Genomic DNA, 144,179 nt, shown 5'->3' on the forward strand with positions numbered 1-144,179 from the left:
ACGTGGGGGAAGCCACTTCACTTTTTTGTGCCTCGTTTCCCTCATCTGTAAAATGGGGGTGAAGACTGTGAGCTCTATGAGGGACAGGGACCGTGTCCCACCTGATTAGGTTGTATCTACCCCAGTGCTTAATACAGTACTGTACCTGTACTAAGCACTGGGGTAGGTACAACCTAATCAGGTGGGACACGGTCCCTGTCCCACATAGGGCTCACGTTAGAGCAGCAGCGTGGCTCAGTGGAAAAGAGCATGGGCTTTGGCGTCAGAGGTCATGAGTTCGAATCCCGGCTCTGCCACTTGTTAGCTGTGTGACTGTGGGCAAGTCACTTCACTTCTCTGTGCCTCAGTTCCCTCATCTGGAAAATGGGGATTAAGACTGTGGGCCCCACGTGGGACAACCTGATTCCCCGTGACTACCCCAGCGCTTAGAACAGTGCTCTGCACATAGTAAGCGCTTAATACCAACATTCTTAATCTCCATTTTACAGGTGAGGGAACTGAGTCTCAGATAAGTCAAGCCACTTGCCCAAGGTCACGCAGCGGACGTTTGACGGAGGCTGGATTAGAATCCAGGTCCTTCTGACTCCCAGGCCTGTGCTTTATCCACCAGAGAACAGACACACACACACAGACACACACACACACACACGCTTGGTCCACGATGCTTTAGCCATACTTCATCTTGGGAGTCAGATGAACTGAATTCTAATCCTGACTCCACTACTTGTCTGCTGTTTGACCTTGGACAAGTCGCTTCACTTCTCTGGGCCTCAGTTACCTCATCCGTGAAATGGGGATTAAGACTGGGAGCCCGACCTGGGACATGCACTTTGTCTAACCTGATTAGCTTGTATGTAACAGCGATTAGTAAAAAATAAAAATGGTGGTATTTGTTAAGCGCTCACTATGTGCAAAGCACTGTTCTAAGCACTGGGGGATACAAGGTGATCAGGTTGTCCCACGTGGGGCTCACACTTTTAATCTCCATTTTACAGATGAGGTAACTGAGACACAGAGAAGTTAAGTGACTTGCCCAAAGTCACACAGCTGGCAAGCGGCGGAGCCGGGATTCGAACCCATGAACTCTGACTCCCAAACCCGGGCTCTTTCCACTGTGCCATGCTGCTTCTCAATAACCTTCTTATTACAGTATTTTAGAACAGTGCCTGGCACGTAGTAAGTGCTTAACAAATACTTTTAAAAAAATGGTACTTCTACTTTGCCTCCAAAACGCTATCAATTTAGTGTAAGACACAAACACACACACAAACATTTTTCTGAGCGGTTATTAATAACAATAATAATAATAATATTGGTATTTGTTAAGCACTTACTATGTGCCAAACACTGTTCAAGGCACTGGGGTAGATACAAGGTAATTTGGTTGCCCCACATGAGGCTCACAGTCTTTGTCCCCATTTTACAGATTAGGTAACTGAGCCTCAGAGAAGTTAAGTGACTTGCCCAAGGTCACACAGCAGACAAGTGGCGGAGCAGGGATTAGAACCCATTACCTGTGACTCCCAAGCCCAGGCACTTTCCACTAAGCCACAGTGCTTCTCAGTGAAATGCTAATCACAAGGTTTAGACGAAGAAACTATGTTTGGGGTTGGGAAAGCAGAGGTGGCAGGGGACACAGACAAGTCCTCCACCTTTTTATGCTTTGGACAATGACCTGCAGGTATTTATGGGTGAAACCTAAGGGCCCAGCGCTGTATAATGTCATCCTCCTTTATGGTCTTCCTGTTCCCCTGGGGAGCATCCATGAATTGGAAGAATATATATATTCATTTATTTTTATATATATATATATATATATAATATTGCTATTGTTCTTGTCTGTCCGTCTCCCCCGATTAGACCGTGAGCCCGTCAGAGGGCAGGGATTGTCTCTATGTGTTACCGATTTGTACATTCCAAGCAGTTAGTACAGTGCTCTGCACATAGTAAGCGCTCAATAAATACTATTGAATGAATGAATGAACATTTTAGGGTATTTTTTAAGCGCTTACTATGTGCCAGGCACTGTACCAGGTGCCAGGGTGAATACAAGCAAATCGGATTGGATACAGTCTCTGTCCATGTCCCACAAGAGGCTCACAGTCTTACTCCCCAATTTACAGACGAGGTAACTGAGGCGCGGAGAAATTACGTGACTTGCCCAAGTTCAGACAGCAAAGTAACAGAGTGGGATTAGAACCCAGGTCCTCTGACTTCCAGGCCCGTGGTCTTTCCACTAGGCCATGCTACTTAAACCCGGACCAGTGCCCCGAAGCCTGAGGACTGGGTAGATCCAGTGATTCTCCTGAGCCTTAGCGTAGAGTTTAGGAAAGAGTCAGAAAGATGGATGGAGAGGGGAGGGCAAAATCCATGTCGTTCCACACTGAGGTAAAAAATGGGGGGCAGGATTCAGGTGAGGGAAAAACTGGGGTAATTCCCAGCCTGCTGCCGGAGCCCCCTCTGTGACCGATTAGGTTACAAACTCAGGAGCTCATCAAAACTCTGCTGAATTAATAGGGGAGCCTGACACACAGTTTAGTCCATCAGGCCATCAATCAGTAGCATTTATTCAGCCTATATCCCGTGCAGAGAACTGTAATGCTCCTTTGGGAGAGTATTCATTCGTTCAGTCGTATTTATTGAGCGTTACTGTGTGCGGGGCACTGTATTAAGAACTTGGGAGAGATCAGTTCAGTAATAAACAGTCACATCCCTTGCTCAAAATGGATTTACAGTCTATTCATTCATTCAGTAGTATTTATTGAGCGCTTACTATGTGCAGAGCACTGTACTAAGCCCTTGGAATGGACAAATCGGTTACAGATAGAGACAATCTCTGCCCTCTGCGGGCTCACAGTCTAATCGGGGGAGTCGGACAGACAAGAACAATGGCAATAAATAGAATCAAGGGGAAGAACATCTCGTTAAAACAATAGCAAACAAATAGAATCAGGGAGATGTACATCTCGTTAACAAAATAAATAGGATGATGAAGATATATACAGTTGAGCGGATGAGTACAGCGCTGAGGGGATGGGCCGGGAGAGGGGGAAGAGCAGAGGGAAAGCGGGGAGAAGAGGGTTTAGCTGCGGAGAGGTGAAGGAGGGGTAGAGGGAGCAGAGGGAGAAGGGGAGCTCAGTCTGGGAAGGCCTCTTGGAGGAGGTGAGCTGTAAGTAGGGTTTTGAAGCGGGGAAGAGAATCAGTTTGGCGGAGGTGAGGAGGAAGGGCCTTCCGGGACCTCGGGAGGACGCGGCCCGGGGGTCGACGGCGGGACGGGCGAGAACGGGGGACGGCGAGCAGGTGGGCGGCAGAGGAGCGGAGCGTGCGGGGTGGGCGGTGGAAAGAGAGAAGGGAGGAGAGGTAGGAAGGGGCGAGGTGACGGAGAGCCTCGAAGCCTAGAGTGAGGAGTTTTTGTTTGGAGCGGAGGTCGACAGGCAACCACTGGAGGTGTTTAAGAAGGGGAGTGACATGCCCAGAACGTTTCTGCGGGAAGATGAGCCGGGCAGCGGAGTGAAGAATTGACTGGAGCCGGGAGAGACGGGAGGAAGGGAGATCGGGGAGAAGGTTGACACAGTAATCTAGCCGGGATATTACTAGAGCCTGTAGCGGTAAGGTAGCCGTTGGGGTCTGTGTCTACAGTAGGGGAGGCGGATGTCAATACCAATAAATAAAATGACAGATACGGACATAAGTGGTGTGGGGCTGGGAGTGGGGAAGAGCAAAGGAAGCAAGGCAGGGTGACGCAGAAGGGAGTGGGAGATGAGGAAAAGAGGGGTTTAGTCAGGGAAGACGTCTTGGAGGAGATGGACCTTCATTAAGGCTTTGAAGAAGGGGGGAAGCCATTGTCTATGGGATTTGAGGAGGGAGGACATTCCAGGCCAGGGATCGGGGTCGAGACAGGCGAGACGGAGGCCCAGTGAGGAGGTTGGCGGCACCAGAGGAGCGGACCGTGCGGGCTGGGTTGTAGAAGGACAGTATAATAGAGTTAGTAGACATGATCTTTGTCCACAAGGAACATACAGTCTACTGTGTGCAGAGCACTGTACTGAGTGCTTGGGACAGTACAATTGACTTAGTAGCCACGATTCCTGCCCTCAAGGAACATATACTCTACCATGTGCAGAGCACTGTAAGGTTCCAGTCAATCCGAATCTGAGGCTGAATTACAGAGAGGCCTACGTCTCCAAAAGCCCGTTTTCAACTAATAATAATAATAACGATGGTATTTGTTAAGCGTTTACTATGTGCCAAGCGCTGGGGTAGATACAAAGTTAGGTTGTCCAACATGGGGCTCGCAGTCGCAATCCCCATTTTACAGATGAGGGAACTGAGGCCCAGAGTAGTTAAGTGACTTACCCAAAGTCTCACAGCTGACAAGTGGTGGAGCTGGGATTAGACGAGGATACCATATCATTTTTGTAGCTGTCTGAGAAAAATGAAAATTTTAAAGTGAATGTCATTTTCCTCCTTTGTTTCCAGGGATTTTATCTTTCCCAGGTTCTCAGGGGGTCATATAAAAATGATGGTATTTGCTTTGCACTTACAAGCACTGGTTTGACTGGTAGATACAAGCTAATCAGGTTGGACTCAGTCCCTGTCCCACATGGGACCAACAGTCTTCATCTCCATTTTACCGGTGAGGGAAGTGAGGCCCAGAGAAGTTGCCCAAGGTCACATAGCAGACAAATGGCAGAGCTGCGTTTAGAACCCGGGTCCTTCTGACTCCCAAGCCCGTCTCTGAACTCTAGGCCATGCTGCTTCCATGAGTTGAGACTGATAATGAGGTCTTGCAACACAGATAATGAGGATTGTCATCTTTTCTTCTCAGGCACCCAGGGCAGTTGAGGAAATGCAGTGAGCGGTCAGGGGCCGGTGAGTTTTGATTTCTGTCCTGCTGATCTCCTCCAGCCTGACTCTTCCCCATCAGCGAAGGTGGTCCTGTCTTCCCCTCCTCCAGGGGTGAAATCTCCCGCAAGGTCATTCCTGATGTCAGAATGCACCGGGACGGGGTGGCCATCTTGAATGCTCCCCAGTTTGGGGGGCTGAGGGCACCCGGCCCCGCTGGTCTCGGCTCCGGAGGCGGGGAGAAGCGGTGATCCGGTCTCTTGGATGGAACGGGATGTCCCGGCCAGGATTCGAGGTCATCTTCTTATCTCCAGAACCGACGGAGTCATCTACCGGTCGGGGATTATTACGGTATTTGTTAAGCGCTTACTATGTGGCAAGCAGTGTTCGAAAGGCTGGGGTAGATACAAGTTAATCAGGTCAGATCCAGTTAATGAGATGTACCTCGCCTTGATTCTATTTATTTGCTATTTGCTACTGTTTTAGTGAGATGTTCATCCCCTCGATTCTATTTATTGCTATTGTTCTTGTCTGTCCGTCTCCCCCGATTAGACCGTAAGCCCGTCAAAGGGCAGGGACCGTCTCTATCTGTTACCGATTTGTACATTCCAAGCGCTTAGTACAGTGCTCTGCACATAGTAAGCGCTCAATAAATACCATTGAATGAATGACTCCTACCCGGGGCTCAACGTCTAAGAAGTGGGATGAAGTAAAGTGACTAAATCAGCTCTTGGCAGTTCAGCCTGGACCCAGGCTGAGGGCAGATTTGTTCCAGACTGGAGTCTCCAAAGCTCAATTCCATTTTCGCTCCTGTGTTTGAAAGTCAAACATTGTCCTGAACAATGAAGCCAACCTCGCAATCAAAGGGTTGAGAAGCAGCGTGGCGTAATGGTTAGAGCCTGGACCTGGGAGTCAGCAGGTCATGGGTTCTAATCCCAACTCACTTGTCTGCTGTGTGACCTTGGGCAAGTTACTTCACTTCTCTATGCCTCAGTTACGTCATCTGTAAAATGGAGATCGAGACCGTGAGCCCCAAGTGGGACAGCGACTGTGTCCAACCTGATTTGCTTGTATCCACCCCAGCGCTGAGTACAGTGCTTGACACATAGTAGGCGCTTAACAAATGAATACCATTATTATGATGACGATCATCATTAAGGGACGGTGAGTAAAATATCGACATCTTGAGCCGAAACTCCAGCTCCAATGCCTCCAGTCAGAAGCCGCGATGAAGACAAAGCCATCCCCGGGAATCTGGAGAAGGGAGCAACGGGGCAGGAGAGAAGCGGAAGCTTTAGATCTTCCCCGAAGAATGCAGCGCTAAATGAAAACCATTCAAGGCTCCACGGATTATGACGTGCAATTCCCCCTCGTCCAGTACGCAAGAGTTATTAAGTGTGTCCCCGACACTCCTGTTTTCCTTCATGTACGTGATTATTTTATCCAGGCAACTTCGGAAAGAGTTATAGGCTGAGATCCAGCCAAGAAACAGCGAGATGAACAGCGGGGAAAGGAAAAGGGCCTGCTTTTGACTGGACGGAAGCAGCCCACAGGAGTTATCTGTTGAGCGAAGAGCCTGGGGGATGTCTGTGGAAGCCCCCCTCCCCTGGAGGGTTAGAGGGTGCAGAAAGGTAGTTGGGGGCTGTGGGGGAGGACCAGACTGGCGAAGAGAAGCAGCGTGGCCTAGAAAAGCAGTGGGGACTAGGAGAAAGAGAATGGCGCCGATCAGAGGACCCGCGACTAATCAGCGCTCTGCCGTTTGTCTGCTGAGGGACCTTGGGCAAGTCACTTCACTGCTCTGGGCCTCAGTTTCCTCACCGTAAAAAGGGGGCACGTTACCTGTCCTCTCTCCTGCTTAGACTGTGAGCCCCATGTAAGGCAGGGACCGTGTCCATCCTGATGATCAGCGCTTAGAACAGTGCTCAGTGCGTAGAACATCATCATTATTATCGATCCATCATCAATCAGCTGTACTTACTGAGCACTTACTCTGTGCAAGGCACCGCTTTAAGCAAATGGGAGAGTACAACACAATATAGCAGACGCACACCCTGCCCGCCATGAGCTTATGCGACTGTGGGCAAGTCACTTCACTTCTCTGTGCCTCAGTTACCTCGTCTGTAAAATGGGGATGAAGACTGTGAGCCCCACGTGGGACAATCTGATGACCCTGTATCTACCCCAGCGCTTAGAACAGTGCTCCGCACATAGTAAGCGCTTAACAAATACCAACATTATTATTATTATGTTATAGAGGGGGGACAGACAGTGATAGAAATAAATAAATTACAGATTTGCACATAAGTGCTGTGGGGCTGGGGTGGTGAATATAGGGAACAGGTCAGGGTGAAGCAGAAGAGAATGGGAAAAAGGAAATGAGGGCCTAGTCCGGGAAGGCCTCTTGGAGGAGATGTGCCTTCAGTCGGGCTTTGAAGGAGGGGAGCGTCATTGTCGGATATGAAGAGGGAGGGTTTTTCAGGCCGGGGGCAGGACACGGGCGAGAGGTCGATGGCGAGATAGATGAGAGCGAGGTACGGTGACTAGGTTGGCAGTAGAGGAGTGAAGTGTGTGAGCTGGGTGGCAGTGGGAGAGTAGCGAGGTGAGGTAGGAGGGCGCGAGAGGATTGACTACTTTAAAAAGCCGATGGTAAGGAGTTTCTATCTGATGCGGAAGTGGAGGGGCAATCACTCGCGGTCATGGGTTCGACTGCCGGCTCTGTCACTCGTCAGCTGTGTGACTGTGGGCAAGTCACTTCACTTCTCTGGGCCTCAGTTACCTCATCTGTAAAATGGGGATTAACTGTAAGCCTCTCGTGGGACAACCTGATTCCCCTGTATCTACCCCAGCGCTTAGAACAGTGCTCTGCACGTAGTAAGCGCTTAACAAATACCAACATTATTATTAGAGGTTCTTGAGGAGTGGGGAAATGTGGACTGAACGTATTTGTAGAAAATATCTACCCCAGTGCAAGGCACATAGTAAATGCGTAACAAGGATAATAATGATCACAATAATAATCTTAACATATTGTGTTTACCTCAGGGATCGGGGCTTAATTATGGTATTTATTAAGCATTTACTATATGCCAAGGACCGTGCCAAGCAGTAGGAGAGATACAAGTTAATAAGGTCAGACACGGTCCCTGTCCCACATGGCGTGCACAGTCTAAATTGGAGGGAGTGGGCACGGAGAAGTTGAGTGACTTGCCCAAGGTCACTCAGCGGGCAAGTAGCAGCCTTGGAATTTGAACCCAGGTCTTCGGACTCCCAGGCCCGAACTCTTTCCACTGGGTCACACTGCTTCCCTGCTTGCACCCTGTTTCTAAAAGTGTTATCTCCAGAGGTTGGGAAGGTGGAGAATCTGGCTGGGCTTGGTGCCCTTTTCTCTCTCTCAAGATTCCTGACCACATCTGGAGTTTAGATTGTAAAATCCTCCAGGAATTCTACTTTTATCTTGTGCCCACAAGTGCCTGCTTTTGGTTTTTTTTTAAATGCTTATTTTTAAGAGCCTATTACGTTCCAGGCACTGTACTAGACACTGGGGAAGACACAAGCTAATCAGGTAATAATAATAATATTTGTTGAGTGCTTATGTGCCAGACACTGTACTAAGTGCGGAGATGGGTTCAACTAAATCAGGTATGGACAGAGTCCCTGCCAGAAGCAGCATGTAGCCCAGTGGATAGATCAGGGGCCTGGGAGTAGGAGATCATGGGTTCTCATCCCAACTCTGCCACTTGTCTGCTGTGTGAACATGAGCAAGCCGCTTCACTTCTCTGGGCCTCAGTTCCCTCACCTGTAAAATGATAATAATAATAATGATAATGCATTTGTTAAGTGCTTACTATGTGCCATGCATTCTAATCCCAACTCTGCCACTTGTCTGCTGTGTGACCTCGGCCAAGTCACTTCCCTTCTCTGTGCCTCAGTTTCCTCATCTGTAAAATGGAGATTGAGACTGTGAGCCTCACATGGGACAGGGACTGTATCTGACCCGATTCGCTTGCATCCGCCCCAGTGCTTAGTATACTGCATGGCACATAGTAAGCACTTAACAAATACATTATTATTATTTTACAGGTGAGGGAACTGAGGCCCAGAGAAGTGAAGTGGCTTGCTCACGTTCACACAGCAGACAAGTGGCAGAAGCGGGATTAGAACCCAGGTCCTTCTGACTCCCAGGCCCCGGGCTCTATCCACTGGGCTACAAAGTCCATCTCCAGCAGTGGCATCCAAGGGTCGTCAGTTCAAGGCTAATGTGAGGGAATTCCCTTTTAAGAATCAACTTAGCCCCCCACCAAGGCTCTGAGAATCTGGGGGTACAGAGCTCCTTTCAGGCAGATTGTAATAGATAAAAAAGCCATCACGCAATTAGGTTCACACTCCCAAGACTTGTCGCTGCCGATCCTCAAAAATGAAGAGTTGCCCAAACCGTTGTCGATCAGTAAAACTAAATCCAGTCCTCACCCTGACCCTTACCCTTTTGCTCTGAAGAGGGAGGGGGACCCAGGGGAGAGAGAACCTTCCAGTCCCTACTTTGCTCTGATGCCCTGATCATTTCTTTGAAAAAAGGTCCGCACACATAATAATAATGTTGGTATTTGGGAAGCGCTTACTATGTGCAGAGCACTGTTCTAAGCGTTGGGGTGGATACAGCGTAATCAGGTTGTCCCCCGTGGGGCTCACAGTTAATCCCCATTTTACACAGATGAGGTAACTGAGGCACAGAGAGGTTAAGTGACTTGCTCACAGTCACACAGCTGACAAGTGGCCGAGCCAGGATTCGAACCCATGATCTCTGACTCGTATGCCCGTGCTCTTTCCACTGAGCCATGCTGCTTCTCCAAAATAATAATGTTGGCATTTGTCAAGCGCTTCCTATGTGCAAAGCACTAAGCGCTGGGGAGGATCCAAGGTGATCAGGTTGTCCCACGTGGGGCTCACAGTCTTAATCCCCACTTTACGGATGAGGGAACTGAGGCACAGAGAAGTTAAGTGACTTGCCTAAAGTCACACAGCTGACAAGCGGCGAAGCCAGGATTTGAACCCATGACCTCTGACTCCCCAGCCCGTGCTCTTTCCACTGAGCCACGCTGCTTCGCAATCTCCCCACACCTCAGGAATCTTCAGTGGTTGCCCATCCACCCCTGCGTCAAACAGAAACTCCTCACCGTCGGCTTGGAAGCTCTCAATCACCTCACCCTTTCCCACCTCACCTCGCTCCTCTCCTATTCATTCATTCAGTAGTATTTACTGAGCGCTTACTATGTGCAGAGCACTGTACTAAGCGCTTGGAATGGACAAGTCGGCAACAGATAGAGACAGTCCACGCCGTTTGACGGGCTTACGGTCTCATCGGGGGAGACGGGCAGACGAGAACGATGGCAATAAATAGAGGCGAGGGGAAGAACATCTCATAAAAACTCCTACCCGTCCTACTCCTACCCAGTCCTCCCACTTGGCTCCCCTAACGTCAACCTACTCTCTGTACCGCGATCTTGTCTATCTCGCTGGCGACCCCTCGCCCACATCCTGCTTCCCTTCCGGCCCTCCGGCCCCTTCCATATCTAACAGACCACCACTCTCCCCAACTTTAAAACCTTAATTTAAATCACTTCTCCTCCAAGAAGCTGTCCGTGGATGATCTTTCATTTTCTCCCCTTATTTTCTCCCCCTCTGGCCTCACCTATGCACTTAGATCTGTACGTCTTATACGCTTTGATACTCACCGGACCTCCAGCCCCACACGATTTATGTTCATATCCTTAATGCTCTGCTGCTTCCCCTATCCGTAATTTATTTAAAAATCTATCTTCCCTACTAGCTTACTTCTTCCCCTGTGTCGAACACAGTGCTTAGCATCTAATGAATGTTTCATAAATACATACTTTCATTTCTGCTAAAATAGCCCAAGGTCATGTTGAGGATGGTTTTACGGGTTGATTTTTGTTTCATTTCTGCTCATCCTTCTTCTGTTGAGTTCCACTGTTGTCGTTTTATGCCGTCTCCACAGCGACTCCACAGACACATCTCCTCGATTCTATTTATTGCTGTCGTTTTAAAGAGCTGTTCATCCCCTTGATTCTATTTATTGCTATTGTTATTGTCTGTCTGTCTCCCCCGAGTAGACTGTGCGCCCGTCAGTGGGCAGGGACTGTCTCTATCTGTTGCCGACTTGTACATTCCAAGCGCTTAGTACAGTGCTCTGCGCACAGTACTGAATGAATGAATGCATGAACATCTCTCCCAGAATGCCCCAGCTCCACCTGCGGTCATTCTGGAAGTGGATCCAGAGAGATTTCTTGGTGAAAATCTGGAAGCGGTTTACCGCTGCGTCCTTCCTCGCCGTAAACCTGAGTCTCTGCCCTCGACTCTCTCCCGTGCCGCTGCTGCCCAGCATAGGTGAGTTTTGACTTGTAGCAGGTGGCCTTCCACTGGCTAGCCACTGGCCAAGCTAGGAATGGAATGGATATCCCTCTGCTTGACTCTGGTAGAGTACTGGAAACTCTCCAGTTGCGACCTTGAGAGGTATTCATTCATTCGTTCAATAGTATTTATTGAGCGCTTACTATGTGCAGAGCGCCGTACTCAGCGCTTGGAGTGTACAATTCGGCAACAGCTAGAGACAATCCCTGCCCTCCGATGGGCTTACAGTCTAATCGGGGGAGACGGACAAAAACAAGACAACCTAATCACGATAAATAGAATCAAGGGGATGGACCCCTCGTTAACAAAATAAATAGGGTAATAAAAATATATACAAATGATATACGAGTTCCATTAGATGGTCAGAAGATAAAGTGTCAGAACTGCTTCTCTGTGGGATACATCTATTGTTCTAACCAGATTCCTAATTTTTATTTGTGGTATTTGTTAAGCCCGTGCTATCTACCAGGCATAACGCTAAACACTAGGGTAGACACAAAGCAATCAGGTCGGACGTAGTCCACGTCCCATGTGGGGCTCGCGATCTAAAAGGAAGGGAGTCCTGGAATTTTATCCCCATTTTACAGAGGAAACTGAATCCCAGAAATGTGGAATAACTTGAACAAAGTTACACAAGCAGGCCAGTGGCCAAGCTGGGATTAGAACTCAGGTCTCCTAACACTCAATCCTGTGCTCCTTTAGCTGCTCTCCTACTATGATTCAGCCCCCACACTTCGGTCCTCTAATGCCAACTTTCTCCCTGTACCTCGATCTCATCTGTCTCACAGCCGACCTCCACCCACCTCCTGCCTCTGGCCTGGAACGGTCTCCCTCTTCATATCCGACAAAGACTCTCCCTCCCTTCAGAGCCTTTTTGAAGGCCCATCTCCTCCACGAAGCCTTCCCTGACTAAGCCCTCATTTCCTCTTCTCCCACTCCCTTCTGCTTCTGCCTGACTTGCTCCCTTTATTCATCCCTCTCCCAGCTCCATAGCATTTATGTCCGTATCTGTCATTTTATGTTATTCATTCATTCATTCATTCGATCGTATTTCTTAGGCGCTTACTCTGTGCAGAGCACTGTACTCAGTGCTTGGAAAGTACAAGTCAGCAATAATGAGAGACGATCCCTGCCCATAAAGGGCTCACAGTCTAGAAGCGGGGAGACAGGCATCAAAGCGCGTTAAACAAACATCAATAACATCACTATGTGCTGTTTATATTAATGCCTGTCTCCCCGTATAGACTATAAGCTCGTTGTGGGCTGGGAATATGTCCATTATATTGTTATATTGTACTCTTCAAAGTGCTTGGTACTGTTCTCTTTACACAGTAAACGCTTAATAAATACGACTGATTGACTGATTAAGCCAACTGCCTCTTGGTCCTGTCGTAAAGAACGTTTCAAGATTTCTCCTTCAGACCTTAGCGTTCTTATCCAAGTGATAAGCTAAAATCGTGTTCAAGAGTGACTCGATTTTACACAACATTTCTATGAAGCAAAGCGCTTAGCACAGCGCTCAAGGGCTTAGTTACACTGCTCTGCACAGAGTAAGCGCTCAATAAATACGATCGATTACGATTCAGTATGATCGAGAAGCAGTATGGCCTAGTGGATAGATAACAGGCCTGGAAGTCAGGAGGTCATGGGTTCTAGTTCCGGCTCCGCTACTTGTCCACTGTATGACCTTGGGCAAGTCACTTCACTTCTCTGTGCTTTGGTTCCCTCAACTGTAAAATGGGGATGAAGACCGTGAGCCCTATGTGGGACAGGGAACGTGCCCAACCTGATTATCTTGTGTCTACGCCAGCACTTAGAACAGTGCCTGGCACATAGTACAGCGTGGCTCAGTGGAAAGAGCACAGGCTTTGGAGTCAGAGGTCATGGGTTCGAATCCCGGCCCTGCCATTTGTCAGCTGTGTGACTGTGGGCAAGTCGCTTCACTTCTCTGTGCCTCAGTTACCCCATCTGTAAAATGGGGATTAAGACTGTGAGCCCCACGCGGGACGACCTGATTCCCCTGTGTCTACCCCAGCGCTTAGAACAGTGCTCTGCACATAGTAAGCGCTTAACAGGTACCAACATTATTATTATTATTATAGTAAGCACTTAACAAATACCATTGTTATTATTATTATTGAATGAAGAGAAAGATGTTCTTGTTGGGCTAAGAAGGAAACACCCCTCAGCCACACACAAACACACACACTCTCTCTCCCTATCTCTCTCTCCCTCCACTGGAAAAATGAAAAAGGCCAGCAGGAAAGAGAGCGTGAAATGAGGGGTGGAAAATAATGGGGCCACCAGCACTTCAGGGGAGGCTCCTCTGCTCCCTCTCCCCTCCCACGGCTTGAATTTCTCAGGACACCTTGGGTTCCACGTTGGGTCCGGACTGGTGTACCTTGACTATTTCTGAAACGCCTCATGATGAGAAATCTTCCCCTGGCAAGCCCGTGGTGGTGACCGACGCCGCAGGGACCAGGAGAACCGGGAGATGGGTTCCCTTGGTGGGAAGGGGAGGGTGGCGGGGAGAGGGTAAGGGGTGAATTGCAGAGCGTAGAAAATGAGATTTGTGTGTTCAAGCCTGGAGGAGGGAGAGGGTGAGGGAAGGGGCAACGCATGGGAAATTTTTATAAAAGGCAGAAAATTGCATGGCTCCGGTTGGGAAGAGCCAGATCACGGCCTTCTTGATTTCATGCCACTTTCCCCATCCCCGGTTTCTGGGGCTCTTATTCGACTGCCACAGAAACCCAGCCAGGATGTTCGCTGCTTTAAAGGAAGTGGCAGGTTTGCCGTGTCCGACCTGATTTGCTCGCGTCCACCCCGGTGCTTTGTACGGTGCCTGATGTAGTCAAAGCTTAACAGATACCACACCGGTTATTATCGTTATTATTATTTTTCTCGATGAATCGCAGGCCTCGCCTGGGCCGGTCCGGTGGCAGACCTGTCCAGAGAAGCAGCGTGGCCTAGCGGAGGATCACCAGCCTGGGAATCAGAGGACCCGGGTTCTAATCCCAGCTCCGCCACTTGTCTGCTGGGTGACCTCCGGCAAATGACTTCACTTCTCTGGGCCTCGGATTCCTCATCTGAAAAATGGGGATCCAATACCGGTTCTTCCTCCCTTCCTCTGGAGGAACCCCAGAGTTTTTTGGTTATTGTTTTCCTTTTTTAATGGTATTTGTTAAGTGTTTACCGTGTGCCGGGCACTGTACTAACAGCCAGGGTAGATGTGAGATAAATGGGGTGGATACAGTCCCTACCCTACAAAGGGCTCACAATCTTACTCCACATTTTACAGTTGAGGTAACTGAGGCACAGAGAAGTTAGGCAACTTTCTCGAGGTCACTCAACAGACAGCTGGCAGAACTGGGATTACAAACTAGGTCTTGAGAAGCGGCGTGGCTCAGTGGAAAGAGCCTGGGCTTCGGAGTCAGAGGTCATGGGTTCGAATCCAGGCTCTGCCACTTGTCAGCTGTGTGACTGTGGGCAAGTCACTTCACTTCTCTGGGCCTCAGTTACCTCATCTGTAAAATGGGGATTAACTGTGAGCCTCACGTGGGACGACCTGATGACCCTGTATCTACCCCGGCGCTTAGAACAGTGCTCTGCGCGTAGTAAGCGCTTAACAAATACCGACATTATTATTCCGACTCCCCGGCCTGTGCCCTTTCCACAAGGCCATGCTGCTTCTCATACCTGTTCTTCCTCTCTCTCAAACTCCAAATCCCAACTGACTGTCTAATCTATCTTGCATCTACTCCGGTGCTTAGTACTGCACTTGGGTCATAGTAGCACTTAATAAATACCATGTTTATCACTCTCCCAAGCGCAGAGGAAAGAGCCTGGGCTTCGGAGTCAGAGGTCGTGGGTTCGACTCCCGGCTCTGCCACTTGTCAGCTGTGTGACTGTGGGCAAGTCACTTCACTTCTCTGTGCCTCAGTTACCTCGTCTGTAAAATGGAGATTAACTGTGAGCCTCACATGGGACAACCTGATTACCATATATCTACCCCAGCACTTAGAACAGTGCTCTGCACATAGTAAGCGCTTAACAAACACCAACGTTATTATTAGTGGTAAGCACAGAGTAGGTGCTGCACAAATAACGACGATGATGATGTTAACGATGTTGTTGAAGATAGATCTGGGAGCAGGAGGCTAGTTATTTACTTACCTAATGACCTCATCTTGCTAAGTTCCCTACAGAAAGTACACATGACCCTTTGACTTTTTAAGGTGCACTCCAAACATACCTTGATCTTACAGATCTCTTCAAATGCTTATTTTTTCTTCCTTCTGATGGATGAGAGAGTCTTTTTTGTAGTTCTTGTATGTATTTAAGAAGCAGCGTGGACTAGTGGATAGAGCCCGGGCCTGGGAGTCAGAAAGATCTGGGTTCTAATCCCAGCTTTGCCTTTTGTCTGCTGTGTGACCTTGGGGGCAAGACACTTCATTTCCAATAATAATGTTGGTGTTTGTTAAGCGCTTACTAGGTGCAGAGCACTGTTTTAAGTGCTGGGGTCGATACAGGGTCATCTCTGGGCCTCAGTTACCTCATCTGTAAATGGGGATTAAGATCGGGAGTCCTGTGTGGAGCAGAGACTTTGTCCAACCTGATTATCTTGTGTCTACCCCGGTGCAGTGCCCGGCACACAGTAAGCTCTTAACAAATACCATAAAATAAAGTAAATTTAGTTTAATTGATTTTCTTTTTTCTTGCTTTTTCCTTGAGAGACCTTTTCTAGTCATCCTTAGATGCCCTTTGCTCACCAGGGCCAACCAGTGGATTTCTCATGCCAGAAGGGATGGGGCTATTTCTCCCAGGAGGTTTCTGGGAAAGTTGAAAGCTTTGAGTCCAGACCTACATCACTGGTAGCAAGGACTAAAAAGGACAACATATAACAAAACCCTGATGAATAATAGCACTTGGCTAGAGGAGGAAACATTGCTTGGCTTGTTATCCAAAAATGAAAAATCCAGGATCTGCTTTAGAGATTTTTTTTAAAGGATCTGATATTCCTTTAACCTGATACTGCCTTAATTTTCAAATAATAAGCGCTGTATTTTTTGGTGATCATCTCCAAAGTCAATCACACTGCTATTCACTTATTTATCCAACTAAAAGCTAATAAAAACATCAACTTTATAACTTGGACATATAATAGCACAGATAATGTAAGAATAGTAATTATTATAGCTATTATTGTAATAATCGTAGCACTTTCTACGCACCAAGCATTGAAGTGAAGCGACTTGCCCAAGGTTGCACAGCACGCAAGAGGTGGAACTGGGATTAGAACCCAAGTCCTTTAACTTCCAGGCCTGGGGTCTTTCCACTTGGCCATGAAGAGTAGCTATAAGCCTCTCCCCCAACTTCTCTTTTTTGCTTGATTTTTTTTCCTACACTCCTTTTTGCCTATAGGTTGTTTCAATTATTCAATAAATGCCCTGCTTTTCGCTCCCTTATTTTCAGCATTTTTAAAGTGCCTAGAAGGCTTTGTTCTTCTCTGCCGTGTTTTTCTAATATTTTGCTTGTTTCCTCTCTGAACTTTACATTCTCTTTGAAATCTGTAATTCCAACTGGCATGCCTTTCTGATCCCTCAGCAAATTCCAGAGGCAGCCTCTTTCCCATTCTGCTTCCTTTCCAAACTTACCTTTTCTTAGGGAAAATCCATTAGATAACAGCTCAGTTCTCCGCTTCACTCTGAGTATTTGTAAAAACTTCTATGTCCTTCTCCCCCATTAGAGGGGAAGATTCTTGGGGGTAGCAAATGAATCATTTTCTTACATAGTAATGGGAATAGCAGGGATGGTAATAGCAGTAGAAGCAGCAACGTAGTAGTTATTGCAGTAGTAGTACTAATAATAATCATGGTATTTGCTAAGCGCTTACTATGTGCCAAGCACTGTTCTAAGCACAGGGTAGACACAAGGTCAACAGGTTGTCCCACGTGGGGCTCACAGTCTTCATCCCTATTTTACAGATGAGGTAACTGAGGCACAGATAAGTGAAGGGCCTTGCCCAGTCACGCAGCTGACAAGCGGCAGAGCGGGGATTAGAACCCATGACCCCTGACTCCCAAGCCCGGGCTCTTTCCACTGAGCCACGCTACTTTTCTCGAAAAACGTAAAGGTATTTGTTAAGCTCTTGCTATTTGCCAAGCGCTGTTCTAAGCAATGGGGGAGACGCAAGGTCATCAGGTTGTCCCACGTGGGGCTCACAGGCTAAATCCCCATTTTAGAGATGAGGTAACTGAGGCACAGAGAAGTTAAGTGGTTTGCCCAAGGTCAGACAGCTGACAAGTGGCAGAGCAGGGATTAGAACCCACGTCCTCTGATTCCCAAGCCTGGGCTCTAACCACTGTGTCACGCTGCTTCTTCTTCTAATAGTAGTAGCATTGTAGTATTAGCATTAGTAGTAGAAGTAGTAATAGTAGTAATAATAATAATAATAATTGTGATATTTCTTAAGCACGTACTCTGAGCCAAGCACTGTTGTAAGCACTGGGGGAGACACAAGATAATCAGATCCCATGTGAGCCTCACGGGGTAAGTCCCAGAGAAAACTGGTGTTGAATCCCCATTTGGCCGATGAAGGAACTGAGTCGCAGAGAACTGAATAATGAAAGTATTTGTTAAGCGCTTACTATGTGCAAAGCACTGTTCTAAGCCCTGGGGGGAATACAAGGTGATCAGGTTGCCCCACGTGGGGCTCACAGTCTCAATCCCCATTTTACAGATGAAGCAACTGAGGCCCAGAGGAGAGACTTGCCAAAGATCACACAGCAGAAAGTGTCAGAGGCGGGATTAGAACCCAGATCCTTCTGAATCTCAAGCCCGGGCTCTATCCACTAGGCCATGCTGCTTCTTAGAGGAGGGAATGTCAAAGATCAGCAATTTTTTCGTTATTTAGTTTCTCCTGGCACTTTCCGGGTCTGTCAGGGGCCGTTTAGAATGAGAGAGGAGTGAGGCTGATGTAGCCACGCCGAAGACAGACACAGCGAAGAGGATGGGAAAATAGGCCAGGGAGACTCTGGGAATGAATCCCGGAATTTCTCTCTTTTTTGTGGCATTTTTTAAGTGCTTACTATGTGTCAAGCACTGTACTAAGCGCTGGACTGTATACAAGCTAATCAGGTTGGACACAGTCCCTGTTCCACACAGGGCTTACAGGCTGAATCCCCATGTTACAGATGAGGGAGAACAGGTATCGAATCCCCATTTTACAGACGAAGAAGCCGAGGCACGGCCGAGTAGAGCGACTGGTCCGAGGTCACACAACGGACAAGTGGCGGAGCTTGTGTCCTCTGACTCCCCGGCCTGGGTTCTTCCCACTAAGCCACACTGCTTCTCCGCACCCCTCGTTTGCCCGAAGAGAGGCCGCTCTGGGCTTTGGTTTCCCTTCCCACTTTCACGGCCCGAGGTTTTGCGTCCTCGACTTCGAGCTTTGGTTTCCGCCGCTCTGGGCTGGCTCCCGGTGGGCTCCAGGCGTCCTGAAGGTGTTCCAGAGCAGGGCTGTGGTATTTGTGTTGGCTTCTCCAGCGGCTTGGCTTCCCACCTCCCCCAGCCCCACCCTTCCCCGAGCCGAGCCCGCTGCCTTTCCCTCGCGAGAGACGACTTCGGGCCGAAGACCCGAGGAGAATCAATTCCTGTCGCTCGATTTCTTGCCCCAAGACCCCAGACGTTCCGGGCCCCTATGGCTCCGGAGTTGGCGGCCTCGGCGCAAGGGATCACGAGGCCGAACCGGAATGGCCACCCTCCCGGCTTCCTCCGCGGCGAGCGAGGCGGGCGGCTTTGGCTGCCTTTGTGGAAAAACAAATCCTCTCCCATCAATGAGTTGTTTCCACAGCCTGGAATTAGGGCTGGCGGAGACCCCTCCGAGTGGGGATCCTGGAAGCGGAGAAGATGGAGGGGAGGCGTGGGGCGGAGGGGCCCGGGGCGGACCATGAAAGAGAAGGAAGGACGCACGGGGGCGGAGGGGGAACCGACCGATTTGACGGGTTGCCAAGAGGCGGGGAAGTGGTGGTGACGGAAGTGAAGAGAAGCGGCGGGATCCAGTGGCTAGAGCCCGGGCCTGGAAGTCAGAAGGTCGTGGGTTCTAATTCAGGCTCCGCCACCTGTCTGCTGGGTGACCTTGGGCAAGTCACCTCAATTCTCTGAGCTTCAGTTACCTCACCTGGAAATTGGGGATGAAGACTGAGTCCCATGTGGGACAGGGACTGTGTCCCACTCGATTTGCTTCTATCCGCCCCAGCGCTTACTACGGTGCCTGGCACATAGTAAGTGCTTAACAAATACCATCGTCGTCATTATTACTATTATTATTAAGTCACCTCACGTCTCTGGGCCTCAGTTACCTCATCTGTAAAATGGGGATTGAGACTCTGAGCCCCATGTGGGACAGGAATGGTGTCCTATCCGATTTGCTTGTATCCACCCCAGCGCTTACTACAGTGCCTTGCATAGAGAAGCAGCGTGGCTTAGTGGAAAGAGCCCCGGCTTGGGAGTCAGAGGATGTGGGTTCCAATCCCGGCTCCTCAACTTGTCTGCTGTGTGACCTTGAGGTGCCTCAGCGACCTCATCTGTAAAATGGGGATTGAGACTGTGAACCCATGTGGGACAATCTCATTACTTAGTATCAACCCCAGCACTTTCATTCATTAATTTATTCATTCAACTGTGTTTAATGGGCGCTTACTGTACTAAGCGTACCAAGCGTACTAAGCACTTGGGAAGTACAATCCAGCTCAATAAGACAATCCCCGCCCACAACGGGCTCACTGTCTGGAAGTATAGAACAGTGCTTGGTATGTAATAAGGGCTTAACAAATACCATCATCATCATCATAATAATATAGTAAGCACTTAAATACCGCAATTATAATCATTATTATTATTAATAAGTTGGGAGGCAGGGAGGAAAGAGGCTCAGTGAATCCCCTCTATTGGACTCTAACCCCTTGACCCAATCCAACTCTGGAGATTTAGTCATTCAATCACATTTATTGAGCACTTGAGTGTGTGCAAATCACTGTACTAAGTGCTTGGGAGAGTACAGTGGAGAAGCAGCATGGCTCAGTGGAAAGAGCCCCGGCTTGGGAGTCAGAGGTCATGGGTTCGACTCCCGGCTCTGCCACTTGTCAGCTGTGTGACTGTGGGCAAGTCACTTCACTTCTCTGTGCCTCAGTTACCTCATCTGCAAAATGGGGTAACTGTGAGCCTCATGTGGGACACCTGACGACCTTGTATCTCCCCCAGCGCTTAGAAAGTGCTTAACAAATACCAACATTATTATTATTATTATTATTACAGTAGAACATCAGACACATTCCCTGCACTCAATGAGTTCACAGTCTAGAGGTGAGTGAGGTTTGTCTTTTCTGCTCAAAGAGAAGACCCCTCAAAGGGCGAAGAAGGCGGAGAAGACACACAACTGGGTATCATAGTGACCTGGCCCGGAAGGGAGACGTTAATCAATCGATGGTATCTATTAGACACTTACTATGTGCAGAGCACTGTACTAAGTACAAGGGAGAGTTCAACAGAATTAGCAGTCAGGTTCCCTGCCCATAATGAGCTTATTGTCTAGATGGACGAGCTTATATTTCCTCTAGACTGTAAGCTTGTTGTGGGCAGGGAATGCGTCTGTTTTATTGTTTTAGTGTAGTCTCCCAAGTGCTTAGTACAGTGCTTTGCACACAGTAAATGCTCAATAATAATCATGATTATGGTTCTTGCTAAGCACTTATTATGTGCCAAGCCCTGTTCTAAGCACTGAGGTAGATACAAGTTAATCAGGTTGGACCCAATCTCTATAATTTATTCATTCAATCGTATTTACTGAGCGCTTACTATGTGCGGAGCACTGTACTAAGCGCCTGGAATGTACAATACGGCAACAGAGACAACCCCTGCCCAACAACGGGCTCACAGTCTAAAAGGGGGAGACACGTAGGGCTCACACTCTCAATCCCCATTTTACAGAAGAGGTAAATGAGGCCCGGAGAAGTGAAGTGATTTGCCCAAGGTCGCACAGCAGACACGTGGCAGAGCTGTGATTAGAACCCATGACCTTCTGACTCCCGGGCCCGATAAATAAGATTGACCGACGGACCTTTACATTCATTCTTTCATCTAATCATTCATTTGATCATAATTATTGAGCCCTTACTGGATGCAGAGCACTGTACTAAGTGCTTGGGAGAGTACAACAGAGCAATAAGCAGACACATTCTTCTGTGAGCCCCATGTATGATGGAGACTGAGGTCAGCTTAATTATCTTGCACTTACTCCAGTGCTTAGCTCAGTGTCTGGTACATAGGAAGTGCTTAACAAATGCCACAAATAATAATAATCGTTAGTAATTATGGTATCTGTTAAACGCTTACTATGTGCCGGGTACCGTACTTAGCGCTGGGCTGGATACAAGCAAATCGGGTTGGACACGGTCCCTGTCCCATGTGGAGTTCACAGTCTCAATCCCTATTTTACAGATGAGGTCACCGAGGCCCGGAGAAGTGAAGTGACATGTCCAAGTGGTGGAGCAGGGATTAGAACCCATGACCTTCTGACTCCCAGGCCCGTGTTTTATCCACAGCGCCGTGCTGCTTCTAAGAAGCGGCTAATAATGATATTAGGGAAGCAGCGTGGCTCAGTGGAAAGAGCTCGGGCCGGGGAGTCAGAGGTCGTGGGTTCTAATCCCGGCTCCGCCGCTTGTCAGCTGTGTGACTTTGGTCAAGTCACTTCACTCCTCTGGGCCTCAGTTACCTCATCTATAAAACGGGAATCAGGACTGTGAGCCCCACGTAGGACAACCTGATAACCCCGTATCCGCCCCCAGCGCTTAGAACGGTAAACGTTTACAGATGCCATTATCTTATTATTATTATTGTTGTCATTTTTAGCCTCTTATTAGAGGGAGCATGGTGTAGTGGATAGGGCACGGGGCTGGGAGTCAGGAGGTCCGCTCCCTCAAAGCGGTTCTTGGACTTTCCTCTCCTCCATCCCTGTCTCCCGCACCGGTTCTTCTCCCCCGGAGACTCTTGCCCCCGCCCCCGCCCCCCCCCCCCCCAAATGCTGACCTTTCCTCCCCAGCCCCCTCCCCAATCAGCCAGGCCTGGCAGTTCAGGGGTTACTGGATGACATAATTGCAAGATGCATAAACAACGTTCCCCATTAAGGGATACTTTTAATGAGAAACAGAGCTGCAAGCAGAAGGCATCAAAGTGCCTAGCGGGAGGAAACCGCCTAGAATCAAACCCTACTTGATGCCCCAATTAATACGGGCCCTAATTCTATTTCCTGCACTTGCGGTCCCGAAACCGCCTCTCTCTAATTTCGTTCGGAGACGGAGAAATAAGCTGATGGGAAGGAAGGAACCTAGGATCGTGGAGTCTTCATGGCTGACTTGGTTCACAGGCAATGAGCAGATTAGGACAAATGAGGGAATTAAGGAAGAGGGGGGTGGGAGAGGAAGGAGGATTGTTGGAGGAAATGGCATCCCGAGTAATAGACTTAATTGAGACCCAACTCGGTCGCGGAGGAGAGAGGAGAGGGGTCCGGTGGCCTTTCTTTCCTGCAAGCGGGGTGTTTCTGGGTCAGGTGGGGTGAGGCCTTCCCCCCCCCCACCCCCGTTCACAGCCGTGGGGGTATTTGGGGGGACGGGGGGGCGTATGTGAGATGTCTCCTCTAAGAAAAATTCAAATTCGGAGCAGGATAACCTCATCTGGAAAATGGGGATTAAGAACGTGAGCCCCGTGTGGGACAGGGACAGAGTCCAACCTGATTAACTTGTATCAAGCGCTCGGTACAGTGCTCTGCACACAGCAAGCGCTCAATAAATGCGATTGAATTGAATGAATCTAGCCCAGCGCTTAGAATAATCCTTGGTACATAGTAAGAGCTTAACAAGTACGGTAATTATTATTGATTATGAACTAAGAAAACGCCTCCAAACAATCTATCCATCAATGGTATTGATGGAGCGTTTACTTTGTGGGCTGAGGTCTTGAACCTTCCCTGACCCTGGACTATCTAAAAGTCTGTTATATGGCATTCTCCTAAGCGCTTCATATAGTGCTCTGTAATAATAATAACGATGGTATTTGTTAAGTGCTTACTATGTGCCAAGCACTGTTCTGAGCGCTGGGGTTGAAACAGTAATGATAATAACGTTGGTATTTATTTAGCGCTTACCATGTGCAGAGCACTGTTCTAAGTGCTGGGGTAGATACAGGGTGATCAGGTTGTCCCACGTGGGGCTTGGTGACTTAATCCCCCATTTTACAGATGAGGGAACTGAGGCACAGAGAAGTGAAGTGACTCGCCCAAAGTCACACAGCTAAGTGGTGGAGCCGGGATTAGAACCCATGACCTCTGTTTCCCAAGCCCTTGCTCTTTCCACTAAACCATGCTGCTTCTCAGTAAGTACACAGTACACAGTACGGAGAAAGTGGTCAATAAATACCATTGACTAATTGGGAGAGTAATAATAATAATAATAATGTTGGTATTTGTTAAGCGCTTACTATGTGCCGAGCACTGTTCTAAGCGCTGGGGTAGACATAGGGGAATCAGGTTGTCCCACGTGGGGCTCACAGTCTTAATCCCCATTTTACAGATGAGGGAACTGAGGCACAGAGAAGTTAAGTGACTTGCCCACAGTCACACAGCCGACGAGTGGCAGAGCTGGGATTCGAACTCATGAGCCCTGACTCCAAAGCCCGTGCTCTTTCCACAGAGCCACGCTGCTTCTCTATGACTTCTCCTTATGACTCCCAGGCCTGGGCTCTACCTTCACGCTTGCTTGGGAGAGGACAATAGAGTTAGTAGACGTGATTCCTATCCTCGAGGAGCTTACTGACTAGCAAGGAAAACTGACCTAAATTAAAGGTAGAGGAAGCAACTTAGTTTAACACATAATATTAATAATAAATGATGGTATAAGTTAAGTGCTTACTATGCTTCAGGCACCGTCCTAAGCGCTGGGGTGGATACAGGCTAACCAAGTTGGACACGGTCCCTTTCCCACATGGGGCTCACAGTCTCAAGCCCCATTTTACAGACGAGGGAACTGAGGCGCAGAGAAGTGAAGGGACTTGTCCAGAGTCACACAGCAGGCGACATTCATAAGTGCTATTCAAGAGAATACCCAAGTGGTTAGCGAATGAATTCCCTTGTGGGTGGGTGACGTGGAAGTGCTGAAGGGACTTGGCAGGGAGGGAGAAATGAGCATGGAGGTCTCTTGGAGGAAGTGGGATCTCAGAAGGGCTTTGAAGGCGGAGAGAGCAGTGGTTTGTAAGAGGTGAATGGGGAAGAGGAGGAAGGAAGGAAGGAGGAGGCTTGAGCAAGGGGTTGGTGGCGCGAGCGATGAAAATGAGCCACGGTGAGGAGGTTGGCTTGAGAGAAGTGAGGGGTGTGAGCTGGGGTATAGTGGGAGAGGAGAGAAGACAAGTGGAGGGGAGAGAGCTGAATGCCTTAAAGCTGCCTAAACTTCTTCTTAATAATTACAGTACTTGTTAAGCGCTTACTATGTACCAAGCACTGCTCTAGGCACTGGGGTAGATACAAGTTAATCAGGTTGGACACAGTCCCTGTCCCGTAAGGGGCTCACACCCTCATCCCTATTTTATAGATGAGGTAACTGAGGCCCAGAGAAGTTGCAGTAACTTGCCCAAGATCACACAGCAGACTAGTGGAGGAGTGAGGATTAGAACCCAGGTCCTTCTGACTCCCAGGGCCAGGTTCTGTCCACTCAGCCACGCTTTCTGCGTCTACTTGATCTGGAAAAGAATAGGAGGAAGGGGGGAGGGAGAGAGAAAAAAGAAGGAGCGTGGCTCAGTGGAAAGAGCCTTGGCTTCGGAGTCAGAGGTCATGGGTTTGACTCCCGGCTCTGCCACTTTGTCAGCTGTGTGACTGTGGGCAAGTCACTTCACTTCTCTGGGCCTCAGTTACCTCATCTGTAAAATGGGGATTAACTGTGAGCCTCACATGGGACAACCTGATTACCCTGTATCTACCCCAGCGCTTAGAAGAGTGCTCTGCACATAGTAAGCGCTTAACAAATACCAACATTATTAGAGAGAGAGAGAGAGAGAGAGAGAGAGAGAGAGAGAAAGAAAGAAAGAAAGAAAGAAAGAAAGAAAGAAAGAAAGAAAGAAAGAAAGAAAGAAAAGAAAGAAAGAAAAAGAAAGAAAGAAAGAAAGAGAAAAGAGAAAGAAAGAATGAAAATGTGTGTACATGTCATTTCCTCATCACTGGATGGTTTTCTCCTCTAGATCCCTAGGAATGCAGGCACATCTTGTGAAAAACCTTTGTGGCACCTTTTGTTTTGATTGGCAGAGGAGACGTGCCAGCTCATCCAGGCAACGCCCAGGATTGGTGAGGGCCGCATGGTTAACTCTTGCCCAACATCGAGAGAGTCATAAAAGAGCGGAGCCATTAGCTGCCGAAAGGGTTCCCGTTCCCCCAGGCTCCTGTTAGATGTTTCCCTTTGCCTGAAAAAAATTCCCAAGGTGCTCCGGTTCGGGGTGCCGGGGGAGACCGGAAGAATCGAGCAAGCAATGGTATTTATTGAGCGCTTACCGGGTGCTGAATCCTGGACTAAGCGCTGGGGAGAGGAGAACTTGGGCTAGGGGAAAAAAAATGAATTTATTTAACACCTTCAGTGACTTCCAAACTGGATAGGTAACTGAGGGGTTAGAAATCCAACTGGCTTCTAATTGCCAGGGCCATATTGCCTTTTAGATATGTTATATCCACTTCCTTTAATTCTTCCATTGTAAGAGGACTAATAGTAGTAGTTGTGGACAGGGGGTGCGTCTACCAACACTCCCAAGCGCTTACTACAGTGCTCTGCACTCAGTAAGTGATCAAAAAATACAATTTATTGAGAGTAGTATTAGTAGTAGTCTTGTGGCCTGGAGGAAAACCGTGGGCCTGGGAGTCAGAGGACCTTGGATAATAAAAATAATAATAAGAAGAATTGTGGTATTTCTTAAGCACTTACTATGTGCTAGACACTGTCCTAAACATTGGGGTAGATGCAAGCTAAACAGGTTGAACACATTCCCTGTCCTACTTGGGGCTCACGGCCTTAATCCCCTTTTTACAGATGAGGGAACTGAGGCACAGCAGGGTGAAGTGACTTGTCCACGATCACACAGCAGACAAGTGCCGGAGCCGGGATTAGAACCCAGGTCCTTCTGACTCCCAGGCCCTATCCTTTATGCCAATCTAATTGTCTTGCCTGCTATGTGACCCTGGGCCTGTCACTTCACTTTTCAGTAAAATGGGGATTAACTTGTTATTTTTTCTACTTACACACTGAATCTGATGAGAGACGGGGACTAAATCCTACCCAATTAGCTTGTACCCACCCCATGCTTAGTACAGTGATTGGCACGTAGTACACCCTGTCCAAATACAATTATTAATATTAATTAGTAGTATTGGCTAAGCCCTGGAAAAAAATCCCCAGGGGAGAGTTAGGGTCTCTGGGCCTCCCCAAACTCCCATTTCAAGAGCAATAATAACAATGATATTTGTTAAACGCTTACCATATGTCGAGCACTGTACCTAGCAATGGGTTAGGAACAAGAGAATTAGACTGGACACAGTCTCTGTCCCACATGGGGCTCATAGTCTAAGAAGGAGGGAGAATTGAATTCTCATTTTCCAGATGAGGAAAGCGAGGCCCAGAGAAGTTAAATGACTAGTCCAAGGTCACACAATTGTCTCTCTAACACCCTCCCTCCTTCTTTATCTGTCTTTTCCCTGTCTCCCTCTCTCTGTATCCCTCCCTCTCTTCCCTCTCTCTCTCTTTTCTCTATTTCTGGCTCTCTCTTCTCTCTCTGAAATAATAATTATTGTACTTATGAGAAACAGTCCCTGTCCCCCAAGGGACTCACAGTCTAATGGAGAACAAATCTCGAATCCCCATTTCTGGATGAGGAAACTGAGGCCCAGAGAAGCTAAGCGACTTGCCCGCAAGCCACCCGGGAGTCAAGTGGAGGAGCCGGGAATAGAACCCAGGTCCTCGAACTCTTTCCGCTTGCCAGCCCCTCTTTCCTCTTTCTCTTCTCTCCCTCTCTCCCTCATCTCTCCTACCGTCTTTCTTCTTTCTGTTTCTCTCCGCCTACCTTCTCAATTTCTCCGTCTCTCTTCTCCGTCTCGCGTTCTCACGGGCTCCCTCTCTTTTATGTAGGCCTGTGTGTTCTGCTACAACATATTTTCATTCAAGGAAGCCGGCCAATGTCTGTAGAACTACTTCTGTTCAGGCTTCTCAGGAACCCAGGAACTTGGCTCGTTCTCATTTCATTAAAGGCAAATGGATTTCCCATTAGAGCTGGGAGGAGCAGGCCTCTTCCCCACAGCCCCTTCCACCATCCTTCTAGAAGCTCCCTGCTCAAAGCAACAACACAAGGCCCCTTCTGATCCTGGGAATTGTCTGGTTTGTGTCTCAGCCGAAGGAAAGAGGGAAGAAAGTAGCTTGTCTCTTATTTTTTATTTGCTCTCTCTTTTCCAGATCCCTCGTTGGGGCACCAGCTTACAACAGAGCAACAAATATTTACTAATTCTATTAACAGAATGCAATTTCTTTTTTCCACAGTAATCTGAAAAGCGCAAGTTTATTCCAGGCTCCCTCCTGCATCTCCACCCACGCACACAGTACTTATATATAGTTCAGGCGTACCATTGGCCCAATTTTTTCATAAGTTCAAGACGAGTTGAAGGGTCAGAAAGGCAAAGGGTGTTTAAGAAGTTGAACAGACAGCATTTAGTAAAAGAAAAGGAGGGAGAGAAAGAGACGGGAAAGGAGTGGACAGAGAGAGAGAGAGAGAGAGAGAAAGCAAGGAGAGAGACCAGGGAGAGAGAGAGAGACCAAGAAGAGAGAACAAGGAGGGCCAGAGAGAGAAAGTGAAAAAACAGAGAGAGACCAGGGAGAGACACCAAGGAGAGAGAGGGAAGAGAGAGACCAGGAAGAGAGATCAAGGAGAGAGATGAGAGAGAGACCAGCGAGAGAGAGAGAGGAGAGAGGCAGAAAGAGAGAGGGAGGAGAGAGACTAGGGAGAGAGAGGGGGAGAGGAGAGAGAGGAGAGACTAGAGAGAGAGATGAGAGACCAGATAAGAGAGATGAGGGAGAGAGAGAGACTAGAGAGACAGAGAGAGACTAGAGAGAGAGATGAGAGACCAGAGAGAGATGAGAGACCAGAGAGAGATGAGAGACAAAGAGAGAGATGAGAGACCAGAGAGAGAGAGACCAGGGAGAGAGAGAAGAGAGATGGGGGGAGAGGAGAGAATGAGACCAGAGAGAGAGACCAGGGAGAGAGAGGGAAGAGCCCAGAGAGAAAGAGATGAGAGAGAGACACCAGGGAGAGAGACTGGAGGAAGAGAAAGAGACTGGAGGGAGAGGGAGAGAAAGAGACCAGGGAGAGAGAGAGAGAAGAGAGATGGGGAGAGAGGAAAGAGTGAGACCAGGGAGAGAGACTGGAGGGAGAGAAAGAGACTGGAGGGACAGAAAGAGACCAGAGAGAGAGAAGAGAGATGGGGAAGGAAAGAGAGAAAAAGACCAGGGAGAGAGAAGGGAGAGCCCAGAGAGAGAGAGAGATGAGAGAGACACCAGGGAGAGAGAGAAAGGGAGAGACCAGGGGGAGAGACTAAGGAGAGAGAAGGAGAAACACCAGGAAGAAAGATCAGGGAGTGAGAGGGAGGGAGGGAGGAAGAGAGAGAAAGAGAGAAAAGGAAAGATTCTGGCTCACATTAAGAGAACAGTTCCAAGTATCCATCCTCTCTGGACTTGTAATGTGTTTAGGTTTTTTTCCTTACTATGGTTTATTCATGAAATCTTTCCTGAGCCAAGAACTGTAGTTTTGTCCTTGATTCCTTCTGTCCTCCGCAGCGGCGGCCCTGACCGCGGCCACGGCCGGCTCCGACTTGGCCGCGGGGAGATCGGCTCCCGTCATTTTCCCGAGCGGTGGCTCAGCACGCGTGTGAGGGGAAACCAAGCCGGAAGCACAGGCCAAGGGTCTCACGGGCCAAGAATCATTTCCTGTCCTGGATAACGTCTCTTCAATGACTGCAACTCGATGAGCCTGCACTGAGGCAGCTCGGCCTAGTGGACAGAACCCGGTGCTGGGAGGCGGAGGACCTGGGTTCTAATCCTGGCCCCGCTACCTGTCTGCTGGGTGACATGGGGCACGTCACTTCACTTCTTTGTGTCTCAGTTACCTCGTCTGAAAAGTGACGATTGAATATCAATCTGTCAGTCGTATTTCTGGAGCGCGTTCATTCATTCATTCATTTAATCGTTTTTACTGAGCATTTACTGGGTGCAAAGCACTGTATTAAGCGCTTGGGAGAGTACAATATAACAAGCACAAGACACATTCCCTGCGCACGAGTTTATAGTTTAGAGACGGAGACTGACATTAATAGAAATAAATAAATGACAGATATGGACATAAGTATTGTGGGGCTGGAGGCAGGGTGAATATCTGTTCTCCTTTCCCCTTAGTCTGTGAACCCCATGTTTCCAAATTGATTATCTCGTATTTACCCTAGCAATCAGCATATCGCTGGGCATATAGGAAATGCTTAACAAATACCATTATTATTTTGAGAGATGAGAATGAAGCCCAGTGAGTAGGATGGAGTGAAAGGAATTAAACTGGGCTCTAATGGGAGAGGAGAGAGGTTACTTGGTTTATTATCTTGAGGCGGCTGTCCCGAGTTTCTGTTTCACGCGGGGATATTGTTATAAATATTGTTATATTGTATTCTCTCAGGTACTGGAGAAGAAACATGGCGTAGTGAACAGAACACGGGCCTGCGAGCCAGAAGGTCATGGTTTCTAATCGCGGCTCCACCACTTGTCCGCTGTCTGGGCTTGGGCAAGTCACTTTGCTTCTCCGTGCCTCAGTTACCTCATCTGTAGGTGAGAATTAAGACTGTGAGCTCCATGTAGGACGGGGACTGTGTCCCACCCGATCTGTTTGTACCGATCGCAGCGCTTAGTACAGTGCCTGGCACATAGTAAGTGCTTAAGAAATGCCACAGTTATTATTAGTAGTAGAGGTACAGTGCTCTGCACACAGTAAGCGCTCGGTAAACATGATCGACTGACTAACTCTGGGTCTTGAAATGAGACCAGAGAGGGCCCGCCGATTCACTAGTAAACACAAACATTTTCCAAGACAGCCACCCCAGTGGTTCTTGCCATCATTAAGATTGGCTTTGTTGCCATGTTTGAGAGGGTTGAGATTATCCCCCAGGGGACGTGGATAGAGCACAGGTCTGGAAGTCAAAAGGACCTGACTTCTAATCCCACCTCTGTCACTTGTCTGCTCTGAGACCATGGGTAAGTCTCTTCACTTCTCTGGGCCTCAGGTACCTCATCTGTCAAATGGGGATTGAGACCGCGAGCCCCGTGTGAGACGGGGACTGTGTCCAACCCGATTTGCTTGTATCCCTCCCAGCACTTACTTCAGTGTCTGGCACACAGTAAGCACTTGACCAATACCATAATTATTATGATTATTTGTCCTAACCCAGATGGAGGCAGGATCTTTGACTCCCATCCCAGCCCTGAAAGAAAGCCTGAAAAACGGACCCTTGGAGGAGAACTCCTTCAAAAGCTTTCCTCGGAAGAATTTTTTTTTAAAAAAAGAAAAGTCACCGCACACCACCACTTTAATATCACCTTCCAGTTTCCGTGGTGTGAAATTTCCCCACGACGCTTCCATGGCACAGAGACCTCGGGAAGCTTTTAGTTGCTCTGGCGGGGTCTGTCCAGACAAGGGATGGAGGATGGGGGTGGGGAGTGGGAAGGGCTGGGGGGTGGGAGAGGACCACGCTTGGAGAGAGCTTAAGCACATAAGCAGCTGCATCCCCGGCCAAGAAGCTGACATGTCAAGGTTTCGGCTCAGAGTATGAGACGCAGACAAACAGATTTCTCCCCGGCCCTCCATCCAAAATGGAGAAACGGTTTCCTCCTGGGGCTCGCGGTCTTGGAGGCCTCGGCGGCCGCGGGCAGATTCCGGACGGTCAAGGTGGCGGGGTGGGCGGTTGGAGCCTCTGCCTCGGAGGATCTGGCTCTTCACGTTGGATTTTTCCAAATGATTCATCCGTCCCATCGGCCCAGAATTGAATTCTTGTTTCCGGCGCTGGCTGGGAGTTGTGTGGGGCCCGACTGCCTTGGTTCCCCCTCGGCGAAGACGGGCTCCACTTGGGAGAAGCAGAGAACTGGAAGTTACAGCGACCGGGTCCTAATCTCCTCTCCGCCGCTTGCCTGCTGTGTGACCTTGGGCAAGTTCATTCATTCATTCAATCGTATTTATTGAGCTCTGTGTGCAGAGCACTATACTAAGCGCTTGGAAAGTACAATTCGGCAACAGGTAGAGACAATCCCTACCCAATAATGGGCTCACAGTCTAGAAGGGGGGGAGACAGACAACAAAACGAGTAGACAGGCAGTCACTTCACTTCTCCGTGCCTCAGTTCCCTCATTTGCAAAATGGGGATTCGATCCCTGTTCTCCCTCCTACTTAGACTGTGAGTCTCACGTGGGACCTGATTCTCTTGCATTGATCCTAACGCTTAGTAAAGTGCTTGGCACATAGGAAGCTCCTAACAAATACCTTTATTATTGGTGGAAAGAGCACAGGATTGAGAGTCAGAAGACCTGGGTTCTACTACTACTACTATAACTGTGATAATTGTTAAGCACTTACTATGTGCCGAGCACTGTTCCAAGTGTTGGGGGTAGACACAAGGTAATCAGGTTGGACACAGACTTGGTTCCAAACGTCAGTCTTAAATCCCCATTTTACAGATCCGGGCCTGGGAATCAGAAGGACCTGGGTTCTAATCGCGGCTTCGCCACTTGTCTGCCGAGTGACCTTGGGCAAATCACTTCACTCCTCTGGGCCTCGGTTACCTCATCTGTAAAATGGCGATTAAGAGTGTGAACCCATGTGGGAAAGGGACTGTGTCCAATCCGATTAATTTGTAGCTACCTCTGTGTTTAGAACAGTGCTTGGCACATTGTAAGCGCTCAACAAGTACCGTCATTTTTATTAGACACTTAAGAAAGAAAGAGCACTAGGATTATGATGGTTGAGAGATTTGGAAACTATCCTAAGACGGGAGGCTCTTTAATCTCTATTCCCCTCACTGCCTCTATGAAAGGAATTTTCACCTGTCTGGCGGATGAGCAGCGAATACCGAGGGTTGTTTCTGCTCCTGACTTCCTGTGGAAGTGGGATATTCATTCCCCTCCCCCACCTTCCCTGACAGGGTCCTCCCTAAGAATAATAATTATGGCATTTGTTAAGTGCTTACTATGTGCCAGGCACTGTACTAAGCGCTGGGATGGCTACAAGTCAATCGGTTGGACAAAGTCCCTGTCCCACGTGGGGCTCACGGTGTCAATCGTCATCTTGATTCTATTTATTGCCATCGTTCTTGTCTGTCCGTCTCCCCCGATTAGACCGTAAGCCCGTCCAAGGGCAGGGACCGTCTCTATCTGTTACTGATTTGTACATTCCAAGCGCTTAGTACAGTGCTCTGCACATAGTAAACGCTCAATAAATTCTATTGAATGAATTAAATACTATTGAATTTTACAGATGAGGAAACCGAGGCACAGAGAAGTGAAGTGACTTGCAAAAAGTCACACAGCCAAGTGGCATAGCCGGGATTAGAACCCATGACTTTCTGACTCCCGGGCCTGGGCTCTATCCACCGAGGCATGCTGCTTCCCACTATGCCGTGCCGCTCCCTGCGAGGTAAGAATGAAGAGCAAATGTTCAAAAAATCCCACTGATTAATACGACTATATCTACTACCCTCTTCCAGGAAGGAAACCTGAGAAATCAACTGGTAATAATAATAATAATAATGTTGGTATTTGTTAAGCGCTTACTACGTGCAGAGCACTGTTCTAAGCGCGGGGGTAGATACAGGGTAATCAGGTTGTCCCACGTGAGGCTCACAGTGAATCCCCATTTTACAGATGAGGTAACTGAGGCCCAGAGAAGTGAAGTGACTTGCCCACAGTCACACAGCTGACACGTGGCAGATCCGGGAATAGAACTCATGACCTCTGACTCCGAAGCCCAGGCTTTTTTCCACTGAGCCACGTGTATTTATTGCATGCTGACTGAGTGCAGAGCACTGCATTGAGCACTTGGGAGAGTACAATGATAATAATAATAATAATAATGATAATAGTGGTATTTGTTAAGCGCTTACTCTGTGCCAGGCAGTGTTCTAAGTGCAGGGGTAGATAGAAGGTAATCAGGTTGGACACAGTCCCTGTCTCGTACAGAGCTCCCAGTCTTCATCCCCATTTTACAGATGAGGGAACTGAGGCACAGAGAAGTGACTCAACCAAGGTCACAAGGCAGACAGGTGGCAGAGCGGGATTAGAACCCGGGTCCTTCTGACTCCCATGCCCTTGCTCTGTCTGCTAAGCGATACAGCTTTTCACTGTTACGGTTTCTATCCATCTAGGTGCCTTTCTGCCTCTTCCATGTTTTCCCTGGACTTTTCCTAGCCTTAGTGTCTTCTCCAGAGAATTAGTTCTCCTCATTATGTGTCCCAAATATGCTCGTCTAGGTTGAGTCATTTGGCCTTCCGAAGACCAAAGACCAAAAACCAAAGGTCTGGTCCTTAGCAGCGTGGCTAAATGGGAAGAGCACAGGCATGGGAGTCAGAGGTCGTGGGTTCAAATCCCTGCTTTGTCACTAAATAGCTACGTGACTTTGGGCAAGTCACTTCACTTCTCTGTGCCTCAGATACCTCATCTGTAAAATGGGGATTACGACTGTGAGCACCACAAAGGACAACCTGATGACCTTGTATCTACCCCAGTGCTTAGAACAGTGCTTGGAGCATAGTAAGTGCTTAATAAATACCATCATCATGATTATTATTATTAGAAGATACCAAGGGTCCAAGAATGGAGGCTTTGAGGAAATTGGCATCCCCCAAGAGTGAGAAGGGAGAATAGCCCCAGTCCTTTCCGTCTCGGAATGTCTCTCGGGCCAGTCTGGTTTTCCCATTCATTCATTCATTCATTCATTCATGAAATTTGTATTTATTGAGCATTTACTATGTCCACTGTACTAAGCGCTTGGGAGAGTACAATATAACAATAAACAGACACATTCCCTGTCCAAAATCTAGAGGGGGAAAGTCACAAAAGACACTAGTCCCTACCTCTCTGAGTAAAACCCCATCCATAGTGCAGTGGGTAGAGCCCGGGCCAAGGAGTCAGATAGGTCATGGGTTCTAATCCCGGCTCTGCTGCTTGTCTGCTGTGAGACCATAGGCAAGTCGCTTCACTTCCCAGTGCTTAGTACAAAGCCTGGCGCGCAGTAAGCACTTAACAAATACCATCATCATCATCATCATCATGTGCCAGGCACCGTACTGAGCTCTGGGGTGGATATAAGCAAACTGAGTTGGATACAGTCCCTGTTTCATGCAGGGCACACAGTTTCAATCCCCATTTTACAGATGAGGTAACTGAGGCCCAGAGAAGTGAAGTGACTTGCCCAAGGTCACACAGCACAGGTATTTCATCCCCATTTTACAGATGAGGAAATGGGGGCAAAAAGAATAATAATAATGATAACGGTATTTGTTAAGCACTCACTATGCGCAAGACACTGTACTAAGCACTGGGGTGGAAAAAAGCAAATCGGATTGGAAACATTCCCTGTTCCACGTGGGGCTCATAGTCTCAAGCCCCATTTTACAGATGAGGGAACTGAGGCCCGGAGAAGCAAATCGACCGGCCCCAATCATACAGGAGATGAGCGGCAGGGCCGGGATTACAACCCAGGTCTCCTGATTCCTTAGCCCGTGCTCTTTCCACTAGGCCACGATCTCTCCCCCGGGGACTCGCCCCCATCGCCGAGCCGATGATCTGAAAGCCAACCGAGCCGACCAGCGAAACCATCCCCCGGGCTGCGAATCAAATCACATCCAGTCGCGCGGATTTTATTTTCCTCCCCCCTCACCCGGCTTTCATCGTACATTTTGGAAATGGCCCCTCTCCCTGTGGTTTCTCCTGTTTCTCCCTGCATCGCCCATCTAACGGAACCCAAACCCCAACTGGAATGTGGAAACAACTTGTCATCAGAAAAGAGGGCTGAGGTATCGCCAGCAGGCCTGGGCGCTGAAAGCGCGGCCCAGGATACTTTGCACCGAGCGTTTCATCGGGATGAGATCGGGAGAGGACCGAGATTGCGGTCGGTTACGCCGTCTTTTCTGAAATGAGACCTCCGAGGGACTGTCAGGTCGACTCTCCATCTAACTTTTCTGTCCGTCTCTAACTTTCACCTTCCGCGGGGCGGTTGGCTTGAAAGGGAGATATTCGAAACAATTATTTTAAGAGCCGCAAAGGATGTACTTTGGACAAAATCCCGCCTCGGTCATAATGACCTAATGGGTCTTTGTTTTGTTTTTTTTCCTCCCGCTTTCTGCTCCTTGGGCCGGGGAGTAGACTGAGCTATCAGAATCCCAGCAAATGCTATAATGAAGTGCAGTTATAATGGAGGTTTAATGGAACTGGGAGGCTAACTTATAACCAAAGAGCCTTAAAACAGGGGAGAACGTATAATTTATTAACTGTAATATATGGAGCAAGGAGTCTGCAACATTTATGAGAGGAGGAAATATGACCTTGTCTGGGATCCAAATTTCTGTGGATCGTGCTGTCCTTTTATTTTTTAAATGGCATTTATTAAGCGCTTACTCTGAGCCAGATGCTGTACTAAGCGCTGGGGTAGATACACACTAATCAGGTTGGACACAGTCCGTGTCCCACGTGGGGCTCCCAGCCTTAATCCCCATTTTACAAATGAGGTAACCGGGGCCCAGAGAAATTACATTTTTTTTTTTAATGGTCTTTCTCAAGTGCTTACTATGTGTCAGGAACCGTACTAGCACTGGGGTAGATTCAAGCTAATCAGGTTGGATCCGGTCCAAGTCCCACGTAGGGCTCACAGTCTTAATCCCCATTTTACAGATGAGGTAACCGAGGCCCAGAGAAGTAAAGCGACGTGGCCAAGATCACACAGCAGACAGGTGGTGGATCCTGGATTAGAACCCAGGTCCTCTGACTCCCCGAAGACGCTCATTCTTGTTTTCTTAATGACGTCTTGCTTTCCTTCCTACCTGCCTCAGGGGTTTGGTGCTTTCACCTGAGACCTCTCCAGCTAAACAAACAAAGAATCTGTCCTTCCAGATGGATTAGGAATTCTCTCGTCCAAGACAAGCGGCGTGGCCTAGTGGAATAGAGCACGGGTTTGGGAATCAGAAGGATCTGGCTTCTAATCCCAGTTCCGCCACTTGTCGGCCTCGTGCCCTTGGGGAAGTCACTTGAGTTTTCTAATAGAAATAATAATAGCATTTGTTCATTCATTCATTCACTCAATAGTATTTATTGAGCGCTTCCTATGTGCAGAGCACTGAACTAAGCGCTTGGAATGTACAAATCGGTAACAGATAGAGACGGTCCCTGCCCTCTGACGGGCTAGCGGTCTAATCGGGGGAGACGGACGGACAAGAGCAATAGCAATAAATAGAATCGAGGGGATGACCGTCTCATTAAAACGATAGCAAATAAATAAAATCAAGGCGATGTACATCTCATTGACAAAATAAATAGGGTAATGAAAATATATACAGTTGAGCGGACGAGCGCAGTGCTGAGGGGAGGGGAAGGGAGAGGGGGAGGAGCAGAGGGAAAGGGGGGAAAAGAGGGTTTAGCTGCGGAGAGGTGAAGCGGGGGGGGGGGGGGGGGAGGGAGCAGAGGGAAAAGGGGAGCTCAGTCTGGGAAGGCCTCTTGGAGGAGGTGACCTTTAAGTGTCTCCTAGGTGCCTAGCACTGTACTGAACGCTGTGAAGTGAGTGTGTGTTCCAGGAAGGACCTGAGCAAGGGGTCGGTAGAGATGATAGAGAGGAGACTGAGGCACAGTGTGTAGGTTGGAGCTGGAGGGGAGAAGTGTGAGAGCTAGGGGGTGTAGGAGAGGAGGGAGGTTTGCACCCCCAAAGCAATGACCCCTGAAAGCCATGATTCTGGGGCTCTCTGCTCTCTCAGGAATTCCCTCCTAGAACCTAAATTTTTTAAATGCACTAGTTAGGTGGTGTACCATACTAAGCGTCAAGATAATCAGGCTGGATACAGTCCCTGTCCCACATGGGGCCGACCGCCTTCCAAGCGCTTAATACATTGCTCTGCACACAGCAAGCACTCAATAAATACCATTGAATGAATGAATAAGTAGGAGGGAGTAGGGTGGGATCCCCATTTACACGCAATTCCGCTGCCTGGTTTCTGAGACAAATCGCTCGGACAAGGACCCATCTTGAGCCTCAAACTTTTCTGTCTAATACCCGGAGTGGGGGACCGTGAAACTAACTGAACTGGTTCTTCCTTTACCCTTGACCCGGGGTCCGGCCGTATCCGCCTGCCAGGTAATCTCTCCTTTATCGATATTTTCCATTTCCCGAAAACCTCATCTTAGAGTTTCCCAGAATCGCCCCCAAATCCTGCCGGAGCCAGACTCTTCTGCACTTTCCAACTCCGGCCTGGCAGAGAAACATCGAGGGACGGTCTGCCTTTAAGCCTTAGTAGGTCAGAAGAAGCCAAGGGTCATTAACTTTTTGAAGGCACAGGAGATCGCTTGGGTCTGAGCAACAAAAATAGCCCGGCTTTTAAAAAAGGGGGTGGGAGGGAGTCGTACCTGTCTTTACCCTTTGCTGGTAGCAAATTGGGGGAGCGGAGAGGGGCTGCTTTTTCAGGGAGGTCTTACAGGAGTAGAGGTAGAATCAGTGTAGTTTAGCGGAAAGAGTCCAGGCCTGAGAGTCAGAGGTCATGGGTTCGACTCCCGGCTCTGCCACTTGTCCGCTGTGTGACTGTGGGCAGGTCACCTCACTTCTCGGTGCCTCGGTTACCTCATCTGTAAAATGGGGATTAAGACTGTGAGCCTCATGTGGGACAGTCTGATTACCCTGTATCTACCCCAGCGCTTAGAACAGTGCTCTGCACATAGTAAGCGCTTAACAAATACCGACATTATTATTAATCCCAGCTCTGACACATCTCTGCTGTGCGACCTTGGGTGAGTCACTTCGCTTCTCTGTGCCTCGGTTACCTCATTCTAAAATGAGGATTAAATCCTACTCCATCCAATTTGGGTTGTTAATCAATGTGGAACAGGGACTGTTCCCAACCTGATTCTCTTGAATCTACCCCACCGCTTAGTACAGTTCATGGCACATAATAAGTGCTGAACAGATACCATAATTTATTCTTTAGCATAACACAGAAGCAGTACTAGTCCTAATAATAGCAGCAACAGCAGTATTTATTGAGCACACCCACCAGATATAATGCCCAGTAAGGAAGTAGTGTGGGCTAGTGGGCAGTGCACAGACCTGGGAGTCGGAGGATCTGAGTTCTGATCCTGTCTCCGCTACTCGTCTGCAGTGTGACCATGGCCAGGTGTCTTAATTTCTCTTTGCCTCTGTTACCCGTTTGTAAAATGGGGATTCGGTACCCATTCTCCCTCCCACTTAGTCTGTGAGTCCTTACAGGGATTGTGTCCTACCCAAATGTCCTGTATCTCTCCCAGAGCTTAATACGGAAAATGGCACGTAGTGAATGCTGAGCGAATGATCAGTTAATCAATCATATTTCTTGGGTGCTGTGTGCGGATTAAGAGCTTGGGAGAGTCCAAAATAGCAAAGTAGGTAGACACATTCCCTGCCCACAACAAGCTGAGAAGCAGCATGGCTTAGCGACGAGAATCCGGGCTTGGGAGTCAGAGGTCACGGGTTCCAATCCCGGATCCGCCACTTGTCCGCTGGATGACTTTGGGCAAGTCGCTTAACTTCTCTTTGCCTCAGTGTCCTCATCTGGAAAATGGGGATGAAGACTGTGAGCCCCACGTGGGACAACCCGATTACCTTGTATCTACCCCAGTGCACTACTTATTGGCTGCGTGACCTTGGGCAAGTCACTTCACTTCTCTGGGCCTTAGTTACCTCACCTGTAAAACGGGGATTAAGATCGCGAGTCCCATGTGGGACAGGGACGGTGTCCAACCCGATTTGCTTGTGTCCGCCCTAGTGCAAGGCACTTAGTAAGTGCGTAAGAAATACCATAATTATTATTATTATGATTACTACTGCTAATTTACTACTAGTACCGCTCCTCTCCTTGAGGCCTGCCAGCAGAGGGGACAGAGAAAGGTCCAGGCCTCCTCCCCAGAACAGATTTACGCAACAAGAAGGCCTCTCCGCTGACCCAGCCAGCCGAGGCCGAGTAAAGTGTGCCTAATCGTGGCACGGATTTTTTTTTTTCCTGGTTGTTTTTCTTCACGCTGCTCTTGAAGCCAAAGGGCCTGTTTGTTTCCCTGTAGCTTATCAGCCGCTTTATTTGCCAGGGCCGTAGAGGAGCGGACAGGGCCAGCGATGGAGAGGTAGAGGACGAGCGGCGGTGGGTTGGGGGAGATTCCATAGCCCAGAGGGCGGAGAAGCGCGGTGAATCGGGAACAAAATGTCTTTAGTCCCCGGCGGGTCCATATGCTACGCGTCCCGGGAGGTGGAAGGTCGTTGCTGATCACGACCGGCTGTGAGAGGTTCCATCAGGTACTGGTCAGGTCCTCCGGAGAGGGAGACGGGACCCGGAGCCAACCGGGGGCATTTCCGACCAAGTGCATATTTGATCAGAGCATGGAAGCAGGGCCGGGGACTCGGGGAAAGGGTTGGACCGGGTGGGGGGAAATCTCAGATCTCCGGGACCCTACGAGAAACGGGGACGAAGCTTTGATTTCCCTCAGAACCCTTCCGGCGGTTCCACGTTCTTATCGTCTTTTTTCTTTTTTTTCCGCGAATTAAAGCCCAGGAATTCACTTGTTTGTTATTGCTTGTGTTACTAAATATCCATGAAACGTAAAATGGCACCATGAACTAATTAGGCATTAACCCTGCCTTATTGCTGCACATCAACCATGAAAGCAGAGCTTTCTTGGCCAGGGACACTGAGAGGAGATTTAGGAAATATTTGAGGCTCGGGAAAGGAAAGATGGGAGTCGATGGGGTTTGGGATTGGGGGGTCTGGGGAGGTATCCGAGGAGGGGAGTTGTTCCGTCAACTCCGGGAGCTCGGCCAGAGCTCGGTTCCGAGCTGAGAGGGTGAAGGAGAAGATGGGTAAATCTCAAGATTCTGCCATAAGAGAGATGTGATCTCGAAGGCTCTCTACAAGCACCAGAGCTACCGTGGGGTTTAGTGGCTAGAGCACCGGCCTGGGAATCAGAAGGACCTGGGTTCTAATCCCGGCTCCGCCACGTGTCTGCTGCGTGACCTTGGGGAAGTCATTTCACTTCTCTGGGACTCACTTCTTCTGTAAAATGGGGATTAAGAGTGTGAGCCTCAAGTGGGACAGGGACTGTGTCCAACCTGATTACTTGTATCTACCTCAGAGCTCAGAACAGTGCTTGGTACATAGTAAGCATTTTACCAGTACCATAATTAATAATAATAATGATGGCATTTGATAAGCGCTTACTATCAAATCACCGTTCTAGGGGCCAGAGAGGATACAAGGTGAGCGGGTTGTCCCACGTGGGGCTCACAGTCTTAATTCCCATTTTACAGATGAGATAACTGAGGCACAGAGAAGTGAAGTGACCCGCCCAAAGTCACACAGCTGACAAGCGGCGGAGCTGGGATTTGAACCCATGAACTCTGACTCCCAACCCCGGGCTCTTTCCACTGAGCCATGCTGCTTCTCTAATTATTATTATTACTTCAAGATATTGCTTGGGAAGCAGTGTGGCCTAGAGGAAAAAGCCTGGGCCTGGGGAGTCAGAGGACCTGGGTTCTAATCCTGGCTCTTTTGCTTGCCTGCTGCATGATCTCGAGCAAGTCACTGCACCTCATTTTCCTCACCTGCAAAATGGGGATTCAGTACCTGTTCCCTGTCCCATTTAGATCATGAGCCCCGTGTGGAACAGGGACGGTGTCTGGCCTGATTATTTTGTATCTACCTCACACGCTTTTCACCCCGTCAGTGCTTTACAAATGCCACAATTATTATCATTATTACCCTGTGAGAGTTCTCTCCATCCCCGCTCCCAGCCCTTCTTGGATTCCATAAACCTGCTGCTTTCATGTTTCCAACTGGCTTTTCATTCATTTATTCATCCATTAATCATATTTATTGAGCACTTACTGGGTACAGGACACTGTACTAAGCCCTTGGGAGAGTACAGAAACAGCAAGGCTTAGTGGATAGAGCACGGGACAGGGAGTCAGAAGGTCAGGGGTTCTAATCCGGGCTCCGCCACATGTCTGCTCTGTGGCCTTAGGCAAGTCACTTCACTTCTCTGTGCCTCATTTACCTCATCTGTAAAAAGGGGATTAAGACTGTGAGCCTCACGTGGGACAGGAACTGTTTCCAACCCAATTTGTTTGTAAGCACCCCAGGGCTTAGTACAGTGCCTGGCACATAGTAAGTCCTTAACAAATACCAAAGGTATATACAAAATAACAATAAACAGACACATCCCCTCACCACAACGAGCTCACTATCTAGAAGGGGACACAGAGATCAGTAGAAATAAATGACAGATATGGACATAAGTGCTGTGGGGTTGGAAGGGAGGATGAATAAAGGGAGCAAGTCAGGGTGACGCAGAAGGGAGCGGGAGAAGAAGAAAGGGAGACTGAGTCAGGGAAGACCTCTTGGAGGAGATGGGCCTTCGCTAAAGCTTTGAAGTTGGGGAGAGTCATCGTATGTTCGGATTTGAGGAGGGAGGGTGTTCCAGGCCAGAGGCGGGACGTGGTGGAGGGGTCGGCGGTGAGATGGACGATATGGAGGCACGGTGCGAAGGTTAGCATTAGAGCTTCCTCTCCCCAAAGAGTAAACAGCTCAGGTCAGGCCAGAGAAATGAACATAGTTCTCCCTGTCATCTCTGTCAGGAAGCCAGACATCTGAGGCACCGGGGGGTTCTGAAAATTTAGTTGCTGGCTGGAGTCCAGAAAGCCCCGGTCAGTTAGTCAGGCAATTGGATTTATTGAGCGCTTACTGTGTGCGAGCACTGTACTGAGGGATTGGGAGAGTCTTGTCTGGTCTTATGCCGACCATTCGTTTCTGACCCATAGCGACACGTCACTCCCAGAACCCTACGCTCTCCATCTGTGATCGTTCCGGTAGTGGATCCATAGAGTTTTCTTGGTAAAAATCCAGAAGTGGTTTACCATTGCTGCCTTCCACGCAGTAAACTCGAGTCTTTGCCCTCGACTCTCTTCCCTGCTGCCGCTGCCCGGCATGGGTGAGTTTTGACTTGCAGCAGTTGGCCTGGCACTCGCTAGCCACTGCCCTAGCTAAGAATGGAAAGGGCAGGCCTCTGCGTGACTCTCCCTCCCATAGCTGAGACTGACAGAAGACCGGAAACTCTCCAGGCGCAACCCTGAGAGGGGACTGGGAGAGTTCCCTGCAACAATTGACAGACATTCCCCGGCCACCTTTCAGCTGAAGTCGCGGGATCTATCGTTCTAACGGAACCCGGGTTCTAATCCCAGATTCCCCACCTGTCTTGTTGTGTGACCTTGGACGTGGCTCAGTGGAAAAGAGCCTGGGCTTCGGAGTCGGAGGTCATGAGTTCGACTCCCGGCTCTGCCACTCGTCAGCTGTGTGACTGTGGGCGAGTCGCTTCACTTCTCTGGGCCTCAGTTCCCTCATCTGTAAAATGGGGATTAACTGTGAGCCTCACGTGGGACGACCCGATTGCCCTGTATCTCCCCCAGCGCTTAGAACGGTGCTCGGCAGATAGTAAGCGCTTAACAAATACCAACATTATTATTCACTGTTCCGTGCCTCATTTCCCTCATCTGCAAGCGGACATTCGATAACTGTTCTCCCTCTTAGACTGTGAGCCCCATATGAGACAGGAACTCATGAGGAGCAGCGTGGCTCAGTGGAAAGAGCACGGGCTTTGGAGTCAGGGCTCATGAGTTCGAATCCCAGCTCTGCCACTTGTCGGCTGTGTGACTGTGGGCAAGTCACTTCACTTCTCTGCGCCTCAGTTCCCTCATCTGTAAAATGGGGATTAAGACTGTGAGCCCCACGTGGGACAACCTGATTCCCCTGTGTCTACCCCAGCGCTTAGAACGGTGCTCGGCACATAGTAAGCGCTTAACAAATACCAACATTATATTATTAACTGGGTCTGACCTGATTATCTTGTATCTCCTCAGGGCTTAGAATAGTGATTGACCCATAGTGAGCGCTTAACAAATGCCATAATTATGACTAGCCTTTGGCCTAGAAGACTCCTTCAGAGATCACTGAGCCCTTTCCCCTGTCTACTCCACCAGTGCTTAGCACAGAGTAAGCCCTGGCAAGTGCCATCATCATCGTCATTATCATCATCACAGTCACTCCTGGAATAATCTACGCAGTGGCAGACAGACTGGTGGGATTGTGGAGGCCATCAGGTCCTTCCTCTGGAATGCCCTCCCTCCTGAAATTCCACAGACCATGACACCCCCTCTCCAAAGCCTTATCGAAGACCCGTCTCCTCCAAGACGGCTTCCTAAAACCCACCTTTCCTCATCTCCTACTCCCTTCTGGTCTCCCTGACTTGCTCCCTTTGCTCTTCCCCACCCCCAGCCTCACAGCACTTATGTCCATATCTGTCATTTTATTTGTATTTATATTGATTGCATTGTAATTTGTATTGATGTCTCTCTCCCCCGCTCTAGACCATAAGCTCACTGTGGACAGGGATTACTGCTGTTTATCGTTATATTGTACTCTCCCAAGTGCTTAGTACAGTACTCGGTAAACAGTAAGTGCTCAGTAAATATGACTGAATTATTATTTTATTTTATTTTATTAATGAAATGTACATCGCCTTGATTCTATTTAGTTGCCATTGTTTTTACGAGATGTTCTTCCCCTTGACTCTATTTATCGCCATTGTTCTTGTCTGTCTCCCCCGATTAGACCGTAAGCCCGTCAAACGGCGGGGACCGTCTCTATCTGTTGCCGACTTGTTCATTCCAAGCGCTTAGTACGGTGCTCTGCACATAGTAAGCGCTCAATAAATACTATTGAATGAAAGGAAAGAATGAGGGTTTGGTTCACCTTGCTCATCAGGCCCTATCCCAAGGGACAAAGCCACCAGGACCCTGGAGTCCCCAGGCATGGGCACCTTTAAACATCGGAGGCCCCAGGACCCTGAAGACTTAATAATGTTGGTATTTGTTAAGCGCTTACTATGTGCAGAGCACTGTTTTAAGCGCTGGGGTAGATACAGGGTAATCAGGTTGTCCCACGAGAGGCTCACAGTTAATCCCCATTTTACCGATGAGGTCACTGAGGCACAGAGAAGTGAAGTGACTTGCCCACAGTCACACAGCTGACGAGTGGCAGAGCCGGGATTCGAACTCATGATCTCTGATTCCCAAGCCCATGCTCTTTCCACTGAGTCACACTGCTTCTCAGAAACTGGAGCCCCCAGAGAGGAAGCGGTATGGCTTAGAGGCAAGCGCCCAGGCTTGGGAGTCAGAGGTCGTGGATTCTAATCCCACCTCCTCCACCTGTCTGCTGAGCGACCTTGGACAAATTGCTTCACTTCTTCAGGCCTCAGTTACCTCATCTGTAAAGTGGGGATTGAGACTGTGATCCCCACAGGGGAAAACCTGATTACCTTGTAACCACCCCAGGGCTTAGAACAGTCCACTAAGACCTTGGGCAAGTCACTTCACTTCTCTGTGCCTCAGGTACCTCATCTGTAAAATGGGGATGAAGACTGTGAGCCCCACGTGGGACAACCTGATTCCCCTGTGTCTACCCCAGCGCTTAGAACAGTGCTCTGCACATAGTAAGCGCTTAACAAATACCAACATTATTATTAACAGTGTTTGGCACAAAGTGCTGAACAAATACCATCATCATTATTATTATCAGGGCGCCCAGGACCCCCAAACCCCAAACATTGGAGCTACCAGTATTCCAGAGCTCCCAAATATCAGACACCCCAGATCCCAGAGTCCCAGACTTCATAGAGAAGCAGCGTTGCCTAGTGGGTAGAGCCCGGGCCCGGGAGTCAGAAGGTCATGGGTTCTAATCTAAGCTCTGTCACTTGTCTGTTGTGTGACCTTAGGCGAGTCACTTCACTTCTCTTTGCCTCAGTTCCCTGATCTGTAAAATGGGAATGAAGATCGTGAGCCCTATGTGGGGCAGGGACTGTGTCCAACCTGATTTGCCTGAATCGACCCGAGCGCTTAGAACAGTACCTGATATAGAGTAAGCCCTTAACAAATACCATGATTGTAATTATTTTTATTTTTGGTATTTGTTAAGCGCTTACTATGTGCCAATCACTGTTCCAAGCGCTGGGTAGATACAAGGTCATCAGGTTGTCCCATGTGGGGCTCACAGTCTTCATCCCCATTTTCCAGATGAGGTAACTGAGGCACAGAGCAGTGAAGTGACTTGCCCTAAGTCACACAGCTGACAAGCGGCGGAGGCGGGCTTGGAACCCACGATCTCCGACTCCCAAGTCCGTGTTCTTTCCACTGAGCCATGCTGCTTCTCTCTTATTCTATTATTCTCTATTATTAATTATTATTATTATCATCAGAGACCCCAGGATCTCGGAGCCCCATGATTCTGGAGCCACCTCCCCGCCAGAATCAGCCCAGGACCCTGCATTCCCTAGGATCTTAGAGCCTTCAGGACTCCTGAGCTTCCAGATCCTGGAACCCCGGGGCCCCATAGCCCCCAAACACCGGTCCTCTACTCTGATTACAAGGTAGTCAGGTCGTCCCACGTGGGGCTCACAGTCTCAATCCCCATTTTACAGATGAGTTAACTGAGGCCCGGAGAAGTGAAGCGACTTGCCCAAGGTGACCCAGCAGAGAAATGCGACCCCGAACCCTCGCCCTCTGACTCCCAAGCCCGGCCTCTTGTCACCGGGCCGCTTATCGCTTGTCATGAGAAGCAGCGTGGCTCAGTGGAAAGAGCACGGGCTTGGGTTGGAATCCCGGCCCTGCCACTTGTCAGCCGGGTGACTGTGAGCAAGTCACTTCACTTCTCTGGGCCTCAGTTCCCTCATCTGGAAAATGGGGATTCACTGTGAGCCTCACGTGGGACGACCTGATGACCCTGTATCTCCCCCAGCGCTTAGAACGGTGCTCTGCACGTAGTAAGCGCTTAACAAATACCGACATTATCATTATTATTATTAGGCCATGCTGCTTCCTGTCAGGAGGCTCCAGCGTCTGGCCTGGATTTCTGTGGGAGGCCCCGGCTTAACCGCTTCCCTCCTCCACAACCCTGGCCCTAACGGGGTGGATATTAATACTTCCCAGCCCCGGGGGGGGAGGGGGGAATGGGGCGGGAGGAGGGATGGGGGGGACGAAGACTGTGTGGGCGGATTGTAAAGTGCTTTGATGATGTGTTAAGTGCCATTGTTTAATGGACTGTCGCGCGGAATGCTGATGGAGGAGACCCAGGCCCTTCCCTCCATCTCCCCCTCCTCTAATTAATCAAAGTCATCACCTAAGGGTGTAGCCGTACCTCTCCCCCGGGGCCGGCCCACGCACCCTGACTTCCTATCCCACGGCTGCCCCCGTCCCCGAGCCCCCCAGGCCCAAATCGGGGCATCACCCCGACTTCCCGTCTCCCTGCTCTGACGGTCACCCTTGCGGTCTTGATGGGAGGTCTCTTCCCCGCTACCAGAACGGCACGATTAAAGCCAGACGGGATGGATTAAAGCAGAAACAACAGGTTCCCTAAAGTGACCAAGGAACACGGAGTAATGGTTCAGGACCCGGGCGGGGGGCCGGGGCGGGGGTCCCCCACAGATTCCCGCTCCCACAGGTGACACGAGCGGCCAGGTGGGGAATAGGGCAAGGCCGGTCGGCGGGAGGCCGAAATCGTTCCCTCCCGTCAGGGCCGAACGGTCCTTGACCCGTCAATCCAGATCCGGACTTCAAATCTCCCGGACCTTTCCCGGTTTGTTCCTTTCTTTTCTTTGTTTGATAATAGTGTTGGTATTTGGTAGGCGCTTACTAGGTGCCGAGCACTGTTCTAAGCGCTGGGGGAGATACAGGGTCATCGGGTTGTCCCACGTGAGGCTCACCGTCTTCATCCCCATTTTGCAGATGAGGGAACTGAGGCACAGAGAGGTTAAGTGACTCGATCAAAGTCACACAGCTGACAAGTGGCAGAGTGGGGATTCGAACTCAAGGCCTCTGACTCCCAAGCCCGGGCTCTTTCCGCTGAGCCACGCTGCTTCTCTAACAATCGTGGGAATTCTTAAGCGCTTACTACGTGCCAGGTGATGTTCTAAGCACCGGGAAAGATACAAGGGAATCGGGTTGGACACAGTCCAAGTCCTACATGGGCCTCTCAGTCGTAGTCCCCATTTTACAGGTGAGTGAACGGAGGCACAGAGAAATGAAGCGACTTGCCCAAGGTCACGCAGCAGACAAGTGGCAGATCCAGAGCTAGAACCCAGGTCCTTCTGATTCCCAGGGCCGGGCTCCATCCACTAGGCCTTGCCGCTTCTTATTAGCTCCAGTCCAGGAGCCTCTCCCATCAGCGCCCCGTGTGCGTATCCACACGCACAAATTCACACGTGCAAACACGGTTCCTTCATCTGTAAAATGAGGATGAAGACTGTGAGCCCCATGTGGAACGGGGTCTGTGTCCAACCTGTTAACTTTGTAACGATACGAGATCAACGCTAGAGGAGCAGCGCGGCTCAGTGGAAAGGGCCTGGGCTTCGGAGTCAGAGGTCATGGGTTCGACTCCCGGCTCTGCCACTTGTCAGCTGTGTGACCGTGGGCAAGTCACTTCACTTCTCCGGGCCTCAGTTCCCTCATCTGTAAAATGGGGATTAACTGTGAACCTCACGTGGGACAACCTGATTACTCTGTATCTTCCCCAGCGCTTAGAACAATGCTCTGCACCTAGTAAGCGCTTAACAAATACCAACATTAAAATGGGGATTAAGATCCTGAGCCCCGCGTGGGACCTGATTACCCTGTATCTACCCCAGCGCTTAGAACAGTGCTTGGCACATAGTAAGCGCTAAACAAATACCAACATTATTATTATTATTATTGTTATTATCAGTGGCTGGCACAGAGTAAGCACTTAGGAGAAGTAGCGTGGCTTTAGTAGAAAGAGCACGGGCTTGGGAGTCAGAGGGTGTAGATTCTAATCCAGGCTCCACCATTTATCAGCCATGTGACCTTGGGCAAGCCACTTCATTTCTCTGGGCCTCAGTTACCTCATTTGTAAAATGGGGATGAAGATGGTGAGCCTCATGTGGGATAACCTGATTACCTTATGTCTACTCCAGTGCTCTGAACAGTGCTTGGCACATACTAAGCGCTTAACAAATGGCATAATAATAATAATGATGATGATGATGGTATTTGTTAAGCACTTACTATGTGCCAAGCACTGTTCTAAGCACTGAGGTAGATACAGGGTAATCAGGTTGTCCCATGTGGGGCTCACAGTCTTACAGAGAAGCAGCGTGGCTCAGTGGAAAGAGCCCGGGCTTGGGAGTCAGAGGTCATGGGTTCGAATCCCAGCTCTGCCACTTGTCAGCTGTGTGACTGTGGGCAAGTCACTTAACTTCTCTGTGCCTCAGTTCCCTCATCTGTAAAATGGGGATGAAGACTGTGAGCCTCATGTGGGGCAACCTGATTACCCTGTATCTACTCCAGTGCTTAGAACAGTGTTCTGCATGTAGTAAGCTCTTAACAAATATCAACATTGTTATTATTATTATTATTATTGTTATTATTATTCCTCCCCCTTTTCCAGATGAGGGAATTGAAACACCGAGAAGTGAAGTGACTTGCCCGAAGTCACACAGCTGATAAGTGGCGGAGCCTGGATTAGAGCCCATGACCTCTGACTCCCAAGCCTGTGCTCTTTTCACTAAGCCACGCAATAATAATAATTATTATTAGTAACAAATATCATTAAAAAATAAAAAACCCTGTGTTTGGGGGTTTCTTTTCCCCAGATATCAGAGGTTAGTGAGGGAGAGGGTGTCATAAAAAGATGGGAAAGGTTATCTGGTAGTAAATGGACTTTGGACTCTTAGGGTGCCTGGTGACAGGATGGAATTTTTTTATGGTATTTGTTAAGCCTTACTGTGTGCTCTGCACACAATAAGCACTCAGTAAATAGGATTGATTGATTAATGTGTCAGGTACTGTACTAGGCATGGGGGTAGATTCAAGCTCATCAGGTGTGACCTAGTGCTCTAATAGATCTGGGAGTCAGGAGAACCAGGTTCCAAACCCAGATTTTGGACCAGTTGCTTAGCTTTCTGAGCCTCAGTGTTCTCATCTGGAAGATGGGAATAAGATCCTTGGTCTACCTCCTCCTTAGACCGTGAGCCTTGGGTGTGGCAGGGATTTGTGGCGTAGTAGAAAGGATGCGGACCTGAGAGTCAGAGGACCTGGGTTCTAGCACTTATCTGCTGTATGACCTTGGACAAGTCACTTCACTTCTTGATTCTATTTATTGCTATTGTTTTTGTCTGTCTGTCTCCCCCGATTAGACCGTAAGCCCATCAAAGGGCAGGGACCGTCTCTATCTGTTACCGATTTGTACATTTCAAGCGCTTAGTACAGTGCTCTGCACATAGTAAGCGTTCAATAAATGCTATTGAATGAATGAATGAACTTCTCTGTGCCTCAATAGCCTCATCTGTAAGATGGGGATGAAAATTGTGAGACTCATGGGGGATATGGACAATGTCCAACCTAATTAGCTTATATCTACCCCAGCACTTAGTACAGTGCCTGGCACGTAGTAAGCGCTTAAAAAAAGAATAAACCCAGGGTCCAGGGTGATTCAACAGAAGCAGAATGACCTAGTGGATAGAACAAAAGTCTGGGACTCACAGGAGTCCAGTTTCTAATCCTGGCTCTTCCACTTGTCTGCTGATTGTCCTTGGGCCTGGAAGTCAGAGGACCTGGGTTCTAATCCCACCTCTACCATTTATCTGCTCTGTGACCGTGGGCCTCTCGCTTCACTTCTCTGTGCCTCCGTTCCCTCATCTGTGAAAGGGGGATTGAGACTGTGATCCCCATGTGGGACAGGGACGGCGTCCAACCTGCTTCGCTTGTCTCTGCCCCGGTGCCCAGCGCATAGTAAGCCCTTAACGAATGTCGGAAAAAATAAAAAAAATCTGATGGTCTTGTATCAGACCCAAAGCCTGGCACAGAACTACCATCTTGTAAATTCCCTAATTATTATTATTTATGACTTGAGCGTTTTAAAGGCAGTGATGATGACTTCCTAGGTTCATTCTGAAAATTGCTCAAGGCTTGTTGGATGTCATTTGTCACTTCAGTGTTGGGTAATATCTGAAACACGTTGTTGCTGTTGACAGGTGCGTACATGCAAACTCCTAGAGAGGACACACACGTGTTGGTACAGAGACCCCCCTCCCCCCATTCTCCCTTGTATTTGGAGTTTATTCAATAGTATTTATTGAGCGCTTACCATGTGCAAAGCACTGCACTAAGCGCTTGGAATGTACAAATCGGCAACAGATAGAGACAGTCCCTGCCCTCTGACGGGCTTACGGTCTAATAAGTTTATCCAGTTTATCCAGTCCAGTTTATCTATGGATGCAAGAGGAACTCCCCACTTCTAGACTGCGAGCCTGTTGTTGGGTGGGAACTGTCTCTATTTGTTGCCGAATTGTACTATCCGATGGCTTAGTACAGTGCTCTGCACACGGTAAGTGCTCAATAAATACGATTGAATGAATGAATGAATGAAAAGGTTAATTTGGGCTGAAAGTCCCACCTCCAGTGTGTAACAATAATAACGATAATGATGGTGTTGATGATAATAACAACAATTATAGAATTTGTTAAGCTTTTACCACGTGCCGGACACTACGCTAACCACTGGCTGCCGTCCCCTTCCCTCCACTGAAACTACCCTCTCACAGGTCGTCAGAGATCTCCTTCTTGCCAGATCCAACGGCCTCTACTCCACCCTAATCCTCCTCGACCTCTCAGCTGCCTTAGACACTGTGGACCTCCTCCTTCTCCTGGTAACATTATCCTCCCGTGGCTTCACTGACCCTGTCTTCTCCTGGTTCTCCTCCTGTCTCTCTGGCCACTCATTCTCAGCCTCTTTCAAGGGCTCCTCTTTTGCTGCCCACCCCCTACCTGTGGGGGTCCCTCAAGGCTCGGTTCTGGATCCCCTTCTTTTCTCCGTCTACACCCATTCCCTGGGAAAACTCATTCGCTCACATGGCTTCAACTACCGCCTCTATGCTGATGATGCCTAAATCCGGGCCTCTAGCCCTGACCTCCCTTCCTCTCTGCAGTCTTGCATTTCCTCCTGTCTTTAAGACACCTCCACTTGGATGTCCTCCCATCGCTGCAAACTCGATATAGCTAAAACTGAACCTATCTCCCTTCCAAACCCCGTCCTCTCGCTCACTTTCTCATCACTGTTGATGGCACCACCATCCTTCCCGTCTCACAAGGCTATAACCTTGGCGTTAGTCTTGATTCCTCTCTCTCGTTCAACCCGCGTATCGGAGCCATCACTAAATCCTATCAGTTTTACCTTCACGACGCGGCTAAAATCCACCCCTTCACCTCCATCCAAATTGCTACCACATAAATGCAAGTATTTATATCCTATCCCAACTTGGTTACTGTGTCAATTTCCTTGCTGACCTTTCTGCCTCCTGCCTCTCTCCAGTGCAGTCCATACTCCACTCTGCTACCCAGATCATTTTCCTTCAAAGATGTTCAGACCGTGTTTCCCCGCTCCTCCAGAAACTCCAGTGGTTGCTCATCTACCTCCACGTCAAACAAAAACTCCTTCCCTTAGGCTTTAAAGCACTTTACCACCTTGTCCCCTCCTACCTCACCTCAATACTCTTCTACTACAACCCAGTCTGCACACTTCGCTCCGCTATTGCTGACCTTCTCACTGTACCTTGATCTCGTCTCTTTCGATGTCGACTTCTCACCCACATCCCAGGTCTGGCCTGACGTGCCCTCCCTCCTCGTATCAGACAAATAATTGCACTCCCCCAAAGCCTTAGTGAAGGCACGTCTCCTTCAAGAAGCCTTCCCTGACTGCACCCTCCTGTCTTCTTCTCCCACTCCCTTTTGCATCGCCCTGACTGGTTCCCTTTATTAATCCTTCCTCCCATCCCCATAGCACACATGTATAGATCTGTACTTTATTTATGTATATTAATGTCCCTCTCCCCCTTTAGACTGTGAGTTCTTTGTGAACAGGAAATGTGTCCATTTCTTGTTGTGTTGTACTCTCCCAAACGCTTAGTATAGTCTGCTGCACATAGTAAGCACTCAATAAATACAATTGAATGAATAGGGAGCTACAAGATAATCAGATTGGGCACACTCCTTGTCCCCCAGGGGGCTCAGAGTCCAACGGGGAGGGAGAACTAGTATTGAATCCCCATTTTACAAATGAGGAAACTGAGCCACAGAGAATAAGTTTGGTCTAGTGGATAGAGCACGGGGCTGGGATTCAGAGAGAACTGGGTTCTAATCCCCACGTTGCCACTTGCCTCCTGCATGACCGTGGGCAAGTCACTTCATTTGCCTCGGTTGTAAAATAGAGATTAAGACAGTGAGCCCCTTGTGGGACAAGGACTGAATCCATCCTTATTATCTTGTATCTACCGCATCATCATCCACCTTCCCCTTTTCAAAACCCTGCTTAAAGCTCACCTCCTCCAAGAGGTCTTCCCAGACTGAGCTCCCCTTTTCCCTCTGCTCCCTCTGCTCCCCCTCTACCCCCCCCACCTCTCCTCAGCTAAGCCCTCTTCCCCCCCTTTCCCTCTGCTCCTCTCCCTCTCCCTTCCCCTCCCCTCAGCACTGTACTCGTCCACTCAACCGTATATATTTTCATCACCCTATTTATTTTGTTAATGAGATGCACATCACCTTGATTCTATTTATTTGCTATTGTTTTAATGAGATGTTCATCCCCTCGATTCTATTTATTGCCATTGTTCTTGTCTGCCTCCCCCGATTAGACTGTAAACCCGTCAAAGGGCAGGGACTGTCTCTATCTGTTACTGATTTGTACATTTCAAGCGCTTAGTACAGTGCCCTGCACATAGTAAGCGCTCAATAAATACTATTGAATGAATGAATGAACCTCCCAGACGGGTAGTTTGCTTGTACAGTCTTCAATTCACCAACCAACCCAATCTTTTCTTCATTAAAACTCAGCCACTGCAGTCTTTTGGAGAGCAAAACCTGATCTGGAGTCAAACGATCCGGTGCCAGTTCAGAAGGAATAATAATAATTATTATGGTATTTGTTAAGTGCTTACTATGTGCCAGGCACTGTACTAAGCACTGGGGTGGAAGACATCTCTTGAATAATAATAACGAGAATTGTGGTATTTGTTAAGCACTTACTCCCAGGCACTGTAGTAAGCACTGGGAAAGAAGCAAGCTATTAGATTGGATATATTCCCGTGGGGGTCACAGTCTTAATCCCCATTTTACAGATGAGATAACTGAGGCATGGAGAAGTGAAGTGAGTTGCCCAAGACCACGCAGCAGGCAATTGGCGGAGCCAGGATTACAACCCATGACCTTCTGACTCCCAGGCCTGTGCTCTGGCAAGACCTGGAAGCATTTCATGGACGGGGAACACAGAGAAACGAAACCAGTCCATCTCGAGGTCAGCGAGAGCCAGACAGATGGGGAGAACCTCAATTAGAGAGCTTTTCTCAGCTTGGCTTCTCGGAGCCTTTGTAAACACGCCGGTGGCTCTGGACTTTCAGGGAGATAAAATCAGAAGGCTTTGCTCAGTGCCTTACAGGCACAGGAAATAAGGAAGGTCCTGAACAAATGTTTTGGATGGATTATTTATTCACCCTCCCCCCCAACCTCTCTCTCTCTTTTTTTTTTTAAAGAATTTCCTTGCTGCCTTGCTTTGGGCTTTCTTCCCAAAAGAGAAAGAGGAACACCAGAACCCCGAGCGGCCACTCCGAAGGAATCCCAAAGGAGGAAGTGGGAAGCAGGGAAGGGACGGGTGCCATCTTGGATACGAGCAGCTTATCAGAGTTGAAACCATCACCTCATTCACCTGAGGCTGGTCTAGCCCCCAGCCCTCCCCTTCCTCCCCCCAACAAACTCCCCTGGTCTGGGCCTCAAGAACTTGTTAAAAATCTTTCCTGTGAGCTGACAGCTGAAGGGTGAAAGCTCCACCTCGTTCCCCTCTTCCCACCTAGCTTCCGAGAGGCCTGATGTGCGGCCAGCCAATACCATGTGCATCGCGGGGTGATGGCGACATGGCTTCGATTGGACCATGAAATTTTCATGAGCCGCCCTCACCATGCCCGGAGACCGGCGGCTGACTGTGATCTAACTGGTTTCTCTTAGCCCTGCCCCGGTTTGGCTACAGAGACAAAGTGGAGAAAGCCCGGCGGATGTGTCGAGAGGGTTGAGCACTGCTGTCCTGAGGGAAGGTTTTAACGGGGATGACAGCAATAAGATGCTAGATGATGGGGGTCGGGGGTGAGATGGGAGGTTCATGCTGGGAATGGCTCTATATCTGTCCGTTGGCTACCCTCGATGGTGTTCGATCATTCTCCATGTGTGTTTGTGCGTGTGTACTTGTGTGTGTCTCTTTGCTCTTCCTCTCTCTGTGTGTCTCTCCTTGTCTCTTCTCTCTGTGTGTCTCTAGGTCTGTCTCTGTGTGGATGTCTCTGTGTGTGTGCATGTGTCTCTCTGTCTCTTTGCTCTTCCTCTCTGAGTGTCTCTCCCTGTCCCTTCTCTCTGTGTGTCTCTAGATCTGTCTCTGTGTGGATGTCTCTGTGTATGTGTCTCTCTGCCTCTTTGCTCTTCCTCCCTGTGTGCGTCTCTTCCTGTCTCTTCTTCTCTCTGTGTGCCTCTAGGTCTGTCTCTGTGTGGATGTCTCTGTGTATGTGTGTCTTTGTCTCTTCCTCCCTTCCTGTGGTGTTCAGTCTCTCTTTGTGGGTCTCTCAGTCGCTACCGCTCTCTGTGTCTCTTCCTCTCTCTGTGTGTTTCTATGTCCATCTCTTTCTCTCTGTGTAGATTTCTTTCTGTGTTTCTCTGTCTCTTTGTCTCTCCCCGCTTTTCTCTAAATGTCTCTGTTTTTGGCACTGTCTCTTTGTCCCTCTCTGTCTCCTTAGGTGTATGGCTCTTATCTCTGACTCTCTGATTATATCTCTCTGTTTCTTTGCCTCTCTGCCTATTTTGTACTCCCCCCTCTGCCTGTCTCTTGGTCTCTTTCTGCCTCTCTGCGTCTCTTTCTCTTTCTTCTCTCATCCTCTCTCAGTTTCTGTGTATCTGTCTGTCATTCTTTTTTCTCTCTTTTCAACTTTATTGAGTAAGAGAAGGTTATCTTGAACACCAAGTGTTCATCATCAATCGATCGGATTTATTGAGTGCTCACTGTGTGCAGAGCACTGTTCTAAGCAATTGGGAGACTACAATACGACACATTGGTAGACACGTTCCCCGCCCACGATCCCTGTGACAACTGACTTTGATAGAAATTTTAGGTTCATTGGCTTCTGTGGTCTTGGTAAATGCACACACTGGGGATAAATATATTTATTTATATACATTAATGTCTGTCTCTAGACTGTGAGCTCGTTGTGGGCAGGAAAGTGTCTGTTGTTATAGTATACTCTCCCAAGCGCTTAGTACAGTGCTTTGCCCACACTAAGTGCTCAATAAATACACAACAAATTTCCTCCCATGTTGATCTTGCCAGGTAGGTTGTGCCTTTGAGCTCCTGAGGGACAGAGACTGTGTCTGACCTGATGTTCTCGTACGTGTCACCCTTAGCATAGTACTTATCACAGAGTTAGTGCTGAACAATACCACCGTTATTATCCGTAGTTACCCAGTCGGGCCAATGCGACGGTGACGATGACATTTGCTATGCACTTACTATATATCGAGCACCGTTCTAAGCGTTTGGAGTAGACACAAATCAATCAGGTGGACACAGTCCCTGTCCCACAAGGGACCCAGCATCTAAGGAGGAGAGAGAACAGGTATCAAGTCCCCATTTTACGGTAGAAGAAACTGAGGCATAGAGCGGTGATCTCCCCAAGGAGTCTTCCTTAGATCGCTCCTGACCCATCCCTCTCCTCAACACGTCGTGGAAATTCGTAGGGTCCTTTGAGTGCAAGACAGCCAACCGGGAGGACATTCGCTCCAGTCTCCTTGGACTTCCTTGGGGCCTCTCTTTGTCCATCCCCAGGTCCCTCGTCCACTCCACCAGGATCCGGGATAGCACTTCCGGCAATGTCTTCCGGAGTTTTCTGGGATGATGGGGTCGGGGTGGGGGGTCCCTCTTACTCTGCCCCCATCCTCGTGAGCAGATAGGTGTCTGGGGTCATGTATGGGTGAGGGAAAGGAAGAGGATCCAGCTAACTGAGGCACTACATCATTCCTCCTCTACCCTAACTCCTCCAAATGAGGCCCATTGATCAGTCAGTCGTATTTATTGAGCGCTTACTGTGGGCAGAGCGCTTGGGAGGGTCTAATGGAACAATAAACAGAGGCCAGTGGGGAGCACGGGTAGAGCTTCGGTCAAGGGGAAACAATGCCCAGGATGCAGCAGAATACCTCACTCGAGCAATCATTCAGAAGTTTGGCTTAGTGGAAGGAGTGTGGCCTAGTGGATAGCACGCAGGCCTGGGAGTCAGAAGGACTGGGTTCTAATCCCGGCTCCTCCACCACCTAGCGGTTAGAGCATGGGCCTGGGAGGCGGAAGGTCATGGGTTCTAATCCCGGCTCCCCCACTTGTTTGCTGTATGACCTTGGGCAAATCGCTTCTCTTCTCCGCGCCTCAGTTACCTCATCTGGAAAATGGGGATTGAAACTGTGAGCAACAAGTAGTATAGCAATTGTATCCAAACCTTTTTGCTTTTATCCACCCCAGCACTTAGAACAGTGCCTGGCACAGAGTAAGCGCTTAACAAATACCATAATTATTATTATTATTATTGTCCACTGTGTGACCTTGGCCTACTCACTTCACTTCTCTGAGCCTCAGTTCCCACATCTCTAAATTGGGGAATAAGACTGTGAGCCCCATGTGGAACAGGGACTATGTCCAAACTGATAAGCTTGTATGTACCCCAGTGCTTAGTACAGTGCCTGGCACGAAGTAAGCACTTAATAAATACCACTAAAAAAAGGGAACTGTAAAGAGCAATTGGGGATATACTGTATGATAAAGTAGGTAGGCACGATCCTTGCCTTCAAGGAGCTTACAATCCTACTACATTTGATTTCTTGGTATGTACAGAGACTAGATAATAATAATGATAATAATGGCACTTTATAAGAGCTTACTATGTGCCAAACACTGTTCTAAATGCTGGGGTAGATACCGGTTAGTCAGGTTGGACACAGACCCTGTCGTTCATTCATTCAATCGTATTTATTGAGCGCTTACTGCGTATGGAGCACTGTACTAAGCACTCGGGAAGTACAATTCGGCAACAGATAGAAGCAATCCCTGTCCACCAAGGGCTCACGGTCTAGAACCGGGGGAGACAGACATCAAAACAAGTAAACAGGGATCAGGAGTGTCAATATAAGGAAGTAGAATTATAGATAAATACACATCATTAATAAAAATAGAATTATAATTACCCCAAATGGGGCTCTCAGCCTCAATCCCCATTTTACAGATGAGGTAACCTGTGTCTCCCCCAGCGCTTAGAACAGTGCTCTGCTTACTAGTATGTCCCACTTACTGTGGGACAGGGACAGTGTCCAATATGATTACCTTGTAATAATGTTGGTATTTGTTAAGCGCTTACTATGTGCAGAGCACTGTTCTAAGCGCTGGGGGAGATACAGGTTAATCAGGTTGTCCCACATGAGGCTCACAGTTTTAATCCCCATTTCACAGATGAGGTAACTGAGACACAGAGAAGTGGAGTGACTCGCCCACAGTCACACAGCTGACAAGTGGCAGATCTGGGATTCGAACCCATGACCTCTGACTCCCAAGCTCGGGCTCTATCCACTGAGCCACACTCCTTCTCTAAAGCACTTACTGTGGGCAAAGCACTGTTCTACACGCTAGGGAGGATACAAGGCGATCAGGTAGTCCCACGTGGGACTCACAGTTTTAATCCCCATTTTACAGATGAGGTAACTGCCGAAGTAGCACCAGCAGGATTAATACTACCAGTAGTAATAATAATAATGATGATGATGGCATTTGATGATGTTGGTATTTGGTATTTGTTAAGCGCTTACTAGTAACAGGTGCTACTTCGGCAGCTACTACTAAGTGACTTGAGCAAGTCGCTTAACTTCTTTGCGCCTCAGTTGTCTTACGTCGTCGAGTCGGCTCCGACCCAAAGCGACGCCATGGACACATCTCTCCCCGAACGCCCCCGCTCTCCACCTGCGATCGTTCCGGTAGTGGATCCAGAGAGTTTCCTCGGTAAAAATCAGCAAGTATCGCCTCCTTCCAGGTGGTAAACTGAGTCTCCGCCCTGGGCTCTCTCCCGGGCTAAAGTGAGTTTTGACGTGTAGCAGACGGCCCGCCACTCACTAGCCACTGGCCAAGCTAGGAATGGAACGGACAGGCCTCTGCTTGACTCAGGGGAAAGAGCGCCGGCTTGAGAGTCAGAGGTCGCGGGTTCTAATCCCGGCTCCGCCGCTAGTCAGCTGTGTGACCTTGGGCAAGTCACTTAACTTCTCTGTGCCTCAGTTACCTCATCTGTCAAATGGAGATTCAAACTGAGCCCCAAGTGGGACAACCTGATCACCTTGTATCCTCCAGCGCTTAGAACAGTGCTTGGCACATAGTAAGCGCTTAACAAATACCACAATTTATTTATAGTCGAGACTGGTAGGGGACTGGAAACTCTCCAGGTGCGACCCTGAGTGGGGGTGCCTTAGTTCCCTCATCTGAAAATGGGGATTAAGACCGTGAGTCCCATGTGAGACAGGGACCGCGTCCATCCCGATCAGCTTGTAATAATGATGTTGGTATTTGTTAAGCGCTTACTACGTGCCGAGCACTGTTCTAAGCGCTGGGGGAGATACAGGGTAATCGGGTTGTCCCACGTGAGGCTCACAGTTAATCCCCATTTGACAGATGAGGTAACTGAGGCCCAGAGAAGTGAAGTGACTTGCCCACGGTCGCACAGCTGACAAGTGGCAGAGCAGGGAGTCGAACTCATGACCTCTGACTCCGAAGCCCAGGCTCTTTTCCACGGAGCCACGCTGCTTCCCCGACGCTTATCTATTAATGCTTGTATCTACCCCAGCTCTTAGTACAATGCCTGGCACATATTAAGCACTTAACCACCACATTTATTATTATCATTATTATTACTAGTCCCTCTCCCTTCCCTTGTCTTTCTGCTTTTCCCCCAACCTTCGCATCTCCCTCCTCCCATCTTCTTCCCCCTTTTCATCACCATCCTTCCCTTGCCTTCCTCTCTGGGATGAGGAAAGAGTTAAAGAGACTCTCAGGCAGTGGCTAATGAGAGCTGGCTGGAGGTGGAAGGAGATCAGTTCATTTGGTGACAGCTTCTGTACACAGACAAGGGAAAAGTGAAGGGCAGCAGGAACAAAAAAGAAACACAAAAAGCAGCTTGATGGACAGTGGAACTCGCGGAGGGTGAAATCAATTAAAGGACATCAAATCCAGAATTCATGCTTTTTCAAAGTGACAAATCTGGGCTGGAAACTGAGAAAGATGAAGGGAGAATAATATCTTTGACCTCTCGGAGCCCGCCCGTTCCTTCCGACAGAGGAGCCTGGGCCCGAGCTGGATGAGTTCGTGATAAATTATAGCAGCCAGACAGCCACCTTCAAAAAAAGGACGAGGTGAAAAGGTTACCAAGGGACCCAAAATGCAAGGAATTCAACCAAACATCAAGATAAATCAACTCAGCTCCTGGTGAAAAGGAGACCAGGCTAGTGTTGGGCTGCTCTGTTTAGATCGGGGTTGGAAGTGTGAGACAGACAGACGTACACATGCACACACAAACACACACACAAACAACACTTGTAATCCCAGGGAGCCGGAAAGGCTAATATCCCTGACCCCCGGGGGCGAGGGGAGAAATTCGGGCAAAGGTTAGAAAGGTGCACAAAACAAGGTTCAGCTCCCAGCCTAAACTGCTTCATGGCAATTCGGAGTTACTTCTATGTGGCCGGGAGGGTCACTTTGGTGATTTGTAAGAACTGGGCGAGCTATTTCTCCTCCCGATGTTTTTTGGAGGAAATAAGCCACGGACTAGTCCGTCACTGCCTGAGCCCGGAGCTGGGTCTGGGTCCGCCAGGCCCAGCGTGATACTCGGACTCCTAGACGTTCGTTAGTTCAGTCGTATTTGTTAAAAATAATTACGGTATTTGTTAAGCGCTTACTATGTCCCAAGCACCGTTCTAAGTGCTGATGCTTTCTGTGTGCAGATCGCTGTACTAAGCACTTGGAAAGTACAATTTGGCAACAAATAGAGACGATCCCTACCCAACAACGGGCTCACGGTCTAGAAATCTGCCCTCATGGCTAGGGGTGTGCCATCCAATATCCCCAGAGTTCTTGCGGATAAACTTTCCTCCATGAAGCCACTCATCAAATTCACTACCCTTTGGCCAAGAAACTCTCCCAAAGCACAAATTCAGACCCAAGAGCAACCAAAGTGACAAATCGCCTCAAATTCCTATTGAATTGGAGAAGTTGAAGTAGTGAGAAATGAGAAGTTCTGTGTCCTCGGCTCATCTGAAATCTGTTTCCCCTCTCGCTCTGCATCTCTCTATCTCTTTCTCCCCTCCCCATCTGCCTCTCTCCCTTTCTCTCGCTCTCTCTCAGGGTCTCCGACTTCTCTTGATCTCTCATTCTGACCCTTCTTCTCTCCCCTCTCTTGTCATCTCCTTTCCTCTTTTTTCTCTATCTTTCTCTCCCTTTTCCTTTCTTTCCCTTGCTGTCTCTATCTCCCTTTCTCCTCCTTCTCTTTGTTTCTCTCAGTCTCTCTCCCTCTCTCTGTCTCTCCTCTTCTTTTTCTCTTTCTCTTCCTCTCCCCCATGCCCCTTTCTCTCTCTCTCCATCTTCCTATCTCATTTGCTCTTTTGGTTTTTCTCTCTCTCTCTCTTCCTCTTTCCCTCTGTCTCTATCTCCCCTCCTCATTCTCCGTTTCTCTCAGTCTGTCTCTTATCCTCTGTCTCTCTCTCTTCCTCCCAGTCATTCAGCAATCCCAAGAGGGATATCAGAGATGGGTAGTTGGTTACGAGCTCTTTGAGGGCTCCTGCCTGGGCTGTCAGTGCTCCCTTTAACCATACTCCGTGAGCACTTTCTAAATACTTTTTGCCTGACTACCCGTCCAGAGATCAGGTTCCCCCCTGCCCCCACCACCCTCTATTCATTCATTCATTCATTCAATAGTATTTATTGAGCGCTTACTATGCGCAGAGCACTGTACTAAGCGCTTGGAATGTACAGATCGGTAACAGATAGAGACAGTCCCTGCCCTTTGACGGGCTTACAGTCTAATCGGGAGAGACGGACAGACAAGAACAATGGCAATAAATAGAATCAAGGAGATGAACATCTCATTAAAACAATAGCGAATAAATAGAATCAAGGCGATGTACATCTCATTAACAAAATAAATAGGGTAGTGAAAATATATACAGTTGAACGGACGAGGACAGTGCCGAAGGGATGGGAAGGGAGAGGGAAGGAGCAGTTGGAAAGGGAGGAAAAGAGGGTTTAGCTGCGGAGAGGTGAAGGGGGGGTAGAGAGAGCAGAGGGAGAAGGGGAGCTCAGTCTGGGAAGGCCTCTTGGAGGAGGTGAGCTGTAAGTAGGGTTTTGAAGAGGAGAAGAGAATTAGTTTGGCGGAGGTGAGGAGGAAGGGCCTTCCGGGACCACGGGAGGACGTGGGCCGGGGGGTCGACGGCGGGACGGGCGGGAACGGGGAACGGTGAGGAGGTGGGCGGCGGAGGAGCGGAGGGTGCGGGGTGGGCGGTGGAAAGAGAGAAGGGAGGAGAGGTAGGAGGGGGCAAGGGGATGGAGGGCCTTGAAGCCTAGAGTGAGAAGTTTTTGTTACCTTTCCTAATAATATTACCTTTCCTAATAATAATAATTGTGGTATCTGTTAATCACTTACTATGTGCCAGTCAGTTTTCTAACCCCTGGAGTAGATGCGAGTTTATCAGGTTGGACACAGTCCTTATCCCACATGGGTCTCACGGTCTCGATCCCCATTTTCCAGATGAGGAAGCTGAGGCCCAGAGAAGTGAAGTGACTAGCCCAAGGTCCCACAGAATACAAGCGGCGGAGTTGGGATTAGAACCCATGACCTCCTGACTCCCACGACCATGTTCTCTCCACTCTGCCATGCTGCTTCCCACTTCAGAAAGCTTCTAACCGCCATATTTTCCAAGAAGTCTCCTTCTCTTCGGTTTTGCAACCCATGTGGATTTTAAGGGAAACGTAATCCACATGTTTCTGATTCATTTACACTTAACTCATCAAAATGCTCTTTTTTTTCCTTTTATGAGCCGTTTGATGTCCAAAAAGCCTTTTGAGTCTCCTTTATAAGCCTTTTAAAGACTGGTTCCTCTCCGAAACAGGAAGCCACTTTGGGCCCGGGGTAAACAAAGTCGAAGCCTAGCAGGCGTGACCTCAGTAGAGATGGGGAGAGGCCTCTCCCGCCTCTCAGCACGTCTCCCGCAACCTGTGGGCATATCTCGGCTGATCTCTGGGAACATTCCAGAGGGAAAGGTGTGGATGAAGGTTCTGACGTCGGGCTCCGGGTGGCCCCTTAGCAGGTTCACTCCCCCGCCGCCCACCGGACAGGACCACGTTGAATGGTATCCTCCGTGCTCACGTGAGACGGTCTTCCTAATCTGGCCAAGAGAAGCAAGCGGCTTGGCCTAGTGGATAAATCCCGGGCCTGGAAATCAGAAGGCCCTGGCTTCTAATCCCGGCTTCGCCGCTCGTCGGCTGTGTGACCTTGGGCAGGTCGCTTCACCTCTCTGGGCCTCAGTTACTTCATCCGTAAAACAGAACGTGAGCCCCACCATGGGATATGAAGGGTTTCCAACCTGATTAACTTGTGTCTACCTCGAAACCTACTCTAGTGCCTTGCACAGAATATGTTTTAAATAGATACCTTTTCTTTTAAAAGAAATCATCACTTGATGCTAAATGTATTCTCGTCCTGGAGTGAGTGAATTAGTCTATAGAATTTTCAGAGCACTTACTGTGTGCAGAGCACTGGATTAAGCTCTTGGGAGAGTACAGTATGACAGAGTCGGTAGGCATGTTCCCTGCCCACAAAGAGGCCTGACCTTTCGGGAGGTTTTCTAATAATAACTGTAGTATTTGTTAAGTGCTTACTATGTGCCAGGCACCGTGCTAAGCTCTGGGGTGGATACAAGAAAAATCGAGTTGGACCCAGTCCCTGTCCCACATGGGGCTTTTGGCTCGGTGGAAAGAGCCCGGGCTTGGGAGTCAGAGATCATGGGTTCGAATCCCGGATCTGCCACTTGGCAGCTGTGTGACTGTAGTCACTTCACTTCTCTGTGCCTCAGTTCCCTCATCTGGAAAATGGGGATTGACTGTGAGCCTCACGTGGGACAACCTGATTACCCTGTATCTACCCCAGTGCTTAGAACAGTGCTCTGCACATAGTAAGCGCTCAACAAATACCAACATTGTTGTTATTATTAATTTCAATCCCCATTTTCCAGATGAGGAACTTGAAGCCCAGAGAAATGAAGTAATAAGTAATTTGCCCAAGGTCACCCAGTGGACAAACGGAGGAGCCACAATTAGAACTCATGGCCTTCTGATTCCCAGGCCTGTGCTTTCAATGAGATCCAGGGTCCGTGGGCACGGGTGTTCACATGTGTACAACATGGTGCACTTGATGAGTACCACAGCGTGGACTCCCTTCAAGGGGGCGGTAGGAGAGCTCGGGGGAGGGGGAGGGGCGATGCTCCAGACATCCTGCACCCCCCCAATCAGAGCGCTGTGATGGTATTATTCTACTGTCCTCTCCCAAGTGCTTAGTACAGTGCTTTGCACACAGTAAATGTTCAGTAAATACGATTGAATGAATGAATGAATGACCTGTTTGCTTCTCCTCAGACCCAAAGCAATTCAATTCAATTCAGTACTATTTACTGAGCGCTTACTGCGTGCAAAGCACTGTCCTAAGCCCTTGGGAGAGTACAATATAGCAACAAACAGACACATTCCTGACCACAATGAGCTCACAGTCTAGAAGGGGGAGAGAGATGTCACTATAAATAAACAGATAAATAAATACATAAATGACAGATACATACAGATATACGCCCATGTGCTGTGGGGATGGGAGGGAGAATGAATAAATAAGAGTGGTGCCGAAGGGAATAAGAGCAGAGGAGAGGCAGGCTCAATCAGGGAAGGCTTCTCGGAGGAGATGGGCCTTCAATAAGGCTTTGAAGGTTTTCAATAAGGCAGGAGGGGCTACCGGGGCTCCGAACCGACAAGTCCGCAGCTTGTGGGTTAGCTCTGGGCCCCGGGGTGGGCGGGAGGGACCGAGGGTCCTTCCCGCTGGATACGTGGGGTGGGGGTAGGGACGGGACACAGGGTCGGGGAGGGAGGGTGGTCCCCGGTGGCCTTGGTCGTGGGCGGGGGGTTGCCACCCGGGGATGGTGGGGTGAATTTGCGAGGACCTAGAGAGAGGATCAGGCCTGTGGATTCGGGGGGCATCGCGAGGCTTATCTGCCTCCCAACACTGGAGAAGCAACGTGGTGTTCATTCACTCATTCAGTCCTATTTATCGAGCGCTCACTGTGTGCAGAGCACCGTACTGCTGTAGTGGATAGAGGCTGGGTCTGGGAGTCAGGAGGTCGTGGGTTCTAATTCTGGCTCCGCCGCTTGTCTGCTGTGTGACCTTGAGCATGTCACGTCACTTCTCTGGGCCTCAGTTCCCTCATCTGGAAAATGGGGATGAAGACTATGAGCCCTGTGTGGGACAGGGACTCTATCCAACTTGATGTGGCTTGTATCCACCCCAGTGCTTAGTACAGTGCCTGGCACACAGTAAGTGCTTAGCAAATACCATAACTATTACTATTAACATCCCTTTCCTCCCTCCCTTTCTCCACCCTCAGGGAGCCCCCCTTGTTCTTTCTCTACCCCTTCTCTCACTGTTTATTTATGGAACTTTAAAAACTCCAGACTTCTGGGACAAACAGGAGTTTAGTGAGTCACTCAGTGATTCACTAAGACCGTGTTCATTCATTCGCTCAATTATATTCATTAAGCACTAGAATGGAAGAGTTCAACATAACAATAAACAGACACAGTCCCTTCCCATACCGAGCTTATAGTCTAGCGTTAATGTTGGTATTTGTTAAGCGCTTACTATGTGCCGAGCACTGTTCTAAGCGCTGGGGTAGACACAGGGGAATCAGGTTGTCCCACTTGGGGCTCACGGTCTTAATCCCCATTTTACAGATGAGGGAACTGAGGCACCGAGAAGTTAAGCGATTTGCCCGAAGTCCCACAGCCGACAAGTGGCCGAGCCGTCATTCGAACCCATGGCCTCTGACTCCAAAGCCTATCCACTGAGCCACGGTTCTTCAAACACTTCCCCCTTTGCCACTGGCTCAGGACCACTGGGGTGGAAAGAGCCCGAGGCCTGGGAGACAGAGGACCTGGGTTCTAATTCCGGCTCTGCCAAGTGCCTGCTGTATGACCTTGCGTGAGTCCTTTCACTTGTCAGTGCCTCACTTCCCTCACCTGTAAAAGGGGGGTTTAACCCCTTTCCTCCCCACCCCCTCCTACTTAGACTGTTAGCCCCAAGTGGGACCTGATTATCTTGGGACTACCCCAGTGCTTAATACGGTGCTCAGCACATAGTAAGTGCTTAACATTATTCTCCTTGTTATTATCAGGGGGCCCAGCCTGGGCAGAACATGCATGTGGCTTGGGAGTTTGTGGTGCCGGGGTCCTGGGCGGGAAAAGGCGTTAACTGCAAAGCCCACTTTCATCCTGCGTGGCTCAGTGGAAAGAGCCTGGGCTTCGGAGTCAGAGGTCACGGGTTCGAATCCCAGCTCTGCCACTCGTCAGCTGTGTGACTTTGGGCGAGTCACTTCACTTCTCTGTGCCTCAGTTACCTCATCTGTAAAATGGGGATTAACTGTGAGCCTCACGTGGGACAACCTGATTACCCGGTATCTATCCCAGCGCTTAGAACAGTGCTCTGCACATAGTAAGTGTTTAATAAATACCAACATTATTATTATTATTTTTATTATCCTATGCCAGGGTTGAGGGAAAAGATCAGACCACCCACCCTTCGGAATACAAAAGCTGAAAAAGCCCCAGCTCAATCCGACCGTGTTCACCCGTGCTCCCCCTCAAAAAACGCTTAGTACGGTAGAGTGCACTCAGCGGGTAATAATAATGTTGGCATTTGTTAAGCGCTTACTATGTGCCGAGCACTGTTCTAAGCGCTGGGGGAGATACAGGGGAATCAGGTTGTCCCACGTGAGGCTCACAGTCTTAATCCCCATTTTACAGATGAGGTCACTGAAGCCCGGAGAAGTGAAGTGACTTGCCCACAGTCACACAGCTAAGTGGTGGAGCCGGAATTCGAACCCGTGACCTCTGACTCCCAAGCCCGGGGTCTTTCCACTGAGCCACGCTGCTTCTCTAATGTTTTGACTGCTACTGCTCCGGCCCTTGCATTTCTGCCGAGCTCTTAGAACAGTGCATTACATCTGGTGGATGCTCAATAAATGGTTTCGTCGCTACGACGGTCACATTTTCCCTGGGTGCTTAGTAATATTATTAATAATAAATTATGGTACTTGTTAAGGGCTTACTCTGTGCCAAGCACTGTTCTAAGCGCTGGGGTAGATACAAGGTAATCGGGTTGGACACAGTCTCTGTCTCACACGGGGATCGCGTTCTTATCGCCATTGTACGGATGAGGTAACCGAGGCCCAGACAAGTGACTTGCCCAAAGTCACATAGGACCTTGGAGCGGGGATTAGAACCCAGATCCTTCCGACTCGCAGACCCCTGCTCTATCCACTCAGCCACACTGCCTCTCTAACGGTGCAGTGCGTTGCCCCCATCGGGCACTCATTTCTAGTAAATGCCATTGCTACCATTTGTCTGCTGTGCGACCTTAGGCAAGTCATTTCCCTTCTCTGGGCCTCATTGATCTTATGTGTTCAATGGAAATTGAGAGTGTGAGCCCACGTGGGACAGGGGCTATGTCCAAACCTGTTACCCATTTGTACGTTCCAAGCGCTTAGTGCAGTGCTCTGCACATAGTAAGCGCTCAATAAATACTATTGAACGAATGAATGAACCCGATTTGCTTGCATTCGTCCATTCGATCGTATGTATCGAGCACTTACCGTGTGCAGAGCACTGAACTAAATGCTTGGAAAGTACAGTTCAGCAATAAAGAGAGGTAATCCCCGTCCAAACCGGGCTTCCCTCCACCCCAGCGCTTAGCACAGTGCCTGGACATAGTAGGTGCTTAACGAATACCTTCGTTATTAATCACCCCAGCCCTTAATACAGTCCTAGCACCTAGAAAGCGCTTAACAAATACGGCAGTTATGATTATTATTATTATCACACCTGCTACGGAGGAGAACGGGAAGGCGGCGGCCTCATGCAGTCCCTCATCTTTCCGCTGCTGCTATTTTTTCTCGGCCCGCTCCTGCGGGGAGTGGGGAGGAGGGTCAAGAGACCAGCAGCGGGGTGTGAGTGTGTGTGAGTGTGATCGTGTGTGTGTGTGGAACGGCATGATTTTCCCGGGAAGAAGTTGCTCCTGACACGGCCGCCCCGGGCCTTCCCTTCAGATCCCATTCCTCCTGACGGCCCCCTAGTTAACGCTCCCCCTTGGTTTTTCAGACCCCTCTCCGGGCGCTTCCCCACGACGTCTGTCAGAAGGTCTCTTCTGCCGAGGTCCGGCGACAGCTAAGGCCCGATCTACTTCCCGGGGAAGATGTCAACACGGTCAGCCGTGGCGCTGAGACGTTGGGGACAGCCGAGCCCTTCTCTGTCACCCTGACTCGCTCCCACTGTTCATCCCCCCACTTCCAGCCCCACAGCACTTATGTCCGTAATAATAATAATAACGATGGTGTTTGCTAAACGCTGACAATGTGCCAAGCACTGTTCTAAGCGCCGGGGTAGATACAGAGTAATCGGGTTGTCCCGCGTGGGGCTCACGGTCTTCATCCCCATTTTACAGATGAGGTAACTGAAGCCCAGAGAAGTGAAGTGAATTGCCCGAGGTCACACAGTGGTCAAGTGGTGGAGGCAGGATTAGAACCCCTGACCTTCTGATTCCCAGGCTTATGCTCTATCCACTACACCCCGCTGCTTCTCTATCTTGTATCTTGTATCCGTATCTTATATCTAAATTACTGATCATTTTGTATCTACACTAGCGGTTAGAACAAAATAGGCATTCAAATACCACAATTATTATTATTCTTCACCAACACCAGAATTATTTTCCTGGGAAAGGCAGCCGGCCCCGCTCCTCCGTCGGCAAAATCCACAGGCCGCCACGATGGAGCGCGGGACAATGGACGTTAAATGCCTCCCTCCTTCTCACCTGCTTTCTTTCCTCCCACAGCTTTTCCTCTGGCCCCAGCCCCTCCTCCTCCCCCACAGCGGGGCCCTAAATCTTTCGCTTCCCGTTCTCTCCCGGTTGGGAAGGATACGGATTTCGTAAACCTCGGGATGCGTGACATATGATGGGAAGCAGGGACCGAGATGACCTGCTTTTGCAAGGAGCCCGGCAGCCCAGAAAGTGAGGATGGGAGAGCGGAGCCGAAACGGATCCGTCTCCCGGGCCCTGAGCTCTGGCCGGGAGAGGCCGCGTGGCCTGGTGCTCAATAAGTAGCCGGGGATCGATGATTAACGAGGTTTCTTCCCAGAGCCCCTCGCGAGTGGATTCTGAAGGCTCCCAAGGGCCGATCGAGTGGTCGCTGCCCGGTGGCGTTAGAACACCACCCTCGGTTCGCATCCATCCATCTGGTTTGTGTATGCGGAATGAGCTGTTAAAGTGTCAGGACTTAGAGTCTCTGAAACCGAGGAAGTCTCATGAGGTTTTATGGAGCAGTTAAGACCGAGGCGAACTTCTCTGACCGGTCCCGTCTCTCTGATCCGCCTCTGCTGGAAACGGGGGTCAGGGCTGGGGGGGTTTCCCCAGTTGCCACCACCGAGGGAGGGCTAGGACTCCAGAGGGAGAGCTACCGGGTGAGAGGCAGCGTGGCCAGGCGGATGGAGCCCGGGCCTGGGAGTCGGAAGGATCTGGGACCTGATCCCGGCTCCGCCACTGGTCCTCTGTGTCACCGTGGGCGAGCCACTTCCCTGTGCCGTCTCCACCTGGATGTCGGCCCGCCACCTAAAACTCAACATGAGCAAGACTGAGCTCCTCATCTTCCCTCCCAAGCCCGGTCCGCTCCCAGACTTCTCCATCACCGTGGATGGCACGACCATCCTTCCCGTCCCGCAGGCCCGCGATCTCGGTGTCATCCTTGACTCGTCCCTCTCGTTCACCCCACACATCCTATCCGTTACCGAGACCTGCCGGTTTCACCTCTTCAATATCGCCAAGATCCGCCCTTTCCTCTCCACCCAAACGGCTACCTTACTATTACGGGCTCTCGTTATATCCCGGCTAGACTACCGTGTCGGCCTTCTCTCTGACCTCCCTTCCTCCTCTCTCGCCCCGCTCCGGTCTATTCTTCACTCCACTGCCCGGCTCATCTTCCCGCAGAGACGATCTGGGCATGTCACTCCCCTTCTTAAACAACTCCAGTGGTTGCCTATCGACCTCCGCTCCAAACAAAAACTCCTCACTCTAGGCTTCGAGGCTCTCCATCACCTCGCCCCTTCCTACCTCTCCTCCCTTCTCTCTTTCCACCGCCCACCCCGCACGCTCCGCTCCTCTGCCGCCCACCTCCTCGCCGTCCCTCGGTCTCGCCTATCCCGCCGTCGACCCCCGGGTCACGTCCTCCCGCGGTCCCGGAACGCCCTCCCTCCTCACCTCCGCCAAACTGATTCTCTTTCCCTCTTCAAAACCTTACTTAAAAATCACCTCCTCCAAGAGGCGTTCCCAGACCGAGCTCCTCTTCCCCCTCTACTCCCTCTGCCATCCCCCCTTTACCTCTCCGCAGCTAAAGCCTCATTTTCCCCTTTTCCCTCTGCTCCTCCACCTCTCCCTTCCCATCCCCACAGCACTGTACCCGTCCGCTCAACTGTATATATTTTCGTTACCCTATTTATTTTGTTAATGAATTGTACATCGCCTCGATTCTATTTAGTCGCCATCGGTTTTTACGAGATGTTCTTCCCCTTGACGCTGTTTAGTGCCATCGTTCTTGTCTGTCCATCTCCCCCGATTAGACCGTAAGCCCGTCAAACGGCAGGGACTGTCTCTATCTGTTGCCGACCTGTTCATCCCAAGCGCTTAGTACAGTGCTCTGCACATAGTAAGCGCTCAATAAATACTATTGAATGAATGAATGAATGAATGAATGAATGAATGTGCCTCGGTTCCTTCATCTGTACGATGGGGATTAAGCCCGTGGGACACGGACCGTGGATACAACCTGATCAGCTTGTATCTGTACCCGTAATTTATTCATTTAAGGTATGGATCCGAAAGCCGGACGGTGAAAAACAGGAGAGAAAGAACGCCGATTCTTTGGAAATGTGGTGTCGGAGCAGATTTTTGCAAATACCCTGGAATACCCGAAAGACAAACAAATGGATTTTAGAGCAAATTAAACCAAAGTGGTCTTTGGAAGGACAAATGACTCAACTTAGATGAGCATATTTGGGGTACGTCATCAGGAGGACTAATTCTCTCGAGAAGACACTAATGCTAGGAAAAGTCCAGGGAAAAAGTGGAAGAGGCAGATCGGCAGCTAGATGGATAGAGACAATAGCGGAAGAACCATTAGAAGGGTTGCGGATTATGGCAGAGGACAGGACGTGCTGGAGAAAGTACATCCGTGGAGTCTCTACGAGTCGGAAATGACTCGACGCCACTTAAAAATAATACCTGACTCATTTAGTCATTCATTCAGTCATATTTATTGAGTGCTTACTGTGTGCAGAGCACTACGCTAAACTCTTGGGGAGTACAATAGACACATTCCGTGTCCACACCGAGCTTACGGCCTAGAGAGGGATACAGACGATATAAAGAAATCAATTACAGATATGGACAACAGCACTGTGGGGTTGGGAGGGGGGACAAAGAAAGGGAGCGAGTCAGGGTGACAGCAAAGGGAGTGGGAGAAAAAGAAAGGAGGGCTTAGTTGGGGAAGCCCCTTGGAGGAGATGTGCCAGAAGCAGCGTGGCTCAGTGGAAAGAGCACGGGCTTCGGAGTCAGAGGTCATGGGTTCGAATCCCGGCTCTGCCACTTGTCAGCTGTGGGACTTTGGGCAAGTCACTTCACTTCTCTGTGCCTCAGTTCCCTTATCTGTCAAATGGGGATGAAGACGGTGAGCCTCATGTGGGACAAGCTGATTACCCTGTATCTACCCCAGCGCTTAGAACAGTGCTCGGCACATAGTAAGCGCTTAACAAATACCAACATTATTAACATTATTATAAGGCTTTGAAGGCTGGGAGAGAAATTGTCTGTCGGCTATGAGGAGGGAGGGCGTTCCAGGCCAGAGGCAGGACGTGGGCGAGGGGTCAGTGGCGAGATAGGTGAGATGGAGGTGCAGTGAGAAGGTTAGCACTAGAGGAGTGAAGTGAGTGAGTTGGGTTGTAATAGGAGAGTAATGAGATGAGGTAGAAGGGGGCAAGTTGATTGAGTGCTTGAAAGCCAAAGGTGAGGAGTTTTTGTTCGATGCGGAGGCGGATGGGCAACCACTGGTGTTTCTTGAGGAGGGGGGAAAGACATCCTGAACGATTCTGTAGAAAAACGATCCAGGCGGCGATGTGAAGTATGGGCTGTAGTAGGGACGGGGCGGTTGGGAGGTCACAAGGAGGCTGATTGGGAAATCAGTAATTTATATTAATGTCTGTCTCTCCCTCTAGACTGTAAACTTGTGCGGGCAGGGAATGTGTCTCCTATTATTGTATTATACTCCCCCAAGTGCTTAGGACAGTGCTCTTGTGGCCTGGTGAAAAGAGCGTGGGGCTGGGAGTCAGAGGATGTGGGTTCTAATCCCCTGCTTCACCACATTTCTGCTGTGTGACCTTGAGCAAGTCCTTCCCTTCTCTGGATCTCAGTTACCTCATCTGTCAAATAGGGATTAAGACTGTGGGACGGGGACAGTGTCCAATATGATTACCTCGTAATAATAATAATAATAATGTTGGTATTTGTTAAGCGCTTACTATGTGCCGAGCACTGTTCTAAGCGCTGGGGTAGACATAGGGGAATCAGGTTGTCCCACGTGGGGCTCACAGTCTTAATCCCCATTTTACAGATGAGGGAACTGAGGCGCAGAGAAGTGAAGTGACTCGCCCACGGTCACACAGCCGACAAGTGGCAGAGCTGGGATTCGAACTCATGAGCCCTGACTCCAAAGCCCGTGCTCTTTCCACTGAGCCACGCTGCTTCTCTGTAATAATGTAATAATAATAATAATAATTTCTCCCCTCCTCAAGTGGCGGAGCCGGGATTCCACCCCAGTGCTCAGAACAGTGCTTGGCATGTAGTAAGTGCTTAACAATAGCACAATTATCATTACTATTATTACAGTGTGTTCTTTAAATATGATTGACTCTCTACCCCAGCATTTAGACAGTGACTAGCACATAGTAATAATAATAATAATAATGTTGGTATTTGTAAGCACTGACTATGTGCAGAGCACTGTTCTAAACCCTGGGGTAGATACAGCGTCATCAGGTTGTCCCACATGAGGCTCACAGTTAATCCCCATTTTACGGATGAGGTAACTGAGGCCCAGAGAAGTGAAGTGACTTGCCCAGAGTCACACAGCTGACAAGTGACAGAGCCGGGGTTCGAACCCATGACCTCTGACTTCCAAGCCTGGGCTCTTTCCAATAAATACCATTAAAAAAATGGAGATGGCTAAGGATATCATGAGTCCCTTCATCTGACAAATGGGGATGGAGACCGTGAGCCCCACCTGGGACAACCTGATTACCTTGTATCTACCCCAGTCAGAGCCGCACTTGGCACATAGTAAGCGCTTAACAAATACCAACATTATTATAATTATTATTATTATTATTATTATTTGAGGCAGGAAAACCCTTTGGCTTGAAACATCGGGCTGTAGCCCTCCGCAAGACAATGAGAATATCCTCTAAATACCACCAAGCCTCTACCTCAGTCAGGATTCATGGAATAATAAAAATGATTGTGGTATTTTCTGAGTGCTTACTATGTTCCTGGCACTGAAATAGATACAAGACATTCTGGTTGGAAGCAATCCCTGCCCCACATGGGGCTTATAGTCCTAAACGAGGGAGAACAGGTTTTGAATCTTCATTTTACTGATGAGGATACTGACATCCAGAGAAGTGAAGTAAGTCAGGGGCTTAGTACAGTGCTTAGCATAGTGCTCTGCACACAATAATTGCTCGATGAATATAATCGATGGATTGATTGAAGTGAATCGCCCAAGGTCACACAGCAGACAAGCGGCGGATGCAGGATTAGAAAGCAGGTCCTCTGACTCTCAGGAATGGGCTTTAAAAAAAAAAAAAGGGTATTTGTGAAGGAGGTGAAGAGGAAATGGCAAGTAGCCAAAATCAGAGCAGGTTTACACCCAGGGAGCCTTCCAGAGGTTCGAGTTAAAAATTGATTTCAAAATGAGGAGTGCGGTTTGGGGTATAGAACCCACGTGGCTCAGTGGAAAGAGCCCGGGCTTGGGAGTCAGAGGTCATCGGTTTGAATCCCAACTCTGCCACTTGTCAGCTGTGTCACTCTGGGCAAGTCACTTCACTTCTCTGTGCCTCAGTTACCTCATCTGTCAAATGGGGATTAACTGTAAGCCTCATGTGGGACAACCCGATTACCCTATATCTACCCCAGCGCTTAGAACAGTGCTCTGCACATAGTAAGCGCTTGACAAATACCAACATTATCATTATTATTAATAATATTATTGGGAGTCAGAAAGACCTGAGTTCTAATTTGACTCCGCCACCCGTTTGCTGTGTGACGTTAGCCGAGTCGCTTCACTTCTCTGTGCCTCAGTTACCTCAGCTGTAAAATGGGGATAAGAGTGTGAGCCCCATGTGGGACAGGGACAGTGTCCAACCTGATTAACCTGTACCTATCCCAGCACTTAGAGCAATGCTTAGCAAATAATAAGCGCTTACCAAGTACCATAATTATTAATCGGACAATCACAGCCTCTTTTTCAAGTTCCAACTTCTTTTGTTTTCCAGCCTCATGGAAAACTCCATTATTTCTGTCCATTTTCAGGGATCTTTTTAAAGAGAGCTTTGTTTTTCAGAAGATTCTGGCCAGGATCCAGCAAACCCAAACCCTAAGCTTTGTCCCAGACTTTCAGCTTGGCCTTGTGGAGATCCCGGATCCCTATTAGAGGGGTTGAGGAAGAGTCTTACCTCACGGGGGTGTTGAGTAATTAGCAGATGGGTGTAAAAAGCTTTGAAGATGAAGAGCTGAGAGCAGTTTTTTTATTTCTCTCTCCACCCCAAGGCCTTTTAGGTGTTTTGTGGCACATGCCCAGCCAGGTGGGATTCACCTGGGGGAAAGGAAGTTTATAAACAGTGGGTTTTCTTTAGGAGGACATCTTCCAGATCGTTGTCTCCTTCAGGCTCTCTGTGACACTGGAAACTCCCAATTAAATGGGAGGGCCAGTAAGTTGTGGAGAGGAAGAGCATGGCCTGGTGGAAAGAGCATGAGCCTGGACGTCAGAGAACCTGGGTTCCAACTTCCAGCTCTGCTGAATGTTTGCTCTGTGACCTTGGCGAGTGACTTAACATCTCTGTACCTCAGTTCTCTTCATCTCCCTGCTACTCAGACTGTTAGACCCATGCAGGTCAGGGACTGTATCCAACCTAAAGAAGCCAGCTTTTAGAACAGTGTTTGACGCATAGTAAACGCTTAACAGATATCATCATTATTATTACTCAGAACAGTGGTAAGTGCCTAACAAATGACCCAAAAGAAGCTTCAGAAGCCAGAAGCTGGCAGAGGGGGCCGGAACAGAGAAGGAGCTCTGCGTGACCTCGGGCAAGACCCCTCCCCTCTCTGAGCCTCAGTTTCTCCACCTGGAAAATGGGGCAACAATCCCGCCTCCTTTCGGCCCAGGGACGTTGTGAGAATGACGGAGGGCGTGTGGGTGAAAATGCCCCGAGCTCTTGAGAGAAAGATGCCCTATAAACGAAAGCTGTTATTATTGTTAGAAATCCCATAGGTTTGCAGGGATAAGAGTCCAACGTGGGTTTTGGCTAAGATCCACCCCCGCCTTGAAGGACAGAGGGGAAGCAGCCTGGCCTAGTGGTAGGAGGCCGGGCCTGGGAGCCCAGCTCTTCCGCACGTCTGCTCTGTGACCTTGGGCAAGTCATCCTAAGGCCCATCACCTCCAAGAGGTCTTCCCTGACTGAGCCCTCATTTCCTCTTCTCCCACTCCCTACTGCACCATCCTGGCGATTGGATTTGCTCCCTTGACTCACCCGTTCCTCAGCCCCACAGCCCTTAGGCGCTTATCCTGTCATTTATTTCATTCACAGCGTGGCTCAATGGAAAGAGCCCGGGCTTTGGAGTCAGAGGTCATGGGTTCGAATCCCTGCTCTGCCACTTGTCAGCTGTGTGACTGTGGGCGAGTCACTTAACTTCTCTGTGCCTCAGTTCCCTCATCTGTAAAATGGGGATTAAGACTGTGAGCCCCACGTGGGACAACCTGATCACGCTGTATCTCCCCCAGCGCTTAGAACAGTGCTCTGCACATAGTAAGCGTTTAACAAATACCAACATTATTATTATTATTCTCATTAGTATTTATTGAGCGCTTACTATGTGCAGAGCACTGTACTAAGCGGTTGGAAGGTACAAATCAGTAACAGAGACAGTCCCTGCCCTCTGACGGGCTTACGGTCTAATCGGGAGAGACGGACAGACAAGAACAGTGGCGATAAATAATTTCTATTCATGTCTTTCTCCCCCTCTAGACTGTAAGCTTGTGGTGGCACCTCTGTTATACTGCAGTACAATGCTCTGCACACCTTAAACACTTAATAAATACAACTGATTGATTAATTGATAGATAAATGAATAAGATTGATCGACTGCTCAGCCACCAGCTCTCTACATCTAATGATTCGGCTTTAATGACAATGACAATCATACGGATGATAATAATTGTGATATTTAATAATAATAATGTTGGTATTTATTCAACGCGAACTCTGTGCCAAGCGCTGTACTTAGTAGGTACAAGATAATTAGATCAGACACAGTCCCTGTCCCACATGGGAGTCACAGCCTAAGAGGGAGGGAGAGCAGGTATTGAATCCCAGTTTTACGTAGGTGGTGAGTGAGGCCTAGAGAAGTGAAATGACTTGCCCAAGGTCTCACAGCAGATAATAATAATAATGCTGGTATCTGTTAAGCACTTACTATGTGCAGAGCACCGTTCTAAGCGCTGGAGTAGATACAGGGTCATCAGGTTGTCCCACGGGAGGCTCACAGTTAATCCCCATTTTACAGATGAGGTAATTCAGGCACAGAGAAGATAAGTGACTCGCCCACAGTCACACAGCTGACAAATGGCAGAGCCGGGAGTCGAACCCGTGACCCCTGACTCCGAAGCCCGGGCTCTTTCCACTGAGCCACACTGCTTCCCCTGATGACTGATGGAGCTGGGATTAGAACCCAGATCTCCTGACTCTCAGTTCTGTGCTCTCTCACGAGGCTGAACTGCTTTTCACGGTTCTCTGAGTCATGTTCCGTCTACTCCACGGAATAGCTCTGTGTCTCCTCCCTCCTCGTCCCCATCAGCCCCACACACTTCTGGATACAGGATCGGTGCACCAGAGAAGGGTTTCATCCCTCATGTCTGTCCGTTACTTGTTGTCTCCCCGTTGCAGTGAAATCACTTCCCTGACCGAGATAATTATAATAACGATGGTATTTGTTAAGCGCTTACTATGTGCCAGGCACTGTATAAGAGCTAGGGTGGATACAAGCAACCGGAGTTGGGCGTAGTCCCTGTCCCGGGACTCACAGTCTCAATCTCCATTTTCCAGATGAGGTAACTGAGGCCCAGAGAATTGAAATGACTTGCCCAAGGTCACACAGCAGATACATGTACTTGGGGGAGGACAATAGATGCTGCTTCTCCAGATGAAGCAGCTTGGCCTACTGGATAGAGCCCGGACCTTGTGAATCAGAAGGCACTGGGTTCTAATCCTGAGCCTACCTCTTGTCTGCTCTTTGACCACAGGCGAATGACTTCACTTATTTGTGTCTCAGATCCCTCATCTGTAAAATGGGGATTAAGACTGTGAGCCTCACATGGGACATGGATTGTGTTCAACCTGATTACCTTGTATCTACCCCAGACCTTAGTACGGCGACGGGCACAGAATAAGTGCTTCCCAAATACCCCAGAAAAACCCACGAAAAAGCGAGGTACTGACTGTGTGTAGAGCACTGTACTAAGTCGAGTGACCTGCTCAAGGTCACACAGCAGACAAGTGACTTTCCCCAATCAATCAGTCCGTGGTATTTATTGACAATCTGATCAGATTCAGTCTTTCTCCCACACGGGGCTCAAAGTCTATTTAGAAAGGAGAACAGGTACTGAATGCCCATTTTACAGACGAAGTAACTGAGGCCCAGAGAAGCGAGGTGACCTGCTCAAGATTGTGCAACAGACATGCAGGAGAGCCGAGATCAGAACCCAGGTCCCCTGACCCCAGAGCCCAGGCTTTCTTCCGCTAGACCGGGCGAATTCTTTCAAACCAAATCTGCCCTCTCCCATCCTGTCGCAGAGGGCATGTAATAAGTGACACATGGTGCTGACTGAGACATCCAGACCCTGGTGGGAGGACACGCCATGAACATATGTGCTCCCACATGCTCTAATCCTGCTTGTAAACTCCTGTGGGCAGAGATTCTATCAACTCTATTGTAATCCACCAATCACTCAGGACAGTGCTCTGCACACAGCAGACTGTAGGGTCATTGTGGGCAGATATTTAATAATAATAATAACAATACCATCATTATTATTATTATTTTACTAGGCCTACTAACTCTGTTGTACTCCCCCAAGTACTCACTACAGTGTTCTGTTCACTGTAGACTGTAAGCTTCTTGTGGGCAGGGATCATGTGAATTACCTCTATTGTCCTATTGTGCATTGTCTACTGCCTAGGAATCAGAAGGACCTGGGTTCTAATTCTGATTCACCACTTGTCTACTGTAAGACCTTAGGCTAGTCACTTCACCTCTCTGTGCCTCAGTTACCTCATCTGCCAAATAATAATAATAATAATGTTGGTATTTGTTAAGCGCTTACTATGTGCAGAGCACTGTTCTAAGCGCTGGGGGAGATACGGGGTCATCGGGTTGTCCCACGTGAGGCTCACAGTTCATCCCCATTTGACAGATGAGGGAACTGAGGCACAGAGAAGTTAAGTGACTTGCCCACAGTCACCCGGCTGACGAGTGGTAGAGCCGGGAGTCGAACCCATGGCCTCTGACTCCCAAGCCCGGGCTCTTTCCACTGAGCCACGCTGCTGTGAATTACCTCTACTGTCCTATTACGCATTGTCTATTGCCTAGGAATCAGAAGGACCTGGGTTCTAATTCCGATTCACCACTTGTCTGCTGTAAAACCTTAGGCAAGTCACTTCACCTCTCTGTGCCTCAGTTACCTCATCTGCCAAATGGGGATGAAGACTGTGAGCCCCAAGTGAGAAGGGGAAGTGTCCGATCCTAACTGCTGGTATCCATCCTAGTGCTTAGAACGGTGCTCGGCACATGGTAAGCGCCTAACTTGTCTTATCCGTTGAGTCGTTTCCGACCCGTAGTGAGACCATGGACGCATCTCTCCTAGGAGGCCCCGCTCTCAATCTGCAATCATTCCGAGAGTGGATCCACAGAGTTTTCTTGGGAAAAATCCAGAAGTGGTTTACCACCGCCGGCTTTCCGCGCAGTAAACTCGAGTCTCAGCCCTCGACTCTTTCCCGTGCCGCCGTTGCCCAGCACGGGGGAGTTCTGACTTGTAGCAGACGGCCTGCCACTCGCTAGCCACTGGCCGAGCTAGGAATGGGATGAATAGGCCTCTACTTGACCCTCCCTCCCGTAGCCGAGACTGGTCCAGTACCAGAAACCCTCCAGGTGCGACGTCGAGAGGGGAGGCGCTTAAGAGATAGCACAATTTTCTTTCTTTATTTTTTTACAATGTAACAGTAAACAGGCACAGTCCCTTGAGTAACACAGAGGAGCACTTGGGCATTGACCTGAGGCAGCGTCAGTGGTATTCTTCTTCCTTCTCCTCCAACCTCTTCATGAAGCTTTCTCCGTGGGCTCCGGACTCAGAAGGGCTCCACTCCCCGGCTCGTGTTTCATTCATTCATTCAATCCTATTTACTGAGTGCTTACTGTGTATTTATTTATTATATATATTATTATACATATTATTTATTTATCAGGCATATTATTATACATATTATTATGCAATCGTATTTACTGAGTGCTTACTTTCCACAATCCTCTCTCCTCTGACGGCAAAAAGGAGCTGCTGGGTTGCGAGCACTGAATGATGATGATGGCCTTTGTTAGGCGCTTACTATACGTCAAGCACTGTATTAAGCGCTGGGGTAGATACAAGCTAGTCAGGTTGGACACGGTCCCTGTCCCACATGGGGCTCACCATCTTCATTTGGGCAAGTCACTTCACTTCTCTGTGTCTCGGTTACCTCATCTGTAAAATAGGGATTAAGACCGTGAGCCCCTCGTGGGACGACCTGATCACCTTGTATCCTCCCCGGCTCTTAGAACAGTGCTTTGCACATAGTAAGCGCTTAACAAATGCCAACATTGTTGTCCCCATTTTACAGATGAGGTTATTTAGAAGTGAAGTGACTTGCTTCACTTCAGCAAGCAGTCTAAGTGACCGCTTAGAGAAGCAGCAGTCTAAGTGACTGCTTAGAGAAGCAGCGTGGCTCAGTGGAAAGAGCGTGGGCTTTGGAGTCAGAGGTCATGAGTTCGAATCCCAGCTCTGCCACTTGTCAGCTGTGTGACTGTGGGCAAGTCACTTAACTTCTCTGGGCCTCAGTTACCTCATCTGTAAAATGGGGATTAAGATTGTGAGCCCCATGTGGGACAACCTGATTCCTCCGTGTCTGCCCCAGCACTTAGAACAGTGCTCTGCACATAGTAAGTGCTTAACAAATACCAACATTATTATTATTATTATTGCTCAAGGTCACACAGCAGACGTGTGGCGGAGCTAGGATCAGAACCCGCGTCCTCCTGAATCCCAGGCCCATGGTCTATCCACTGGCCTGCCCCATCGATTAGACCGTAAGCCCGTCATAGGGCAGGGACTGTCTCTATCTGTTACCGATTTGTACATTCCAAGCGCTTAGTACAGTGCTCTGCACATAATGAGCGCTCAATAAATACTATTGAATGAATGAATGGCCACCAGCGGCCATAGCCAGGCAGGGGCCAGGGTATGTGGAGGCTACTTAGAGCCCATGATTTCTCGGGGTAACAGTTGACAGCCGCAGGAATCTCCACCACCACGGCTAGCGTCGAAAGTTAGGGGGTCCCCAGTAGGAGGAATCCCCTCTGTGAACCCCCCAGATGGAGATCTTTCAGGAAACCATTAAAGAGGTAAGTAACACATTACAGTCAGGGGAAGAAAAGAATCAGAGAGAACATTTCAGTGCGTGCAAAGAGAAGCTGTGGTTCGGAGAGAGATTTTCCATCCCGGAGGAATAACATCCCCAGGTGCCTTGTGGGGGATTTCCTCGGCCCTCGGAATGGGAGGCCATTGGCTTTTGGTGAAGATCGGCTTCTGGGCCGGTGACCGGATGGTTTCGTTGCTGCTCCGAAAACGTTTCCCTTCCTCGTGCTGGGATCCATTGGCCGCGCTCATTCGCATTTGGGAAGACAACTCCGATTCCTTCCTAAATCAAAAGGAGATGGCCTGAAGCATTTCGATCATTAGAGATTTTTTTTTCCTTTTTTGCAGTGGAGAAACCCAAGGGGGTGGAGGTGAACGAAAGCGAGGTGGGATTTAATTGAAGGATTTTTTGTTGTGGTCGTTTTTCGAAGAGCTAGGTAAAGGCAGGCCCCGGTCTGCGTTCCTGTCTTCCGTTGCCTGGGTCACTGTGGGCTTCCACTGATGCTTTTGGAGAAAAGGAGGTTGAGATGGCTAGCAGATGCTTGTGGAAAGTCACCCAATTCCCATTTATTTCCCGTGGGAAAATCGGAGAAGATGAGCTTCAACTGGTGGCCAGATCCGCCTGCTGCTTTGGCTGATTAACCGGCCGCCTGGCTCGGGGCTGGTCTGAGCGTGTGACGCAGGGTGAGCGTGTGCCGCGTTTCCCGGCCGGGGACCCGTTGCCTCATGGGAGGATCCCAGAAGAGAAGCCGTGTGGCCTAGCGGATGGAGCCCGGGCCTGGGAGTCCGAAGGACCTGGGCTCTTAACGGCTCTGCCACTTGTCTGCTGGGAGGTCTTGAACAAATCATTTCACTTCTCTGAGCCTCAGTTACCTCATCTGTCAAATGGGGATGAAGACTGTGAGCCCTCTGTGGGACACGGACAGTGTCCAACTTAATAATAATAACAGTGATGATGGTATTTGTTAAGCGTTTACTCTGTGCCAAGCACTGTTCTAAGAAGTGGGGTAGATACAAGGTAATCGGGTTGTCCCACGTGGGGCTCACATCATATATATTTATATCCTCCTCCTCCTCAATATAAACAAATAGAATTATAGATATATACACATCATTAATAAAAATAAGTAGAATTATAAATATGTACAAATATACACAAGTGCTGTGGGGCAGGGAGGGGAGTAATAGTAATGTTGCTATTTGTTAAGCGCTTACTATGTGCAGAGCACTGTTCTAAGCGCTGGGGTAGATACAGGGTCATCAGGTTGTCCCACACGTGAGGCTCACCGTTAAACCCCATTTTACAGATGAGGCAACTGAGGCACAGAGAAGTGAAGTGACTTGCCCACAGTCCCACAGCTGACAAGTGGCAGAGCCGGGATTAGAACGCATGACCTCTGACTCCCAAGTCCGGGCTCTTTCCACTGAGCCACGCTGAGTGGAACAGAAGGAGGGAATAGGGACGATGGGGTGGGGAGGGGGAGCAGAGGAAAAGGGGGGCTTAGTCCAGGAAGGCCTCCTGGAGGAGGTGAGCTTTCAGGAGGGCTTTGAAAGGGGGAAGTGAGCTAGTCTGGCAGCTGTGAGGAAGGAGGTCAGCCCAGGCCAGAGGTAGGACGTGGGCCAGGGGTCAACGGCGGGACAGGTGAGAAGGAGGCCCAGTGAGGAGGTTAGTGGCGCCAGAGGAGCGGAGTGTGCACGCTGTGATGTAGAAGGAGAGAAGGGAGGTGAGGTAGAGGGTAAAATGACCTGCACAAGGTCACACTGCCGGTACGTGGAGGAGCAGGGATTAGTACCCAGGACTTCTGCTGCCCGGGCCTGGGCTCTATCCACTAGGCCATGCTGCTTTTATAGTCGAAAGGCTGCAGTGTTCCCCTCTTTCAAATCCCTCCTACAATCCCACCTCTTCCGGGCAGCCTTCCCAGACTGATTTCCCAGTCCCCTGAGCCATATCATCTTTCCCAACTCCTGCACTTCGGAATTTCTTTATTGCCTCCTCGGAGCTCACGTATAACTGCATCCTGACTGATTTTTTTTGTGATCCTTAGACTTCTCAATATTTTCCTGTCATCCCCCGTTAGAGTGGAAGTTCCTCTGTGAGCAGGGAATTCATTCATTTATTCAGTCATATTTATTGGGTGCTTCCTGTGTGCAAAGCACTGTACTAAGCAATTAGAATGCTTTGCTCTCTTATTCTGTTCTTCCCAAGCGCCTAATACAGTACGCCACATCAAGTGGGTACATGATAAATGCTACGACTACTACTAATAATGGTGGTATTTAAGCGCTTACTATGTGCAAAGCACCGTTCTAAGCGCTGGGGGGATACAAGGTGATCAGGTTGTCCCACGTGGGGCTTACAGTCTTAATTCCCATTTTACCGATGAGGTAACTGAGGCACAGAGAAGTTAAGTGACTTGCCCAAGGTCACACAGCTGACAAGTGTGTGGCTCAGTGGAAAGGGCCCGGGCTTGGGAGTCAGAGGTCATGGGTTCGAATCCCAGCTCTGCCACTTGTCAGATGTGTGACCGTGGGTGAGTCACTTAACTTCTCTGTGCCTCAGTGACCTCATCTGTAAAATGGGGATTAACTGTGAGCCTCACGTGGGACAACCTGACTACCCAGTATCTACCCCAGCGCTTAGAACAGTGCTCTGCATGTAGGAGGTGCTTAACAAATACCAACATTATTAAGTGGCGGAGCTGGGATTACTAACTTCTACTACTACTACTACTAGTAATAATCCTGATTTTTGTTAAGCGTATACTATGTACCAAGCCCTCCTGTACTCTCCCAAGTGCTTAGTACTGCGCTCTGCACAAGGTAAGCCCTCAGTAAATATGAATGAATAAATAAATATGAGTTATTCAGGTCCCACAGAGGGCTCACAGTCTAAGTAAGCGAGAGAAGAGGTTTGAAACCCCATTTTTCAGTTGAGGGAACTGAGGCCCAGAGAATTTAAGTGACTGGCCCAAAATCACAAAGGAGACAAGTGGCACAGACAGCATTAGAACCCAGATCCTCTGACTCCCAGGTCCAGGTTCTTTCTCCAAAGCTTCACCGCTTCTATACTACTTCCTCTACCACATCCTCCTCCTCCTCCTCTTCCTTTTCCTCCTCCTTCTCCTCCTCCTTTTCCTCCTCTTCGTCGTCCTCCTCCTCCTATTCCTTTTCCTCCTCCTCCTCCTCTTCCTTCTCCTCATTTTCCTCCTCCTCTTCCTCCTCCTCTCCACTTCCTCCTTCTCTTATTAGCAAGGACATAGTAGCTAGTAAGGAGAATGTGTCGGGATGAAAAACAAGCCCTTGCACTTCGATTTGCTCCCCCTGTTCACCCCTCCCTCAACCCCACAGCTCTTATGTCCATATCCGTCTTTTATTTCTATTAATGTCGGTCACCCCCTCTAGACCAGAAGCTCGTCGTGCCCGGGGAACGTGACTACCAACTCTGTCGTATCGGCCTCTCCCAAGCTTTCGGCCCAGTGCTCCGCAAACAATGCACGCTCCATAAATCTGATTGACTGACCGCCGGCGACCAGCTGGAGAAGGAGATGTGTAAAAAATTTCACCTCTCCCTTCTCAGGATCCAACAGAGGCACCATTCTTGGAGCGGTCTAAGAGACGGGGAACTAATTTGAGCTTTATTTTATGAAGCGGTTTTACAGTGAAATATATCTGCCTGGAAGGAAATGGATCGAATCAGACACTCCAATCCAGCAGGGAGAGGGGATGGGGGGCTTCGGGAGGGGGATGTGAGTTGGGGGGGCTCAGAAACCATCAGTTTTGATTTCCCGCTCTCGTCTAACCCACCCTCAAGGCCCCGGGTGCGCTGAAACCGGGCCCCGGATGAAGCGACCCCGGCTGAGCCCTTGGCGGAACACACCGATGCGACCACCGCTTGTCTGCTTTGTGACCTTGGACAAGTCGTTTCACTTTGCTGGGCCTCAGTCATCTCATATGGAAAATGGGGTTTAAGAGGGTGAGCCCCAGGTGGGACAGGAACTGTGTCCAACTTGATTACCTTGTATCTATGCCAGGGCTTAAAACAGAGCTTGACACACAGTAAGTGTTTAACAAATACCGTAAGTATCATTAGTATTATTAGACCTCCCTGCCCGCCACGACCCCAATCCATACTCCATTCTGCTGCGTGAATAATTTTCCTTCAAAAATGTTCTAACCACGTTTCTCCGCTCCTCAAGAACCTCCAGTGTTTGCCCATCCACCTCCACATCCAGAGAAGCGGCGTGGCTCAGTGGAAAGAGCCCGGACTTGGGAGTCAGAGGTCATGGGTTCGAATGCCGGCTCTGCCACTTGTCAGCTGTGTGTGACTGAGGGCAAGTCACTTCACTTCTCTGGGCCTCAGTTCCCTCATCTGTAAAACGGGGATTAACTGTGAGCCTCACCTGGGACAACCTGATTACCCTGTATCTACCCCAGGGCCTAGAACATTGCTCTGCACATAGTAAGCGCTTAACAAATACCAACGTTATTATAGAGAAGCAGCGTGGTTCAGTGGAAAGAGCATGGGCTTAGGAGTCAGAGGTCATGAGTTCTAATCCTGGCTCTGCCACTCGTCAGCTGTGTGACTGTGGGCAAGTCGCTTAACTTCTCTGTGCCTCAGTGACCTCATCTGTAAAATGGGGATTAACTGTGAGCCTCACTTGGGACAACCTGATTACCCTGTATCTACCCCAGTGCTTAGAACGGTGCTCGGCACATAGAAAGCGCTTAACAAATACCAACATTATTATTATTATTATTACATCCAACAAAAACTCCTCTCCATTGGCTTAAAGCACTTAATCACCTTACCCTCTCCTATCTCACCTCGCTACTCTCCTACTACGACCCAGCCCGCACATTTTGTTCCTCTAATGCCAACCTACTCATGTACCTCGATCTCATCTATCTCACCATCGATAATAATAATAACGGTTCTGGTATTTTTTAAGCACATACTGTGTGCCAGGCACTTGTACCAAGCGCTGGGGTGGATACAAGCAAATAGGGTCGGACACAGTCCCTGTCCCATGTGGGGCTCACATTCTTAATTCCCATTTTACAGATGAGGAAACTAAGGCAAGAGAAATGAAGTGACTTGCCCGAGGTCACACCGCAGACAAGTGGCAGAGCCTATCTGTTGCCCACCGGCTACTTCTGGTCTGGAACGCCCTCCTTCCTCATATCAGACGGATAATTGCTCTATCCCCACTTCAAAGACTTACTGAAGACCCATCTCCTCCAAGAAGCCTTCCCTGACTAAGCCCTCCTTTCCTCTTCTCCCACTCCCTTCTTCGCTGCTCTGACTTGCTCCTTTGTTCATCCTCCCTCCCATCCCCACAGCACATAATTTGTCTGTTCATCTATTTAGTTGCATTAATGTCCATCTCCCCCTCTAATAATAATAATAATAATAATGGTATTTGTTAAGCATTATGTGCCAGGCACTGTATTAAGAGCTGGGTGGATACAAGCAAATCAGGTTGGACACAGTCCCCGTCCCACATGGGGCTCACGGTCTCAATCCCCATTTTACAGATGAGGTAACTGAGGCAAAAGGAAATGAAGTCGTGGGTTCTAATTCCGGCTCCGCCACTTATCAGCTGTGTGACTTTGGACAAGTCACTTAACCTCTCTGTGTCTCAGTTACCCCATCTGTAAAATGGGGATTAAGACTGTCAGCCCCACGTGGGACAACCTGATCGTATTGTATCTACCCCAGCGCTTAGAACAGTGCTTAGCACATAGAAAACGCATAACAAATACCATCATCATCACCATCAAATGAAGCGACTTGCCCAAGGCCACACAGCAGACAAGTGACAGAGCCAAGATTAGAACCATGATATTCTGACTCCCAGGCCCGGGCTCTATCCACTAGGCCACGCTGCTCTCCTCACTATGGGCAGGAATGTGTCTGTTTGTTCTTATACTGTATTCTCCCAAGCGTTTGGTACAGTGCTTTGCACACAGTAAGCACTCAATAAATATGACCGACTGAATGACTGAATGAATGAATGAATGAGAATCCCTTCCAGACAACGGATCCTTTCGAGACTTTTTACCGGAGGATCCGAAGCCGGATATTTCATCAGGGACTTGGGTGGGTTTAGGGAGATTGGCTCTCTGTTCCCAAGGCCCCCCCTCCTCAGCCGCTTCCATGAGGACCGCTTGCCTCCTTCATGCTGTCTGATGCCCGAGGGCGGAACGCCCACCCGCCATCTTGAAGGGGAGAGACACCCACTTCAGTCAATCCATCGTCGGTATTTATTGAGCACTTAGTGCACGCAGAGCACCGTGCTGAGCTCTTGGGAGAATACGATCCATCTGGTAAACTGTTCGTTTGTCGCGGGCAGGGGATGTGTCTGCTGATTCTGTTGTATTGGACTCTCCCAAGAGCAAGCAAAGACTCCTCACTCTTGGTTTCAAAGCCGTCCATCCCCTCACCCCTTCTCACCTCACCTCCCTTCTCTCCTTCTCCGTCGCAGCCCGCACACTCCGCTCCTCTGCCGCCGCTCACCTCCTCACTGGGCCTCGTTCCTGCCTGTCCCGCCGTCGTCCCCTTGATTCTATTGATTCCCCTTGATTCTATTGATTCCCCTTGATTCTATTTATTGCTATTGTTCTCGCCTGTCCGTCTCCCCCGATGAGACCGTAAGCCCTTCAAAGGGCAGGGACGTCTCTATCTGTTACCGATTTGTACATTCCAAGCGCTTAGTACGGTGCTCTGCACATAGTAAGCGCTCAATAAATACTATTGAATGAATGAATGAATGACCCCTCGCCCACATCCTACCTCTGGTCTGGAACGCCCTCCCTCCTCACAGCCGTCAAACTAGCTCACTTCCCCCTTTCAGAGCTCTACTGAAGATTCACCTCCTCCAGGCGGCCTTCCCAGACTGAGCCCCCCCCCTTTTCCTCAGTTCCCCCTCTCCCCCATCTCACCCTGACTCGCTCCCTCTGCTTTCCCCCCTCCCTGCCCCACAACACTTGTGTATTTGTGCACATATCTAAAATTCTCTATATTTATATTAATGACTGTTTTACTTGTTTTGATGTGTATATATATATATCTAATTCTATTTATTTATATTGATGCTATTGAAGCCTGTTTACTTGTTTTGATGTCTGTCTTTCAAAGCCCTACCAAGGCTCACCTCCTCCAGAACGCCTTCCCAGACTGAGCCCCCCTTTTCCTCTGCTCCCCCTCCCCATCGCCCCAACTTGCTTCCTCTGCTCTACCCCCCTCCCCACCCCACAGTATTGGGGATAAATGTACATATTTATTATTCTATTTATTTTATTCATGATGTGTATATATCCATAATTCTATTTATTTATATTGATGCTACCGATGCCTGTGTATTGTTTTGATGTCCATCTCCCCCCTTCTAGACTGCAGCGTGGCTCAGTGGCAAGAGCCCGGGCTTGGGAGTCAGAGGTCATGGGTTCTAATCCCGGCTCTGCCGCTCGCCAGCTGTGCGACTTTGGGCAAGTCACTTAACTTCTCTGTGCCTCAGTTCCCTCATCTCTAAAATGGGGATTAGAACTGTGAGCCCCACGTGGGACAAACTGATCACCTTGTATCCCCCCAGCGCTTAGAACAGTGCTCTGCACATAGTAAGTGCTTAACAAATACCAACATTATTATTATTTAGGCGAGTAGAATCCAGTTGATTGAAATGATCCCTACCCTCAAGGAGCTTCCTGACTACTGTGTGGAGAGCACTGTGCTGAGCACTGGGAGAGAACAAGAGAGTATTCATTCATTCAATAGTATTTATTGAGCGCTTACTATGTGCAGAGCACAGTACTAAGCGCTTGGAATGTACAAATCGGTAACAGATAGAGACGGTCCCTGCCCTATGACGGGCTTACGGTCTAATCGGGGGAGACGGACAGACAAAAACAATAGCAATAAATAGACTCAAGGAGATGAACATCTCATTGAGACAATAGCAAATAAATAGAATCAAGGCAACGCACATCTCATTAACAAAATTAATAGGGTAATGAAAATATATACAGTTGAGCGGACGAGTACGGTGCTGAGGGGATGGGAAGGGAGAGGGGGAGGAGCAGAGGGAGCAGGCATGATCCCACCCTTCAAGGAGCTTACATTCTAATGGGGGAGACAGATGCCAACATAAAGTTCAGTTATAAGAGGCAACCGAGTGTAGGGATATAATAACCGTGGTATTTATTCATTAAGTGCTTACTATGTGCCAGGCACTGTACAAAGCGCTGGGGCAGTTAAAAGATAATCAGGTCCCACTGGAGACTCCCAATCTAAGTAGGAAGGAGAACAGAAAGCGAATCCCCATTTTGCAGATGAGGTGACTGAGGCCCAGAGAAGTGAAGTGACATGCCTAAGGTCACCCAGCAGGCCTGTGGGATTAGAACCCAGATCCTCTGACTCCCAGGCCCATGCTCTTTCCGCTAGATCTTGCTGCTTCTCGTGGTCCGTAGCAAACCAGGGGACGGGTGTCTGCCCCAGGTTAAAGCTTTGAGGTCATGCTGAGCCTTTTGACTCTAGTAGGCTCAAGGATCCTGATGTTCCCATCGGAGACAGAATCCTCCTCTGGGTGGAATAATAATCATCATCACTGCGGTACTTGTTAATAATAATGATAATGTGGGTATTTGTTAAGCACTTACTATGTGCAGAGCACTGTTCTAAGCGCAGGGGTCGATACAGGGTAATCAGGTTGTCCCACATGCGGCTCACAGTTAATCCCCATTTTACAGATGAGGGAACTGAGGCCCAGAGAAGTGAAGTGACTCGCCCACAGTCACACACAGCTGACAAGTGGCAGAGCCGGGATTCGAACCCATGACCTCTGACTCCCAAGCCTGGGCTCTTTCCACTGACCCACTATGCTTCTATGTATCAGGTACCCTCCTAAGCACTGGTGTGAATACAAGCAAACTGGTTTGGACTCAGTCCCTGTCCCGTATGGGGCTCACGGTCTCAATCCCCATTTTAAAGATGAGGGAACTGAGGCCTAGAGAAGTGAAGTGACTTTTCCAAGGTCTCCCAGCAGACAAGTGGCGGAGGCGGAATTAGAACCCAGCTCTTTCTGATTCCCAGGCCCGGGCTCTAGCCGCTATGGTCACGGCTGCTAGGAACAGCCTGCTTCATGGAATTAAAGTTAGTTGCCTTTCTTTCTAATAATAATGATAACGTTGGTATTTGTTAAGCGCTTACTACGTGCCGAGCACTGTTCTAAGCGCTGGGGGAGATACAGGGTCATCAGGTTGTCCCACGTGAGGCTCACGGTTAATCCCCATTTTACAGATGAGGTAACCGAGTCACAGAGAAATTAAGTGACTTGCCCACAGTCACCCAGCTGACAAGTGGCAGAGCCGGGATTCGAACTCATGACCGCTGACTCCCAAGCCCATGCTCTTTCCACTGAGCCATGCTGCTTTCTCGCAGGTAAACACACACATTGGTCCCCAAATCTGTCTCTCCCAGGCCCTCATTTGCCACCCCCCTCCAATCTAACTTTTCAAAGTCAGTCGGAACGGAGATGGCTCTCGGGTTGATTCGTAAACTGAGATCGAAGCCGGGGGCACGAGTAGGAGCTCGAACCTGATATATTTGCCGATTTCATTGTTAATGAATGCAGGGGGCGGAGGCGGGAAATCAATTCCATCCGACCAAGATGGGTTTGAAATATTTCATTCCAGTTTGACTCTTCTTTCTAAAAGAACCGAAGGAACCGGTGGGGGTGGGGATAGGACTGGGGGTGGGGGAGGAAGAAGTTACCGCGATTTAATTTTTCAAGTAACACTGTTCAAATCAAAATACATTTGTCCGAATGAGATTGCCCTGAAACAGTGTTTGCATTGATGGCCTTTGTAGTAATTCTATTAAGCTGAAGCGTATTTTTCATTGCAAGGACTGAGGGAAAAAAAAAATAAAGAAGAAAAAGTGAAAGAATACGAAACTGCAGAACGCGGAGGGCTTTAACCCGTTTCTAACTCTGCGTCTCGGTCCTATCCCAAGGAGGGAGGCAAACCCATCCTCCTGGGCGCATCACCCCGCAACGGCTCCTCGGAGACAAATCCCGTGAAGAAACGTGGAGTAGCAGAGAAGCAGCGTGACCTGATGGTTAGAACCCAGGCCAGGGAGTCGGAAGGACCTGGGTTCTAATCCCTGTCAGCCACTTTGCTGCTGTGTGACCTTGGGAAAGTCACTTCTCTTCTCTGGGCCTCAGTTACCTCAGCTGTAAAATGGGGATTAAGGCTGGGAGCCCCAGGGGAGACATGGACTGTGTCCAACCTGATTAGGTTGGATCTACCTTGTGCTTAGTGCAGTGTCTGGCCCCAAATTGGCGCTTAACAGATGCTATTTAAAAAAAAAAAGCAGATGAAGCGGTGTAGTCTAATAATAATAATAATGTTGGTATTTGTTAAGCGTTTACTATGTGCAGAGCACTGTTCTAAGCGCTGGGGGAGATCCAGGGTGATCAGGTCGTCCCACGTGAGGCTCACAGTTAATCCTCATTTTACAGATGAGGGAACTGAGGCCCAGAGAAGTGAAGTGACTTGCCCACAGTCACACAGCTGACAAGGGGCAGAGCTAGTCTAGTGGATAGGGCACGGGGCCTGGGGAGCAGAAGGGCCTGGGTTCTAATCCCTGCTCTGCCACGTGTCTGTTGTGCGATCTTGGGCAAGTCACTTCACTTCTCTGGTTCTCGGTTACCTCTCTGGTAAAATGGGGATTCAGAGTGTGAGCCCCATGTGGGACAGGGACTGTGTCCAATCTGATTAACGTGTAGCTACCGCAGTGCTTAGAACACTGCTTGGCACATAATAAGCACTTAACGGGTACCACAATTATCATTATTATCGTGGAATCTCCAAATATACAGGGTATGGAGAGACTACCCACCTTCCCCCTCCCCACCTACTGAATCCACCCCAGTGCTTAGAATAAATGTTTGGTACATAATCAATCAATCAATGGTACTCATTAAGCCCTTACTATGTGCAGAGCACTGTACTAAGCACTTGGGAAAGTACAATACAGCATAATTAGTGGACCTGTTCCCTGCCCATAACAAGCTTACGGTCTAGAGGGATAGCAAGCATTTCACAAATACCACAATTATTAAGTAGTAGTATTTTATTATTCAAGTCATTCATAATAATAACATTAATAATAATGCGTTCTAAATACTAGCCTAGCGTAGATACTAGGTAATCACGTTGGACACAATCCCTGTCCCCCATGAGACTCCCAATCTTAACCTCTTTTCCAGATAAGGTCATCAGGGCCCAGAGAAGTGAAGTGATAATAATAATAAATTGGGTATTTAAGCGCTTACTACGTGCAGAGCACCGTTCTAAGCGCTGGGGTAGATACAGGGTCATCAGGTTGTCCCTCGTGAGGCTCACAGGATTAATTCCCATTTTCCAGATGAGGTAACTGAGGCACAGAGAAGTTAAGTGACATGCTCAAGGTCACGCGGCAGACAAGTGGCAGAGCCGGGATTAGAACCCGTGTCCTCTGACTCCCAAACCCATACTCTCCCCACTTGAAGAAGCGTCGCTTAACGGAAAGTACCCGGGCTCGGGAATCAGACGATGTGGGTTCTCATCTCAACTCTGCCACGCGCCTGCTGTGTGACCTTGGGCAAGTCATTTCACTTCTCTGAGCCTCAGTTCCCTCATCTGGAAAATGGGGATAAAGACTGTGAGCCCTACTTGGGGCAAACTGATCATCTTGTATCTCCCCCAGCGCTTAGCACAGAGTAAGTGCTTGACAAATACCATCATTATTCTTCTTATTGTGGCGTCCTCCTATTTTGGAACCTTCAACTCAGGGTGAAAAGCTTGGCCTCGCTGCACCCCACACTTCACCTTCCTGTGGCTTGGGAGCCAGAGATCATGGGTTCGAATCCCTGCTCTGCCACTTCGCAGCTGTGTGACTTTGGGCAAGTCACTTAACTTCTCTGTGCCTCAGTCACCTCATCTGTAAAATGGGGTTGAAGATCGGGAGCCTCGGGTGGGACAACCTGATCGCCCTGTATCTCCCCCAGCGCTTAGAACAGTGCTCTGCACATAGTAAGCGCTTAACAAATACCAACATGATTATTAGACTGTGGGCCAGGGATGTGTCCGTTAATTTTTTATTGTCCTCTCCCAAGCGCCTAGTCCAGGGTTCCGCACACGGTAAGCGCTCACTAAATAGGGCTGAATGAAGGAACGAGTGTTTTGCACCAGTTCTCTGGGATTAAGCGTCCCCTGGAAAAAAAGTTGTCCCCTCCGGCCCCTCTGGCGTTTGAAGTAGCCGCCGCGATGGCGATGGGCCCGGTGGCGGCCTCTCTGACAGACCCACATCAAACGCCCGACCTGCCGGCCGAGGGGCCAAGGGTCAGGACGCCTGGGTCCGGGAGACCGACCTCGGCCCGTCGGCCTCTCCGGAGCCGTGGATCCGATCCAGGACCGGGGTGTGACCCGCGAGCGGACCGTCCGTCCCCTCGGCCGTCGTCCGCCGGGGGCGGGCGGCACCGCCGTTTGAACCCGGGCCCGGCCTCGGCCGACTTCAAACCCGGACGTGGGGTGGACGGACGGGCGGAACGTGGCCCCGACCGAAAAGAGGTTCCAAATCAAAGAGAGAGGGTCAATAAGGCCCGGGAGGGGAGAGGACACCCTTGTCACAAGGCGGGGAGTTAACTCCTGCCTCTCTGAGACGGCCTTGACGGACTTCCTCAATCCATCGGTCAATGGATGTCATCTACGGAGCACCTGCTGTAGGTGGAGCGCTGTACTGAGCGCTTGGGAGAGCATAATACGGTTGGTCGGCGCGTCAGCTCTGTGTAGAGCACTGTGCACTGAGCGCTTGGGAGAACGCCGTAGAATTAGAATTAATAGACAAGCAGCAGGGCCTAGTGGATAGAGTAAGGTGTGGGAGTCAGAAGGACCTGGGTTCTAATCACGGCTCCACCGCTTGTCTACTGTGTGACCTCGGGCAAGTCACTTGGCTTCTCTGGGCCTCAGTGACCTCATGTGGAAAATGAGGATTAAGACTGCGAGCCCCATGTGGGACAGGGATTTTTTGTTCAACCTGATCTGCTTGCATCTACCTCAGCTCTCCCTTCTCAGGGTGGCACCCGGAGAGTTTCCGGTCCTCTACCAGTCTCGGCTACGGGGGGGAGCGTCAAGCGGAGGCCCGTCCGGTCCATTCCGAGCTCGGGCAGTGGCTAGCGAGCGGCAGGCCGTCGGCTACGAGTCCAAACTCCCCCGCGCTGGGCAGCAGCGGCACGGGAGCGAATCGAGGGCGGAGACTCCAGTTTACCGCACGGAAGACAGCAGTGGTAAACCGCTTCCGGATTTTTCCCAAGAAAACTCTACGGATCCGCGACGGGAATGATTGCGGATGGAGAGCGGGGCGTTCTGGGAGAGTTAATAATAATGTTGGTATTTATTAAGCGCTTATTATGTGCAGAGCACTGTTGGAAGCGCTGGGGTAGATACAGGGTCATCAGGTTGTCCCACGTGAGGCTCACAGTCTTAATCCCCATTTTACAGATGAGGGAACTGAGGCACGGAGAAGTGAAGTGACTTGCCCGAGGTCACACAGCTGGCAAGTGGCAGAGCCGGGATTCGAACCCATGACCTCTGACTCCCAAGCCCGGGCTCTTTCCACTGAGCCACGCTGCTCCCCGTAAGCAGCGTGTGTCCGGGGTGTTGTGTCCGTTGTGTTGTGTCCAACAAGAGAGTTGTGTCCGTGGCGTCGCTTTGGGTCACTATGTTGTCTACATCATAAGACAAGACAAGATCTCAGCTCTAAATACAGTGCCTGGCACCTAGTAAGCGCTTAATAAATAGCACCACTATTATTATCATTATTATTACTATTATTAGACCCAATCCCTGCCTTTAAGCAGCCAAAGTCTACCGTGTGCAGAGCACTGTACCGATTGCTCGAGAGAGCACGGTACAGTTGGAAGACCCGATCCCTGCCGTCAAGGAGCTTACACTCTTCTCTCCGTAAAACACTGTACTGAACGCTCGAGGGGACCCAACAGAGGTAGTAGACACGATCCCTACCCTCGAGGAGCTTACATTCTACCGGGGGAAGCAGACGCTGACGTAAATTACAGATGAGGGAACGTGTTCGACGCAGATGCCGAGGTGGAGAGAGGTGTTCTTAGGTGACGGAGATGTGCTGAAGTAGCATTAGGTGGGGAAATTGGGTGGGGAGATGAGAGATTAATTTGGGAAACCTGCCTGGAGATGTGATTTGAGGAAAATAAGGTGGGGAGATGAGAGATGAATCAGGGAACAGATCATACGTATTCATTAGCAGGGACCGAGTTGTGTATGGAGTTTCTTAAGCGCTTACTATGTACCAGGTGCCGAATGGAGCGCTGGGGTAGGTACACGATAATGGGGTTGGACGCTGTCCCCGTCCCACATGTCTCCATCTCCATTTTACAGTGTGGGACGGGGATTGCGTCCAACCCCATTTGCTGTATTCATCCCAGCGCTTAAGACAGTGCCTGGCACATAGTAAGCGCTTTACAGAGACCACAGTTATTATTATTGTTATTAAAAGCCCTCGTGGGCTCCCACACCCCGCTCCCACACTTCTCCACTCACGCACAAACACATGCTTAGGCGCTTACATTCACACCCGTGCGTGTTCACACATAGTCACACGCAAACACACTCATGTACTAATACCCCTCCCTACTCACACGCACGCACGACACGGACATTCCCCCATGTGCACGCACGGCCCCTCAAACCCATCTGCCACTCACCCAAACACACACTTAGAATAATAATCGTAATAATAATAGTTCTGGTATTTGTAAAGCGCTTACTATGTGCCAAACGCTGTTCCGAGCACTGGGGTAGATACAAGGTAGTCAGGTTGGACACAGTCCCTGTCCCACATGGGGCTCACACTCTTGATCTCCATTTTGCAGATGAGGGAACTGAGGCACAGAAAACACAAGTGGATCATCCAGGGTCACCCAGCACAGATGAGGGAACTGAGGCACGGAGAAGTTGAGTGGCTCACCGAAGGTCACCCAGAACAGATGAGGGAACTGAGGCACGGGGAAGTCAAGTGGCTCACCGAAGGTCACACAACGGACAAGTGGCAGAGCCGGGATTAGAACCCACATCCTCTGACTCCCAAGCCCGGGCTCTTTCCACTGAGCCACGCTGCTTCTCTAAGACACACTTCTCTGTAAGACACACACACTCCAACGCTCTCCCACCCACGCATCGGCCAGCTCCCTCCAGACCGTGGGCTCGTCGTGGGCAGGGACTGTGTATGTTTATTGTTAGATTGCACTCTCCTTAGCGTTTAATCATAATCATAATGTTGGCATTTATTAAGCGCTTACTATGTGCCAAGCACTGTTCTAAGCGCTGGGGTAGACACATGGGAATCAGGTCGTCCCACGTGGGGCTCACAGTCTTAATCCCCATTTTACAGATGAGGTAACCGAGGTCCGGGGAAGTGAAGTGACTTGCCCCCAGTCACAAAGCTGACAAGTGGCCGAGCCGGGATTCGAACCCATGACCTCTGACTCCAAAGCCCGGGCTCTTTCCACTGAGCCACGCTGCTTCCGTGTGCACAGCAAGCTCTCAATAAATTGGATTGACTGACTACATCTCGGCCCCCTTCGACGCCTCCGCCTTCCGCTACCTTCTAAGACTTTTTCCCGGGCCTTCCCCCACACCCCATCCCACCTCCCCGCTCCATGCTCCTGCTCACGTCCAGCCAAGCGAAGGGTTTGAGGTTGCCAAATATTTGCTCGGCGGCCGGGGCGAGACGGGGCACTGCCCCTCCGGAGGTCCGGAGTTTATGGCCGAACAACAAACCGGGTGGAAGAGCCGGGGCTTGGGCGAAGCCGAGCTGATAAGATGAAAGGCCCCGGCCACCCCGGAGACGGAGCCCGGGCCAGAGAGGCCGGCGAGATAGCACGGCGCGGGGGAGGGGGGGGAGTCGTCTCAGCAAATAATAATCATTAATAATAATAATGTTGGTATTTGTTAAACGCTTACCATGCGCAGAACACCGTTCTGAGCCCTGGGGGAGATCCAGGGTCATCTGCTTGTCCCACGTGAGGCTCACAGTCTTCACCTCCATTTTCCAGATGAGGTCACTGAGGCCCAGAGAAGTGAAGTGACTTGCCCACGGTCACCCAGCTGACAAGTGGCAGAGCTGGGATTCGAACCCATGACCTGTGGCTCCCAAACCCAGGCCCTTTCCACTGACCCACGCTGCTTCTCTTGCTGCTTAATAATGATGGTATTTGGTAAGCGCTTACTATGTGCCCAGCAGCTGTTCTAATCGCTGGGGTCGATACAAGGTTGTCCCACGTGGGACTCGGGGTCTTCAGCCCCGTTTTAGAGACGAGGTCACTGAGGCACCGAGAAGCTAAGTGACTTGCCCAAGGCGTCACAGTTGATAAGTGGCGGAGCTGGGATTAGAACCCACGACCTCTGAGTCTTTCCACTAAGCCACGGGGTGGCCCAACAAGCGGTCGACAGAGTCGGGATTAGAACCCAGGTCCTCTGACTCCTAGGCCTGTACTCTTTCCACTAGGCCATGCTGCTTCTCCACTTCCCCACCTGGGTTCTAATCCCGGCAGGGACTAAGTGTGGTATTTAACTGTGGTATTTGTCAAGCACTTACTATGTGCCCGGCGCCGTTCTAAGTGCTGGGGTAGATACAATGTCGGTATTTGTTAAGCGCTTACTATGTGCAGAGCACTGTTCTAAGCGCTGGAGTAGATACAGGGTCATCAGGCTGTCCCTCGTGAGGCTCACGGTCTTCATCCCCATTTTACAGATGAGGTCACTGAGGCACAGACAAGTTAAGTGACTTGCCCACAGTCACACGGCTGACAAGTGGCAGAGCCGGGATAATAATAATAATAATGTCGGTATTTGTTAAGCGCTTACTATGTGCCGAGCACCGTTCTAAGCGCTGGGGTAGACCCGGGGGGAATCGGGTTGTCCCTCGTGTTGCTCACAGTCTTCATCCTCATTTTACAGACGAGGTCACTGAGGCCCAGAGAAGTGAAGTGACTTGCCCAAAGTCACACAGCTGACAAGTGGCCGAGCCGGGATTCGAACCCATGACCTCTGACTCCAAAGCCCGGGCTCTTTCCACGGAGCCGCGCTGCTTCTCTAAGATAATCAGATACGAGATACAAGATAATCAGGGTCCACCACTCGTCTGTTGTGTGACCTTAGGCAGGTCACTTCACTTGTCTGTGCCTCAATTACTTCATCTGTAAAATGGGGATGAAGACTGAGAGCTCCACTTTGCTTTTATCCAACCCATTGCTTAGTACAGTGCCTGGCACATAGTAAGTGCTTAACAACTACCATTTTCCACCCGGATCCCCCCGCGTCACAGGCAGGCTACGGAACTCCCGTACGGACCAAGTCCAATGCCGTGACCGCAACGTGGTTTTCTGGATGGAGCCCGGGCCTGGGAGTCTGAGGATCTGGGTTCTAATTCTGGCTCCGCCACTTTGCTGTGTAGCCTTGGGAAAGTCACTTGGCTTCTCTGGGCCTCAGTTCCCTCGTCTGTAAAACAGGGATTAAGACTGTGAGCCCCTCGTGGGACATAGAACTGTGTCCAACCCGATTAGTTCATGTCTACCCCAGCGCTTAGAACAGTGTTCTAACAAATGTTATTATTATTATTATTATTATTATCATTACTAGAGAAGCATCTTGGCTTAATGGAAAGAGCCCGGGCTTGGGAGTCGGAGGACGTGGCTTCTAATCCCGACTCTGCCATTTTGTCTGCTGTATGACCTTGGGCAAGCCGCTTCACTTCTCTGTGCCTCAGTGACCTCATCTGTCAAATGGGGATTAAGACTGTGAGCCCCAGGTGGGACCACCTGACTACCTTGTATTTCCCCCAGTGCTTAGAACAGTGTTTGGCACAGTAATGCTATTATAATAATAATAATATTGGTATTTGTTAAGCCCTTACTACGTGCAGAGCACCGTTCTAAGCGCTGGGGGAGATCCAGGGTCATCGGGTCGTCCCACGTGAGGCTCACAGTGAATCCCCATTTGACAGATGAGGGAACTGAGGCCCAGAGAAGTGAAGTGACTTGCCCAAAGTCACACAGCTGAGAAGTGGCAGAGCAGGGATTTGAACGCATGACCTCTGACTCCCAAGTCCAGGTTCTTTCCACTGAGCCACGCTGCTTCTCTTATTATTATTATTAATATTGCCGATTTGTACATTTCAAGTGCTTAGCACAGTGGTCTGCACATAGTAAGCGCTCAATAAATACTATTGAATAAATGAATGAAATTATTACCATTACAAGTCTCCCCCGCTCAAACTCTCTACTCCCTCCTGACTCTCTGTGGGACAGGGACAGCGTCCAACCTGGTTATTCTTTCATTCAATAGTATTTATTGAGCGCTTACTATGTGCAGAGCACCGTACCGAGGGCCTGGCATGGACAAATCGGTAACAGATAGAGACGGTCCCTGCCCTTTGCCGGGCTTACGGTCTGAGTGGGGGAGATGGACTGAGAACAGCGCTCGGCACAAAGTAAGCGCTTAGGGAATGATATCATTACTGTTATTATTATTACAAGTCCCCGCTCCCCCCGCCCCCCCGCCAAACCCTTCCCTCCCTTCTGACCCCGCTAAACTCACCCCTTCTCAAATTGCTACCGACACTGGTTCTGCCCGCAGGTGGGGTGAGAAAAGCTTCAGGGGCCAAGAGTGGGGCTGGACTATTTGACCTCTTTAGCGTTAACAGGCCCAGTTTATTTATACGCAGCTTTTCATCTCGGGACGCTTCCAAAGCCAGTAAAAATGCCACAAGACTTTTCCAGACTCGGGGTCACGTGGACCAGGAATTCCCTCGGTTGGGTCATTCATTCGTTCAATAGTATTTCTGGAGCGCTCACGGTGTGCAGAGCGCTGTACTAAGCGCTTGGAATGGATAAATCGGTAACAGATAGAGACGGTCCCTGCCCTGTCTTACAGTCTAATCGGGGGAGACGGACAGACAAGACCAATGGCAATAATTAGAATCGAGGGGAAGAACATCTCATTGAAACAATGGCAACTGGATAGAATCAAGGGTCGACTGGGCTGGATCCACGCCTTCCCGGATCCCGTCCGGTGATATCGGCCCCCATATCGACCGATGACATCGTCCTTATTGTAGGCCGGTGATATTTTCCTTGTTGTGGACCGATGATATTTTTCTTGATATTGTCTGGGGATATTGACCGGTGATATAGTCCTGGATATTGTCCAGTAATATTGACTGCTGATGCTTTTCCGGATATTATCCACTGATAATAATGTTGGTATTTGTTAGGCGCTTACTATGTGCAGAGCACTGTTCTAAGCACTGGGGTAGACCACACAGGGGAATCGGGTCGTCCCGCGTGGGGCTCACAGTCTTAATCCCCATTTTACAGATGAGGTAACTGAGGCCCAGAGAAGTGAAGTGACTTGTCCACAGTCACACAGCTGACAAGTGTGTTGCCATTGTTCTCGTCCGTCCATCTCCCCCGATTAGACCGTAAGCCCGTCAAACAGCAGGGACCGTCTCTATCTGTTGCCGACTTGTTCATCCCAAGCGCTTAGTACGGTGCTCTGCACATAGTAAGCGCTCGATAAATACTATTGAATGAATGAATGAAAGTGGCAGAGCCGGCATTCGAACCCATGACCCCCGACTCCAAAGCCCATGCTCTTTCCACTGAGCCACACTGATATTGACCGGTGATATCGCCCTGGATATTGTCCCCCTTCCCTGCCCACAGCACTTGTGTCTATATGTACATATTTATTATTCTATTTTATTAATAATGTGTACTTATCAATAATTCTATTTATTCATATTGATGCCTGTTTACTTGTTTGGATGTCTGTCTCCCCCCTACTAGACTGTAAGCCCATTGTTGGACAGGAATTGTCTTTATGCGTTGCTTAGCACTTGTGTAGATATGCATATATTGGTTATTCTATTTATTTTTATTAATGATGTGTATATATCTATAATTCTATTTATTTATATTGATGCTATTAATGCCAGTTTACTTGTTTGGATTTCTGTCTTCCCCCCTTCTAGACTGTGAGTCCGTTATGGGGCAGGGATTGTCTCTGTTGGTTGCTGAATTGTACTTTCCAAGGGCTTAGTACAGCGCTCTGCACACAGTAAGCGCTCGGTAAATACGATTGAATGAATATTGTCCTGAAATAACATCCGGGGATATTGACTAATGATACTGTCCTGGGTATTATCAAGTGATACTGACCGACGTTACGGTCCTGGATATCGTCCAGTAATATTGACTGCTGATATTTTCCTCGTTATCGTCCAGTGATAGCGTCTTGGATTCCGACCAGTGATATTTTCCAGGATATTGTCCAGTGATATTGAGCAATGATACTGTCTTGGCTATTGACCAAAGATATTGTCCTGGATATTGTTCACTGATATTGCCCGATGATATTGCCCTAGATAGCGACCAATCATACCTATAGATTATATTGGTTTGGATTTTGACCAATGATATCTTCCTGGATATTGCCCGGTAATACTGACAACTGATATTATCCTGCGTATTCTCCACTGATATTGACTCGGGATACTACACGGGATATTGTCCGGTGATATTCATTCGATCGTATTTATTGAGCGCTTACTTTGAGCACGTAAGCCCGTCAAAGGGCAGGGACTGTCTCTGTTACCGATTTGTACAGTCCAAGCGCTTAGTACAATGCTCTGCACATAGTAAGCGCTCAATAAATACTACTGAATCAATGAGTAGAGCACTGTACTAAATGCTTGGGAAGTACAGTTCAGCAACAGAGACAATCCCTGCCCACAGAGCTCTCACTATCTAGAAATTGTCGGTAATATCGACCTATGATATTGTCCTGGATATTGATTGATGATATTGACCTTGATATCCACCAACTCTATTTCTTTTAATGTCTGCCTCCCCCGCTCTGGCCTGTGAGCTCGTTGTGGCCAGGGAACGTGTCTGGTTATTGTTGTATCGTACTCTTCCGAGCGATTAGTACAGTGCTCTGCATATGGCAGGCGCTCAATAAATAGGCTTGAACGAATGAACTTTGCTGTATTGTACTCTCTCAAGTGCTTAGTACGGTGATCTGCGCACAGAGAGTGCTCAATAAATACTATGGATGATACCGTCCTTTTTATCGATCAAAGATATCGTCCCGGATGCTGGTCAGTGTTATTGATCAATGGCATCTTTTTTTATATCGGCTGATGATATTGTTCTTGATAGATCCTTGTTTTTTTTTTTTATATTGACCACGTTCTTGGTCTTATCCTTGTCTTGGATCGGTGAAATTGTCCCTGATATTGACTGATTTTAATTAACAGACTATATCGTTTGTGATAACGACTGATGATATTATCCTCGACCTTAACTGATGATATTGACCAATGAAATTGTCCTGGATATGGACCAATCAGCGGCGTATTCGAGCGCTGACTTGGGCCGAGCACTGGTACTGAGCGCTGGGAGAGGACATAGGGTTAGTAGACCAGCCCCCTGTCCTTCCAGCGCTTAGAACAGTGCTTGGCACATAGTGAGCGCTTTAACAAATACCATAACTGTTATTATCGATCTATTTTGCGCAGAGCACTGTCCTTGAGCACTCGGGAGAATTCCATTAAAAAAGATCATAGACATGATTCCTGCCTTCAAGGAGTTTACAATTATATCTGATTTATATTTACTTATATTAATGTCTGTCTCTCCCTCTAGATCGCAAACACCCTGTGGGCGGGGAACATATCTACCAGCTCTGCTATGTCGTACTCTCCCAAGTGCTTACTCCAGTGCTCTGCACAAGGTAAATGCTCAATAAATGTGATCGATTGGTATATTGCATCTGGAGCCCATCCCTGTAGGTTGTAAACTATTCTGTGGTCGGGGACCACAAGAGAAGCCGTGTGGTTCAGTGGAAAGAATCCGGGCTTGGGAGTCAGAGGTCGTGGGTTCTAATCCCAGCTCCGCCACCTGGCTGCTGAGTGACCTTGGGCAAATCGCTTCATTTCCCCGGGACTCAGTTACCTCATCTATAAAGTGGGGATGGAGATTGTGAGCCCCACGTGGGAAAACCTGATTACTTTATATCTCCCCCCAGTGCTTAGAAGAGTGCTTGGCACATAGTAAGCGCTTAACAGATGCCATCATCATCATCATCAACTCTATCAGCGCTGGTGCATTTTACTTTTCCAAGTGCTCAGTACAGTGTTCTGCACCCAGTAGACCGTCAGGTTCTTGAGGCCGGAGATCCTGTCTACCTTACTGCACTCTCCCAAGTACTTAGTTCAGCGCTCAGTCGGTCAGTTGTATTTACTGAGTGCTCACCGTGTGCAGAGCGCTGTACTAAGCACTTGGGAGAATACAATATAACAATAAACAGACACAGTCCCAGCCAGTAATGAGCCCTGCGCAGTAAGCGCTCAATAAACACCATCGATTCCTTTATCGATTAAGACCTGAGACGCGTCTTGAAAATACTCCACCTGCATAGATACAGCCAATCAATTAACCGATTGTCCTTCCCAAGCGCTTAGTACGGTACTCTGCACACAGTGAGCGCTCAATAAATTCGATTGAATGAATGAATGATTGCTCTGCCCGCAGTAAGCGCTCAATAAATGCCATTGAATGAATGAGCCGATGCTATTTATTGTTGTTATTGTCGTATCATACTCGGCCAAACACTGTACTAAGCGCTCTGTACTTTATTATTACTGTGCTACAAGAAGTAGTACAGTGCTCTGCACACGGGAAGCGCCCGGCAGATCCGACCGGATGAAAGAATGATGAATATTTATTGGGAGCACTCGCTACGTGCAGAGCACTGTAGTGAGCACTTGCGAGGGGAAAATAGAGCGGGAAGACCTGCTCCCTGCCCCCAAGAGAAATCTCACAATCTAGCGACCCCCTAGGACCACCTGTTTCTCCTCGTCCCACCCAAATTAGGAGAATCCAAGCCCCAGTCCCCCACCTGACTGCGGGCTTGGCCATCCCCCCCGTTTCCAGTGGCCTCGGGCCGCCCAAGGACACCCCGGGCCGCGGCCCGCTTGGTCTGGTGGGTAATTAACGAGCTTCCCGGCAAGGCGAGGGCCGCGGCAGCCTCCGGGCCTCGGCGGGGCTTGACCCGCTTCCAAGCGCTCTCGTAAAGCGACACCTGACACAGCCCTGGGAACTGTTCTCCCACCCAGAAGCCTCGGCGGCCCTGTATCGCCAACATCTGAGGGGGTTTAATTAAAGGGAGAAACCTTCAGAGGGAGAACGAAAGTCTCCCAGGTCAGAGGGAAACTGCCCCAGGAATGCCTGTGCCGAGAGAGGGGAGGGGGTGAGACCTTGGGGAAGTCACTTTTCTTCTCTGGGCCTCGATTTCCTCATCCGTAAAATGGGGATTCCATACCTGGTCTCTCCGGCCCTTGGAATGCGACCCCCCGTCCGAGACGGGGATGGTGTCTGACCTGATTACTAATATTCGTTCATTCCTTCGTTCGATAGTATTTAATAATAATAATAATGTTGGTATTTGTTAAGCGCTTACTATGTGCAGAGCACTGTTCTAAGCGCTGGGATAAACACAGGGGAATCAGGTTGTCCCACTTGGGGCTCACAGTCTTAATCCCCATTTTACAGATGAGGGAACTGAGGCACAGAGAAGGGAAGTGACTTGCCCACAGTCACACAGCTGACAAGTGGCAGAGCTGGGATTCGAACTCATGAGCCCTGACTCCAAAGCCCGTGCTCTTATTTACTGAGCGCTTACTACGTGCAGAGCACTGTACTGAGCGCTTGGAATGTACAATTTGGCAACAGATAGAGACGATTATTAATAATAGTAACGTGGGTATTTGTTAAGCGCTTACCACGTGCCGAGCACCGTTCTGAGCGCCGGGGTAGACACAGGGGAATCAGGTTGTCCCACGTGGGGCTCACGGTCTCAATCCCCATTTTACAGATGAGGCAACCGAGAAGTTAGGTGACCTGCCCAAAGTTATTAGAGAGGCAGCGCGGTGTAGTGGATCGAGCACTGGCCCGGGGAGGCGGAAGGTCGCGGCTCCCTTCGAGCTCTGCCGCTCGTCTGTTGTGTGACCTTGAGCAATCCGCCTCACTTCTTTGTGCCTCGGTGACTTCATCTTTAAAGTGGGGATTGAGACCGTGAGCTCTACGAGGGACAGGGACCGAGTCCAACCAATCTGCTTCTATCCAGCCCAGCGTTGGGTACGGGACCCGGCACCCGGTCCGTTCTTAACAAATACCGCTATCGTTATTATGAAGCGGAAGGCGAACCTCCCCACCTCTCCGGTACGGCGGGAGCGGCAGCCAGAGAGGATTCCGGAGGACGAGCAGATCGGGGCGCCCACACGGCTGCCGGCTCCCAGAGATGGCTACGGCCGTCCCGGACGTGGTCTCAGGCTCGGAGGCGGCTCGGAGGCAGGGAGGGAAACGGCAACCGGCTCTGATTTCTGCTCGAAGCCATGAGCGTCACACCGGGGAGGGTGTCAGATCCAGAGAGAGTCAGGGCAGCTGTCGGGCTGGGCTGTCACCGAGAGACACGGCTCTCCGGACCCGCGCCCCGCTCTCCGGGCCGGGAGGAGGGGCTGGCCCGCTGGGGCGGTGCCGGGGACTCGGGGGAGGGAATGATGATAATAACTGTGGTGTTTATTAAGCGCTTACCACGTGCCAGACGCTGTACTCTGGAGTCAGAGGTCATGGGTTCGAATCCCGGCTCCGCCACTCGTCAGCGGTGTGACTGCGGGCAAGTCGCTTCACTTCTCTGGGCCTCAGTGACCTCATCTGTCAAATGGGGATTGAGACTGTGAGCCCCACGTGGGACAGCCCGATTCCCCTGTGTCTACCCCGGCGCGTAGAACGGCGCTCTGCACATAGTAAGCGCTTAACAGACACCAACATTATTGTTATTATTATTACTAAGCTCTGAGGTGGTTACAAGCAAATCGGGTTGGACGCCGTCCCTGTCCCATATGGGGCTCACCGTCTCAATCTCCATTTTACAGATGAGGTAACTGCGGCCCGGAGAGGTAAAGTGACTCGCCCAAGATCACACGGCAAACACGTGGCAGAGGAGGGATCAGAACCCATGACCTCTGACCCCCAGGTCCGAGCTCTATCCATTACGCCACGCTGCTTGGTCAGAGGGCTGCATCTGGACTCCCCTTTTGACTGTGAGCTCATTGTGGGCTAGAAATGTGCCTGTTTATTGCTGTATTATGCTCTCCAAGTGCTTGGTACAGTGCTCCGCGCACAGTAAGTGCTCGATAAATACCACTGAGTGAATGAACGACTGGCCGTCTCTCCGCCTCGGCCTGGGTTTGGGATCCAGTCCAAAGATCTCATCCGAAGGGCCGCCGCTCTTCCCGGTTGCCCATGCTGGGGCACATGGAAAAGTAGCTTGGGCAATTCATAGTCTCCCGAGTAGTATTAGTAGTAGTAATCAATCAATTAATCGCATTTATTGAGCACTTACTACGCTCAAAGGACTGAACTAAGGGCTTGGGAGACTACAATCCAACTGAACTGGCAGACGCTTTCCCTGCCCATAACGAGATTAGTGATGATGATGGTATTTGTTAAGCGCTTACTCTGCGCCAAGCACAGTTCTAAACGCTGGGGTAGACGCAAGGTCATCAGGTTGACCCACGTGGGGCTCGCAGTCGTCATCCACATTTTACAAAGGTGGTAACTGAGGCCCAGAGAAGTGAAGTGACTTGCCCAAAGTCACACAGCTGATAAGTGGCGGAGCTGGGATTAGAACCCATGACCTGTGACTCCCAGGCCCGGCCTCTCTCCCCTAAGCCTTGCTGCTCCCTCGATTACTGCCCACAACAAGCTTACCATGTGCCAAGCACTGTTCTAAATCCCAGCTCCGCCCCGTGTCGGCTGTGTGACTGTGGGCAAGTCACTTCACCTCTCTGGGCCTCAGTTACCTCATCTGTTAAATGGGGATTAAGACCGGGAGCCCCACGTGGGACAACCTGATTCCCCTGTGTCTTCCCCGGCGCTTAGAACAGTGCTCTGCCCATAGTAAGCGCTTAACAAATACCAACATTATTATTATTCTAAGCCCTGGGGGAGATACAAGGTTGGCCAGTACTTCTAGAGGGGGAAGTGGTCGTGATGATAAGTAGAGCAGGGTGGTCTAGTGGATAGAGCATGGGCTAGGAGTCAGACGAGTCAGATCCCGGCTCCGCTCCCGTCTGCTGTGTGACCTTAGGCGAGAAGCAGCGTGGCTCAGTGGCAAGAGCCCGGGCTTGGGAGTCAGAGGTCATGGGTTCGAATCCCGGCTCTGCCACTCGTCAGCTGCGTGACTGTGGGCGAGTCACTTCACTTCTCTGTGCCTCAGTTCCCTCATCTGTAAAATGGGGATTAACTGTGAGCCTCACGTGGGACGACCCGATTACCCTGTATCTACCCCGGCGCTTAGAACGGTGCTCGGCACATAGTAAGCGCTGAACAAATGCCAACATTATGATTTCACTTCTCTGGGCCTCAGTTACCTCATCTGTCAAATGGGGATGGAGACCGTGAGCCCCACATTGGACAGGGACCGTGTCCGACCCGATTTGCTGGTACCCACCCCAGGATTTCGTACAGTGCTTGGTGCATCGTGAAGCACTCAACAGATACCATCATCAGAGTTGTGTCCGGGATGCTGGTAGTTGGGGAATTGGGACCGGTGATGACGATGATGATGGCATTTGTTAAGCGTCTACTATGTGCCAAGCACTGTTCTAAGTGCTGGGGTGGATACAGGGCAATCAGGTTGTCCCACGTGGGGTTTCCAGTCTTAAACCCCATTTTACAGATGAAGTGACTGAGGTTCGGAGAAACTGTGACTGGCCCAAGGTCACATAGCAGACAAGACACAGAGACGGAATTAGAACCCACGTCCTCTGACTCCCAAGTCCGGGCTCTTTCCACTAAGCCACACTGCTTCTAAATGTGGTGGCAATAGTGAAGGTAGGCATAAAGCAGCGTGGCTCAGTGGAAAGAACCTGGGCTTGGGAGTCAGAGGTCATGGGTTCAAATCCCCGCTCCACCACCTGTCAGCTGTGTGACTGTGGGCGAGTCGCTTCACTTCTCTGCGTCTCAGTTCCCTCATCTGTAAAATGAGGATTAAGACTGTGAGCCTCACGTGGGACGACCTGATGACCCTGTATCTACCCCGGCGCTTAGAACAGTGCTCTGTACATAGTAAGCGCTTAACAAATACCAACATTATTCACATTATTATAACTGTAATTTCATAGAGAGACAGCCTGGCTTAGTGGAAAGAGCAATGGCTTGGGAGTCAGAGGTCATGGGTTCTAATCCTGCCTCCTCCACTTGTTAGCTGTGTGACTTTGAGCAGGTCACTTGACTTCTCTGGATCTCAGTGACCTCATCTGGAAAATGGGGGTGAAGACTGTGAGTCCCATGTGGGAACACCTGTTAACCTTGTATCCCTCCCAGCACTCAGAATAGAGCTTGGCACGTAGTAAGTGTTTAACAAATACCATCATCATCGTGGGATGACCTGATGACCCTCTATCTACCCCAGCGCTTAGAACAGTGCTCGGCACCCAGTGAGCACTGAACAAATACCAACATTATAATTATTGATAAAATTGACAACATCGGGCATGGTCTCCCTAGAATTTCTCCTGCTTCTCTCTAGTAAGCACTTAACAAATACCAACATTATTATTATTATAATTACTGATAAAATTGACAACACCGGGCATGGTCTCCCTAGAATTTCCCCTGCTTCTCTCCAGTCCCACTCTCCTCCTGCCTCTTCTTTGACTCTCTCATCTCTCCTAGCAGTATCGCCAGAGGAACCCTCCTGTTTCTCTAAATCCACACCGTCCCCCTGTGCTTCCAAACCCATCCCTTCCTACCTTATGAGAACACTTCTTCTTCCCTTCCTGACAGAAGCCAACTGTTCACTCTCCGATAGCTCCTTCCCCTCCACTTTCAAACATTCTCATGTCTCCTCTATCCTAAAAAAAACCCCCTCTCCTTGCCCCCCACGGCTCCCTGCAGTCATCACCCCATCTCTCTTCTACCGTTCCCCTCCAAACTCCTTGAGAAAGTTATCTTCACCGGCTGTCTCAAATTCCTCTCCTCCGATTCTCTCCTTGACCCCTTCCAACCTGGAAACCGCCCTCTCTAAGGTTATCGATGACCTTGTTCTTGCCCAGTCCAGCGGCCTCTACTCCACCCTCATCCTCCTTGACCTCACAGCTGCCTTTGACACCGTGAAAACCCCCCTTCTCGTGGAAACGCTATCTAATCTTGGCTTCGCCCACTCTGTCCTCTCCTGGTTCTCCTCCTATCTCTCTGGCTGCTCATTCTTTGTTTCTTTCGCCGGCTCCTCTTCCGCCTTCCACCCCTTAACTGTGGTGATCCCCGAAGGTTCAGTTCTGGGTCCCCTTCTATTCTCCGTCTACACCCCACACTCTTGGAGGACAATCCTATCCAGCACATTAGCAGATACGCCCATAACGAGCTTAAGGTCCAGGGAGGGAGGCAAACATTAATATGAATAAATCAATTATTTATAATACATAATTCAAAGATATGTACAGATGCACAGAAGATTTACGCCACCATCTTCCCTTTCTCACAGCCCTGTAACCTTGGCATTGTCCTTTACTCATCTCTTTCACTCAAGCAGCGTGGCTCAGTGGAAAGAGCCCGGGCTTGGGAGTCGGAGGGCATGGGTTCGAATCCCAGATCTGCCCCTTGTCAGCTGTGTGACTGTGGGCGAGTCACTTCACTTCCCTGTGCCTCAGTTACCTCATCTGTAAAATGGGGATCAACTGTGAGCCTCCCGTGGGACAACCCGATGACCCTGTATCTCTCCCAGCACTTAGAACGGTGCCCTGCACGTATTAAGTGCTTAACAAATACCAACATTATCATCCCAGTTTGTCATTAAATCCTGTCAGGTCTACCTTCACAATTTTTCTAGAATCTGCCCTTTCTTCTCCAACCAAACGGCTACCGCACTGATCCAGGCACTTATAATGACGATAATATTAATAATAATGGTATCTGTTAAGCATTTACTCCGTGCCCACCGCTGTTCTAAGCACTGGGGTAGATACAAGATAATCAGGTTGGACGGTGTCCTGGTCTTACACGGGGCTCCCAGACTTAATCCCCGTTTTACAGATGAGGTCACTGAGGCACAGAGAAGTTAAGTGACTTGCCCAAGGTCACTCGTAGCTCACTCTGTTGTCTGGATCGTTTTTTCATAAAAACATCCATTACCTGTTTTTCCACTCCTCAGAACTTCCTGTGGTTGGCCACCCACCTACTCATCAAACAGAAATCCTAAACATTGACTTTAAATTACTCAATCGGCTTGCCTCCTCCTTCCTTTCTTTGCCGATTTCCTAATACAATCCAGCCTCCGCACTCAGTTCTCTAACGCCAACCTACTCACTCTACCTCAATCTCGTCTATCTCCCTACTGACCCTTCGCCCACAACCTCCCTCTGGCCTGGAACGCCCTCCCCCGTCAAATTTAAAAGACGATCACTCTCCCCACCTTCAAAGCCCTCCTAAAAATCACATCTCTTCCGAGAAGCCTTCCTTGATTAAGCCCAGATTTCCCCTTCCCACTCTCCCTTGTGTATCACCTAAGCATTTGGATCTCTGTCAGTTAAAGCACTTGCTAGTCATCCCACCCTCAGCCACACAGCACTTATGTACATATATTTTTTTAAATAATAATCATAATAATGTTGGTATTTGTTAAGCGCTTACTATGTGCAGAGCACCGTTCTAAGAGCTGGGGTAGATACAGGGTAATCAGGTTCTCTCACGTGAGGCTCACAGTTAATCCCCACTTTACAGATGAGGTAACTGAGGCACAGAGAAGTGAAGTGACTTGCCCACAGTCACATAGCTGACAAGCAGTGGAGCTGGGATGGTATTTGGTATTAAATGGTATTTGTTAAGCTCTTGCTGTGTGAAGCACTGGGATAGATCCAAGCTAATGGGGTTGCACACAGTCCCCGTCCAACATGGGGCTCACGCTCTGAATCCCCATTTTACAGATGAGGTAACAGCTCTAGAGGAAGTGAAGCGAAGTGGAGCTGGGATTAGAACCCGGGCCCTTCTGACTCCCAGGCCTGTGCTCTGTCCACGAGGCCACGCTTCTTCCCACTTATACTCCGCCATTCCCCCTATCTGCAGTTTAATGTCTGGGAGTCCATGATGGGAGTGTGATTTGCACGAGAGGCGTTTGGTCATTCTACGAAGGAAGTCAAGTCTTCAGAGCCTTATGGAAGGCCCATCTTCTCCGAGAGGCCTTCCCCGACTAAGCCTCATTTCCTCTCCTCCCACCACCTTCCGCGTCACCCTTGCACTTAGATTTGCTCCCTTTATTCACCCCTCCCTCAGCCCCACAGCACTAACGTACGTATCCTTAATTTCTTTATTCGTAGGAGCATCTGCCTCCCCCTCGAGACTGTAAACTCGTCGTGTGCGGGGAACGTGTCCGCCAACTCTGCTTTATCGTCCTCTCCCAGGCGCTTAGTCCGGCGTTTCGCTCACGGTAAGCGTTCGATAAATACGATCGATCGCTCGATTAGAACCCAGGACCTCTGACTTCCAGGCCGGAGCTCTTTCCACGAGGTCACACTGCCCAGGTTTTCCGCTCCCCGTGGAAAATCCAAATCCCTTCCCCATGGAGGAAACCCAGATCTCTGGGTGTGGGGGGAAGAGATTAATTCAGAGGATAATCTCCAGCAGGATATAATTAGTTCACGGTTCAGCGGATCCCACTAAGACCCCCGTCCCTTGATCTCGTCTCCTTTAAACGACGCAGACTGTAAAACCGAAACAGAGACATGCCCGCTATTACACTCTTATTGAATCTGGATTCTCTCCAGGGTGAGAAGTCTTCAGATCTGGAGGCGATCCAGTCGTAGGACGGAAGGGAGCCTCAGACTCGGAATATCCAGCAGCCTGAGGATTTTGGGGATGTAGAGGCACGTGGGGGCCTCTCTTTTCTCTGCCTCTTGAAGAATCTTCGTCTGCGGATCCTTGGGGGCCGAGGGGAGGGGTTTTGATGTCCAGGAACATCTGAGAGAAACCGCTTGTCCTGTCGGCCGCCGGCACCTGGCAACGGAGAAATCTTCAGACGGAGGCCTGACGCAGGGATCCCAGATCAGTGGTATTTATTGAGCGCTTACTGTGTGCAGGGTACTGTATTTAGCGCTTGGGAGAGTACCATAAAACAGAGCTTTGTTTTGTATTTATGGTATTTGTTAAGTGCTTACTATTGCCAGGCCCTGTTCTAAGCGCTGGGGTAGATACAAGGTAATCAGGTTGGACACGGTCCGCGTCCCACGTGGGGCTCAATCTTAATCCCTATTTTCCAGATGAGGTAACTGAGGCCCAGAGAAGTGAAGTGACCTGTCCAAGGTCACACAGCAGATATGCGGAGAATTGGAGGATTAAAACCCAAGTCCTTCTGAGGCCCGGGCCTGCGATCTATTCACTTGGCCATGTTGCTTCTCCAGCACGTTCTACCAACGGAATTGGTAGATACGATCCCTGCTCACAAGGAGCTTACATTCTAGAAGGGGAGACGGATGTTAGTGTTAATTATGGATATGTTCATAACCCAAACCTGAGGAGTCGTAATGGGCCTAGAAAGTGGTGAGATCTCATCTCTCCCACCCCTCCAGGTCCCATCCCATCCTGGAGAGCTGAACGATGCCTAATAATAATGATAATAATGCTATTATGCACTTCAAACTCAACTACATATTTCAACCTCGTCTATGCACTTCGATCAAATCACCTTTGGAGATTTGACACTTGATATTCGCCCCACCCCCAAACACTAAGCACTTATGTACATATCTTTAAATGGGGAAGCAGCATGACAGAGTGGTTATAGCACAGGCCTGGGAGTCAGAAGGTCATGGGTTCTAATCCCTGCTCTGCCACTTTGGTTCAATCGTATTTATTCAATTGTATTTATTGAGCGCTTACTGTGTGCTGAGCACTGTACTAAGCACTTGGAAAGTACAATACAGCAATAAAAGAGAGACATTCCCTGCCCACAACGGCTCACAGTCTAAATGTGTTAAAGTCCCGTTCTTTACAAGAATCAGGCAATCAATCAGCCAATCAGTGGTATTTATTGAGCCCTTACTGTGTCCAACCTGCTTAATTTGCATAATAATCATAATAATGTTGGTAATTGTTAAGCGCTTACTATGTGCAGAGCACTGTTCTAAGCACTGGGGTAGACACAGGGGAATCAGGTTGTTCCACGTGGGGCTCACAGTCTTAATCCCCATTTTACAGATGAGGTAACTGAGGCACCGAGAAGTGAAGTGACTTGCCCACAGTCACACAGCTGACAAGTGGCAGAGCTGGGATTCGAACCCATGACCTCTGACTCCAAAGCCCGTGCTCTTTCCACTGAGCCATTTGCATCTACCCCAGTGCTTAGAACAGCGTCTGGCACATAGTAAGTACTTAACAAATGCCATTACTATTATTGCTTACTGTGTGTAGAACATTGCACCAAACACTTGGGAAAGAATAATGTATACTAGAGTACACTTGTGACCTCTGGCAAGTCACTTCGCTTTTCTGTGCCTCAGTTACCTCATCTGGAAAATGGGGATTGAGACTGTGAGCCCCACGTGGGACAGGGACTGTGCCCAACTTGATTTGCTTGTATCCACTCAAGCACTCAGTACAGTGCCTGGAACATAATGAGTGCTTAACAAATGCTATCGTTATCATTTAAATTATGTAGTACCAATTACCGCTTTCTTCATATTAATGTCTGCCGTCCTCTCTAGACTAAAAGCTCGTTGTGGGCAGAGAATAGGTCTGGTAATTCTCTCTGGGACTCAGTTTCCTCATTTGGAAAATGGGGATTCAATACCTGTTCTCCCTCCTACATAATAATAATAATAATAATAATAATAATAATAATGATGATGATGGCACTTGTTAAGTGCTTACTATATGCAAAACACCGTTCTAAGCACTGGGGAGGATACAAGGTGATCAGGTTGTCCCACGTGGGGCTCACAGTCTTCATCCCCATTTTACAGATGGGGTAACTGAGGCACAGAGAAGTTAAGTGACTTGCTCAAAGTCACACAGTTGACAAGTGGCAGAGGCGGGGTTTGAACCCGTGACCTCTGACTCCCAAGCCCGGGCTCTTTCCACTGAGCACGCTGCTTCTCTGCTTAGTTAAGCTGTAAGCCCCATGAGGGACAGGGACCTGATTATCTCATATCTACCCCAGTGCTTAGTACAGTGTTTGGCACCTGAAAAGTACTTAAACGTTGCTATTATTATTATTATTGTTGAGGGATGTGGGAGGATGCCAGCTTTCACCCAGCAAAATAGCAGGTGGGTGGGAGGAGGGAGAGAAGGCCCAGGAGGATGTGTAATAACTCTTTTTAATGGTATTTGTTAAACGCTTACTAATGCGCCAGACACTGGACTAAGCGCCGGGGGTAGGTACAAGTTAATCAGCTTGGACACAGTCCCTGTCCCACATAGGGCTCACAGTCTTAAACTCCATTTTACAGATGAGGTCAGTGAGGCACAGGGAAATGAAGTGATTTATCCGAGGTTACAAAGCAGACAAGTGACTTTCCCAGGCAATCAGTGGTATTTATTGAGCGTTTACTGCGTGCCTAGCACTGGACTAAGCGCTTGAGAGAGTATGCTAACCCAGAGTTGCTGCCTACAACGAGCCTAAAGTCTAGAGGGGTTTTACAGCGACATGTCAACCGCGGGTACAACTTTGTGATAATTGAGCAGGACAGTAAGAGGTCTCAGCTAAACTGTGGCTTAGGAAAGAAATCAAAACTGCCACGGCACATGTGCAAGAAATTAAAATTAGGCTTAGACTCATCTGAAGAACAGCTCTGACAGTTCCATATGGTGGCGTGAAGGCACCCAAAGCTTTATGGATTTGGCAAACATCTTAAACTGTTTTTCAAATGATTTAGGTTCAGCACAACCCAAATTGTATTTTTGCCTCTGGTACCTTTTCTGCTTAATTTTCCACCCTAGAGAATTGGGAGAGGGAATTGTAAGTCCACATATGTTCTCCATTCATTTACACTTAACTCATCAACATCTTGTTTTGGAAGAACTGTTTGATGTCCGAGAAGCTTTTTAAGCCTTTTTATAAGCATCTTAAAGTCCTTTTTCCTCAGAAACAGGAAGTGCTTCCCCCCATCCCCTCACCCCTCCCTTGGCCAAGAACGGGTGAACGCAAAACACCGGAGAGTTGGGAATTGTCAAATAAGCATCCGCTCTGTCCTAAACGTGTCCCGCTCACCTTCAGTCGGTTGTATTTACTGAGCGCTGACTGTGTGCAGAGCACAGTACTAAACGTTTGGGAGAGGAGAATTTTAAAATAAACAGAGACATTCCTTGCTCAGGGTGAGCTTACAGTCTAGAGGGGGAGAAAGACATCAATAGAAATACATAAATGACAGATATGGACAAAAGTGGTGGGGGCTGGGAGGGAGGATGAGTGAAGAGAGCAAGTCAGGGTGACGCAGAAGGGAGGGGGAGAAGAGGAAAGGGGGGCTTAATCAGGGAAGGCCTCTTGGAGGAGATGGGCCTTCAGTAAGGTTTTGAAGAATGGGGAGAGTCACTGCCTGTTGGATATGAGGAGGGAGGGCATTCCAGGCCAGAGACGGAACGCGGGGAGAGAGCTGGCGACGAGAGAGATGAGATCGAGGCCCATTGAGAAGGTTGACCGAGAGGGCACTGAAGCTGGCAATGCCAGGATAATAATCGTGGTATTTGTAAAGCGCTTACTATGTACACAGCATTCATTCATTCATTCATTCAATAGTATTTATTGAGCGCTTACTATGTGCAGAGCACTGTACTAAGCGCTTGGGAAGAACAAGTCAGCAACAGATACAGTCCCTGCCGTTTGACGGGCTTACGGTCTAATCGGGGGAGACGGACGGACAAGAACAATGGCAATAAATAGAGTCGAGGGGAAGAACATCTCGTAAAAACCGATGGCGACTAAATAGAATCGAGGCGATGTACAATTCATTAACAAAATAAATAGGGTAATGAAAATATATACAGTCGAGCGGACGAGTACGGTGCCGTGGGGATGGGAAGGGAGAGGTGGAGGAGCAGAGGGAAAGGGGGAAAAAGAGGGTTTAGCTGCGGAGAGGTAAAGGGGGGGTGGCAGAGGGAGTAGAGGGAGAAGAGGAGCTCAGTCTGGGAAGGCCTCTCGGAGGAGGTGAGTTTTAAGTAGGGTTCTGAAGAGGAAAAGAGAATCAGTTTGGCGGAGGTGAGGAGGGAGGGCGTTCCGGGACCGCGGGAGGACGTGACCCGGGGGTCGACGGCGGGATAGGCGAGACCGAGGGACGGTGAGGAGGTGGGCGGCAGAGGAGCGGAGCGTGCGGGGTGGGTGGTAGAAAGAGAGAAGGGAGGAGAGGTTCTAAGAGCACTGTTCTAAGTGCTGGGGTAGATACAGGGTAGTCAGATTGTCCCACCTGGGGCTCACACTTCTTAATCCCCATTTTTACAGATGAGGTAACTGAGGCCCAGAGAAGTTAAATGACTTGCCTAAGGTCAAACAGCAGACAAGTGGCGGAGCCGGGATTAGAACCCACGGCCTCTGACTTCCAAGCCCGGGCTCTTTCCACTAAGCCACGCTGCTTCTCTAATCAGGAGATGGTCAGGATGTCTCTGATCTCCTTGGGCTCTCCCGGTTGGGGGAGGAGGGAATGAGTGTAGTGGGGGCTCAGTGGTGATGGTTCTGCCAGGAGGAAGGGCGTGAGCTACCCAGGAACACCTAATAATAGTAATAAAGTTGAGGAAGTGCTGACTGTGTGCAGAGCACTGCCTGGAGCACTGAGCAAAGCACTGTACCGAGCACTGGACTGAGCACCGTGCAGGACACCGCACGGAGGCTCCATACTAAGCTTGGGATTAAGTACAAGTTATTCAGATTGGACATAGTTCCTGTCCCAAATAGGGGTCATAGTCTTAATCCCCATTTTACAGATGAAGTAGCCGAGGCACAGAGTGTGGAGGGAAATCCACGAGGAAGGGATAGACGTGGTCCCGGGCCTTCATGGAGCTCCCGATTGGAGAATTTGGGAGGAGAGAGGGGACGGGCGACAGACAGGCAAGGAAAGGCGAAACAACTAAAACCCAAAAGCAGCATGAAAGACTAGGACCATGGTGTAGACTGCAAGAGGGGCAGGTGCTGTGGCAGCGTGGCTCAGTGGAAAGAGCCTCGGCTTCGGAGTCAGAGGTCATGGGTTCGACTCCCGGCTCTGCCACTTGTCAGCTGTGTGACTGTGGCCGAGTCACTTCACTTCTCTGGGCCTCAGTTACCTCATCTGTAAAATGGGGATTAACTGTGAGCCCCGCGTGGGACAAACTGATTACCCTGTATCTCCCCCCAGCGCTTCGAACGGTGCTCTGCACATAGTAAGCGCTTAACAAATACCGACATTATTATTATTATTAGAATTCTGAGCTAAATATAATCATAATGACTGTGGTATTTGTTAAGTACATAATGCTAATGGTATTTGTGAAGCGCTTACTATCTGCCAAGCACTGTTCTAATTGCCGGGGTCTTGTCTTATGCCGTCGAGTCATGTCCGACCCATAGCGGCACCACGGACCCATCTCTCCCAGAACGCCCCGCTCTCCATCTGCAATCGTTCCGGTAGTGGATCCACAGAGTTTTCTTGGGAAAAAGCCGGAAGTGGTTTACAGTTGCCTCCTTCCGCTCGGTAAACTCGAGTCTCCGCCCTCGAATCTTTCCCACGTCAGTGCTGCCCAGCACGGGTGAGTTTCGACTCGTAGCAGATGGCCCGCCCCTCGCTAGCCACTGCCCAAGCTAGGAATGGAACGGTTAGGCCTCTGCTCGACTCTCCCTTCCGTAGCAGAGACTGGCAGAGTCGTGGAAACTCCCCAGGTGTGACCCTAAGAGGAGGAATCGCCGGCGTAGATACAAGCTATTTAGGTTGGACGAAGTCCCCGTCTTACATGGGGTTCACGGTCTTAATCCCCATTTTACAGATGAGATAACTGAGGCCCAGAGAAGTGAAGTGACTTGCCGAAGGTAACGCCGCAGTCGTGCGGTGAAGCTTGATTTAAAAGCCTCATCCCTTGACTCACAGGTCAGCGCTCTTTCCACTAAACCACCTTACTGTGTGCCATTCATTCATTCAGTAGTATTGAGCGCTTACTGTGTGCAGAGCACTGTACTAAGCGCTTGGAATGTACAAATCGGTAAAAGATAGAGACAGTAGCACTGGACTAAGCGCTGGGGTAGATACAAGCTTATCAGGCTGGACACAGTCCCTGTCCCACATGGGGCTCCCGCTCTTAATCCCCATTTTTCAGAGGAGGTAACTGAGGGCCGGGGAAGTGAAGTGACTTCCCCAAGGTCACACGGCAGACAAGCAGCAGCAGGATTAGAACCCAGGTCTTTCTGACTCCCGGGCTCCATTCACCAGGCCACGCTGCCTCTCGACGTCTTTGAGTTTCTCATGGCTTATACGTCCACGTTCCGGAAGTCGAGAAGGACTCCAGTCCTGTGACACCCCTCAGGGAGAGCTGATGAGGTGTTGGGGGGTGAATATTCTCAGTGAATTTTCTCACCTGTCCCACCGTCGACCCCGGCCCACGTCCTTCCTCTGGCCTGGGATGCCCTCCCTCCTCACATCCGCCAAACTAGCACACTTCCCCCCTTCAAAGCCCTCCTGAGAGCTCACCTCCTCCAGGAGGCCTTCCCGGACTAAGCCCCCCTTTTCCTCTTCTCTCCCCCCCGGCCCACTGCTCCAACTCCCTCCCTTTCCTCTCCCCCTCTCCCCATCCCACAGAACTTGCGCATATTTGTACATATTTATAATTATAATTCGATTTTTATTAATGATGTGTATATAGAGAAGCAGCGTGGCTCAGTGGAAAGAGCCCGGGCTTAGGGGTCAGAGGCCGTGGGTTCTAATCCCGGCTCTGCCGCCTGTCAGCTGTGTGACTCTGGGCCAGTCACTTCACTTCTCGGTGCCTCAGTTACCTCATCTGTAAAATGAAGATTAAGACTGTGAGCCTCACGTGGGACAACCTGATTACCCTGTATCTACCCCAGCTCTTAGAACAGTGTTCGGCACATAGTAAGCGCTTAACAAATGCCAACATTATTATTATTATTATCTATAATTCTTTTTATTTATAATAATGCTACTAACTATTCCCTCTGCTCCCTCTACCCCCCACTTCACCTCTCCGTAGCTAAATCCTCTCGTCCCCCCTTTCCCTCTGCTCCTCCCTTTCTCCCGTCCCCTCAGCACCGTACTCGTCCGCTCAACTGTATATATCTTCATCACCCTATTTATTTTGTTAATGAGATGTGCATCGCCCTGATTCTATTTATTTGCTATTGTTTTAATGAGATGCTCGTCCCCTCGATTCTATTTACTGCCACTGCTCTTGTCTGTCCGTCTCCCCCGATCAGATTGTAAACCCGTCAAAGGGCAGGGACCGTCTCTATCTGTTACCGATTTGTCCATTCCAAGCGCTTCGTACAGTGCTCTGCACCTAGGAAGCGCTCAATAAATACTATTGAATGAATGAATTTACTTGTTTTGATGTCTGTCTCTCTCCTTCTAGCCTGTGAGCTCCTTGTGGGCAGGGATTGTCTCTATTTGTTGCTGACCTGTACTTCCCAAGTGCTTAGTACAGTGCTCTGCACACAGTCAACGCTCAATAAATACCATCGAATGAACGAATGAATGAATGAACCCCACGGAAGATCTCTCCACCCCTCCATCCTCCCCCTCCTGCTGCTTCTAAGAGCAGAAGAGCCTCTCCGGGCTTCTCCCAAGCCAGAGGACGGAAAGAGTAGCCCTGCCATTTCGGGTTCAAGACTCCTGGTCCACTCTGGCCAGTGCTCGGTCGCCATTCATTCGTTTATTCGTATTTACTGAGCGCTTACTGGGTGCACAGCACTGTCCTAAGCGCTTGGAAAGTACAATTCAGCAGTAAAGAGAGACATTCCCTGCCCACACCGGGCTTACGGTCTAGAAGGGCGAGAAAGGTGTTGCAGTCTAGTCCGCAGGGTCGACGCACAGTCATCATTTATAATCATAACTGTGGTTTGTTAAGTGCTTACTATGTGCCGAGCACTGTACTCAGTGCTGGAGTGGAGACAAGTTAATCAGATCCCACATGGGGCTCACAGTCTACGTAGGAGGGCAAACGGGCTCCGAATCCCGCGGAATCCCTATTTTATAGGTGAGGAGAGGGAGGCCTGGAGAATCAGACCATCAGTGATATTTATTGAGTGATTACAGGGTGCAGAGCGCTATATTAAGCGCTTGTGAATACAAGAAACATGGCTTAGTGGATAGAGCTCAGGGCTGGGCGTCAGAAGGACCTGGGTTCTGATTCCGACTCCGCCACTTGTCTGCTGTGTGACCTAGGGCAAGTCACTTGATTTCTCTGGGCCTCTGTTACCTCATCTGCAAGATGGGGATTGAGACGGTGAGCCCCACGGGAGACAAGCACTGTGTCCACCCCGATTTACTTGGATCCACCCCAGCGCTTAGTACATAGTAAGTGCTTAACAAATGCCACTGTTATTCTTATTATAGAATGTTTGTTCCTCTCGAAGCTGCCCTGACGATTCCTTTCCATCTTGGTCATGCCACTCCAACTGTCACCCTGAACATTTATGTAAATACCGGTTTATTAATTTCATTAATGGATCACCTCCTTCAGGCTTACTGACCTACCTCTCCGCCCTTACTCTCCTAAATTAATCAATTCTGGTATTTCTAAAGCACCTACTACGTGTCAAGCACTGGGATAGATTGACGATAAGTAGCCCGACTCAGTGGCTAGAACACGGGCCCGGGAGTCAGAAGGACCTGGGTTCTAATCCCAGCTCTGCCACTCGTCGGCTGTGTGACCTTGGGCAAGTCACCTCACTTCTCTGGACCTCAGTTAACTCATCTGTAAAATGAAGATGAAGACTTTGCATCCATCCTGATTAACTTGAATCTACCCCAGGGCTTAGAACAGTGCTTGGCACATAGTAAGAGCTTAAAAAGTGCGATAATTATTGTGCTATTCATGCTAGAAGAGGAGGAAGAGGAGGAGGCAGAAGAGAACCCGGAGGAGCACCGGGTTTTTTTCCCCCAGCTCGAAGCACACGTCCACACCAGGGAGCGTGAAATTCTTATGTAATAACTGTGGTATTTCATTCATTCATTCAATAGTATTTAATGAGCGCTTACTATGTGCAGAGCACTGTACTAAGCTCTTGGAATGGACAAATCGGTAACGGATAGAGACGGTCCCTGCCCTTTGACGGGCTTACGGTCTAATCGGGGGAGACGGACGGACGAGAACAATAGCAATAAATAGAATCAAGAGGAAGAACATCTCATTAAGACAACAGCAAATAAATAGAATCAAGGTGATGTACATCTCATTAACAAAGTAAATAGGGTAATGAAGATGTGCTTACTCTGTGCCCAGCACTGTTCTAAGCCCTGGGGTAGGTACAAGCTGATCAGGTTGGACACAGTCTCTGTCCCACATGGTGCTCACACTCTTAATCCCCAATTTACAGATGAGGTAACTGAGGCCCAGAGAAGCTATGTGACTTGGCCGAGGTCACCCAGCGGGCATGTGGCAGAGCCGGGATTAGAACCCAGGTCCCCTGGTCCTCTGACTCCCAGGCCCGTGCTCTTTCCACTAGGCCAGGCATGGGTTCGAATCCCGGCTCTGTCACTCGTCAGCTGTGTGACTGTGGGCAAGTCACTTCACTTCTCGGTGCCTCAGTTACCTCATCCGTAAAATGAAGATTAAGACTGTGAGCCTCACGTGGGACAACCTGATTACCCTGTATATACCCCTTTTTACGCAGCTCGGCTCAATGGAAGCTCAGAGAAGCAGCATGGCTCAGTGGAAAGAGCACGGGCTTTGGAGTCAGAGGCCATGGGTTCGAATCCCAGCTCTGCCACTTGTCAGCTGCGGGACGTTGAGCAAGTCATTCACTTCTCTGTGCCTCAGTTACCTCATCTGGAAAATGGGGATTAAGGCTGTGAGCCCCACTTGGGACAACCTGATTACCTTGTATGTCCCCCAGTGCTTAGAGCAGTGCTCGGCACATAGTGAGCGCTTAAGAAATACCGTCGATATCATTATTATCCCCGCCTTGAAGGATCGTAGATCTACAGGAGGAGACAGACATAGAAATACAATTCAGATAAGGGAATCAGCAGCGCATAAGGATGTGGGCCTATGCACTGTGGAATTGGAGTGAGTTTTAAAGCTTTTAAGGGATACAGACCCATAGGTGATGCAGAGGAGCAGCATCACCGTAGCTACAGCACCAGCCTGGGAGTCAGAAGGACCTGGGTTCTAATCCCAGTTCTGCCCCACATCTGTGTGACCTTGAGCAAGTCACTTCACTTCTCTGGTCTTCAGTTACCTCATCTAGAAAATGGGGATTTTAAGAGGGTGAGGTCCACGAGGACTGTGTCCAACCTGATTGATTTGAATCTACCCCAGCGCTTAGAACACGTTTGGGCAAATAGTAAGTGCTTCACGATAATAATAATGGTATCTGTTAAGCGATTACTAAGCACTGTTCTAAGCACTGGGGTAGATACAATGTAATCAGGTTGTCCCACGTGGGGCTCACAGTCTTACTCCCCATTTTCCAGATGAGGTAACTGAGGCCCAGGGAAGTGAAGTTCATTCATTCAATAGTATTTATTGAGCGCTTACTATGTGCAGAGCACTGTACTAAGCGCTTGGGATGAACAAGTCGGCAACAGATAGAGACAGTCCCTGCCGTTTGACGGGCTTACGGTCTAATCGGGGGAGATGGACAGACGAGAACAATGGCACTAAACAGCGTCAAGGGGAAGAACATCTCGTAAAAACAATGGCAACTAAATAGAATCAAGGCGATGTACAAAGAATCAAGGCGAAGTGAAGTGACTTGCCCAAAGTCACACAGCTGACAAGGGGCGGAGCCGGGATTAGAACCCACGACCCCTGACTTCCAAGCCCGGGTTCTTTCCACTAAGCCACGCTGCTTCTCCTGTTACCATAACAAGTACCATAGTAATTGTAATGATAATGATAATAATAGTGAAAATAATTATTAGAAGGGGGAAAGACTAGGGTGGGGAGATGAGAGGTTAGTCAGGGAAGGCTTCCTGGAGGAGGTGGGATTTTTTTTTTTTTTTTTTAGTAGGAAAGGGTTGGAGGTCCATTCTCTAAGGGAGGGGATGGACAAGCCCCCCACCCTCCGGCCTTATGTTTTCCCGAGACGGTCCACCACCCACGCCCTCTCCTCCCAACGCTCCCACTCCACTTTGGACCGTCCAGGATGTTTGGGTTGGTAGATGGAGAATTCTGTGCTGTAATGGCTGATGAGTTTATGAGGCTCAGAGCATTTCCCAGCCTGATTATCCATCAACCAAATAGCCAACAAACAAGTAGGTCCTCAGCGCTATTTCCTGGAAAGAATTGGTAAATGGAAATGAGCTTGCCTTATAGAAGTGAAGGGGAGAGATTTCTCATAAGATTAAATTTCTCATTTATCCAGTGCAAGGATCACAAGCAGGAATCTCTTTAGCAAAACAAAACCAGGCAGACAGCCTGAGATGGGAGATTAAAACCCTGGGGGGCAAGGGGGTGGGAGGGGATTTGAAGAGGGGTGAGCTGGGGGGGGGGCACAGGGTAGGGAGGGAAGGTAGGGGTCGGGGGAGTTGTCCAGGAGCAGGGGAGGGAATGGGAATTTTTCAAGGAAAGATATGTGGTGTCTTTTAAGTGCTCACTATGTGCCAGACACTGTACCAAGCCCTGGGGTGGATACAGGCAAATCGGGTTGGACGCAGTCCCCGTTCCGCATGGGGCTCGAGGTCTTAATTTCTGTTTTACGGATGAGGTAACTGAGGCACGGGGAAGTGAGTGATTTGCCCCAGGTCACACAGCAGGGACATGGTGGAGCTGGGATTGGGACCCAGGTCCCAGGCCCGGGCTCTAACCACTAGACCCTGCTCTCTCCCCCTTGTTGTCAAGAGATCTTTGTTAGGCCAATGAATTACACAGACGGAGCGCATACTGTTGGAAGGGCAATCAATTAATCAATCAGTGGTATTTAGCGGCAAGCTGTTCTCTTTCTCCAGAAACGTTCTGGGCATGTCACCCCCCTCCTCGAAAATCTCCAATGGCTGCCTATCAACCTCTGTATCAAACAAAAACTCCCCACTACTGTCTTCATAGCTGTCGGTCGCCTGATGAAGCAGCGTGGTGCAGTGTGAATCCCAGCTCTGCCACTTGTCAGCTGTGTGACTGTGGGCGAGTCACTTCACTTCTCTGTGCCTCAGTTCCCTCATCTGTAAAATGGGGATTAAGACTGTGAGCCCCACGTGGGACAACCCGATTCCCCTGTGTTTACCCCAGCGCTTAGAACAGTGCTCTGCACATAGTAAGCGCTTAACAAATACCAACATTATTATTATTATTATTATTATTATCCTACTTCACCTCCCTTCTCTCCTTCTCCATCGCAACCCACACACTCTGCTCCTCTGCCCCCATCACCTCCTCACTGGGTCTCGTTCTCGCCTGTCCCGCCGTCGACCCCCGGCCCACGTCCTCCCTCTGGCCTGGAACGTCCTTCCTCCTCACCTCGGCCACACTAGCTCATTTCCCCCCTTCAAAGCCCTACTGAAAGCTCCCCTCCTCCGGGAGGCCTTCCCGGACTAAGCTCCGTTTTTCCTCTGCTCCCCCTCCCCTCCCCATTGCCCCCACTCCCTCCCTCTGCTCTCCCTCCCTTCCCGCCCCATAGCAATTGTGTATATATGTACATATTTATAATTCGATTTATTTAATCAATGACGTGTATATAGCTATAATTCTATTTATTTATATTAATGCTATCGATGTCCGTTTAATTGTTTGGATGTCTATCTCCCCTCCGCCCCTTCGAGACTGTGAGCCTGCTGAGGGCAGGGATTGTCTCTATTTGTTGCTGAATTGTACTTCCCAAGCGCTTAGCGCAGTGCTCTGCACACAGTAAACACTCAATAAATACGACTGAATGAATTTACCCAAGGTCACACAGCAGACAAGCGGTGGAGCTGGGATTAGAATCATAATAATGATAATAATAGCGGTATTCGTTAAGCGTTTATTATGTGCCAAGCACTGCTCTAAGTGCTGGGGTAGATACAAGGTAATCAGGTTGGACACAGTCCCTGTCCTATTTGGGGCTCATAGTCTCATTTTACAGATGAGATAACTGAGGTGCAGAGAAGCGAAGTGACTTGTCTAAGGTCACCCAGCAGACAAGTGGTGAAGCCGGGATTAAAACCCATGAGCTTCTGACTCCCAGGCCTGTGCTCTATCCAGAACACCGCACTCCTTCCCTGTCCCGAGCAGTTGGGAGAGTACATTTGTTCATCGCCCCCCTCCCAGCTCCACAGCAGTTATGTACGTGTCTGTAATTAAATTTATTTATATTAATGTCTGCTTCTCTCCCCCCTCCTAGACTGTAAACTCGTCCTAGGCAGGGAATGTGTCTTGTTTATTGTTGTTTTGTAATCTCCCGAGAACTTAAGTAGGGGTGCTCTGCACACGGTAAGCGCTCAATAAGTACGACTTAGGAATGAATACAATATCATTAGTAGACAGTACCCTGCCCTCAAGGACTTAGAATCCAGTGAGGGAGGGAATCCGGTGAAGTAAATGGTAGGCAAGGGGAAGCAATCCATCCATGCATCAATCAATCATTCAGTGGTATTTATCAATCAATCAGTTGAATTCCTTGAGCACTTTCTGTGTGCGGCGCACTGTGCTACATGCTCGGGAGAGTACAGTGGAACAATATATTAGAGTTGTTAGCTCGGTCCCTGCCCCACAAGGAGCTTACATTCTAGAGGGGGAGACGGGCATGAATATAAAGAAATAAATAACAGATAATAATAATAATAATGTTGGTATTTGTTAAGCGCTTACTATGTGCAGAGCACTGTTCTAATAATGTTGGTATTTGTTAAGCACTTACTATGTGCCGAGCACTGTTCTAAGCGCTGGGGTAGACATAGGGGAATCAGGTCGTCCCACGTGGGGCTCACAGTCTTAATCCCCATTTTACAGATGAGGGAACTGAGGCACAGAGAAGTTAAGTGACTCGCCCACGGTCAAACAGCCGACAAGTGGCAGAGCCGGGATTCGAACTCGTGAGCCCTGACTCCAAAGCCCGGGCTCTTTCCACTGAGCCACGCTGCTTCTCTAACAGATCTCTACATGAGTGCTGTGGGGCTGAAAGCGGGATGAATCAAGGGTGTAAATCCCAGTGAAGAAGGAGAGGAATCGGGAGAAAGGAAGACTTAGTCAGGGAAGGCCTCTCGAAGGAGGTGTGATTTTAATAAGGCTTTGAAGGTGGAGAGAGACGGTCTGTCGGATGTTAAGAGGGAGCGCGTTCCAGACCAAAGGGAGGAATCGGTTGTTAGCGAGATAGATCAGATGGAGGTACAGTGAGAAGGTTGGCAGAAGAGGAGCAAAGTTTGTGGGCTGGGTTGTAGTAGAAAAGTAGCGAGGTAAGGTTGGAGGGGGCGAGGGGATCTGACCGCTTTAAAGCTAATGGTGACGAGTTTCTGTTTGATGCGGACGTAGATGGGAAACTACCGGAGGTTCTTGAGGAGTGAGGAGATAGAGACTGGATGTTTTTGTAGAAAAATGTTCTGGGCAGCAGAGTGAAGTAAGGACCGGAGCGGGGAGAGGCAGGAAGCGGGGACAATAATGAGACAGATGCAGTAATCGAGGCAGGATAGAATCAGAGCTTGGATCAGCAAGGTAGCAGTTTGGATGGGGAGAAAAGGGCGGATTTTAGTGATGCCGGGTAGGTAGGATCAACGGGATTTGGTGACAGATTGAATATTTGGGTTGAATGAGGGAAATGAATTGAGGATAATGCCAAGGGTACGGGCTTGTTAGACGGGGTACCGTCTACAGTGATGGGAAAGTCACAGTTAGAACAGGGGGAGGACGGAAAAGGAGTTTGAAAGATATAATGATAATAATGATGGTAATAATAATAATAATGTTGGTATTCGTTAAGCGCTTACTATGTGCAGAGCACTGTTCTAAGCGCTGGGTAGATACAGGGTAATCAGGTTGTCCCACGTGAGGCTCACAATTAATCCCCATTTTACAGATGAGGTAACCGAGGCACAGAGAAGTGAAGTGACTCGCCCAGAGTCACACAGCTGACAAGTGGCAGAGCCGGGAGTGGAACCCCTGGCCTCTGACTCCCAAGCCCGGGCTCTTTTCCACCGAGCCACGTTGCTTCTAGGAAAGGGTGGAGATGCCGGGGATTTGTTAAGCACTGACCATGTTCTAAGCGCTGGGGTAGGTACAAGCTAATTAGGTTGGAAGCAGCCCATGTCCCACTTGGGGCTCACAGTCTTAATCCCCAATTTACAGATGAGGGAACTGAGGCCCAGAGAAGTGAAGTGACTTGCCCAAGGTCACACAGCAGACAAGCTGCGGAGCCAGGCTTAGAACCCAGATCCTTCAGACTCCAAGGCCCTTGCTCTCTCCACTTGGCCACGTTGCTATGTACCAAGTGCTATTGGGATGGAAGGCATGTGTGATTCCTGGTGCTAAAGTTGTGTGGAAACTTTATGGAAAGGCAAAAGCAGGAGAGAGCAAATCTGGCATCTCTCAGCCCGAGCCAGGCCCCAGGACAGATTCCATCGATACAGGCTCCGATCGCCCCATATCATTAGCAGACAGTTCCACAGGTTTGAGAGTTAATTTATGATTTTTAGATTGCCAACTGGGACATAATTCACTCTGCAGTAAGGCCGGGGTCAATATATGTTTAAGTAAAAAGGTTTTCCAAAACCCTCGGGGGTCAATCAGGAAAAACTGCAGTGATTGCTTGGCCTGGGAGAATGAGAGGGAGAGAGGAGAGACGTGAGGGGAGAGAGATGTGGGTGAGGGAGAGAGAGAGAGAGAGATGTCAGGATGAGAGAGAGGGACATGAGGGAGAGAGAGAGATAGATGAGGTACGGGAGGGTAAAGAGAGGAGGTTATGTGGGAGAGAGAGAGAGATGATGTTCATGAGAGAAAGGAGAACTGTAAGAGAGAGATGTGGGTGAGAGAGAGGAGATGTGAGAGTGAGAGAAAGGGAAAGGAGAGATGGGAGGGAGAGAGAAGAGTGATGTGAGAGATGAGGGAAATGAGGGAAAGAGAAGAGAGATGTGGGAGAGACATGAGAGAGAGGACAGACATGAGAGAGAGGAAAAGTCTGAGGGAGAGGGGAAATGTGAGAGGGGGAGAGAGGTGGTATTTGAGGAAGGGAAAGAGGAGAGATATAAGCGAGGGAGAGAGGAGAGACACGGGAAGGAGAGACATAATGGAGAGAGGAGAAGTAAGAGGAAGTGTGATGTGAGGGAGAGAGAGAGAAGAAACAAAAGTGAGGGAGAGGAGATATGTGAGGGAGGGAGAGAAGAGACATGAGGTAGAGATGTGAGGGGGAAAGAAAAGAGAGATGTGAGGTGGTGAGAGATGTGAAGGGGATGGAGAGAGCAGAGACACTAGGGAAGGAAAGCCATGAGAGAGATGTGAGGGAGGGAGATTTGAGGGGGAGAGGAGAGGCACGAGAAAGTTAATAATAATAATTATGGTATTTAAGTGCTTACCGCGTGCCAAATGTTGTTCTAAGTGCTGGATGTGAGGGAGAGATGTGACGGAGAGAGGAGAGACATGAGGGAAAGAGAATGTGAGGGAGAGAAGAGAGGCATGAGGGAGAGAGATGTGAGGGAGATAGGAGAGACTTGAGGGAAAGAGAGATGAGAAGGAGAGAGGAGAGGTACGAGGGAGAGAGAGATACATGAAGGAAAAAAAAATGAAGGAAGGGAGAGACATGAGGGACAGAGAAAGAGAGACAGAGAGAGCGAGATGGAGAGGGTGCATCCATGGAGCCCTCTCTGAGGCATAAATAAGCCAGTTTTATTGCTAACGTGCAACGGTGAAACCAGGTGAGATCCTGTCGGATCGACGCATTTGCAATTTGGAGGCCTTTCCGTCTCCATCCGTCCGTCCCTCGCGCCGGCCTTCCTGCCGCCTCCCCGCCTTGCCCGTCCCTCGTCAACTAAAAATAACCCAGATTGATCGGACGCGGGCGGGAGGCCCGGGGGTCGGAGTTGGGACAGGAAGGAAGGAAGGTCGGTGGGCAGGCGACGGTGCCCCGGGCTGGGGGATCCAATGCCCCACTGGTCAGCTCAGCAAACTGAGGCTCCCCTGGCCTCGGGGCTTCCACATCCACCTGGTCCTTGTGTTGGGAAACAAGTGTTCAGCAGCTAGGACCCTCCCCTCCTCTCCCGGACCCCAGACCCCCCTCAACAAACACACCATGAAAGAAGCTGTGCAGACGAGGGGAAAGACCACAGGCCTGGAGTGAGGACCTGGGTCCTAATTCCGCCTCTTCCACCTGTCAGCTGGGTGACCTTGGGTAAGTCCCTTTTTCTTAAATAGTATTCATGCTCACTATGTGCCAGGCACTGCATTATGCGCTGGAGTAGATACAAGGTAATCTGGTTGGACACAGTCCACGTCCCGCTTGGGGCTCACTGTCTTTATCGCCATTTTACAGATGAGGTCTCTGAAGCCCAGAGAAGTGAAATGACTTGTCCAAGGTCACACAGCAAACGAGTGGTGGAGCCGGGACTAAAACCTAGGTCTTTCACTTCTCTGTGCCTTAGTTATCTCATCTGTAAAATGGGGGTTCAATATTTGCCATCTCTCCTGTTTAGGCTGGGAGCCCTATGAAGGACGGGAACCGTGTCTGACCTGATGATCTTATATTCATTCATTCATTCATTCAATCGTATTTATTGAGCGCTTACTGTGTGCAGAACACTGTACTAAGCACTTGGAATGTACAATTCGGCAACAGATAGAGACGATCCCTGCCCAACAATGGGCTCACAGTGCTTAGTACAAGCCTTGGCACATAGTAAGTGTGTAACAGATACAATAAAACTAATACTATGAATAATTACTGTTATTACCATGAAAGATGGGAGGCAATGTGGCCTCCTGGAAAGCACAAGGGCCTGGGAGTTAGGAGATCGTCACCAAATCCTGCCGGTCCCATCGTGGCTAAAATCCGCCCTTTCCTCTCCATCCGAACTGCTTCTGGGTTAATACGATCAGTCACCCTCTCCCTCCTGGATTACTGCATCAGCCTCCTCGCTGACCTCCCAGCCTCCTGCCTCTCCCCGCTCCAGTCCAAACTTTACTCTGCCGCCCGCATCATTTTTCCACAGAAACGTTCAGGATGTTCCCCCTTTCCTCGTCTCCGACTCCCTTCTGCATCGGCCTGGTTTGCTCCCTCTTTTCTCTCCCCTCTTCCAGCCTCACAGCACTCGTCCATATCTGTCACTTATTTATATTGATGTACAGTACTCTACACACAGCAAGCGCTCAAGAAATACAATTGAATGAATGAATGAGTTTTGGGTTGTAATCCCAACTCCACCACTCGCCAGCTGTGTGATCTTGGTGAAGTCACTTGACTTTTCTTTCTCTCTGTTCCCCCATCTAATAAAATGGCGATTAAATGTCCTCTCTCCCTCCCCTTCGATGGTGAGGAGGTTTGGGAAAGGCCTTTATCTAATAATTATGGTGCCTGTTAAGCGCTTACTATGTGCCAAGCACTGTTCTAAGCACTGTTTAGATATAAGTTAATCATTGGACACAGTCCCTCTGTCACAAGGGGCTCACAGATATGATTTCTTTTGGCCTACCTCCGTGCCCGGGACATCGTAAGCACTCAACGCGTACTATTATTATTACTCTCACTCCTATGAAAAATTAACAAATCACCATTAAAGAAAAAACTAATCCATCAATGCCATTTATTGAGCGTTTACCTCAATTCTTTTATGTAACGCCAAAGAGAGGCAAGCACCACTCCCAAACCCCGGGCCTCCTGGCCCACTTCCTCTTCTCCGTCGACTTCTCGGAGAAAGCTTAGATGGGAATCCCTCTAATTGCCCTGTGCCTCGGTTTACCCCTTTAGCCAAGGCGGGGCTCGAGCAATTAACCCATAATTAGGCTCTTTGAGAGGCTCAGGAAACCGAGGCTCGGTATCAGTGAAGCCGGGGATAATTGGGCAAACGCCCTAAACCTCTCTGTCCTCACTGCATGCCAGGGAAGACCAAGCCCAGCCCAGCGTGGCCTACCCTCTTGGCCAAGGGGACTTGGTGGGGAGTCCTAATAATGTTGGTATTTGTTAAGCGCTTACTATGTGCCAAGCACTGTTCTAAGCGCTGGGGTAGACACAGGGTCATCAGGTTGTCCCACGTGGGGCTCACAGTCTTCATCCCCATTTTACAGATGAGGTAACTGAGGCACCGAGAAGTGAGGTGACTTGCCCAAAGTCACACAGCTGACAAGTGGCCGAGCGGGGATTCGAACCCATGACCTCTGACTCCGAAGCCCGTGCTCTTTCCACAGAGCCAAACTGAGTCCTGTCTCCGTTCCCTCCTCCGAGCTCCGGGCGGTTGTCTCCCGGGCGTAGCCCCCCGCCCCCCCCCAGATCTAGCCAGAGAAACAGAGGCTCTGTCAAGGCCCGGGGTGGTGGGGGGGAATAAACGTTCCCACGGATTCAATCTATCGTATTTATTGAGCACTTACCGTGTGTCGAGCACTGTAGTAGGAGCTCGGGAGAGTACAATGTAACGGAGTTGGCAGATAGGTTCCCCGCCCGCAGTGAGAAGCAGCGTGGCCTACTAGAAAGAGTGAGAGGCTGGGAGTTGGAAGGATCCGGGTTCTAATCCCGGCTCCGCCACTTGTCTGTTGAGTGACCCTGGGCAAGTCCCTTCATTTATTGGGGCCTCAGCTCCCTCACCTGTAAAATGGGGATGAAGACTGTGAACTCCACATGGGACAGGAACTGTGTCCAATCTGATTCGTTCTTTACTACCCCAGCGCTTAGTACGGTTCTTGGCACAAAGTAGGGGTTTGACGGATACTGTTAAATAAAAAATCCAGCTCTGCCACTTGCTTGCTGGGTGACTTTGGGCAAGCTTCTCTGTTCCTCGGTTTCCTCAGCTGCAAAATGGGGATTCGATGTCTGTTCTCCCTTCTGCTTCGACTGTGAGCTCCATGTGGGACAGGGGCTGTGTCCAACCTGATTAACTCGTATCAACCCCAGCGCTCAGAACTCAACAAAGACTATTACCGTTATCATCATCATCATCATTATTATTATTATTGTCACGGTCGAGGTTACAGTCTAGAGGGGGAGACAGACTCCTTCCGTGTCCCATCTCTCCTGGGCCCTGCCAGTGGACATCGACTTCTTCCCTGGCCCCAGGAGATCTGAGGTCCTGCTTAATAATAATATTAATGTTGGTATTTGTTAAGCGCTTTCTAGGTGCCGAGCGCCGTTCTAAGCGCTGGGGGAGATACAGGGTCATCGGGTTGTCCCACGTGGGGCTCACACACTTTTAATCCCTATTTTACAGATGAGGGAACTGAGGCGCAGAGAAGTGAAGTGACTCGCCCACAGTCACACAGCTGACAAGCGGCAGAGCCGGGAGTCGAACTCATGACCTCTGACTCCGAAGCCCAGGCTCTTTCCACTGGGTGCACGGCCTAGTGGCAAGAGCATAGACTCGGGAGTCAGACGTCATAGGTTCTAATCCCAGCTCGGCCAGTTGTCTGCTGTGTGACCTTGGACGAGTCACTTCACTTCTCTGTGCTTCCATGACCTCATCTGTAAAATGGGAATGAAGACTGGGACCCTCATGTGGGAGAGGGACTGTGTCCAACCCAATTACCTTGTATCTACCCCAGCACACAGAACAGTGCTTGGCCCATAATAAGCGCTTCACAAATACCATAATTCTTCTTCTTCTTCTTCTGGGATTGCTAGAGGGAAGTGGATCTCCTAGCTGGATCCTTGGTTTCAATCAGTCAATCAATCAATGGGATTTATTTAGCACTTAGAGAAGCAGTCTGGCGTGGTGGATAGAGCACGGGCCTAGTAGAAGGTCAAGGGTTCTAATTCTGACTCCGCCTGGCTCTGCTGTGTGACCTGGGGCAAGTCACTTCACTTCACTGGACCTCAGATACCTCATCTGGAAAATGGGGATTGAAACTGTGATCCCCACGTGGGTCAGGGACTGTGTCCAGCCGTACTTGCTTGTAACCACCCCAGCGCTTAGTACAGTGTCTGACACGTAGTAAGCTCTTAACAAATACCATAACAATAATTATTATTATTATTATTGTTACTGCATAAAGAGCACAATACTGAAGGCTCGGGAGAGTACAATAATATTAGTAGACAAGGTCCCTGCTCTCCGAGAGCCGACAAGCTACCTTGTGCAGGGCATTGTTCGGAACACTGGGGAGGGGTCAATTAGTAGACACAGCTTGGCTCAGTGAAAAGAGCCCGGGCTTGGGAGTCAGGGGTCATGGGTTCGAATCCCGACTCTGCCCCTTGTCAGCTGTGTGACTGTGGGCAAGCGACTTCACTTCTCTGGGCCTCAGTGCCCTCATCTGTAAAATGGGAATGAAGACTGTGAGCCTCACGTGGGACAACCTCATTCCCCTGTATCTACCCCAGCGCTCAGAACAGTGCTCTGCACGTAGTAAGCGCTTAACCAATTGATTCTATTTAGTTGCCATTGTTTTTACGAGACGTTCTTCCCCTCGACTCTATTTATCGCCACTGTTCTCGTCCGTCCGCCTCCCCCGATTAGACCGTGAGCCCGTCCAACGGCAGGGACCGTCTCTATCTTTTGCCGACTTGTTCATTCCAAGCGCTTAGTACAGTGCTCTGCACATAGTAAGCGCTCAATAAATACTATTCAATGAATGAACCAATACGGACATTATTATTAGACACAATCCTTCCACTCGAGGAACGTACAACCTCTTATGTACGGAGCTCTTTTCTGAGCACTTGAAAGAGGACAGTAGAGTTAGTAGACCCGATCCCCGCCCTCAAGGAGGATACGGTCCACCGGGTGTAGAGCACTGTACTGAGCACTTGGAAGAGGACAGTACAAAGGAGTTAGTAGACACAATCCCTGCCCTGAGGAGCTTACAATGTAGCAGGGAAAACAAACCCTCATTCATTCATTCATTCTTTCCTTCAGTCCTATTTATTGAGGGCTTACGGTGTGCAGAGCACTGTACTAAACACTTAGAGAGTACAATTCGGCAACAAATAGAGACCATCCCGACCTAAAGGGCTCACAGTCTAGGAGGGGGGGAGATAGATTCGAAATGAATTTCAAATAGTGGCAGCAAGCACCCATAAAGCTATTGTCCTACGACGCGCTCGGGGGCTGGTTTAGCCCCGAGATCCAGGGGATCCTACTTAACGTCCAGTCGGGAGCTTACTTGTTCGTTTCAGATGCTGGAGAATCTGAAGAACTCTGTGCAGGGCACTCCCAAGCAGCTAGTACAGTGCTCTGCTAGAAAGCAGTCCATCACCTCCTCGCCTCCCGTCTCACCTCGCCGCCCTCCTTCCACAGCCCAGCCCTCACACTTGGCTCCTCTGATGCCAACCTTCTCGCTCTGCCTCCGTCTTAACAAATGCCAATATTACTATTTGTCTGCTGTGTGATCTCGGGCGAGTCACTTCACTTCTAGGTGCCTCAGTTCCCTCATCTGTAAAATGGGGATTAAGACCGTGAGCCTCACGTGGGACGACCCGATGACCCCGTATCTCCCCCAGCGCTTAGAACGGTGCTCTCCACCTAGTAGGCGCTTAACAGATACCAACATTATTCCTGTGTACCGAGCACTGTTCTGGGGGCAGATACAAAGGTAATCAGGTTGGACGTAGTCTCCGTCCCACATGGTGCCCCTAGTCTCCATCCCCATTTTACAGATGACGTAACTGAGGCCCAGAGAAGTGAAGTGATTGCCCAAGATCACCCAGCAGACGAGTGGCGGAGCCGGGATTAGAACCCACCACTTCTGATTCCCAAGCCCGGGCTCTTGCCACTGGGCCAGGCTGCTTATGGAGAAACAGCGGGGCTCAGTGGAAAGAGCACGGGCTTTGGAGTCAGGGCTCATGAGTTCGAATCCCGGCCCTGCCACTCGTCGGCTGTGTGACCGTGGGCAAGTCACTTCACTTCTCTGGGCCTCAGTTCCCTCCTCTGTAAAATGGGGATTAAGACGGCGAGCCCCACGTGGGACAACCCGATTCCCCTGTGTCTACCCCAGCGCTTAGAACAGTGCTCGGCACATAGTAAGCGCTTAACGAATACCAACATTATCATTACCACTCGTACGCCAAGCCGCCGACTTCCCCTTGATCCACGGCTAGGATGGGAGAGGAGGAAGCGGGAGAAGGAGAAGGCCGGTGCCCCATCCGGGCCACTCGAAGCCAACGATAATCCTCGTTTGGGTGGAGCCGGGCGGGGCCGGGCCAAAGGACTTGGGAAGAAACATCTCAGTAAAGCTTTACCCGCGTTTTCTTATTAATCACAAGCCATTAGCCGAACAACAACTACGGACGGCAACCTCTAAACCCACTGGCTTCCTTTTTCCTGGGACGCCTCTCCCAAAGCCCGGATGCTCCAGGACAGCGTCCTCCACTGGCCCGCACCGCTGTTGTGATCCATCTTAGGAGAAGCAGCGTGGCTCAGCGGAAAGAGCCCGGGCTCGGGAGTCAGAGGTCATGAGTTCGAATCCCGGCTCGGCCCCTTGTCAGCTGGGTGACTGGGGGCGAGTCACTTCACTTCTCTGGGCCTCAGTTACCTCCTCTGTAAAATGGGGATTAACTGTGAGCCTCACGTGGGACAACCCGATGACCCTGTGTCTACCCCAGCGCTTAGAACAGTGCTCTGCACGTAGTAAGCGCTTAACAAATACCAACGTTATTATTATTGTTCACTTCTCTGGGCCTCGGTTACCTCGACTGGAAAATGGGGATGAAGACTGCGAGCCCCACGGGGGCCAACCTGATTATCTTGTATCTACCCTGGAGATTAGAACAGTGCCTGGCACATAGTAAACGCTTAAGAAATACTGCAAGCATTATTATCTTAAGGATGTCTTCTGTGTGATCTTGGGCAAATCCCTTCACTGCTTTGTGCCTAAATTACCTCATCTGTAAAATGGGGATTGAGACCGTGAGCCCCACTTGGACCTCAAGTTGGACACGGTCCCTGGCCCACATGGGGCTCACAGTCTCAGTCCCCATTTTGCAGATGAGGCCACGGAGAAGTGAATTGACTTGCCCAAGGTCACACAGCAGCTAGGTGGCAGAGCTGGGATTCACACCCTGGTCCTTCTGACTCCCAAGCCCGTGCTTTATCCGCTACACCGAGCCGCTACTACGAGGTAGGCGCTGTGCTAGGCTCTGGGATAGATTCACTCATTCATTCAGTCGTATTTATTGAGCGCTTACTGTATGCAGAGCACCGTACTGAGCGCTTGGAAAGTACGATTCGGCAACAGATAGAGACAATCCGTATCCAACAACGGGCTCACAGTCTAGCAGATCGTCAAGAGGGTGAGGTCACTGTCTCTGCCTTACATGCAGCTCAGAGCCTGAATAGGGGGGAGATCAGCTATATTACCCCCATTATTCAGATGGGGAAACTGTCCAAGCCCTACTGAGAGCTCACCTCCTCCAGGAGGCCTTCCCAAGACTGAGCCCTCCCTTTCTCTCTGCTTCTCCTCCCCTCCCCGTCGCCCCGACTCCCTCCCTCTGCTCTACCCCTTCCCCTCCCCACAGCACTTGTGTATATTTGTGCATATTTATTGCTTTATTTATTTTATGAATGATGTGCATTTATCTACGGTTCTATTTATTCTGATGGTAGCGATGCCTGTCTACTTGTTTTGCTTTGCTGTCTGTCTCCCCCTTCTAGATCGTGAGCCCCTTGTTGGACAGAGATTGTCTATCTGTTGCCGAACCGTACTTTCCATGCACTTAGTACGGTGCTCTGCACACAGTAAGCGCTCAATAAATACAGTTGAATGAAGGAATGAAACTGAGGCCCAGAGAAGTCAAGTGACTCGTCCAAGATTCTACAGGAGGCCAGTGGCAGAGCCGGGAATAGAACCCAGGTCTCCTGATTTTGTGGCTCTTGCCGCCGACCCGCCTGCCTCTTCGCTGGAACTCCCTCCCTCTTCCTAGATGACGGGCAATGACTCTCCTCCCCTTCAAAGCCTTAGCGAAGGCCATCTCCTCCAAGAGGCCTTCCCGGACTAAGCCCTCATTTCCTCTTCTCCCATTCCTTCTGCGTCGCCTTTGAGCTTGGATTTGCTCCCTTTAATCACCCCTCCCTCAACCCCACAGCACTTATGCCCATATCCGTAGTAATTTATTCGTTCGTTTCATTGTCTGTCTCCCTGTCTAGCCTGTGAACTCACGTGGGCAGAGAACATGTCTACCAACTCTTATTATATTCTCCAAAGCGCTTAGTGCAGTGCTTCGCATACAATCAAAGAATGGTATTGACTGCTTACTATGTACTAAGCGCTTGAAAAAGTACAGTGCAACAGAATTAGCCAACATATTCCCTGCCCGTAAGGAGCTTAAAGTCTAGAAGGGGAGACAGATATTAATATGAATAAATACAAGATGTAAACTGTAAGTGCTCAGTAGGTACTAGAAGCAACATAGCATAGTGGATGGAGCCCGGGCCCGGAAGTCGGAAGGTCATGGGTTCTAATTCCAACTCCATCACTAGTCTACCGTGTGGCCTCGGGCAAGTCACTTCACTTCTCTAGGCCTCAGTGACCTCATCTGTAGATTGGGGATTGAGACTGTGAGCCCCACATGGGACAGGATCTGTTTGCAACCCGATTTGCTTGTATTCACCCCAGCGCTTAGTGCAGTGACTGGCACATAGTAAACGCTTAACAAGTACTAAAATTATGATTATTAAGGAAGCGGCGTGGCCCAGTGGCAAGAGTACAGGCTTGGGAGTCAGAGGACGTGGGTTCTAATCCCGGTTCCTCCATACCCTAGCTCTTAGAACAGTGCTCTGCACATAGTAAGCGCTTAACAAATACCAATATTATTATTTGTCTGCTGTGTGACCTTGGACAAGTCACTTAACTTCTCTGAACCTTAGTTACTTCAACTGTAAAATGGGGATGAAGACTGTGAGCCCCATGTGGGACAACCTGATTACCTTGTATCTATCCCAGGGCTTAGAACGGTGCTTGGCACATAGTAAGCGCTTAATAAATACAATCGTTTAATTGCTCCTCAGTCCCAGACCCTGCCTTTTCCACTGTGCAACAGGAAAAGAGTCAGAGATCCCTTTGGGACAAGTCATCCTCACTAACTTTAGTTCTCTCGAATCAAATAACGGAGCGGGATTTTGGCCAATCCAAGTGAAGGCCCCTAGAGAGTTCTGACCCAATCCCCTCTTCATCTAGACCACCGCGTCCAATCCGAGGACACGTTGCCTGTCGGAAAAAGTCAAACTTTTGGAAATTCTCTTGCAAATGGATTCAGGGATGCTCCGTGGGTGATGAATGGTGGTCCGAGGATCCGGGCTTCTGGTTGGTTGGCCGGATTTTCTATAGCCTAGACTTTTCCGCCCAAATCGCCAGGCACCGAAACGTCCTGGAGAATTTCCCTGGGTTTCTAATTTGCGGGAAACCTTATTATCAGTAGGGCATCCTTTTAACAGTAACCCAAAGCATTAACTGTTAATATTTAATGTATTTCTGAGGCTCTTGGAGACCAAAGTGAGAAATATCCCGTAAGACTCGATCAGTGTTAATAAAATACCATGCAACAGGTCGGCCATTATCAGCAATTAAAGTGTTCGGGTCGGCTGCGTAGCTCCTCGAGATGATTTGTGCGGCTTTTATTTCTTCTCTTTTTCATTTTTATTATTAAAGTTGGTTGAGGGTGGTTGGCAAGGGGGAGGGGGAATCTTGCCTTCCAGCTAGTGAATTAGGGCACTGATGAGGTGTTTATTCTTCATCACTGATGTGTGAAAGACCAAACCCCCCACTCCCCAATCACACCTTCCAGTTGATAGCCGGGAATTGCCCTGCATTAAGATGCCGGTGGCATCAGAGTCTCCCTCTAAAAGGAGTTCTCTTACACCTCCTTCTGCCCTCTTGTCTGGAAGGGGAGGAGGGAAAGAGGGAAGAAAAGAAGGAAGGAAGGAAGGAAGGAAGGAAGGAAGGAAGGAAGGAAGGAAGGAAGGAAGGAAGGAAGGAAGGAAGGAAGGAAGGAAGGAAATGAGAGAGGGAAGGGAGGAAGGAAGGAAATGAGAGAGGGAAGGGAGGGAGGGAGAGAAGGAAGGGAGGGAGAGAGGAGAGTGGGAGGGATGGAAGAAGAAATGGAGGGAGGAAGAGAAGATGGGGAGAGATGGAGAGAAAGAGGGGGGAAGGAGAAAGGGAGGGAGGGAAAGAAGGAATAGAGGGAGAGAAGGATGGGAAGGGAGGGAGGAAAGGAGAGTAGGATGGAGGGAGGAAGATATGGAGGGAGAGAGAGATGGAGAAAGGGAGAGAGAAAAGGAAGGAGTGAGGGTTGGAAAAGGGAGAGGGGGAGGGAAAAAGAGGAATGAAGAAAGGGAGGGATGGAGAAAGGGAGAGAGGAAGAAATGGGGGAAGAGAAGGGGGAGGGAGAAAAGGAGGAATGAAGAAAGGGAGGGAATGAGGGAAGGAAGGAAATGAGGAAGGGAAGGAAAGGAGGGAGAGAAGGAAGGGAGGGAAGGAAGAAAGGAGAGTGGGAGGGAGGGAGGAAGAAATGGAGGGAAGGAGAGAAGGAGAGAGAGAAGGATGGAGAAAGGGAGAGAGGAAGAATTGGAGGGAGGGAGAGAAGGAAGGAGAGAAGGATGGAAAAAGGGAGGGGGAAAAAAAGAAGGCAGGAAGAAAGGGAAAGAGGGATGGAGAAAGGGAGAAATGGAGGGAGAGAAGGAAGGAGGGAGGGATGGGAAAAGGGAGGGAGAGGGAAAAAGGAGAAAGGAAGAAAGGAAGGGAATGATGGAGAGTGGAAAGGAGGGAAGGAGGGAAAGAGGAAGTTACACGACCCACTGACCACCCCTCATTTCCTCTTCTCCTATTCCCTTCTGCATCCTCCTTTGCACTTAGATTTGCTCCGTTTGTTCACCCCCTCCCTCGGCCCCACTCCACTTATGTTCACTTCCATTATTTATTTATTTATTTATTTATTTATTTATTTATTTATTTATTTATTTATAATAATATCTGTCTCCCCAGCTAGACTCTAAGCTCGTTTTGGGCAGGGAACATGTCTACCAGCTCTATTACGTTGTACTTTCCCAAGTGCTTACTACAGTTCTCTGCACACAGTAAGTGCTCATCAAATACGATTGATTGCTGAAAGGGAGAAAGGGAGGAAAAAAGGAAAGGGAGGAGGAAGAGAAGGAAGGAAGAAAAGAGGAGGGAAGGAGGGAGGAGACAAGGGAGGAAAGAGGAGAGGAGGGAGGAGGGAGGAGGGTAAGGATTTAAGTATGCAATCTCCTTCCCCATAGAATATATGCACATACCTTTAATGAATCTACCTTTAATGAATTACCCTATTTATTTTGTTAATGAAATGACCATCGCCTTGATTCCTTTTATTTGCTATTGTTTTAATGAGACGTTCATCCCCTCGATTCTATTTATTGCTATCGTTCTCGTCCGTCCGTCTCCCCCGATTAGACCGTAACCCCTTCAAAAGGCAGGGACCGTCTCTATCTGTTACCGATCTGTCCATTCCAAGCGCTTAGTACGGTGCTCCGCACATAGTAAGCGCTCAATAAATACTATTGAATGAATCTGCCAGTAGTATTTATTGAGCCCTACTTCATGCAGAGCTCTGTACTGAATGCTCGGGAGAGTACAAAAGAATTAGTAGATATAATCCCTCCCCTCAAGGAGCTTGCGATCTACAGGGTTTCCCTTTACTTGAAGTGTATTTAAGTGTCTACCCGACTTGCAAACAACCTGAGAGCAGGGAGTGTATCTGCTATTTCTTAGAGAAGCAGCGTGGCTCAGTGGAAAGAGCATGGGCTTTGGAGTCAGAGGTCATGGGTTCGAATCCCTGCTCGGCCACTTGTCAGCTGTGTGACTTTGGGCAAGTCACTTAACTTCTCGGTGCCTCAGTTACCTCATCTGTAAGATGGGGATTAAGATTGTGAGCCCCCAGTGGGACAACCTGATTCCTGTGTCTACCCCAGCGCTTAGAACAGTGCTCGGCACATAGTAAGCGCTTAACAAATGCCAACATTATTATTATTGTACTCTTCCATGCACAAGTACAGTGCTCTGCCCACAGAAACTGTGAGCTCCTTGAGGAAAGGGATTGTGTCCGCTAATGACACTGTGCTCTTCCAAGCATTCAGTACAGTGCTCTGCACACAGTAAACTCTAAGCTCCTTGTGGACAGGGATAAAGTCTAACTCTATTGTCCTCTCCCCAACGCTCAGTACAGTGGTCTGTACACAACAGACTGTCAGCTCCTTGAGGGCAGAGATTGTGTTTACTAACTGTATTGAACTCTCCCATGATCTGGGTAATAATAATAATACTAATAATTGTGATGCCTGTTAAGCGCTTACTACATGCCAGTCACTGGACTAAGCTCTGGGGAGGATACAAGCAAATTCGGTTGGACGCAGTCTCTGTCCCAGGTGGGGCTCACAGTCTCAATCCCCACTTTACAGATGAGGTAACTGAGGCCCGGGAAAGTGAAGTGATTTACCCAAGGTCATACAGCAGACAAGTAGCTGCTCAACTTCTCTGTGCCTCAGTTACCTCATCTGTAAAATGGGGATTGAGACTGTGAGCCCCATGAGGGGCGACCTGATTATCTTGCATCTACTCCAGCGCTTAGAACAGTGCTTGGTACATAGTAAGCGCCTAACAAATACCATCAATATCATTATTAAGTGGCAGAGTCAGGATTATAACTCATGACCTTCCGACTCCCAGACCTGGGCTCTATCCACTATGCCATGCTGCTTCTCTCGGTGGATTCAATAAAAACCATCGATCGATTGATTGATTGATTGATAGGTCTAGTGATTGAAATAATTTTGGGTAGAGCCTTATCAGAATATACGCTTCCAGTTTGGCCAGTTTCAAGTTGAGCTGATCTCTGTGGGCCAGTAGTGAGCCCTATGTGGGGTAAGGACTGTGTCCAATCTGATTATCTTGTCTCTACCCCGGTGCTTAGTAAAGTGTCTGGTGCAGAGTAAGCATTTAACAAGTACCACGATCATTATTATTACTATTATTATTATTATGATCTAATCTGCAGCCATTAAATGAAGCTGGCAAGATTTCCTTTCACTCCGCCTAAAACACGGGAGGGAAGAAAAATCGACAAGTCCTTACTATTTCCAAAGTTCGACCACGTCTCCCAGGAAAGAAAACAAGGTCAGACGTTTTGATGGGTTGTCCTCCAAGAATTCTTTCATTTATTCATTCAGTGGTATTTATTGAGCACGTACCGGGTACAGAGCACTGTACTAAGCGCTTGGAAAGTATAATTAAACAAATTTCCTGACTAGCCTCATTTCCCTCTTCTCTCTCCCTTCTACTCTACCTATGCTCTTGGGTCTGGCTCTTTTAATAATGATAAAAATAAAAATAATAGTAATTATGGTATTTGTTAAACACTTACTATGTGCCAGGCACTGAACTAAACGCTGGGGTGGATACAAGCAAATTGGGTTAAGTACTTAACCCACACAGGAAGTGCTCAATAAATACGATTGAATGAGTGAATACTTAAAGGCTTGATAGCCTCACAATACTTTAGTACTTTTTTTGACGTTTTCATTAGGAGCTTACTATGTACCGGGGACCGTCCTAAGCGCTGGGGTAGATACAAGCTAATCCGGTTGAACTCAGTGCCTGTCCCACATGGGGTCACAATCTTAATCCCCATTTTATAGATGAGGAAAAACGAGGCACAGAGAAGTTGAGTGACTTGCCCGAGGTCACCCGGCTGACAAGTGGCAGACTCGGGATTAGAATGCAGGTCCTTCGGACTCCCAGGTCCGGGCTCTTTTCATTAGGCCATGCTACTTCTCTTGCGTGATGGTTTCATAGTAAGGAAATGTTTGAGGTTCCCAAGAAGTCAGGATCGGGTGTGGGTTCCCCAATCTTCCCTGTGCCCCAGGAGGGAAATTCCGTCTGGCAGGGAAAAGTCCAGGCAGGACCCCCGCCTCACCCCCAGCCCAACCTCCGTGCCCATTCCCGGCCTGCCTCGGGAAGCGGAGCAGAGGAGATGATGGAAGCTCGGAGTCTTTCCAGCTCGTGGGAACACAGAGGGCCCAGATCTGACCCCGTCCAGGCTCCTGGGGGGTGGGGAGGGAAGGGCTTCTGGGAGAGGAGGAGGCCTCCAGGAATGATTTACCTGGCAATAAATGTCCGAGGAAAGTGCTCCCGCTTTATCTCGGAGCATCTCAGGGCCCCAGCGGCGGGCAGGGCAGGCCAAGGCGCCGGGCTTCGGGCTCCGGGACTCCGGTTCGGCCGACCCGAGACGGATGCGTTAATCGATCGATCGGTCAGTGGTATTTATTGAGTGCTTACTGTGTGCAGAGCACTGGGCTAAGCACTTGGGAGTATAAAATATCAAGGAGTGGGTAGATAGGTTCCCTGCCCACTGCAGGTCTGGGAGTCCGAAGGGCCTGGGTTCTAATCTTTGCTCCATCTCTTGTCTGCCGTGTGACCTTGGGCTGGCCAATTCACTTCTCTGTACTTCAGTGACCTCATCTGTAAAATGGGGATCATAGGTGTGAGTCCCACGTGGGACCCGGACTGTGTCCAATCTGAATAGCTGGTACCTAACCCGGTGCTCAATACAGTGGCCGGGCACATGGTAAGTGCTTAACAAATAATAACAAACTAATCCCGGCTCCGCTA

The sequence above is a fragment of the Ornithorhynchus anatinus genome, chromosome 2, assembly GCF_004115215.2.
Source record: "Ornithorhynchus anatinus isolate Pmale09 chromosome 2, mOrnAna1.pri.v4, whole genome shotgun sequence".
In the NCBI taxonomy this organism is placed as follows: Eukaryota; Metazoa; Chordata; class Mammalia; order Monotremata; family Ornithorhynchidae; genus Ornithorhynchus; species Ornithorhynchus anatinus.